The sequence below is a fragment of the Martes martes genome, assembly GCF_963455335.1.
Source record: "Martes martes genome assembly, chromosome: 2".
Lineage (NCBI taxonomy): Eukaryota > Metazoa > Chordata > Mammalia > Carnivora > Mustelidae > Martes > Martes martes.
This window is the reverse complement of record NC_137889.1, coordinates 159,842,489-159,986,667: the sequence shown is the minus strand read 5'-3', so window position 1 is coordinate 159,986,667 and position 144,179 is coordinate 159,842,489. Positions and strand designations below refer to the sequence as shown.

The 144,179-nt window shown below is 39.5% G+C and overlaps 1 protein-coding gene across 2 annotated transcripts; it reads right to left on the bottom strand.

Annotated features, from left to right (window-relative positions):
- Positions 1–35,674: 35,674 nt before the first annotated feature.
- RBPJ (recombination signal binding protein for immunoglobulin kappa J region) lies at positions 35,675–142,019 on the bottom strand. Of its 2 annotated transcripts, XM_080797253.1 has the most exons (12): positions 141,767–142,005; positions 103,701–103,883; positions 76,924–76,962; positions 58,870–58,965; positions 50,855–51,020; positions 46,146–46,320; positions 43,618–43,755; positions 43,351–43,463; positions 39,189–39,329; positions 38,029–38,184; positions 37,346–37,449; positions 35,675–37,189 (listed from the first exon to the last, which is right to left on the bottom strand). In XM_080797253.1, exons 2-12 carry the CDS (start codon positions 103,715–103,717, stop codon positions 36,874–36,876), a joined length of 1,461 nt encoding a protein of 486 aa, XP_080653379.1. In that variant the 5' UTR covers positions 103,718–103,883; positions 141,767–142,005; the 3' UTR covers positions 35,675–36,873. The 2 variants fall into 2 exon arrangements, with proteins under 2 accessions (XP_080653379.1, XP_080653378.1); XM_080797252.1 differs by lacking the exon at positions 103,701–103,883 and having other exon boundaries at positions 141,767–142,019.
- Between the last annotated feature and the right edge of the window lie 2,160 nt (positions 142,020–144,179).

Here is a 144,179-nt window from a genome sequence, read left to right as displayed (position 1 = left end):
GCCTGTGAAGTCCCTGTTTCTGTGGATTATCTCTGTTACTTTCTGGTCTATATTACTCTTGGGGTCTTTTTTCTTTTATAGAACCCCCACCCCAACTGGCTTAGTGGTCACATATCCTTTCACTTTCTGCCTGTCCTCGAAGCTCTTTGTCTTTCCATCTATTCTGAATGACAGCCTTGCTCGATAAAGTATTCTTGGTTGCATGTTCATCTCATTTAGTACCCTGATGATGTCTTGACAGCCCCTTCTGGCTTGCCAGGTCTCTGTGGACGGGTCTAATGTTATTCTGATGCTCCTCCCTCCATAGGTAAGCCATCTCTTCCCCCTAGCTGCTCTCAGGATAGCGGCCTTGGCCCTAAGATTGGCAAGTTTTACTATTATTTACTGGGGCATTGGTCTATTTTTATTGTTCTTGGGAGGGGTCCTCTCTGCCTCTTGGACACGGATCCTTCTTTTCTTCCCCAGATTAGGTAAGTTCTCAGCTATGGTTTGCTCAAGTATACATCCTTGCTCTCTCTCACTCCACCCCCTTAGGGATCCCAGTAATTCTGACTTTGGAATGTTTCATGGTGTCATTGATCTCTCTCTACTTCTGATCTCATGAGCTTGTAGTTGTTTATCTCTACCATTCTTGACTTCCTTCCTTTCTATCAACTTATCTTCTAGATCACTAATTCATTCTTTTCTCTCATTTAACCTGGCATTCAGAGTATCCAGTTTAGACAGCATCTCCTTCACAGCATTTTTAATTTCGGTGACAGCAGCTCTACATTCTGCCCTTAGATATTCTATACTGTCACTAATACTTTTCTTAAACCTAAATAGCAACTTCATAAATGTTACTCTGAAGTCTTTTTCTGACATCTTCCTTAGATCCATATCCATTAAGTCTCTGGCAGAGGCTACTGTCTCTGGTTTTTTCCTTCGTTGGGAGTTCCTCCTCCTAGTCATTCTCTTGAGGGATGCTGAGGTAATGTACAGAGTCCAAAATATCAGCCACGACTCAGGTGAGATGAACCCGAGGAAAATCTGGAGTGGCAAAAGTCGCCACTCACCCTCGGTGAAGTTTTTCTGCATGTAGAGATCCAGATAGATATTCTTACATCTCACGCTGATTTCATCAGTGTTAGGGATGGTTTAGTAGATATCCAGCTCAATTCAGGGGACCAGTGGTGGCAACGAGGTTCCCTACTCCTCCACTATCTTGCCTCTGTCCTCCTAGTTGCAGATAATTAAATTCTCCCTTTTCCAGTTTCTTGAGGCCATCTACCTTCCTTGGTTCTTGACTTCTACACATGTGAGATGCCAGCGGCTCAACTTCTTCAAACCCCGTCCCCCTCTCTCCGGCTTCCATGGTCCCCCCCTCCCCTCCCTCTCATTTCTCCCTCTTCTGGTCCAGCTGGAGAATGGCAATACACAGGAAGTCCCATCTGAGAGACATGCCTTCAGTGGCCTCATTCAGAACAGGGACAAGGACCCACCAAAGGAAGTCCCTAAAAGAAAACTGAGTCCCCAGTAGGGAGCTGAGCAGGTGCCAAGGTCTTCTGGCAAATTCTGGGAAGTGCAAAAGTACTACCAGCCCAGGAACAAAACTCATCGGGGAGTAGTACATGGGAAGCATGAGCATACAGGGAGGCCAGCTTCCAGTAACAGAGGCGCCTACACCTGTGCCTAAAGAAGGAAAATAAGGCACAGGGCACACGCACACAGACACAGCAGCTTGGCCTTTGCCATTCTAAGCTCCCAGATGCCACTGTACCCTACCCTTGGGAAGGGTAGACCCTCATAACCTGGATAAGTGACATCACTTTCCCTGCCTAAGGCAGTACTGCAGGGATTCCCTGGTAAAAAGTGGAGGGAAGAACGTGTTCTCAAACATTAGTTTGTAGGACATGGGACAAGTGTGATACAAATTCAGATTCCTGGGCCTCATCCTTAGGGGCTGGTGAGGGGCTCAGTAATATACATTATTAATAAACTTCCCCAGTGGTATTTATGCGATGGCTCATAGGATGCATTTTCAGAATCTCTGTTCTGGAGCTTTCTGTTCTTTAGGTTTGACTCCCTGTTGAGCTCACTGCAGGCCCTTGCCCTTGAGCCGCTGTGGGGCAGCTGAGTCACAGGCTGGGACTGACCAAGAGGTGATGTGGCCAAAGGCAGAGAAAGAATCTTCTGTAGATGTTTGACCCCCACCATTGGACTCCCTGCCATCTGACGCCTGCCGTGGGACCCCCAGCCTCTGATACCCACAACTCCCTCCCCACCTGCATCCTCTACCACTCGTGGGAAGAGTTCTCTGCGGCATCGCCTGGCATTTGCAAACCTTGCTTGCTGTTCCTGTCTCCATGCTTCCATCCAAAGCAGTGGCGGGGCAGGCCTAATGCCCTCTGAATGCCTCCAGTGTCCTCTGCACAGGGTTTGCCCAAGACAGGCGTGAATGACACTGACCCGCCTCCACACCATTTGAACAAAAGCCCAGATGGAAATGGATCCCAGGGGAGAGTTGTATCATTTTCTCTGCCCCGCCCCCTGATATTTCGAAGGTGAACTCCGCAGGCTTTTATTCCCCACAAAACTGGGAAGTTAGTGTTATTATGTCTTCTTTCTGAGGCTCCTTCACACCCCAGGGACTTACTGGGAAATGCGTGTGACCTCACCCCCCTGCTGCCCGCCCTCCAGTGGCCCCTACCAGGCAGCCGGCAGGGCGGGTTTTTGTGCCCGACTCTCCCACTGGGCGAATGTTCACAGTGTGAACTGGGTCCTGCTCATTCACAAGGGGCTGGGATGGGTGTCAGGCATGCTGGTCTCACCGATCATAACCAAGCACCAGTGTCACCAGAAAAGAAAAACGCTGCACCTGTGTCCTGCAGCCCCTGACGGTTCCCATTCCTCTTCCTTCCCTAGGTGGGTGCCAAGCCGGGGCACAGCACAAAATGGAAGCCGAAGGCCAGAGGCTCTGCACATGCGCACTCGGGGCACACGGGAAAATGTGTTTAGGCCTGCTGTTGTCAGTTTTGATCTGTCAATTTCTTACTTTTTTTTTTTTAAAGATTTTACTTATTTGTTTGACAGAAATCACAAGTAGGCAGAGAGGCAGGCAGAGAGAGAGGAGGAAGCAGTCTCCCCGCTGAGCAGAGAGCCTGATGTGGGGCTCGATCCTAGGATCATGACCTGAGCCGAAGGCAGAGGCTTAACCCACTGAGCCACCCAGGTGCTCCTCAATTTCTTACCTTTACCTTGGCAATAACAAATTACATTTATTAACTACGAAAATAACCTTTATCATTGAAATTCTTGTGGGAAAGATAATCTCATTGGAGTCACACTGAAACTCCAGTTCCTGGTCTTCTTACCCCTCATTTTGAGAAATTCAGGGATCCTGGACAATGGCTGGTTTTTTATTTTATTTGTCGTGCCCCTCCCCAGGGGCACCTAGAGAAGTGGCACCTGGGTGGCTCAGCTGGTTAAGCATCTGACTTCAGCTCAGACCATGATCCTGGTGTTCTGGATGAAGCCCTGCATCATGCTCCCTGCTTAGCAGGGAGACAGCTTATCTCTCTGGTCCTCCCCCTGCTCATGCACTCTCTCTCTCTTTCAAATAAATAAAATAAAAATCTTAAAAAAAAAAAAAAAGGCCTAGAGAAGGAAATGGAATCTGATCAATTTTAGCCCAAAGAAATAGGGAAGTAGGGCCTGGAGTCCGGGTATTTGGGGCAAGTGGTAGAAAGGGGAGGAATAGTGAGGAGAAGGGAATCCTTTGCAGACTATAATTACGATGCATGAAGGGGTTAACATGACCCAAAGACCCTGAGCACCATTTGGGAGTCAATGTCCTAATTCTGTGAGAACCAGTAAAACTGAAAGGGATTACTGCAAAGCAAGGCATATTGTGACGTTGTCAAAATGGCCTTCAACACCCAGGTTGCCTGTGGAAGTTTCAATCATCATTCAGCAGATATCCTTTCTCTTGACACCACCAGCTCCTCCATGGGAAGCATGTACTTCCCTGTGCCCTCGATACTGGGATTTACCATGTGACTCACTTTGGCCAAAAGAATTTGGGAGAAGGACAGGGATCGTGAGCAAGTTTTGAGCCTCAGACCAAGGAGCCCTGAGTGTTTCCATTTGCTCTCAGTTTGCTGCTCATCCAAGAAAGATGACAGACACAAAGGCAGACCTGGAGGCAAGATGAGCAGAGCCTAGCATGGATCAGCTGAACCCAAGCTGACCAACAGACACCTGAGCAAAAAAATAAATGCTTAACATACATCACTGAGTTTTGGATGATTTGTTGTGCAGCATGACTATAGCAATAGCTGACGGACACAGAGCCCTTTCCTTGTTGCCTACCACCTCTCTCTGTGTGTCTCCCCTCCTTGGTCCTCTGTCTTCTCCCAATCAAAATCATTCAGCCTAAAAGTTCTGAAGTCAACCTCTCACCTCTTAGACTGAGTTTCAATTACAGACTCTCACCTCCCAAATGTATGTGCTTCTCAAGTGACTGTCTTTTTGTGGAAAGAAAGGCTTTGCTCTAAGATTTCAGGAATCAGTTAGCAGGTGAGAAAGGCATTTACAAATGGGGGGTCACTCTTTTTGGGGGGTCTCCTGATTTGGAGGGGGAAGGCTTAGAATACAGACAGAAGGCCTTGGTAAAAGCTATGCATCAATTTCATTCTATCATTTGCTCTGAAAAAGTTGAAGCACGGGTTGGCAATTCTAGCTGGGTGTATTAGGACTTCTCCCCCTCCCCAATCCTCCCAGAAAGTTTGGCCAGATCCCCAGTCCAAATGGCAGCATGTGTTTGGGAGGATGATTAATGTTAGCCCAAGGCTCCAGAGAATCTCTCAGGGCCCTTTTGTTTATTAAATATAAAAATCCATGTTTAAATATAATGTCAAGGGTATGAAATGGACCAAAATGATCCAAGACAGACTGCCGGCCCTAACCTTTAATAACTACATGTGCTTTGAGTTTTGACTTCTGGGCTAAAAGCCCTTAAAGGTTTCCCAGGAAGGCTCAAACTACTCAAGGAAAGGTCGACGGACACCAACAAAGGCCATCTATTTCTTTCTATCCTCTGTTCTTCATGGCAAAGGCTGTAGCTTTCACATCACAGATAAAGCACATAGTTGGGTCCAAATCATGATCCATAGAAGGTGGCCATTCCTGACTGCCTGGTGTGGGCTGGAGAACATGGCTCTGTTCTGCCATGGGACCCACACTCTACGTTCATTCATTCACTCCTTTAGTAACGAGTTATTGAGAACCTGCTCTGTGCTGAGTCCCGCTCTGGTACCTACAGACACATGAAACACAGACAATGCTCAGGTTCCCTGTTTAGGTCCCGGAGGTGCAGAGACAGGGAGCTCATGAGTAAACACATAGTGGTTTGGTACTAAGAACTATGGGGGAAACAAAACAGGACAATACGGTGCATGTGAGTGAAAGGAGGTGCCTTACATTAGGTCAGGTGGTCAGGGCACAACAGGAACAGAGGCTCCCGTGCTGCTGACCTTGGGACCAACACTACCGCGAGTACTTCATGTATATTCACTCATTCAATCCTCATGGCAACGATAGGGGAGGCACTGTTCCTGCCTTTTCACAGATGAGAAAGCTTTTGCTCAGGGAGCAAGTAGCATGCCCTGTGTCAGAGCTGGGAAGTAGAGGGGCTGGGATGGAGGCCTGGTCTTGTGGTGACAGTCTGCACTTTCACCTGCTATGCCACACGCTGCCTCGCGGAGCAGGTGACCAGGTGACATTAGAACTGAAACCTAAGTCAGAGGAAGGGGCCGGCCACATCAGAATCTGGGGAGGAGTGTCCCAGATGAGAGGATGAGATCACTGCTGTCTCCTAGACGAGAGATGAGGAGACATAAACCAGGGTGACAGGAAGGGACATGGTGACAAGTGGCAGTTTGGGATCTGTTTTCACTCTTGGTGTCATTTTCCATTTCAACATCATTTGTCCCGCTAAACTCTAAGCTCCAGAAGCACCAGCGCCTCATCTGTTCTACTCATCTATGATCCTAATGCCTCGTACAGGGCCAGGCTTACAGGTATATTTAGTAAATTTTTTGTATTAGTGTATTAGTTTAATTAATTAATGAACACAGGGGGCCACCTGGGTGGCTCAGTTGGTTAGGCATCCAACTCGGTTTCGGCACAAGTCATAATTTCCAGGTCATAAGATCAAGGCCCGGGTTGGGCTCTGTGCTCAGCAGGGAGTCTGTTTAGATATTCTCTCTCTCTCCCTCTGCCCCTCCACCCTCCACCCTCCACCCTCTCAAATAAATAAATAAATAAATAAATTAATTAATTAAAAAAAATTAATAAGCATCTGATCATTAAACTGATCATCAGATCAGGCCGGTATTGATTTGAATCCCAAATCCTTCACCTGTTAACTGTTCCACCTTGATTAAGTTACTTACTTAACCCCTCTGACCCTCACTTTCATTTTCTGTACAGTGAGAATTATAAGACGATCACAGGGTTGGGTGTCGAGAGCATTAAATGAGATAGCTTTTGTAGAGTCAAGCACAAGACCGCCAGAGGACAGCCCTATGGAAATGGTGGTGTTTGTCTTCTTTCCCCTGCTTCCTACAACCAGAGTTGTTCCAGGGGCATGAACCCACTGTAGAAGATCCAGTCGAAAGGGACTTTAAGCCCTTGTTACTTGAAGTGTGGTCCAAGGTCTGGCCTATCAGTACCCTGTGGGAGCTTTGTTAGACATTAAAAAACTCATCCCCAGGCCCCCTGAATCGGAGTTCCTGGGGAGAGACCCAGTTATCTGTATATTTAATAAGCACACCCCCCACGCTCTTATCCTGGGTGATTCTTACTATCAAAGAAAAAGTTGGGATAGGTTGGTCTTGCTCCAGTCCAAGTTCCCACCTCCTTTATACTGTTCCGAACACATGAACTCCAGCCCACTCCCCCCCGGTGTTGCTGCCTGGGCCTCCACCCATCTCCACTAGCCCATTTTCTGGCTGCCATGCTTTGGACACCTGCTATTCCTAACTGAGCCCCCACTGAATTGACAACCACCGCATGAGATGTCCATGCTGGACCAGTCAGCTGGGCTTAGGATGGTGCAGTAGCATCCCACAAAATGGGAGCATGAGCCTGGCTGACTCACCGATCAGTGTCACGGACCTGTGAGTAATGCCTTCTCTCCTTTGCAATCTTTCTGGCTCCCCTGCTAGGCTTGAGAAGACACAACAGAACAGGATGCTGACTGATGGCAAGACAGCTCCATTTCTGAATCTCCCATGACATAAACAAACCCTAAAGATAGATGTCTAAGACAAGACAAATCCCTCCTACCCTGACAAACATTTTCCAGGCTTGTCCATGCTCTCTTCTCATTAATCAACTCAGAGCCCAGGGTGTCACAAAAATTTGTTCATTTCTAAGATATGACCGAATCTTCCAGAAACGAAATTTTCTTCTCCTAACTGGTGCAGAACTCACTTCCGTGATGCATGGAACCTGCTTTTCATCCTTGGTGACCATACCCATTTGGAACTGACAGGCATGCTGAAATAAGAATGCCTTGCGTACCAGCCTGCAATACCTTTGCCATGCACCTCAATACACCTGCTTTTAAAAATCACTTGGCGGGCGCGCCTGGGTGGCTCAGTCAGTTGAGTGTCTGCCTTTGGCTCAGGTCATGTTCCCAGGGTCTTGGGATCAAGTTCCGCATCAGGCTCTCTGCTCAGCAGGGAGCCTGTTTCTCTCTCCGTCCCTCTGCCTCTCTCCCTGCTTGTGCTCTTTCTCTCTTTTTTTCTGTCAAATAAATAAATAAAATCTTTAAAAAGACATCACTTAGAGACCATCTGCATTGGGATGCTAAGCTAAGAATTCATGCTAAGACATACCTTCAGCCACGACCACCCCACCTGGCACAACCTGGGCGTTTGACGTATACAGCGTGATAAATGCCATCAGACATAGAGATGCGAATGGATGTTAGAAAGACGCTCATCAAGATGATGCCTGGAGACCACATGCGGTTCCTACTCTCACCCAGGCTTTTACTGTGTGTTCCCTGGCTGGCTGGCATCCTCAGCTACAAGGAACAAGAAAATCTAGTTTCCAGGCCAAGTTCAAACTTGCTGCCATCTACTGGCCGAAACTTAACACTATCTTTGCCCAAGTACATTTAAATTTTAACTTCGCCCCTGCGAAACTTCAAACATTTGCAGATAATTAGGGAAACGAGATCGATTAAAAAACACTTGGCAAGATATGAACAGACACTTCTCCAATGAAGACATACAAATGGCTACCAGACACATGAAAAAATGTTCATCATCACTAGCCATCAGGGAGATGCAAATCAAAACCGCATTGAGGGGGCACCTGGGTGGCTCAGTGGGTTAAGCCTCTGCCTTCAGCTCAGGTCATGATCTCAGGGTCCTGGGATCAAGTCCCGCATCGGGCTCTCTGCTCAGCGGGGAGCCTGCTTCCCCCTCTCTCTCTGCCTGCCTCTCTGCCTACTTGTGATCTCTCTCTCTCTGTTAAATAAATAAATAAAATCTTTAAAAAAAAAAAAAAAACCGCATTGAGATACCACCTTACACCAGTTAGAATGCCCAAAATTAGCAAGACAGGAAACAACGTATGTTGGAGAGGATGTGGAGAAAGGGGAACCCTCTTACACTGTTGGTGGGAATGCAAACTGGTGCAGCTACTTTGGAGAACAGTGTGGAGATTCCTCAGGAAATTAAAAATAGAGCTTCCCTATGACCCTGCAATTGCACTACTGGGTATTTACCCCAAAGATACAGATGTAGTGAAAAGAAGGGCCATCTGTACCCCAATGTTTATAGCAGCAATGGCCACGGTCGCCAAACTGTGGAAAGAACCAAGATGCCCTTCAACGGATGAATGGATAAGGAAGATGTGGTCCATATACACTATGGAGTATTATGCCTCCATCGGAAAGGACGAATACCCAACTTTTGTAGCAACATGGACAGGACTGGAAGAGATTATGCTGAGTGAAATAAGTCAAACAGAGAGAGTCAAGTATCATATGGTTTCACTTATTTGTGGAGCATAACAAATAATACAGAGGACAAGGGTAGATGGAGAGGAGAAGGGAGTTGAGGGAAATTGGAAGGGGAGGTGAACCATGAGAGACTATGGACTCTGAAAAACAACCTGAGGGTTTTGAAGGGGCGGGGGATGGGAGGTTGGGGGAACTAGGTGGTGGGTATTAGGGAGGGCACAGATTGCATGGAGCACTGGGTGTGGTGAAAAAACAATGAATACTGTTACGCTGAAAATAAATAAAAAATTTTAATAAAAAAAATAAAAAAATAAAAGGAAAAAAAAACACTTGGCAGTAAGATTCCATTTTCAAAAGAATGGATATAAACTGTTTCAGATGAAGTTTTTTAAGGGCTTAGATTATAAATTAGAGCTCAATGAAATTTCCCATCAATAAACTATGTATACCCTTGTAGGGCGGATGTGCTTTTCTACTCCTCCATAGTCTCTGAGTTGGGAAAAAAGCAAACTGGGTCTTAATGTGTCTCTTGAACACACCCAAGTCCAGAAACGTAAGGATGAAGAAGTCAGGCAGGTACAGCAGCCTGCTTAGTAGGATATGCTAAGTCTATCTTCCCTGTTCCCCGTGGTGACAAAGAGAGAGAATATTCACTCTACTTCTTTAAAAAAATCTATTTATTTATTTGACAGAGAGAGGGCACATGCAGCAGGAGGAGTGGCAGACAGAGGGAGAAGCAGGCTGAGCAAGGAGCCCCATGTGGGACTCGACACCAGGACCCTAGGATCACGACCTGAACTGAAGGCAGACACTGAACCGACTGAGCCACCCAGGTGCCCCTACTATACTTTTTTCATACGTGATCTGTCACGCAAGGGTGCTTGCAGGGAAACAGAGATCCCTTCACACTACTTCCCACTGTATATGAGAGGGAAGTCTGGGCCAATAAGTACAATTCCAGAAAGAAAAGGCACAGATGCATTCACTTGCACATATTCTTAATTTCGAGGATTCTTCCAGGACTCAGGAACGGCCACCAAGAAGTTGATGGTTCTGAAATGGGCCCTGATTTTTATACACCGAGATGATTTTTATACAACAATCTGGTTACTGATTCTTCAGACTGATCAGAGCTGCCATCGCCTCCCAGAACCACAGAAAGCCCACTCTGGTCCCAGCATTCCAGGGACAGGGAGACCCACTGCATGCTGTAGTCCAGGAAAGATTCCCCTTCCTAAAAACAGATTTAAAGTCTCCAAGAATTGAGTGTTTTTCCTTGAGAACAGGTGTGTTTTGTGTATGTGTGTTTGATTTAAGAGGTATGTCTTGGGGGCACCTGGGTGGCTCAGTGGGTTAAAGCCGCTGCCTTCGGCTCAGGTCATGATCCCGGGGTCCTGGGATCGAGCCCCGCATCTGGCTCTCTGCTCAGCGGGGAGCCTGCTTCCCCTTCTTTCTCTGCCTGCCTCTCTGCCTACTTGCGATCTCTGTCTGTCAAGTAAATAAATAAAATCTTTAAAAAAAAAAAAAAAGAGGTATGTCTTGGACAACTTCTCACTAGCAGGGATTCCCAAAGTCTCCCTCCCGCTGTCTCCCAGTGACCTGCTGGGTAGTCCCCAAACAGTTCATTCATTCTACAAATTCATCCAATAAATATTTATGGAGCCATAATAGGCCCTGGGAATACCAAGGTGAATAAGAGTGACTCCTCTCTAGGGTCGCGCCTTCTAGTGGGAGAGAAAGGCAATACACAAGTTCACAAATGGCAGGAGTGGTAAGTGCTACACAGAAAAAACAAAAACAAAAACCAGGGAACGCAGGGGCTCCTGCGGGGCTCAGTTGGTTAAGCGTCTGCCTTCGGTTCAGGTCATGATTTCAGTGTCCTGGGATCAAGGCCCGCATCAGACTCCCTGCTGAGTGTGGACTCTGCTTCTCCCTCTCCCTCTGCCCCTCCCCCTGCTCAAGCATGTGTGCGTATTCTCTCTCTCTCAAAACAAAAACAAAAACAAAAACAAAACAAAAAACCATCAGGGAATGCAATAAAGAGTGAATGAACTAGGGGGTTGGGGGAGAGAGATTTATTATGTCGGTCATCTTTGAAAGATGCTATTTGAAGTGAATGAAGTGAGGGAGACAGCCATGCCAAGATCTAGGAAAGCAAACTTGGTAGAAGGAACAGCAGGTGCAAAGCCTAGAGGTGGGATCCTCTTGGGATGTTTGAGGAACCAACGGAACAAATGTCCCATACATAACCTCAAAAAATTGTCACAAAACCCCTAAGAAGTAAATACTATTATTATTCCCATTTTACAGATGAAGAAATTGAGGCTCCGAAAGGTTACGTAAATTACCCAAGGTCATCCAGCTAGCAAATGGCACACGAACCCAGGTAGGCTGGCGGCGGAGTCCAGGCTCTTAAAAATTTTGAATTATGTGAGAAGACGCAACTGGCATGTATTATGTGGAAGAACTGTGTGCGTGGTGTGGGCGGGGTGGGGCAGTAGGGGCAAACTAGTCTTTGTGGATAAAGGGTGGCTTTTCCTTCCTCTTTTGGAGACTTTGAAGAGGGCATATGAGCTGACAGGAGAGGAAAATGAGGACCTAGAGTGCGCCAATGTGGGTCCCCAGTACACTGTGTGTTTTCTCTTGTATGACTGTGGGGACTGGCAACCCCCTCTCCACTTAGATCCATGGGTCCTAATGACCTCCTCCCTCTGTAGAGTCTGATGGCTTTGTGCAGCGCCACGGGGCACTGTCATGGAGGAGTGGAGACCCCAATGTCTCTGCCTCCCATGAGCAGGTGAGAAAGTGGCAGCAGAGATCAAGGGCAGGGTGGTTCTGGGGTTTCAGAGGATGAACACAGCCCATAGCCTGCAGCTGAGTTGGCCACAAATGTAAGACAATGGCTTTTTTCCCCAAATGTTCTGAGAGCGGGTCGCCTTGGGGGGTTGGGGGAAGCAGACAGCGCCGAGGTCTCACGGTCTCACCTTAGAACTCAGCACCTAGCACAGGTCCTGGCAGGTAGCAGGCACTCAAAAAAGGAATGCTATGTGGATGTGCGAGGGCCTATTCAGACCTTATATCCCAAGAGGCAGAAAATTTCTGGTTTAAGCCAAAAGATAATTTCTTGCCTTGGTAATGAAACAGCTGCAGACTAAGTTGGGCTTCTCACCCAACGGACATGGAGCTTCTGCGGTGAACCCAGAGCGTTCCCTAGTAAAAGTCAGGCTTTCGTTCTCAAGTAAGATGTGGTGGCCACAGCTTCAGCCCTGACCCAAACCTCGCCAGAGAAAGCCAGGGGCCTGGGAGTCCCTCGGATTGCAAGAGCGCCCGTCACTTTCCCAGCCTGGAGCCAGCAGCTGCGGGCCAGGAAATGCGGTGTTTTCATTGGCTGAAATCTGGGTCATGTGCTCCACCCCAGATTCCTAAATGCTGCCAGGTGCTGACCCCCAAAGACCAGCAGAAAGCCGAGGGGAGATCGCTTATGAAATCAAGTGGTGGTGCAGCCCTGTTAACAGTCTTATGGGTTGGCAGTATCATTAGTCTACGCCCCACCCCCATCCAAAAAAAGACAGAACCAGCAATCAGACCCAGGCAATCAGCTACAAAGCCCATGCCCCTAACCACACCTATGTAGATAATATTGCACCTGCTGACCTGCTGACACCTGCGGCCGGGTGGAGCGCCAACACATAACAGGTGTTCACCGTTTGTCCAAGGAATAAATAAATGGTGCAATGGTTTCACCTAAATGTGTTTGATAGCCTCGGACTGCAAGTGATTTGATTTCTGGGAAAATGCTTTATACTGCTTTCATATCCTCCTAAGCTGGAGGTTCGTGGGGGGGGGGGGGGGGCTGACATTTTTTTTGTTTTATTTTTAGGAGGAAATGAATAAGTGATCCTGATTAAAAAAAAAAAAAATGCCCTCCCCATGGCACCTTAGATTTTATCCACCTTAAATTTTTACCATAAGCAGCACTTCCGGAAACAACTCTTCTGGGTGATTCTGATAACATTTCCTGGCTCTGATCTTCTGGGAAAGCTTCCTTCAGAGACCTTATCCATGCCACTAGCCACACACTGTGTGAGGGCTGCCAGGTCCCACATCTTGTAGACTCACAGATCCAAGCCAGGCAGAGCGCCACTGAGGGCTCTGGATCCTGAGGGTTGTAGGGACAGAGAAAACCTGTGGTCTGAAGCTGGTCCCCTTCCTGGTCAGAGTTCTGCGAGGCACCAGATGGGCATGGCCCAAGATTGGAATCAGCAGCTCTGCTGGTTGGTGCTTTTCCTCTAAGTAAGCACTGTGCTTGAGTCTACTGGAGGACTAGAGGCTACTGGAGAAGTCCATACAAGAGATGGCGGAGGTTTGGACAAGGGCCATGACCTTGGAAAAGGATAGTGTGAAGAAACGTTTAGGACACAAGTCTGCAAGACAGCTCTGTGATCAGAGCAGATTCAGAAATGTACTCTCTAGTCCCACCCCTCCCACCAGGGATAATTGTAAGACTTCTAGGCCCGAGAGCCTCAGTCTTCTTGGAAGCCATTCCCCACATTCATATCAAATACCCACATCCCACGTTAAATAAACAAGGTTCTGTAGTTAAAAAAAAAAAAAAAGCTTTTGAAAAGATCCTTATAATTTTGCCTTTTGAATTATTTAGCTACATATTTAATACATTTAATCAGCAAATGGTCAGTTTCTTGGCAATCATCAGGCATACCTCAAAAACCCTAGTGAAGTGAGAAAAATCTAACCATAAATTATTCCCAAATATAATAAAATATCACACTTCATTATATGTTACACGTATTACACATTATATTTTACTACATAAAATACAATATAATAAAAATATTTCAGTGTTATGTTGAATAATTAATTAGGTTAACAATGTAATATTTTGTATCCATTCTGCACCAGGCTCCGCTCAGCCCCTGGTTTAATTTGGCTGTTGCCGCAACAGCCACCTGGGGCGGGAACCACCTGCCAGCCCCTCTCCTGGGTCACACCTCTGCCCTGGGCCTTCCCTGCTTCCCCTTTCCCTAAAGGAATTACAGAGGACCAAGGTGATCATCTTTTTAAAAAGCTCTCACCATACGTAAGGGGCTCAAAGGGTTAATTAGAATTATGCACCAATGAGTCTTGTTTGGAAATTTTTTTTTAAAGATTTTATTTATCTATTTGACAGAGAGAGATCACAAGTAGGCAGAGAGGCAGGCAGAGAGAGGGAAGGAAGCAGTCTCCCCACCGAGCGGAGAGCCCGATGCGGGACTCGATATCAGGACCCTGAGATCATGACCTGAGCCGAAGGCAGAGGTTTTAACTCACTGAGCCACCCAGGCACCCCTTGTTTGGAAATTTTACAAGGGAACCCCTTGACCCCTTGACCAACGGGGGAGGGATAAATGTCATCCTCTCTCTCCCCACCCCGGCAAAGGACATATCTCAGTCATGTTGCACTTGGCCTTCAGGATGGTGGGCAACAGGGTGGGCCCTGCTTGTCTGCCGCAGTGACCACTTTATAGTGCTCGTCTACACGGCTCTCCCCCTTCCTCTGCCCACCGATCCTAGTCTCCTATGGCTGTTTCTTGGGATCCTTTCACAAAATAAGCTATCTGCTTGCAAGCTATTGTCTCATGCTCTGGTTTTTGAGGGAACCTAGGCTAAGACGACTGATACCAAAAGTGGTTCTAAAATACAAATCCTACCATGAGATTAGGGGACATTGGTGACAAATGGATTTCCTCAGATCCCCTTCCTCTGGAAGGAGCAGTAATTGTCCTTTCCAGATTGATTCTAATGCCAGATGGAAGTTTGCTTTCCCTGCACACAGCACCACTGCCGGGACTGCCACCCTGCAGGTCAGCGCTTCGGCTGAAGCAACCAATCCACGGCACAGAGCTGTGGCAGTGGGTGCACGCCCCCGAGAGCCACCAGTTCTCCCACATACTGTGTCAGCTGGAAGCAGCCACCGTAGAGAACAACAGAAGGAACTACTAATGGTTCAGCTAAGATAGCAACTCAAAGAAGCACCCAGTGGGGTTGGGGTCCTGTCCTTCAGAATGAAATACATGTGCTGAGGGAGGCTCAGTCAGTTGAGCGTCCGACTCTTGATTTCAGCTTGGATCATGATTTCCAGTCATGGGATCGAGCCCCACATCAGGCTCCACACTCAGCACAGAGTCTGCTTGAGATTCCCTCTCCTTATCTCTCTCTGCACCTCCCCCAGCTCGTGCTTTCTCTCTCTGAATATATAAATAAAACTTAAGAAAAAAAGAATATCATATAGGCACTGAATCACAGACCAAAATACAATATTCTCTTCCCAAGAGAAAATACTCAGGTCCAGGAAACAAGGAATGGAAGTGGAATTTTTCCCTTTCCCTATCCTTCCTGGGGGGAACCCACTTGTAGATTTTGATTCCTGCTCCTCAAATTGGAGGCTTTGCCCAGTACCTGAAAAGTTTCAGTCACTGGTAAACAGAGAGACACATTCACATCTTTCTGAAAAGATGGTGGATCTAGGACTGCAAAACACATAGAGAGGTGAAGAGGGAGAGAGATGAAGAGAAGGTATCTCCTGGAAGTATTGGGGAGAGTTGTGGGTCATGGGTACTGGCCGTAGAGGTGGAGGTCACCAGCCAGAGACCCAGAGGAAGTGGACACAGGCATAAAAGGATTCTGTACCCAATTTTACTGTGGGGGATTCCCCCCCCACTCCAAGTAATCCTGGGACACAAGGTGTGTGTCCTATAATTTAACTCAATCCTGACCTGGAGATAGCATCAGATTCCACAGATAAGGGCTCAGCCTTATAAGACTGAATCCCTGCCTCCTCACTTCAGAAGTCATTTGCGAATCCAGATCCTCGCCTGCACTTCTGTGAGCATAGCAGCCACGAGAGACTTCTTGAGACATTGTGTGGTGCAGCTTGGTGAGTTCATTGAAGTAGCAGGGGAGCAGGACCCGTGGGCAGAAGAAAGTGCACTTCTGCACTGGGGAGCTGGTGGTTATATGCTTAGAGCTCAAAGCAGAGGGGACATATAGGGAGTGGTAGATCATAAATGTTTTCTTCAAATTTCTACTAGTAGGAGAACCTGGGTGGCTCTGTCGGTTAAGCATCTGCCTTCAGCTCAAGTCATGATCCCAGGGCCCTGGGGTTGAGCCCTGCATCCCTGCATCAGGCTCCCTGCTCAGCAGGGAGTCTGCTTCTCCCTCTGCCCCTCCCCCCTCCTCATGCTTTCTGTCTCTTTTCTCTCTCTGAAATAAAATCTTAAAAAAAAAATTCTACTAGTAAACTACTTTTGGAAGACTTCTCTGATGTTTATCACTCAGTTCAATATTAACTATTGGTGAGATGTAGAGACCATCATGAGACCCTTAAAGAATGTAGCAACCAGCACATTATTTGATCGTATCAGAACTATGCAGGCAGCTTTCTGGGCTAAAGGTGAACATTTTTCTGCTTCTGTCCTTCATCACTTCTGGCCGACCAACTGGCTATAGATTGGGAGTTCCAATGACCCCCTCCTTGGGTTTGATTAATTTCCTAGAGCAGCTCACAGAACTCAGAGAAACATTTTACCTACTAGATCACCAGCTTATCATATAAGGATATAGATTGCTAACAGCTACATGGAAGAGATACACAGGGCACAGTGTGGGTAAAGGGTATGGAGCTCCCACGCCCACACCCGCCACCCTCCCCCACCCTCTCTCTCTCTTTCTCTCCCCTCTCTGAGCGCACCATTCTCTCTAAATCTCCTTGTATTCACCAAGCCAGAAACTCTCTGAACCCCTCCTTTGGGATGTTTATGGAGTCTTCATTCCATAAGCATGACTGATTAAATCATGGACCATTGGTGATTGAACTGAACCTCCAGGCCTCCTCCTCTTCCCTGGAGTTTTAAGGCAGGGGTATGGGGGTGATGGCAGTTGGCTCAACCTGATGGTTCACAGTCCTGCAGTTGGCTCCTTCAGTGCTTTTGAAAAGTCATCTCACTAACGTAACAAAAGAAACATTGATCTCTCTTATCATAGGAAATTCCAAGGCTTTTTTAGGAGCTCTGTGTTAGATATGAGGACAAAGACTAAATACATATTTCTTTCTTTCTTTTTTCTTTTTTCTTTTTGAAGATTTATTTATTTATTTTGGCAGAGAGGGAAAGAGAGAGAGAGCAAGAGCAGTGGGGAGGGACAGAGGGAGAGAGAGAATCTTAAGCAGACTTCCCAGTGAGTTCAGAGCCCTATGCAGGGCTTGATCCCAGCACCCCGAGAATGATGACCCGAGCCGAAACCAAGAGTCAGATGCTCAATTGACTGGGCCACCCAGGCACCTCTTCAAGGATTTATTTATTTATTTTAGGAAGAGCCAAATATATATTTCTTATTATAAATCACAATATCACACATAAGCAAAGGCCACACACAAGCCAGGTCCAAAGTCCAGGGCAAAACTGAGGTATAAAGGAACTTGTTGAGAAGCGATCTGAGCCTGAAGATTCCAGTTAAAGACAACCCAGTAGCTTCCAAAAGTCCAGGAGGGGAAGGGCACCCAAGGGCTTCTGCCTCACATCCTAATTGTTAGGGTACCTTCCAGATGAGGCCCCTAATGTTTCACCTGGAGGCTGGTGTTTCCAAGGAAAAGAGCATCCTACGGGAGTCCCTGGCCATGACCCACTGGCCCTCCAGCAGCCCTCAGGCAAAGTCCTGTGACAGAGCAGGGACCACAGAGAGCTTCACCACAAGTCTCACTGCCACAAATTTAGATCTCCCACATGACCTCCACCAAAGGCTACATGCAATATTTCCAATGTGTTGTGTACCTGTGACCACAATCAACACATGCACCATTTCCTTTATCCACCCCAAAGCTCCCTGGACCCCCTCTCTGTTCAGTCATCTCCCTTCCCGCTCAGCCCCCAGCAACCATTGCTTTGATGTCTGTCCCCTAAGTGTTGCCTTTTCTAGGTCATGTGATGGAATCAGAGTCTGGAGCCTTTTTTGAGTGGCTTCTTTCACTTGGCAAGGGGGCTTTGAGATCAATCCAATTATTTCACATAATCAGCAGTTCATTCTTTTTTATTGCTAAGTAACATGGCATTGTATGATATGTTACCACAAACTTACTTATTGCTTAAACATTTATTTACAGGAATTTATTCTTTCACAATTCTGGAGATCAGAAGTTCAACATCAAGATGCCTACAGTCCTCTGAGAGATTCTATTTCTTATCTCCTCCAACTTCTGGTGGCTCCGGTGTTCCCAGGTTGGGACCTGCATAACTCCAATCTGTACCTCGGTCCTCCCATGGCCTTCTTCTCCTCTTCTCCCTCTGTGTGTCACTTACAAGGACAGTTGTCTTTGCGTTTGGGACTCAGTTTGGATGATCCAGGATGATCTCTTCTCAAGGAGCTTAATATTTTTTCTTCAAATTTTTATTTAAATTCTAGTTAGTTAACATATAGTTTAATATTGGTTTCAGGAGTAGAATTTAGTGATTCATCACTTATAGACAACACCCAGTGCTCATCATAGGTTCGCTCCTTCATACCCATCACCCATCTAGCCCATCCTCCACCTCCCTCCCTCCATCAACCCTCAATTTGCTCTCTATTGTTTAGAGTCTCTTTTTTCCCCTTCCCATATGTTCATCAGTTTTGTTTCTTAAATTCCACATGAGCAAAATCATATGGTGTTTGTCTTTCTCTGACTTATTCGCTTAACATGATACACACTAGCTCCATCCACATCGTGGCAAATGGCAAGATTTTATTTTTTGGTAGCTGAGTAATATTCCATTGTAGATATCTATACCACCTCTTCTTTATCCATTCATCAGTCAGTGGACATTTGGGCTCTTTCCATAGTTTGACTATAGTTGATAATGCTGCTATAAACATTGGGGTGTATATACGTCTTCAAATCAGTATTTTTGTATCCTTTGGATAAATACCTAGTGGTACAATTGCTGGATCACAGGGTAGCTCTATTTTTAACTTTCTGAGGAACCTCAATGCTGTTTTCCAGAGTGGCTGCAGCTGTTTGCATTCCCACCAACAGTGTGAGAGGGTTCCCCTTTCTCTGCATCCTTGCCAGCACCTGTTGTTTCTGTGTTGTTAATTTTAGCCATTCTGACAGGTGTGAGGTGGTATGTCATGATGGTTTTGATCTGTATTTCCCTGATGATGAGTGATGTTGAGCATCTTTTAGTGTGTCTGTTGGCCCTCTGTATGTCTCTTTTGGAGAAATGTCTATTCATGTCTTCTGCCTATTTCTTAACTGGATTACTTGTTTTTTGACCTTGAGTGTAGCATCTTCTTACTAGACGGGTTGCCAGAAGCAAGGGAAACAAAAGCAAGAATGAGCTATTGGGACTTCATGAAGATAAAAGGCTCTTGCACAGCGAAGGAAGCAATCAACAAAACTGAGAAGCAGCATACAGAATGGGAGAAGATATTTGCAAATGACATATCTGATAAAGGGTTAGTATTCAAAATCTATGAAGATCCTTACTTTAATTACATCTGCAAGGACCCTAAAAAGGGTCCCATTCACAGGTTCCAAGGATTAGTACATGGGTGTAACTTTGGGGGGGAGCTACCATTCAACCTAGTCCATATGGATAGACTAGTTTGTTTCTTCTTTCACCAGATGATGCACAACTGGGTTGTTTCTAATTTGCGGACATTATAAATGCAACTTCTCTAAACATCCACAAGTCTTTGCAAAGAACTATACTTTCATTCCTTTGAGTGTGGGATTAGAGGGTCATTCCTTCACTTTGTAACATATAAGCTGCTTCAAGAAATGGAAATGGTGGGGTGCCTGGGTGGCTCAGTGGGTTAAAGCCTCTGCCTTCGGCTCAGGTCATGATCCCGGGGTCCTGGGATCAAGTCCCGCATTGGGCTCTGAGCCTGCTTCCCCCTCTCTCTCTGCCTGCCTCTCTGTCTACTTGGGATCTCTCTCTGTCTGTCAAATAAATAAAATAAAATCTTAAAAAAAAAAAAAAAGAAATGGAAATGGCCTATCTCTCTCTGTCCACCTCGTGCCCAGAAGCCCCAGCCCCAGCTCTTACCACTCTTCTCTGCCCTAGCTTCAGGCAAGTTCCAGTTTGGTCTTCCTACCCTGTCCCTTGCCCCCAGGCCCCCGTCCTTCCAGAATCAAGGACATTTATAGAAACCAGTTTTTAGAGAGGAGGAGGCTGAATAGGGCCCCGGGACCTTATCTCATTTCCCCCGGCCTGCTTCCTCAGGCACCAGCCCCCAGGCTCAGACGTGGCAGTGTCTCTTTCTGTCACTGTGCCTGGCTCAGTACTCTGGAGCAGGCCGGGGAAGCCACAGAGAGATGGGTGGGCTGCGGTGCCCTGCTCAGCCAGCCCACCCTGGGACCACAGCCAGGCACCCCCAGACAGACCCACCGAGATGCCATTTCATAATCAACCTGTAATTGCATTATCTCAAAAAATAAATGAACAGTCATTACGGCTAATCTGCTCAGACTCCCCCACCAAGACAGGAACTCAAACAACCTGGCCTGTGTTTGGTTACACGTGTCCTCCAGTTGGTTCAAAGGAGTCTTCTGTTTAACGTCAACATTTGCTTTTGAAACTTTTTTGTTGTGCAGTTTTTTTCATTATTTGCTCCTGCTTTGTCCTTGCCGGGCGTGAGAACACCCGGATGCTGGGGCCCTAACCCGCTCGTTCAGCATCTGTGAGATCCTGCACACCTGCATGACCCTCGAACGCTGGCTTATCTCGCCCAGACTAGGATACCCTCAGACTCCCGGAGCCAGTGGGGCTGTTTGGCAACGCGGCTCGCTGGTGGCCCACCTGTTCCCCCCGAAGGCAGCCTCCTTCCCTGCAGGTGTGAAAGCTCTCGCTGGGGACCGAGAGCCCCGACACAGTCTCCACCTCCCGCTTCGAACACTGGCTCAGAGGCTCTTCGATGTCTCCGTCCTTGACCTTCTGGCTACACTGGAGCCCTAACTCAGCCTGTCGCTGCTCTGCACGGTGTCGTTGGAGGTTCCGCGTCATCCCTTACCCTCCAGGACTCATCCCCCTCCACTTAAAATGCCCCCTGTAACCAATTGTGTGTTGAGATGCCTCGGTGTTTGCAGGACTAGGGAATCCTAACAGAGGGTCTGTTTTCACCGCAGGGATGGAGAAATCCGCCTCCTTCCCTCCCAGTTGAGCTGTTATACTCCGAGGGCATCCTGAATCGTGTGCAGCCTAATCTACCGTGACAAACGTGGTTTCTGGGAGGCTGAGAACAGGGAGCATTCGCCCTTCTTACTAGAGAATGCAGATGGCCGTTCAGACGCAGGTGACTCTGCCCCGCCCCCCGCCCCCGCCCCCACTCCTCCACCTGCTGAGAAATCTTGGGGGATGAAAAGCCCCTCCGCTTCAAGCGTAAGGCGGGGTTGCCTTTTCTCTGCCCAGCAGGTTGCCTTCCACCTAAAAGCATACATGAGTTTCCACTTGATCCAAATTCAAATGTAGCGTCCCACGATCGGCTGCTTTACCCATTCGACTGCATTTTTACGAGATGAGAGGGCTGAGGCTTACAGAAGGAAAGTGAGGTGTCCCAGACCACAAGCTAGGAGAGACTTGGAACCTGACCCCGAGCCCAAGTCTGTGCCCCGAAGGCACAATGGCCTTTTCCGTGCGCAGTGGCCTTCCCCAGCTCTAACATAACTGACAATATGCTCTGGGACCAGTTAGTCGCTCTGAGCCTCAGTTGCCTCCTCCATGAAATGGGAATAATTGTGGAGCGTTTTAACACAAGCTCAGCGGGGTAGAGCGGTTAGCCCCGTTTGTGGCATATGGTTACTCAGCAAGTAGTACCGACGTCTGTTCCCTGGGAATAGCCTTCCAGCTTTTGAAGACAGGCCATGGAATCTGCACCTTCGTGACCATCTATGGCAAACCCCCACGTTACAGATGAGGAGACAGAGGCCAGAGCGTTTAGGGGAACTTCCTGTGGCCAGACGATGTGTTCCTGAGAGACTGGGACTGACGCACATTATCTCCTGAATTCATGGTCATGCTTTTTTTTTTTTTTTTTTTTAATTATTTATTTATTTGAGAGAGAGAGAACACAAGCAGGCAGAGTGGGAGAGGGAGAAGCAGGCTTCCTGCTGAACAGGGAGCCTGATGTGGGGCTCCATCCCAGGACCCTGAGATCATGACCCGAGCCAAATGCGAAGGCTTAACGACTGAGCCACCCAGGCGCCCCGATGTTCATGCTCTTTCAACTACAGATTCGAGTTCATCAAAGCTGACTTTGGAAGAAAGGAATGCTTATATCTTGGACTCTGAGCTTCTCAGGGGCATTCCAAGCCCCTTCTGATCCAACTTCTTTCCCTCCCTCCTTCCCTTTTTCCCCTCCCTCCATCCCTCCTTCCCTCCCTTCCTTTATCTTTTGATAACAAATTGCAATTGAGGGAAAAAATGCAAAGGAAAGACAGATGTGGGCGGATAGTTCTTGACCCTTGGTTCCCAATGTGGGGTCCCTGGATCAGTATCAGCATCACCTAGAAACTCATTAGAAGTGCAATTTCTTGGGCTCAACCCAAGCCACTTGAGTCAGAAACTCTCTTAAAATGAATCTTATGATAAATACTTCAGAGAGATTAAAAATATATATTGTATCCTTCAAATGCACTAAGAACAGGGTATTATGAAAAAACAAGAAAGAACTTTAGAAATTGGAAAAAAAAAAAAAAAAGCGGGACGGGGGGTGGGGAGAAGACCCAAATGAGAAAATAGAGAAGGAGGCTAAAAAAAAAATAGAGGGATCTCTCTGAAAATGGAACAAAAAGACAAAGAAATTTAAAAAAAAAATGAAGAATAAAAGACAAGAAAATTAAAGAATCCATTAGGGTGGTAGGGTTGGGAAGGTTGTCTGACTGGCAGGAATTGTGGAAAGAGAGAACAGAGACAATAGAGAGGAATAAAATTTCAAAGAACAAACACCAGAGAAAACTGTACCAAAGCACCAAAGTTCATAAATTCTACCCACTTCCTTTTACCTAATAATGGAAATTTCATTGAAAAAAAAACCCCCAAAACCCAAGACACTAAATTGATTTTTTACCATCCCATATTCTTGGCTGCCAAGAATCCCTTCATTCCTACTGTTGATATTCTTGTCTCTGCATTGCGTCTTTGGTCGTGAGGAGTTCCTGTCACCTCTAGATTTCCAGAGTAAGTCATTCTTTACCAAGCTTCTGGATTAAAGCTTAAGCCTAGGTTTTCAAAGTAGATTGGACACATCACCCAAACGTGTGACTAAGAACAGTCATCTGTTCAGCAAATATTTACTGAGCACCAACTATGGGCTAGGCACTGTGCCAGGGCCTGGGGACACAGCAAGGAACAAAACAAAGCTCCTGGTCTCAAGGAATTTTCATGCTGGTTCTCAGGCAGAAATAAACAAGTTGATGAGTAAATACACAAAGTGTCAGATGATGATAAGCATGGTGAATAAAAAGCAAGTCAAAGGCACAGAGAGCAAAGGGAGTAGAAGTATAATTTTGCATAAGGTGTATAAAGATGGTAACCTACAGGAAGCGAGGGCATAGATCTTGGGGACATCAGAAGAAGAATGTTCCAGATGGTTCTTGGTAATTTCACTGTTAAGCATTTTTGCCACATAACTAATTGGCCATAAGGCAATTTTGCCATAAAAGATAAAACCATGAAAAATCAGAGAGGGACATTCATTAAAAAGAACATAATGAAACATGAAAAATGAGTAACAGAATTAAAAATTTTATTGCAAAATACAAAATATTTGAGTATATTTGAAATGTGTGTAGATTCATAGCAACGTGCAAACAATGGTTTGTATCTTGTGGATTCTACCTAAGCACTTGTCTTCAGAGTCTTTCATTACTAGTATTACATTTTTTTGCTTGGTGATTCATCTCCTTGTTCAGTATTGTACTTTTTTTTTTTTTTTGCTAAAATTTCTTCTTTCATTAAGAGAAATATCGGTTGTTAAATACTAGGATGCACTTTGTACTTCATTCTGAAAGCTCTCTACACTGTTTTGTTCTTGGCATATGTCCCAAAGTTCTATGGGAAATCTGGGTTCAGAACTGTGCCACTGTATAGACCATTATGAGGGCTAAGATTTATATAATATTAAAATGGGAGTGCTGCATCAATGGGGAAATGAGATCAAACTGTCAAACCAGTCAACAAGTTATTATTTTATATTAATTTATGGCAAAATTGCCTTATAGCTAATTAGTTATGCAGCAGAGGTGTCCATGGCAAAGATGCTTATGGCAAAAATAGTGGGTGCTCTTTGAGACCTGGGAACCACCAATGCAAAGGCCCTGAGGTGAGAGCACGTTTGGTGAAATCTGGGAAAGACTAAAGAAGTCAGTGTGTCTGGAATACAGTGGGCCCGGGGAGAGGGTGAAAGATGACCACCAACAGTAGCAAGGCAGGTGACCGTCATGAGGAGAACTTTGGATTTTACACCGAGCAAGATGGGAGGTCAATGGACAGCTTTAAGCAGCAGAGGGACACATTTTCAAAGAATTCTTAAGAGGGCCCGGGGGCTGGGGTGGGCAGAAGGAGCAGTTAGAAAGTGACTGTAATAACCCACGTGACAGCCAATGGCGGCTTGGCTCACAGTGGTGGTTGTAGAGGTGATGAGAGGTGGTCAGAGTTTGAATATATTTTGGAGTTGTTGACTAGCTTTACTGATGGACCACATGTGGGATGTGAGAGGAAGAAACGAATCAAGACTGACTTCAAGTTTCCTCCCTAAGCCATTGGAAGAATGGATGCACTGTTTACCCAAAGGAGAAGTTGGGACTGGGGAAGGTGGGGGGTAGGGGGGAAGGGAAGAAATCGTGGGTTAGCCTTCAGAGATCAAGCAGGCAGTTATATCTACAATTCTGGAGGACAGGCAAAAGTTTGGGTGAGAAAGAGGATGTGGGTGGTTATCTCCACTAGACGTGGGATGGGGACAGGTCACTGTGGGGAGGGTGTAGTCAGTGAAGAGGAGGGGACAGGACTTTGTACTGGGGCTGTCCCAGGTTTGCAGGCTGGGGAGATGAGAAGGAGCTAGCGACGCATACTGACAGAGTTGCCAGAAAGCTTGGTGTCCTGGAAGCCAAGTAAAAGAGGGTTTCAGAAATGAGAGAATCATCCCCTGTGGCAAGGAAGTCAGGAAAAGGATGCCCAAAGTCTTAAAGCAATACTATAATAAAGCACCTTCCACCTTGCTCAAAAAAGGTGGGTTTGCAAATATTTTTCTTCAACAGCTCAGAAAACAAAGTGCTCATATGTTTTAACGTGCAGGCTTTGGTGTTTTTAAGTATCTCCACTTTTGCTACACAGGTTGGAAAGGGAAACATACAAAAGCACGGTATCACTATGCCCTGGGCTCCAGTGCCTGCGGTCAAGTCTTTCTCTTCCTGTCCATGGAGAGCCAGACTCCAGGATCTGTGCCCAAAGCTCTGCTCTTGACACTCAGCCAGGGTTCAAATCACAGGACAGAAAATGTTAGACATCACATTCCAAAGAGACCCCTGGCGCTGTTAACACATATTCAGAGGATGCTAGTGGCGTTGGATGGTAACGTGTGTGTGTCTGCCTTTGGGCTAGTGATGTTTCTGGACCTTCCCTCCCGCCCCCTCTCTGCTTATCTTGCATCTACAGTCTTCTTCCTTGGAGGGAGTTTGGATACCGTCGATGTCATTTAGATCTAAGATCACAGGGAGGGGAAGAAAACACGGCCTTTCGAGAGCCAGGCCACAGAAAAGTGTCTCTGCAGGGCAGCTTGGCCGCTTTGAGTGAAGATGCCACTCGTGAAGGTTTTTGTCATAATTCAGTCTCTCTGAACTTGCAGAATTGCTCATGAGTAAGGGAGCTTTAAAATGAGGGGTTTGGGTGTTTTTTTTTTCAAACCAAAAATATTTTAAATGCAGAAGTTGTTCAGTGTTCCTCTAACTTCTGGGTACACCAACTTCTTAGATGCTACAAGGCTCTGGGGTTTCTGACACATTGTCAGGTCATGAAGGTTCCTGTGTATCTCGACCATAAACTGCACGTGAACCTTTCCATTTTTAGACAGGCCACATGGTCGGCCCTGTAAGAAGCATCTGCCTAGCCCATTTGGGGTTTGCTATTGAGGCCTTCTTGAGTATAAAGAGAAATTTTAACTCTGTGCTTAAAAAACAGTAAGGCTTGGAGCACCTGGCTGGCTCAGTAAATAAAGTGTGGGACTCTTGATCTTGGAGTTGAGTTCAATTAAAAAAAAATAAAACAGTAGCATTTCTTCTAAAACCATTATTAGTGAGTTCATAGTAACTTGGAAAATACTGATGTTAGTTAAACATGATCACTTTTATGGAGTAAAGATGCACTTTACTCATTCTGTGAATCATTCCCATTTCTGTCTGGAGATAAGAGGAGGCCCTTGCTACTCAAAGTGGGGTCTCCAGACAGCAACACCAGAGTCACCTGGGAGTCTGTTAGAAATGCAGGATCTCGGGATTACCTGTTCCCCTCCCTCAGTGAGCCCATCAGGCCATGGCATTAAATACCATCCACCGGGGAGGGCCTCCCAGATGTGTATCTCTAGCACAGACTGCCCCTAGAACTCCAGACCTGAACACCTAACAGCTCACTTGACATTTTAATGTGAGGTCTAATAGTCATCTCAAAATTAACATACCTAGGGGCGCCTGAGTGGCTCAGTGGGTTAAAACCTCTGCCTTCGGCTCAGGTCATGATCCCAGGGTCCTGGGATCGAGTCCCGAGTCGGGCTCTCTGCTCAGCAGGGAGCCTGCTTCCCTTCCTCTCTCTCTGCCTGCCTCTCTGCCTACTTGTGATCTGTCAAGTAAATAAATAAAATCTTTAAAAAAAAAAATTAACATACCTAAAATTTACTCTGGACCTCCCCTTCCCCCCACCCCACACTCCATCTTCCATCTTCTGTATCTTGCAAATGGCATCTCCATTCTCCTGACTGCACTCCGTGTAGGGGAGAGGTCACTCCCGAATCAAACCAGCAGGGGTGGCAGGCTGGCTGCTGTTTGGGCTTCCTGGGTCCACGTGCAGAGCCGCCCCAGAGTCCCCCCTGTCTTCACGCAGTCCTCAGCCCCAGCCTCATCCCTCCAGCTAGGTTGGCTCTTTGCTCAGGAAGGACTCTTTCTCTGGAAAGTGGGCAGATGGGAATCTGGAGTCACGGCTGGCCTGCTGATGGGAGAGCCTCACACCGAACATAATCCACTCAGTACCTCTAGGATACAACAGTAATCTTCACCCACCTACACCCCAGGTCGCTGCCGGGCTGTTGCGATGGTCAGAGTCCATGATCTCCGCCCTCTAGATGAGTGACGTTTTCAGGCTGAGCCCTTATTAGGAAAATACATGTGCGCATGTAAATAAACAAGCTTCGTATCCACATCTAGCCCCTCTCTGCTAGAAGGAAAGCTCCATGTGAGCAGAACTTTCATTTGCTGCATCTGCAACAGCAAAATTAGCAAATTCCACAAAGTTATTAATACTGAGTGAGGGGCAGAGGCCAAGAATATGAACAGGTACTAATGGAGGGTCACTCCATTCTACATGGAAAGACAGAAGGCTCAGAGAATGTTTTTCCCTAACAGACATGACTGGAGAGTCTACCCATCCGACCCGGGTAACCTGTCATATTTATAGAATACAATGGAATTGTATACAATTGTATACAATTATAGAATACAATGGTAACAACCAACTCCCACGCCCCACTAGAACCCCTGGTCCCGTGACACTGAAGAGCTTGCCCTTGACCCCGCACACCCAGATCTCCCAGCTCCTTGGCTTCCCTTAGTCCAAACCCCAACACTTCTTACCTGTTGAAATCCTGAACGCCTCGCTCTCTGAGGCTCTGTTCAAATGCTTCCTTTGAGATGTCTTAATAGTGCGCCTAAGCCCTTATCTACCCCAACCAATTACCCAGGGAGGGTGGGCCTGGGTTTGAATCTCAGCTTTGCCACTTAAAGTTGTGGAACCCTGCAAATGACCCTTGCCTTTCTCTTTCTTAATTTCTTCATCAGTAAAATTAAGGTAACAACAGCAAGACTTACCCATCAGGACACCAGTGAGAATAAGAGCCTATTCAGGTTAAATCAAGCGCTGAAGGGAAACAAAATGGTAAGGATAATGGGTTACCTCTAGAAACAAGAGCAGGAACTAGTTAAGTCTCAGTGAGGGGTGAACTGGGAGTGCTCCTGGTTCTCTCTGGGTGTCTGCTTCACGTTCCCCATAAACCAGTCACTTCGCATGATAGTTCCTATGTCAAAACAAGGCCCCTGTGATCTCCCCTTTGCTTCCTGCACAACCATCTGCAGAAGCCGACAGGAAGTTCCTTCAGTGGTCCTGAGTCTACCAGCTACCACGGGGGTGGGGAAAAAAAAAAAAAAAAAAAAAAAAAGCACACAGTTCCCAAGAGCCCATCCTGTGGAAGGAGCTTTTTGAAAGAAGGCTAAAAGGCCAGAGGAGATGGGAGGGCTTTTCCTAATGTGGCTCATGATCTGAACATCCTTCTCAAAACTGCCTATTAAATTGGCTCATAGGAACTGGGGGGATAAGAAATGTTCTCATGTAAAGCCGACAGCAGAGAGAATACACTTAATACATTTAATTACGGAATGTATTGTTTGTAGCCCTCTAGAGTGATTGCCTAGCTGTTCCCCCATCCTAGCAACTTCAATTTCCTTTGGGGTAATTATCTCTTTCCCTACTGATTGTCAGTCCAGGACTCAGCACAGGAACCAAAGAGCCTCTAGAGATTCCTCTTAACTGACCTTTCTTGTAAATGCACAGCGAGTGCCTGTGACCTAGCCTCACACGACCAGTTGCTGTTACCTGCAAAACGGCAAAACGGTTGAGACAGGGAGTACACACGGGCAATGGCTCCCTGAGTAGACCCCTCTGGTGAGGCAGGCTCCTAACCCACAGGACTTCTAATTCTAAGCATGACTCGGGTCCCTTCAATCCTGTGGGCTTCCGCTTTTCTTACAAAACCCCCTTTACCTGGTAACCAGTCTTCGTTTCTGACCTTAAAAACTATTTTAATTCCAATAACGGCTATCGCAGTGAAGGTGTACATTTTTAAATCTTTGAGGTATTCAATGCAAAACAGTCACATCTCTGTTTTCTTGGATGAATAAACAACCGGGCTCGAGGACTGAATTCACACTGATCCTGAAAGTCCCAAGCCAAATGGACTCCCGAACCTGACTGAGGACAACCAAAGCAGGTTTCTGCGCTTTGAGGCTAAATAGAGCCAGGACCACAGCTAAGGGCTTTTCATTTGTGCTCCTCCTAATAACTACGTGTCACTTCCCCCCACTTACAATGGGACAAAGGAATATTGGAGAGCTGCAGAATCAACCACCCAGACAAGTCACTGACAGAATGGTGTTTATGATTTGAGCACCAACCCCTCAGGTCATGCTATTCATGACCTGGTCTTCCACATGCCAACACAGTAGGTCCAGAAACATGTGAAGTTAGAATTGACTACTAAACCTGTTAGAGATGAAGACCCCTTATCTTCACCTGGAAGTTGGAAAAGGTTTTGGAGTGTACAACCTCATTCTCTCGAGGGTCATGAAATTCAGCACATTATTTACATGGAAGGCTTGGATAGGGGGACTAGCCAAGTCAGCCAGGAGATAGTAACATAGTAATAGTAACAACAATAAAACACCTAGCAACTGAATAGCACTTTTGAGTTTATAAAGCACTTTCAACCTAGAACTCCGTTTGGATTTTTCAACTTTTCTAGGGCTGTTTTTCTCAACTTCAAAAATCTGAGGACTGAAATATAGAACAGCTGTTCCCTATAAAGTTCGTTAAGACAGAACTGGTCACGGAACCACTCCCTAGTAACCTGAGTCCCTCGATCCTTTGGTAACCGGGGCTTGGGAAGCCTAGTGTGGAGCTTGGGAGCAGGATCCGGGCCGTTCTCTTCATCTCTAAAACAGGTATGCGCTCACAGCATTGTGGTGAGGATTACATAGCGGCCATCAAACAGTTTACAAGTGGCCAAAGCGACTTCTCCCAGTCCATTCATCATCTTAGCTAACTATTGAGAAACCCCAACCAGGACTTGAGATGCTGTAAACCCCAACACTGTCATCTAGACAGACATCCAGTATGTCATTTAAACTGTAACCCAGGTTTTTAGGATGAACCTGCTATGGGCTGTATCATGACCCCGCCTCCACCCATCCATTCATGTTGAAGCCCTAACTCCCAATGACTCCATCTAGAGATAGAGCCCTTGGTAGGTAATTAAGACTAAATGAGGTCCTAAGGGTGAGGCCCTAATCAGATAGGACTGTGGCCTTCAGAAGACACAGAGGTGTCTCTCCCCTGGGAGCTACTGTGAGGGTGCTGGCTGCAAGCCATTAAGAGTTGTCACCTGAACCTGACCGTACTGGCACCCTGATCTGACTTCCAGCCTCCAGAACGGGGAGAAAATCAATTCCTGTTGGTTAAACCACCCAGTCCTTGGTATTTTCTTACGGCATCCTGAACAGACTAAGACAAGTCCTTAGTGGAAATTTTCAGAAATGGCCACACCCTGACTGAGCTCAGAGCCTAGACAGTTACTGGCCATTTAAACATTCCCACTTGTCTTAGCAAAGTCTAACTTCTGGCAATATCCAGAACTAGGGATGGACACATTCGTGTTTCTAAGCCAACAGCTGCAAGTCCCATTATCCTTCAGCTCAAGTTCTTCCCCCAAATCACACTATTTGCACCTCTGGAATCTACCGGCAAATTCTCAAGCTCGTGAACTCTCTAGGACATTTAGTGATTAAAATAACACTCACTGTCCTCGGAGTCACAATTATTTTTCCCCAAAACTTTTCATATCATATAAATATCTGAATGCCATATTAAGAACTTAGTTATCATTACTTCGTGTTGTGTGGTGGAAGAACAGAGAAGAGAGGAAGCTTGCAAGGAGAAAAGTTAGTTCTAGGTAAAAGGAACAGCTGTCAAGGACCTCTCCGGAGTTCTCTGTGGAAACCACCTACTTACACTCTTTACTCCTTTATATGATGAAGGCAGGGGGTGCTTCCAGATGGGAAGTTCAGGATTTAAATAAATACTAGTGACCCTACTCTGTCCAGCACCAGTAGAAATTGTCAAGCAGATAAAGGTGCCAGAAATGACTGACCTACACATTTGTATGAGTAAGTAAGGTGGCAGAATTTAAGAGATGAAAATCAAGGACTACAATCATGCCAGAAAGAACCTGATACAATCTCAACTTCATACTTACCTTTAAACATTTTTTCATAGGATACCACAGTTTAAAGTGCCAAAAAGCAAAACATTCTGTAAATTCCAACAGTTATATCTATGTTTGGTACAACAGTTCTGGTAGTCAAAACCTTCTCCCTTTTCCGTATTAGAGGATATTTATCTGCCTTTTCAGTGAACCAAGATGAGTCATGATTTCTACATATGTGAGTGTAACACCTTTAATTCAACTATTTATTGGCTAGTTTTGTGCCAGGCACATAAACGACTCTATCCTGAACACAAAGAACTGTGTGTACGACTGACTGTCCATTCTTCCAGGCATTTGGCCTCACAGTTTAGGCTCTAACCCTTAGGTCAAGATGAGTCACCTCTTTACATACATCAGCTTCATCCATCTCCCTCATGATTTCCTAGCACTAAACTTTTTTTTAGGGTTTCTTCTTAGTCTATCTTTCTAGTTTTTTTTTTTTTTTTTTTTAAAGAAGACTCCCTTCTGTGATCATTTATCACCAGAACCTGATGTAGCTTGCCCTCTGCATCTTTGTAAATGGAAATAACCTAGGGGTTCAGTGACAAGAAGAAAACAGACTTAATGGATCTTTGGTAAAATTGCTTAGAAAGGGCTCACATACCATTTATAGCAAGGAATATACGCTTATTACTCTCTTCTAAATTCTACATCAAGTAATCACTATCAATCTCCACCTTTAAAAGCTTCCAACTAAATTGTCTCTTATTTAAAACAATCACTATTTTTAGAGAAAAATGTCTTTAGTAAAATTCTGGTAACGTATTTTTTTCTCTTGGGAGAAGTCTGATAAAAAACTTACTATGATTTAAAAATCATGTAACATCCCCCTTTTACTTTGTTTCCCTATTAAACAAAGAATGCTCTCTCTGATTAGGAGCCCCCACTAAAAAGCTTAAATCAGGGGCGCCTGGGTGGCTCAGTGGATTAAGCCTCTGCCTTCGGCTCAGGTCATGATCTCAGGGTCCTGGGATTGATCCCAGCATTGGGCTCTCCGCTCAGCGGGAGCCTGCTTCTTTCTCTCTGCCTCTCTGCCTACTTGTGATCTTTGTCAAATAAATAAATAAAATCTTTTTAAAAAAGCATAAATCATCACTCTATGTTCTTCTAGATGGCAAATCAAATGACAATTTTATAGTGGAAAGCAAGCTGTTGCTAAAATAACACTTTTTAATCTTGTTGAGAGCAAGCAAACAGTTCCAAATCCCATTATCCTTCAGCTGATATAGCTTGATACATTTCTGAACTGGGAGGTATTCCTCTTGAGCCCCCTTCCTTATTTACAGGAGGAAAAGCCCTGAAACTCTCTCTCAGAAGCCTGAAATAGTTAAAAACACTGAATAGGAAGGTCACATCGCTATCAGTCTGATGTGATACAGATAGCAAGCTAGATTTTTAATACACAAATTGTGATATGTAATTTAATTGTATCTTTATGAAGTGTTCTGAAATCAAGAGGTCATACATGCATCAGGCACATTCGACAGAAGACTTTTAAATGGTTTACATTTCCTTTTTATTTATTCCTTGAAACTGCTGTATTGCAGGTTTCTCATGAATGAAATATGGAACTGAGCAGATTCCTTTTTCTACAAAATTATGGTATAAACTTGCTCAATTTTCTATCTTATTGCTAATAAACCTTACAGGCGCACAGTTTGTAAAATAAACCCCTTAAGGACTGAATGCGTAGAGCATGCTGCAAGGTACAAGAAATAAGCTAAAAATGAGCATATAAACCTACATCTGGACCAACACAGTACTGAATGCTGGCAAACATTTATCACAACACAGGGAAAAATTAATAAAAGGAGATACAGTTCAGTCCTGAAAGGGTTAAATAGAAACCCTAATATATTATTGTTTCTAATCATTCATCCCACATTACAGTGCTTGAAAACAAAGTCAAAAGTCTGGCACAGAAAATACACACATTTGTTCAGTACTCATCAGAAAACACAGCTGCTTTTGAAATCAGAAGTAAGTAACTTGGTTAATAATTGAAGAGCGTTTCGTTTAAAAAAGGAACCTCTCCCCCCATGGATTATCTGGTTAAACATGACAAGTTTAGTTCTCAGAAATTGCATTGGGAATATTCTGTGAGGGCACAGATGGTACCAGTTTTGTTAAAAAAACACACAAAAACTAACCAGTTATGATCGCAAATAAGTCTGTGCAGAAGAGTGATAAATATTTCACTAACATATAAATGAGGATGCCTTTAGTTGCCACAGTTGAAGAAAAGTCAGCAGCAGGTTAAATGTTATCCTAGTGTTCAATTCTGAAATCATCCAAAATTAAAAGGGCATTCTACATTTAAGTCTTTAACTTGCCTTCCCAATCTATGTGATCAATTCAATGGAAATAATGAAAACATACCAGATTACAGACTTAGTTTCTAGCGTATTTTTAGAAATTGCATAGCTCATGAGAGCAGAAGACAAGCTTCTAAAACAGAATTAAAAAACAAAAACAAAACCCCAAACTCGACAGTTCTCTACTTTAACTGAAGCGTTCACGTTTCTAAGAGAGTCATTATGTGGAAAAAGGACCAGCATCTCTAATAATGCCATTGGAGGAGGGGCTGAGTTCTTCTATAACCAGAGGACAAGGCTCCTATAAATTACACACTGAAAATGATTCACAAATCCATGAAGATTTTTTTTTTTAAAGCAGCTGACAAAAGAACTATGATAAAAAAGAAGCTACAACAGACAAATCATTTCAGTCTTTAGTTTGTGGTACGCATAATGGCATAAAACAGCAAGGGAAATGCCTGTATAAGTACATTCTTGGACTTTTCAAACAAACAAAAAACAAACAGGAAAAGGCTTTACAGTCTAATATTTAAAAATCATCTTATTAAAAGAAACAACGAGCCAAAATAAGGTATAATTAAATAGTAAAAAAGCGAAGTTCATTTTTAATAAAGCCATAAACTTGAAAAATTAATTTGAGCTGCAAAGGTAGGTAAGGAATCATTTGTTCTTCCAAAATATCTCATCTGTTACCAGTTAATTTAACACAGTTTCATAACTAAATACCAAATCTGGGAAGAGGAGGAAACTTGTGGCCCATTCAAAGGAAAGCGGCACTGAAAATATTTCCACACTCCGAACAAAAAGCACTGTGTGAAGACTACTTCCGTGACACAGCATAGAAGAATAAATACTACTTGGAAATAAGCAAGTTTGCAAGGAGAAGCTAGTAAACAGTTAAAACAAAGAAAGATAAGGCCACAATTCTGCCCTTGATCACTGAAACAGATTTAAAGTGTGAGGCAGGGTTAGCTTACAGGAGAAGCTAGTGACTGGAGCAGATCTGAAGAGAAGGCTATATAGAGAGAAAAATGCAGCCTGTGAGTAATTAAAAAGGCTTGCAGTAAGATAAAACCATAATAACTTTGATTTAACCACTAATGTGTTTTACAAAGGACTTCCCCCTTGAAAACTGAGGAAAAAGTGATTTAGAGAGGTTAGGAGTCGTTATTTACAATGACATAGTCTGAGCAAAAGAATGAATGATGAAGACAGTAAAGCTGGGGTGACTTAAAAAAAGCTACTAATAAAATGTTTAAAAAGTCTTCCAATGAAAATGTTCTCAAAATCGCCCAGGACACCAGAAAAGACAATGTTCTGTCTGGAAACACTGCAGGAAGTTAATCTTGCATTCATAAGGTACTTGTGGCTCCTGTTTCATGGGACAGTAAAAGCTTACCACATTCTAGAGGTAGTTTTTAACTCTAAGAAGGATGATTGTATTACTAGACTGTGTCCTGTAAGTTACACACATGGTTCCTGTACTAAATGTAGCCCAATGAGTTGGCTGCAATTTCTAAGAAACTGAACAAAGGCATAACCGAAGCGCAGGAATGGAAGCAATGTGAAACTGGTGAATCGAGCATATGAGGCCAACACACAACCCTGAATGCTACTAAATCTTAACTGAATGGAAAAGAAATGTTTTGAGTAGGAGACATTTGTGGGGACACTCAATACTGGGAAAGAGAAGACTAAGAAAGGCAGAGAAATATGGAAAGATAAATTACATTTGCAGTTTTATAATCTCACAACTATCTGTTCTAAAGTACTGTCTTCCAAGCTATTTTAGTTGGTCATCTAATAAAAGCATCTTGTTTTAAGGTTACAATGATGTTTTGACCTAGGCTACCAAAAAAAAAAAAAAGAAAGAAAGAAAGAAAGAAAAAATAAACAAACACATGCTTTTGCTGAGATTTTCCTCGTTATACAATAAGGGCACCATCTACCCACTGGTAGCAAATACATCTCATGATATTTCTTTCTTTTTCTTTTTCTTTTTTTTTTTTTTGTCACATGCCGACAAGGCAGAAAACACCCTGCTGAATGAAATCACTGGGAACATTCCAAGTTCAAAATAAAATGTTTAACTTACACATAATACAAGTTATGTACAAGATCAGGGAATTGGGGAGGGGGGATGGGGGAAGGGACCTGAACAAATCCTGAACACGGAGATACATTTATGCATGGGAAAATGGGAGAGAACACTTCAAATACCCAACATGTTCTGTGCCATTAATTCCTTAAGGACTAAATGGGCACATTTAATTCCACATAAATGTTAGACCCTCTTGGAATACCACTATAAATACCTTAAAAAAAAAAAAAAAAGAAAAACGAGGAAGTAACTACGGGACAGCGTCTGTGAACAGAGACGAAGTTCATGTACATTGCATGTATTGCAGGCAAGGCAGAGGCATTTTTTTTTTAAAGCTTTTGCACAGACTTCATATAATCTTAAAAAAAATATGCGGGCCTTTACAAGATCTGACTTGCTGAAATCAAAACAATTTCGACTCATGAAAAGTCATAAGACATCAGCTTTAAAAAAAAAAAAACAAATAAAAAGAAAAAAGAAAGAAAAAAAATAGTTCCAGCCTCAAATTTAAAAAACAAAACAAAACAAAACCTGGAAGAATATGGTAATTAGATTAAACAACGGTGGTCAGGCTTGGAACTTGAATGTATCAAAGAGTGAAAGCTCAAAAGGAGGCGGGAAGGAGAACAACCTATTTGGTAACAAAGGTGTACTAGATACTGTGATATAAAAAAAAAAGGTATGGTGAAAATGTACCTTTTGCTAAAGCTTATACAAGTTCCTTGGTCCGTAAAAACTATGTTAGATTTGTGTCCTCTAGTTTGATTAACTTTTATTCCAGCCACATCTCTATTTCTTGCCCATTTAAACAAAACCAAACAAAACTCAATCAAATAAAAAGAACAGCTTTAAAAAAAAAAATCAACTTCCAACAGTTTGCACACTTCCATATTTTGCTTGTCTGTTTTACTGTGGCTTCTGCGCTTCCAATCAGCACTTGTAGGTAATGGGGTTTTGGAACAGTATCACCTGGTACGAAAAGTTTTCCCAAGAAACCACAAAAGATTGTTCATTTTTTTCCTTTTTCTTTCTCTCTCTCTCTCTTTTTTTTTTTTTGTCAACATCTTGCGGCACTCCAGTCAGTTTAAGTCCTAGCAAAAAGACGGTAGTTAGGACACCACTGTTGCTGCAGAGGATGTGACACTGGTTGAATTTGTGCTGACATTTGTGTAACTTCCCTCGCTGTTTGTGTTTGATTCATTGGGGGGCACTTGGCTTGAATTGGCTCGAAGGATTGCTCCTGCCGCACTGCAGTGTGGCCGTGGCCCTGGTTCTGGTGTGTACGTAAAGGTAAGGCTGGTGGAATAAATGATTCCATCGTTACGGACCAAAGTTACTGGAACCTGGACTGGCTGTCGGACCCATCTCCAACCTTCTCGGAATGCAGAAATGTCTGGGACGACACAGAGCATACTCTCTCCACATCTGAGGGGGAAACAGAAATCACTTAGAAGCCACGTACGTTTTAGAACTAGAACTTAAAACAGGTTGCTTGCTACATTACAATCAATATTAAGAAAGAGTCTCATGTATCCACACCCATCAAAAACTCTAGATGATGTAAGAAGTTTCATTAAGTACCTGTACATAGTTTCAGCTTCTACATCCCCAAACCACACTCGTAAATTTGGAGTGAAATTCTGTCCTGTAAGTTCAAGCATTGCTACGTCCCCACCGCCATTCAACTGAAATTCACAGAAAATGAGAACAATTGTTGAGAAAATTTTTCATTTTTCATTAAAGTACACATATTAGCTTTTCATTTGACTGTGATTTGTGAAAAAAATCAATAAAACTCTTCTTTTTAAATAACATGAGCGTCTGGGTGGCTTAGTCAGTTAAGATTTGCCTTTGGCTCAGGTCATGATCCCAAGGTCCTGGGATCAGGCCCCATGTCAGTCTCCCTGCTCAGTGGGGAGCCTGCTTCTCCCTCTCCTTCTGCCCCCTCCCCCCAGCTCATGCTCCCTGCTCTTTAACAAATAAATAAAATCTTTAAAAATAGATAAATAACAACATGATTATAAAGACAAAGTGAGCTAATCACATCCCAATGTAACATACAAGTAGATTTAAACTTAAATTTTCTCGTATAAAAGTGTGCTTTTTTTTTTTTTTTTAATCAACAAACGATGTATTAACAACATCCCCGAATCACAAGATTTGGAGAAAAATCAAATTTACTGTGAAATAAAAAAATCACACCTAGTCAGAGCTGGGAGCAGTTACAAAAAGCTAAAAGTCAACTTGTGAGTAAGTGGACTTACCTGAAGACTTTCTACAACAGGCACAGGGGTGACTGGGGCAAGGACAGGGCCCATCCCCTCATAAAATGTATACTCTGCCTTATCTGTACTAATGATTGTCCAGGAAGCTCCATCATTTATCATCTCTTTATTTGGTTCTTTTGGGCATGGAGTGGCCTTATGAAGAAAGAATGTTTAGAAATGGATTTTTATATACACTGCAGTATAAGACAATTTTAACAAGGTAGCACTCATATACTGGAATTAACAAGGAGAGAGTTCAGTACAAATGTATAAACTTCCCAAACACAGTGCTTTGCCAGTCCCTAAATAAACACAGAATATTTAATATGGCAACCTCATATTCAGCAGTTTTTATTAGAATATGAAATATTTCAGTGACATATACCTTTCATAATAACCATTTGAGAGTACACCAATATCTGTATAATTTCTTTAATAAAAGATCAGTATTCGTGATGTAAATAGCTACTTAAAACTCAGATTCCTGAGAGAGAGACTAGGAGCCCCTCAACCTTAAAGAGCAGTTAGAAACTCATGCATTTTCAGCAGGAGGGAACCAAGATGTGAACTGGCATTCCCCTACCCCTACCCTGAAACACCCAGACCAGCCCATCCGCTCTGAGCTGAGAAGAATGGCTGCACATGGCCTCCAGATGTTTACAAATGAGTTTCACATGAAAGTATAACTATCCTATGAAATCATCTGCCCATGTCATAGATGTCCTCAAGAAAGAATTCTAAGTGAATGTAGTGAAAAATCAGCTTTCAAAACATCTTGTCATTACTATCTAGGAAGACCCCAATATAAATCGGATAATTCTGAACCCTCCCCCAAAACATGCATGTATCTATTTACAATGTCTTCACGCAGTTTCAGGAGATTCACCAAACACCCAAAATCTACTTCTGGAAGATCTAAGGAACTTTTCGATTCCCAGACCTAGATGGTCAAGAACACTTTTATAGTTCCGAGTTCTTCCTTGAGGTATATTGACTCCCATGTCTCAGGATCATGTAGGTTAAGAACCTTTGGACTTGAGATAAATATCTGAAAACAGCATCATGTTACTTGGGCACAATTAACATTAAACAAGTTTTAGGTCTCTATGTTGCTAACCGAAAGATGGCACATTTTTACCAATAATTTTAAAACATACCTGAAACTGGATTATTCTTTCTTGAGAAAGGCACAAGTACATTCTTTCTGTATCCTTAAGGTAAAATGCACATTTATGGAGTTGTGACACTGGGTCATCTGCATCCAGTAATGCGGTCTGCTTATCAACCTTCCTAATTATCTGTATTTCAATAATTAGAAAAGAAGAGGTCATCACATGTGGAGAAACAATGAGAAGCAATAAGGCGAGGTGTAAAAATACTTTCAGATCACAAGCCTGGTAGAATGTGGAAGCTGTTACCATCTTCCATGAACACCTGAAAAACAGGGCGGGCAGACACTTGTTTTCCAGATCACTGCTTTTCGAACCTTGATGTGCATACAAATCATCTGGTCTTGTTCGAATACCACAGATCTCATGGGGGCCTAACAGTCTGCATTTCTAACAAACTGACAGCTGATGTTAATCCTACCGGCCAATGGACCATATTTTGTGCAGCAAATTCAGCTGACTTTTCCAATAATATATAATGACATCAAAGGGAAAACTGTCTCTAAAGACCACTGTGAGTATGCTAGTCAGTGCAGTCCATCAGCTAATGTATCTGTTTTAAAAACCTAAAGTATCATTTTCCAGATTAGGAAGTGGGCTCAGAGAAGTCAGGTAACTTGCTCATATCACCTGGCTAGAAGCTGAAGGACCAGAGTGTGATTCCATGGCTGGTTGGCTGGCACAAAAAGCATATAGATACCTGAAAGAGAATCCTATCAAGTCTGAGATGCCAGTTAGTCCACAGAAGGTAATCACTAAGTGTTTAATGATTATGAAGATGATCACTCCCCAAAGCATACAAACATGTTATAGAACTATTTCTCATCTAAAATCGAAAGTAAAGAAAATTCTTCCTTGACTATATGTCCCTCTCCCACCCTCTCCACTCCATTTCTTAGCTCCCCTTTATGGCAACCTCTTCTTCCTCCTCACTGTCCAATCTCCTGAAGTAAACTCCAGCTTTTTGTCTCAAAGTCCCCACAACTGCCCTTGTCGAGGGCCACCAAGGACTTCTGGAGATGAATCTGTGGGCATCAGGAGGCATCTGTCCTCACATTACTAGCTTTCTCAGAAGCACTAACAAAAACATCCTCCTTTTGGGGTCAGCCCTATTCTAACTGGCCTTCAGAGTGTACCAGAGCCGAGTCCTCGGACCCTTTCTCCTCTCTCCAACCTCCTTCCATTCTGTACTATTTATAGAGGTTGACAACTCCTAAAGTTGTATCTCCAGCCCTAACTTCTCTCCTACGGCATTCAACTTGTACATTTAACTACTGACTCAACAGTTCTACTTAAGATTTTAATAGGCAGGGTGCCTGGGTGGCTCAGGGGATTAAGCCTCTGCCTGCGGCTCAGGTCATGATCTCAGGGTCCTGGGACTGAGCCCTGCATCGGACTCTCTGCTCAGCACAGAGCCTGCTTCCCCCACTCTCTCTGCCTACTTGTGATCTCTCTGTCTGTCAAGTAAATAAACAAAATCTTAAAAAACAAAAAACAAAAAACGATGTTTAATAGGCTACCTCAATCTTCATCAAAACCCAGATTTTTGTGACACCTGGGTGGCTCAGTCAATTAAGTGTCTGCCTTCAGCTCAGAACATGATCTCAGGGTCCTGAGACCCTGATTTAGGCTCCTTGCTCGGCAGGGAGCCCGCTTCTTCCTCTCTCTCTGCATGCCGCTCCCCCTGCTTGTGCTCTCTTCTACCTGACAAATAAATAAATAAATCTTAAAAAAATAAAGTATCAAAAAAACCCCTCAGATTTTAAATTCCCTTCTACGAGTGATCCTCCTCTAACTCACAGCTCAATAAACAGCACCACCATTCACTCAATCCCAAAACTCTGGAATCACCCTTGACTCCTTGTTTTCTCCTACACCCAATCTTCCAATCTGTCAACAAATTCTATTAGGTCTCTTCTCACACAAATCTGTCATCTCTCATCACCTTACCACTACAATCCTGGTCTAACCTGCCACCATCAACCATCAACTCTTCTTGAGTTACAACACAAGCCCAGGCTCTGTCTCTCTGCTCCCACTGCTATACCCCATGTTCTCTTCACAGAGCAGCCGGAATTACCCTTCTAAACATAAACAGCCATCATGCCCTGTTTAATACCCTCCAGTGTCCTCCTACCATAGGTAGACAGTATCTCAATTCTTGTCGCTCGCTCCCTCCATTCCTCCCCTGGCTTAGGCTACCATGGCTTCTTTATTACTTCTTTATTATTTGTCTCATATTCTCTCCTAAGTTCTTTCTGTGCTCATGCTGTTTGTCTGAAATGTTCTTCAGTTTGTAGTTCTCAACTTCATTCTGGTCTCTGTTCAAATATCCCCACTTCAAAGATTTCTCTGACCCTCAAAGCACTCCTAGTCTCTCTTTATCCTGTTTTAGCTTATTTTCTTATCATCTGTTTTAAACTTTAATATGTTAATATGGGTATTTCTTTAGCTGATTTTTGTCCATCTCCCTAACAAAATGTTAGCTCCATGAGGACAGAAAGCCTATCTTGCTCACCAATGTATCTCTAGCATCTAGACAATGTCTGGTACATGGAAGACTCAGGACTATTTGCAGGATGCATGTATGCACATAGGACTGCAATACTTTGCTTCACAGTGAATATCCTTAAAAGTAACTACTTAGTTTTATTAGGATTAAATTACTACATGTGAAAGTACTTAGAATAGTACTATTAGTATCATGCAATATTGTTGGCTTTACTACTTTACATCTCAGTATTCAAAGACTTTTCTTTAAGCCACAATTGTATAACAGTTCCAATCTTTCTGAAGTTAACATTTTTTGTCATTTACATTTTTTAGCTCTGTTGGTTATTAGTCAGAATATTTGCCATTCTACTAACATCACACCAATTTCTGAGTTTAAAGGGAGACAGTATACTTTTAGCAATATAACTTCTAACATAGCCTACGAGACTGACTAATCTCAAGCAAAATGTTTCAATTCAATGCCAAAGTCTTAGAGCTACATTTAAATTTGATGAGGTTTGGATTTTAGAGAAATAACTGACTTTTAAATGATGTAAGTCTAGAGCTTCCTCTAAGTCTACTGATGCTTCCCCATCATTTAAGAGTCATAATTTGCCTAGATTACTGTTATTTGTATACTCCACTGTTTTTCCACTAGCTAAGAAGCAGCACATTGAGAACATGAGACATGTCTGATTCAATTTTATTCCCCATACGAGTTCTTTGGAAATAGACACTGCTGAATGACCTCTCACCAGTAAAGAAACCAAAGATGTTCACTAGTATTTGGCATCAAAAACTTGCTTTGGTCACTTCTAATTATTGAGAAAAGGTAAAAAAATCTGCTAACAGGTAGTGCAAACATTATAACTTAAGGTATGTGTCTGGTGAATTCTACATTCATAAAACATCAGGGATTACCCCAACTGGTGTTCTCTCCTCTATCCTGGCTCTGTAGCTTGTTGGTACAATATTTACCATATTTCTGAGATAAACCGGATATACAGTCCAACACCGTGTCCCCCCCCAACTTGACCCTGAATCAGGGCTACTCATAAATCCCCTCCATCTTAACTAAATTGTACTCTTGTTTTCATTTTACAAAGAAACGCAATTTGTAGTTTTAAAGGCATCCTAGTGAACAAAAAGCCCTAAACACCATGCCTCTCTCAGAGTATGAAATAACAATTTAATTTTCAATAAATCTATATTCTTGTGGGAGAGTAAACTAATAAAAACTATGCTTGTATTTTTTAAAGAGGTAAGAATTTCTGTGCTTCTAAAACTTGGTCCTGTGGTGGAATACAGCAGGTACCAGAGAAAATGATTAGGGTATCTGTATTAGTTAAGGAAAGAAATCATAATGTAATTATTTAGTGCCCTCTATTGAACATGTTCAGTTATACAACCAAAAAGGAAAGCTCCACCAAAATTTAGAGACAGTGTAACAGAAAGTCATCGAGAATGCAGTAAAAAAAACGGCTAACTGCCTTAAATCATTTTCACAATAAAGTGGGATATAATTTTAAATAAATAGCAGTGATTATTGATAAGTATTCTTAAATTAAAAAGCATGAACCTGAAATGTATTTTTACATTTGAATGCTGTTTCTTTTATTGCACTGCACATATGACTAAAGCAAAAGTAGAGCCATACCAATCTTGGGAGTGCCATGCCAGTAACGGAGCACACAAGTTTGACTGTTTGTCCGTAGTGGATGTAGCCATCGCGAACTGTGAATTCTTCTCCTTCTGATTCATCATCATCCACTATGGTGGAGTGAATAAAGAGATCAAATTATTACCTTGTAGAATTCATTAATCTACTTAGGAAAACAACAAAACTAATACAGCTGTATGTCTTTTTATTAAAGAATTTAAAAATTTCACACTAAAAATATCAAATACACATTTTTGTACTCACAGAGATGAATGTAAAACGCTCCCCACTGCTGAGAACTGGCATGGAAATTACCTCCTTCTACATGCAAGTATCTGGTACTAACTGTCTGGGATCGAAGTCGATTAAACAGAGCCACCTTTGTTCCTGAGGCAATGCATACTGCAATGAAAAAAGAGCTTCTATTTAGGTGATTGGGGGGAAGGGACCTGTACTTGGCAAGTTATGATTATTCTTCATTATAACTTAATAAATAACAGATTCTGCTAACAAATTGATACCTTAAGGGGAAAAAAAAGTCAAGGTAACTCTCATTAATAATGTCATGCTAAAGATATAAGATATGTCCATAAATAATTTTTAAATGAGAGCTACACAGTATGTTTCATGCAATGCTGTTCAGCAAAGGGAAATTATTTTTTAAATAATAAATATCCAACAGTAGGAAATTGAGTAAATAAATTATAATATCATTTACCTACTTGAATAATGTGTACCTCAATGCACCAATAAAGAAAGTATCTCCCTACAAGACCAGAGAATGGAAAAGCAGACGATAAAATCCTCTGTATACTGCGATCCCATGACCTGAGCCAAAGACAGATGCTTAACCAACTGACACACCCAGGTTCCCCAAGATTAAGAAATTTTATTTTTTTATAGTTTTTTATAACATATTTGTTTTTATGTGATCATGGTATTGTAATTATATTAAAAAAACAAAAGCCCCTCTCTATCAGAGATACATATTTGCAGATGATGTCTGGATTTGGATCAAACTAAAATGAGGCAGAGGAAAGCAGGGTAGGAGATGGGTACAGGTGAAATAAAACTGGCCTGCAGTTAAGATCATTGCTGAAGTCAGATGATGAACACAAGAGGTTTCATGTAATTATAGAACTGTCTAAGATGTTTGAAAATTTCTATAATATAAAGTAAATGATTATAGTAATGACTGAGAAAACTAAAACCAACCCATACATAAAAACCCATTAAGTTAATAGTAAAACAAAATAAAACAAAACAAAAGCAACCAAACCAAACAAAACTCCTAACACCTCACTGGGCACTTTCAAAGAATACTACTGTTATTCTGCAAATTAGTAAACAAGCATTTATCCTGCCTTTCCTCTGCAGACTATATTTGAAACAAACTGCTAACAAATTAAGAGTAAAAGAATCAGAAAAAGTCCTTCATAAAATACTGGATTGAAGCAGCCATTATCAATGGTTAAGGTTGCTGGGGAACTCTGTAATAGATGGATTAGGCTAACAGCTTAATTTACTATAAATAATCTTAATAGAACAAGAAGTAGGATGATCAGACATCATAGGACTTCTGGTTTGAAGGAAACGAACATATAGAGGACCAGCTAATTCTAAAGTCTTTAAATTTAACCATCAGTTTATTGAAAATATGAAAGACAGTGGCACATGTAATCAGCCAGATTCAGAATATGTAAATTCCAAAGGAAAAATGACCCCATTTCTTCAACAAATGACATGGAAGAAAGGTTGGAGGGGGAGAGAATACACTGTTACAGATTAAAATGTATGGATCTTATTTGGATTCAAGTTTGAACAGGCCAAATGCTAAGAAAAAAACCCACAAAAACATAACTGTAATAAATCTGCACATGGACTGGCTTTCAGATGGCATTAAAGAACTACTTCAACTTTTTTAGGCATACTAATGTTTAAAAAGAAAGCTATCTGTTAAGAATCACTACTGCAAAATGGTGGTTGAAACAACAGGATATCTGAGATTTCCATTAAAATATTCCAGCCATCAATAGAAGGAAGAGGCCATGGAAATAATGAAAGAGAACTGGCAAAACCTGTTGAGGCCAGGTGCATGGTCACCTGATGTAAAAGGGAGATAGTAGTAGCAAATTGAAAGTTTTCATCATAGAAGTTAGAATTAAAAAAAGAAAATGGAGTGTAAGGGTTCAAATGCATAATCTAATCAGACAGCATTTGTATTTGGTAGTCTAAAAATCTGCTCATGAGCAGGAGTCTTTGCCAGAGAACCATGTTAAAAGTTTTGTTTCAGTTTGCAGGATGGCCTTCCAAAGTGCATTTGAGAATAGTGTCTCTCAAAGAGGAGCTTTTGACAGTCTTGGTGGATCAATTCTCCATGGAATGATAAAGAGAACATTTAGCATCACTGGCCCAACACACCCAGTGCCACCATCAATCACTCCCTGCAGTCACTGACAGCAAAAGGAAAAAACTCCCATTTTTCCATATGTCCCTGCAGAGCAGTGAAGAACCCAGTCTGGTTAGGAACCATTTCCCTAGACCAGGTCTTGTTCACTTCAATTAAAAAAAGAAAAAGGAAAAAACAAACAAAGAAACAAAAAGGAAGTCCATAAAGTAGCAAAAATACACGAGTGTGACAGTTTCTGATAAAGTGAGGGCCATAAAAACATTAGTAAAAATGAACTCGCTCTCAAAAAGTGATTTTTTAACTAAAAAAAAAAATAGCTGAATCTGTCTTATTAATTTATGATGGGAATTGGTGGCAAAAAAGTAAACTCAAGCATACATACAGTCAGCATTTTTCAATGACTGCTTCTTTTTGGAAGGTTTGGAAATGACTTTTATCCGCTTGCTGAGGAACACACCGATGTCATCGCTGTTGCCGTAGAACATCTTTACAGACAACATGAAGTGCTTTCTCTTGTCTGAGTCAGATATGTACAATGTTTTGGCTGTGCAATAGTTCTGTGAAAAAAAGTAAAGTTTCAATAGCACCAAAACCTTGTTGGTTAGGTACTTACATCTCAGTATGGCCAAAACTAAGTTTTCAATGAATGAATTCAATGAGTAACTGATAAAACCAACTTTAACAATCACTGAAAGACAAAGTACAGTCTGTCGTCTTTATCAAGTCTGTCAAATACTAATGTTGTGATCCATTTTACCCTAAGATTGTTTCAAAACACAGTTTTTTCTTGTTTTATATAGCTCTATGCCTATATCACAGAATTACCAATGCTACAGCAGTAAATATTTAAAATAGAATTTTATAGTTAAAATAGTCCATGACTGTATTTCTGCAAAGAAAACATACAAATAAGGCTATCAGAATTCAACACAATTCTGTAAAAGATTTTAGCAGTGGTCCTTTTTAAAACAGTGCATACAGTATTTTTCTTTATATAGCTGAACACTAGAGCAACCACTTTTAAGACTGACGAAATGTTAGACTAACTGGATAATTATAAAATATTTTATGCCAGAAAGGGATAGGAGCATACTTTAAAGAACTTCTTATTAAAAGAAACAGTTGACTTTGCCTGTGGGGTAATTCATATTATAGCATCAAAAGAACTGGACTAAGGGAGTGCCTGGCTGGCTCAGTCAGAGGAGCATGCAACTCTTGATCTCAGGGTTGTGAGATCAACAAGAGATCAAGCTCCATACTGGGGGCAGTGTTTACTCAACAAACAAACAAAAACAAAAACAAAAAAACTGGATTGAAAGTTAACAGAGAAAACAAATGCAGCAAATTATGATACCAGTTTACCAGAAAATAAATTCTGATAACTGAAAAGACAGAACTATATACAGTTATTATATTATATATATTATATACAGAGTTATAGCACTGGCTAAAGACATTCTCGATGCAACTATCTCAAATATATGTGACAATTCTAAAATCTTCCCTAGTCCCCTGATCTGTATGAATTAAGTAAGGAACTAAATTACTGATCTCTTTTTCCAGATTGGATAAATGATGCTCAAAACACAGCTTAAGTATTTAAAATAGCTGTATTATATTTTTTAAAAGATCAATGCTGTACCTTAAAATTAGGCTAAAGAAGTTTGACAACTTCTACTGTGTGTTTCTTCTAAAAATCAGGAAAAATGCCACTCATTTATGAAACAGCTAATGTAGTCCAGGTTTTAAATTTTTTTAAAATTGTAATCACAGGGGCGCCTGGGTGGTTCAGTGGGTTAAAGCCTCTGCCTTCAGCTCAGGTCATGATCTCAGGGTCCTGGGATTGAGCCCCGTGTCGGGCTCTCTGCTCGGCGGTGAGCCTGCTTCCCTTCCTCTCTCTGCCTGCCTCTCTGCCTACTTGTGATCTCTCTCTGTCAAATAAATAAATACAATCTTAAAAATAAATAAATAAATAAATAAAATTGTAATCACAGGCAATTTTAGTAGCAGAACAAAAATAATACCGCAGTTTATTTCATTTCGCAACAGCAAAGTTACATAAGAAAACGTAGCTGCCATGTGAATATTTTATACTCAAATTAAGTTTTCATAAATTCAGAAGTGTGGTAAAAGCTTTGAGAAGCTTTGTTCTGCAGAAGACAAAATTAAGATAAAGTTAGTAATAGTAAAAAGAAAAATAAAAACAGTACTTCACACTCATGCAGCGCCTTCTACTCAGGGATCTCTAAGTGCTCGGAGATGCTACGGCAGGACCTACAGGTCTGCCATACAATAAAAGGCATTGAAGGTTAGATTAAGCCTGAACTATGGAATTGTTCTGCACCATAAAAGACAAAGTCTAGGAAAACAGATATCAACATACTAAAGCAGATAGTTACAGGCAGCAAAAATGAAATGTGTATCTAAATGAAGACAATTAAATTCTCATGGGAAAAAGACTTTCACACAAAAGGTTTTATTTTGTTTGGAAAAAGCGAACACACATATAACCCTTTGAAAAAAAGGAAAACGTATCCCTATTTTTTACAAAAGTGAGTAGTCTGAATCCACAAAAAAATAATCATACCTGGGATAACTTTATCAGAACAACTATCTTTAAAAAAAAACTGTAAGACCACTGCCCACAAACTACTCAAATCCCATGAAAAAGGGGGGAGGGGGAGTCACTCCTCAAAAAACGTATTACGGCTTTAGGGAAACAAAGTAAAGTTTAAAGTTACATTCGTCATACTAAAAGGCTAGATTAGTTAACAAAATTCTAGAATAGAAAATGGCATAAAATAAACCTTTCTATAAATAATAAACAATTTAACTTAAGAACAACTGTTCAAAGACAAGATCTTCAGACCATAGTAAAAATATTTGCCCTGAAATGAGAAATACCAGATATAATACTACAAAAGTACTATAGAAATATATGAATTATACAAACAGTGCTAGCAAGAGAGGTGCAGGGGATGTAATTTTTTGAAAGTAAGAAAAACACAAATGGGCTAAGTAGGGATGAATTCATGTTGTATAGCCTACCTAGTTCCAACTATGTAAGATATAAAATTGAGGAAATGAACATTTATCCAATTTCAAACATGATTAAGTGAAATCTCAGATCCAAAATATTATCAACAGAGTCAAATGTCATGACCATATTTAATGCTACATATACCAGAACTGTACTGTAATGAACATTAAGTACAAATACCCAATAGTGCAAAACAAATATCCCTTCTTTTTGAATAATGACTAACTGAACCATTCATTGAGCAGACTATTGAAAAGAAGAGTATTACCTTAAATGAGTTGAGGTGAAGAGAGACAGCAAGAGCAAAGGGCCTCTCTCTGAAGCTCAGTGTCACACTGCTCAGGCCATCTTTGCCTACCTGGGCCCACACCTACCATGTTCATATACCTTTAGGCTCCAAGCATATAGGATGTTCCTTCCACCTGAAATGCCTTCTGCTGACTCTCAACAAGTCTTATTTTATATAAAGTAAGTAAGACTTCTCTAATAGCATTTTTCATTAAAACTAATATTAACAGGTAAATGTGGCTTACAGACATTATACCACCCCATTAGTAGATGCTTTAAACACTAGTTAACGCTCATGCTTTCAGGTATTCTTTTCATCTTGTGTAAATTTTTAGGGCTTGGAGAAAGAATATAGTGGTGTAAGTTGAAGAAAGATCTACCGAACCATGATGCTGGAAAAGGCAAGTAGAGTGTGTTTGTTTGGTATTACTTCCCCTAAAATGCTGGAAGCTGGAATTGGTTAAAGCAGGCAATGAAATTCAGTTAACAGTCATATACACTGGTAGCTACAATCCCTGGCTTATCACTCCCTACCTAAGTAGTCACTTCATAGCACTATGTATCTAAATGAACAGCTTGGAGACGTGTATCTGAGACTCTCTAAAGAACAGGAAAATAGGTGAGACACAGCTAAGGCCTATTGGATCAGCCTACCACTTAAATATATACTTTGGGGCTCAAGGGTCATAACTTAGAAATATTTCTCACGGCTCTATTTTTTTTTTTAAATGAAACCACCTTTATTGTAATGTTTTACTGCAAACCTAATTAAAAAATACCTAAATGACAAGGCTTACTGGTAAAAATTATAAAGATACAAATGTCATAAAAATATTTGAAGGTGGTTGTTATTAAGGCTTCCTGGTGCACGTTTATTATCTGTAAAATGACTAAAACTGAACTGGAGTGTACAAATCTCCTAGCTCCTCACAATGTTACCCGCCAGTCCCACCCGTACTGCCAACTGCAACATAGCAAACACTAAGATATTCAGTGAAGACTTACTGAATGCGGAAATAGCTTCCTACATACTATTTTAAGACATTCACGTGATCGTTGAGAACTATTTTTCAAATTTTAACATCAAGGGAAAACAAAATAACAGTTAAATGCTAAGTCAGTAAGAACTATTTCTGAACACTAAAGGTATAGACTGAAATGATTACTTTCTAATTGCATAAAATATAATTAGTAAAACTAATACATAAATTCCATTCCCTAACAGATTAAAGAAAATCCCTAAAAGTTTGAGTCAAGCTTATTGTGGCTGTTCTTGTCTATTGTAGTTTTGCTCCACACAGAAGCTAAGTAAAACATTTATGATCTTTATAAACACAGATAAATACTTCTAAGAATTAATCTCTATCACTTTGCTTCTCGTATAAGACTAAGATTAAGAGAGAGTAAAATATTATTGAGCTATGTATTTTCACTGTTTGTTGAGTATCAGGTCTCCCCCCTGTCAGTCACATGACAGATTAGCCTCCTTAATTTTTTTATTGGCTTCCAATGGAAACCTGATTTACAGCCTTCTAAAACTGCCCCCAAACTGTGGAAGCTTACTATGGGCTACCTTTAGATGTCCACAGCTCATGACTAGCCCACAGCTATTTGAGAAGTTTATCTCTGGTGGGTGGTGTTTCAGAAAAACACTACCAAAAGCCATAAAAGAAAAAAAAATCATCACCACAAAAACAAATAAGGAAACTACACACGCTGGTACCATGGTGCCATTTAAAAGAAACAACATAGTTTTAATTTACCTTTCCTTCCAAGTTCAGCTGCTGCATTTCTTGGTCACTATTTCCTATTCCAATAAATGCACATGGTTGAGACTCTTGTTCAGAACAACCATCCCGTTCCATTTGTTCTTTTTTTTTCTTCCATCCACTGCCCATAAGATACACACAAGGAGGAGGGCAAAAAAACCTGAACCAATGGGGGAAACACACACAGATACACACCACACAAATACAAAAACAAACAATGCTATTAGATTTAAGAAAGCATTTCTTTTCTTCGAACATATGAATACAAAATTATACTGAACTGCGTTAAATAATCTCCTAATGAAACATTCTGGTGAAGCCTTCTGAAATGCAAATAGTCATGTACAGAGCGCAGAAATCAAGGCTTTCATAAAGATTACACTTGTTCAGTGCAGGTTTGTCTATATTCGAATTATGCACTCAATTACAACAGATACTTCTTTGAGCAGGGAGCATTCCTTTCATTTTAATGGAGCTCAGAATTCTGAACTATTGGAATTCAGTAAATCCAACAAAGTCTAAAGGGTTGCAGAAGATGACACACCACAAAAGAATCTGCAATTATTACTTGAGACCTACTTAAAATGACATATTAATTGATGGCATTATAGTTATGGCTATTACACTTAACTTTATTTGGTAATTAACCTGGAAAAAAGAATCAGAGCAACATCCAAAGTAGAAACTTCCAAAATAATAATAAAAGTAGAAGAATTAAAAGGAAAATGGACACTGAATTCCTGTGTTTTATGTATTTTATACCCTGAACACCTGGTGCAAGTGAACGACTGAAAGAACAATGCACTGTACCCTTTCACCTCACATTACCAACGGATTTGTTTTGCTAGCTGCCAAAAACCTGCCTTCAAAAATTCTTCCCACCTAGAGTAACTTCCTTATACAGTTGACCCCTGAACACTCTGGGGGTCAGGGGTGCCAACTCTGTATGCAGTCAAAAAAATTCATGTCTAACTTCTGACTCTCCCAAAACTTTACTAATAGCCTACTGTTGACCAGGAAGCCTTACCATTAACATAAAGTCAACACATATTTTGTATGTTATATGTATTATATATTGTATTCTTACAATAAAGCTAGACCAAAGAAAGTATTACTAAGACAAATCCTAAGAAAAAAATACATTCAGGATGCCTGGGTGGTTCAGTTCGTTAAGCCGCTGCCTCCGGCTCAGGTCATAATCCCAGGGTCCTGGGATCGAGTCCCACATTGGGCTCCTTGCTCGGTGGGGAGCCTGCTTCTCTCGCTGCCTCTGCCTGCCTCTCTGCCTGCTTGCGTGTACTCTCTCTCTCTCTGGCAAATAAATAAAATCTTTAAAAAAAAAAAAACCATTCATAAGACTATACTGTATTAACTGAAAAAAAATCTGCATAGAAGTAGAGCCTGAAGATTGAACCTGTGCCATGCAGCAGACAACTGCTATCTCATTTCTAGCAATTAAGAAAAATCTATTTCAGAGCCTAGGTCAAGCCCCTTATTTTACAGTTCAGACTCCAATCTAGTCCTTATGGAGAGCATAACTTGCTTTTGCTCAGTTATACACACTGATTTACGTACACTTTAAAACATTTATACCATGTCTTATCCAGGGGCCCAAAAACTCAAATACATACTCAAATAGTAGCTAAGTAAACTCAAATAGTAGCCAGGTAAGAAATTTAGTGGGTGAACCAGGTGTACAATAAGTAAGTTGGAATATCATGTAATTACTCAAAGAAGTAGGTTCCCTCCTTTCTTCAAACACACAGCCCTCATGGTAATTCCCACTTGCTGTATAGTTATGAATAAAGGAAAATTTTTCTTAATTCTTTTAAGCCCACTCTAAGAAAAAGAGGATCTTAAACGCAATGACAATCAGCCACTGGTGTGTGACTTGGATGATAAATAAGGCACAACAGAGACTAGCAAGCCTGTGAGTACACACCCTCTCAATCACTTTGCCAAACTACCTGCATGTGGGCCTAGAGTCACATCCTCCTACTGTTCAACAGATGCCTGAAATCAAATTTTAGATGAGATTCCCAATTTTAAAAATTTAGTGACGAATTTATGCTTTTTAACACTTTGCAGGCCAACAGCACACAGGCTTAAGAAAACAACAACAAAAAATGTGTACATGTGCCTACTTGTGCGTATGTGACACATGGACAACACCAGGCTGGATTTGGTCTCAGCCCTTCCTAAAGGTAGTTAGTATCTCCTTCTTGTTTGCTTTCTCCCCTTAGCACCTACTATAATACTGACTGAATTGAATCAAAATTAAATAATATCCACTTTTTGCTCAACTCTAAAGACTACTTTAGAAGCAATTTATATTAATTTATAAGAAGTGAGCTGGGTTTATATATCATTCATTAATTCACTAAATTATTACATCCCTGGTCTGTATCCCTACTGTATCAGGCACAGGGAATAGTAGGGGGAAAAAAAAATTCCTGTCTTGATGGAATTCACACTCTAATAGGAGTGACAATTTAAAAAACCTAAATGTGTAAAATGGCTTATATATTCTGTGAGCTGGTGATAAATACTGAGGGAAAAAATTAAGCAGATAAGGGGTACTTAAAATGTAGAAGACCTGGGTGGCCAGGGAAAGCTTCCTTAAAAAGGTGACCCTGAGTCACAATCTAAAACCACGGGTAGCTGGGTGGGAGCATTTCAGCTGAGGCAAGAGAGAGTGGAAAAGCTCTAAAGTAGGAAGGACTAAAATGGACCGTGTCTAAACAAACACGGATCAGTGTGGCTGTAGCTGAGAAGAGAAGATGAAGCCTGGATAATGGAGAAGTAGACCAAGTAGGGCCTGGAGGTCAAGCTGAGTAAGGAGGGAAGCCTTTCAAGTCTTCCCATATTTATCTAAACCAGTAAAAAGGAAGCAGAGCAGCTTTCATGCCTGCATACTCTCACTGTGGCCATGGACACAGAGGTCACAGCCGAGGTAGTGGGCTCAGCTCCAGGTCACTGCAAGTTTGGAGGGATGCCTGGATTAGCCGGCTAGTTCAGGAGTTGGCTCAATTCAAGTCTACACCAGGGATCTTTCTGACCTCTAATGCTGGGAGCCACCCAATGCTTACTATGGCACAGACTCAAATACCTAGCTGGCACACTACTGGGAGGCTGAGAAGGCATCAATTTAGGAAACTTGTCTCCTATTAGTGTTTTCTATTGAACACTGCTGATATTAAGACTCCTTAGTAAACTGACCAGCTATAAAATTCAAAGAGCGGTGCTTTAGTAGAGTATACCAGACGTGGAATTCAAATCTCAAGTTATCATAAAAGATAACTTTTAGGAGCACCTGGGTGGCTCAGTGGGTTAAGCCTTTGCCTTTGGCTCAGGTCATGATCTCAGGGTCCTGGGATCGAGCCACACATGGGGCTCTCTGCTCAGCGGGGGCCTACTCCCCCCTCCCTCTCTGCCTGCCTCTCCGCCTGCTTGTGGTGTCTGTTAAATAAATAAACAAAATATTAAAAAAATTTTTTTAAAGGATACTTTTATTTCATATCTGAAAAATATAAAGAGGGCTAAAACTGTACAAGATTGGGTAGTGCTGGTTTTCTCAAGAGTACTGTGATAAAATGGCATAAACAAGGTATAAAATTAGGATCACAAGCTATTCTTTATCACTTAAAACTCGGACCAAGATTCTATATTGAAAATGCTTTCCAATCATGTAATAAATAAGAAAAAAAGGAGACTCTTCACAAATGCCTCTGAATTAGCCTTGTTTTTTTTTTTTAATCAACTCTACAATTCAGAGAAGTCATGATATAAGAAAACAACAAATCCAATACGATCTAAATAGGGACTATTTCTATATAATGTGCTGATGAAATTATATTTTAAACAGCCCAATATTGCCACCCCTTAGGAAATAGCTAATGAGTCAGGTCTGTATTTCTAGACCTCAGTAGTAATATCATCAAATAGAAGATAAGCATAAATACAACAAAAGAACACAGACAAAAGAAAGGAAATTAAAGGGAGTGAGGATTAAAAAAAAGGCCACCTAATTAACAGAAAAAAATTAAAATACACCTTATAATGCCGTGTGCAATCAATGATTTTTTGAATTTGGGCAACTGTTCAATACATACCAAACACACAGTGAAAAGTTTGACTAACGAGTGGCCACCTTGCAGAGTTTAGCAGCTGCTATAAAAGATTACCCTATGAAACAATGTGCCTTGATTTTCTAGTATTTCCTATGGCTCTTAACTAGCAACTATGGCAAACAATGCTGTCTTTCTGCCACTTGGTGGCAATATGCACACATTTACAATGTTATTCATTTCCTAGTTTAAACAATCAGTCTTTATTTTCAAAGAATGATTCAACAACTTTTTCCTCAAACCCTGAGATGAGGTCTGGAAAATACCTTACAGACTCAAAGAAGCCTTTTTAGTCAGCCCAATACACAAAATAGGTTAGGTTAGACAAAATCCAAACATCATTTACGTTATCTGACCTTTGCAGAATCATTATCCTTTGATAATTATTCAATCCAAAAGCACCAAAATAGAAACTTTTTTGCACACCAAAGTTACCTCAATTAACACACATTCTCAGTATGACTTGAGGAGCATCACCTCATTGTCTACATGGTTTTACTGTCGCCTCAACAGTATCCCTACCACCTTCATTACTGCTTAAAGACTTCCGCTGACACAAATTTGAAGGAACACTAATACGTCAACTGTAGTTTCCCCATCTTTAATGAAAATTTTCCTCTAGACAAAACCATCTTTTTAAAAGTCTATTTTTTTTAACCTAGAATAACCTTCTTTAATGAAAAAGTAAAACTAATCACTAACATCAGTGGGATAAAAAAAATAAATATTCGTTATTAGGCATCGAAGTCAGTATCAAGGACAATTTAAAATTTGAGGATAAATTTTCCTGACCTAGTATTTCTAGCTTCATTCTCTGGAGTTATTTTATACGCCAAGAAGACTGTGGTCATGTCCCCAGGTTACCTTGTGCTTAATGCCTTAGTAGCTTTTCAGAAAGGCCTGAATCTGGATCAACAAGAAAGGGGGCAGATCTTACTCTTTCCACCATGTACGCCACCAGTGAGTAAAGGGCCATACTTCATCCAGGAGGCTGGAACCTCATGAGCAGTCCCTTACTGCTAATCCTTTTTAAAAATCAAGTAATTTTAATAGGTTTCCATCTTTGTATATAAAATGAATCCATGTCTACTCTGAAATTTTAATAATTCAATAAAAAATTTCATTTGAAAATTTAAAATTATTAATTTAATAATATAAACGTATAAGAAATAAAGGAAAATAGTTACTCTGGCCTTTTCATTATTATTTCTTCAGTCTTTGGAAGCTAGAAGCTTAGATTCTTCAAGCTCTCCTTATCTCCTGTTTTAGACAGGCCAGACCATAACCAAATAAAGAGGAACTGAAAAGGAAGGCAATCACAACAAAGGGTAACCTTTAAATCACCTACTTGAGGAGCCACTACAGCTTTGTACTCACTTCTTTTCTTTTCTTTTTTAAAGATTTTATTTATTTGACAGAGAGAGAGAGAGACAGTGAGCGAGCGCACAAGTAGGCTGACTGGCAGGCAGATGGAGAGGGAGAGGGAGAAGCAGACTCTCCGCTGAGCAGGGAGCCTGATGTGGGGCTAAATCCCAAGACCCCTAAGATCATGACCTGAGCTGAAGGCACTGGCTTAACCAACTGAGCCACCCAGGTGTCCCTCACTTATTTTCAACAGTAAATAACAAGCAGGAACCTTATTTGGACTTAGGCATAACTGTTTAAGCAGTTGTTCTTTTGTGCTTTCCCCACAGGGCCTCAGTTATCCAGTATTAAATGACATAACAACTTCCCAAATTCCCAGGAAAGATCCTTTTGCATAGTACCTGGCACCTAATTTGCTAACCAAAATAAAGAATAAAATGAATTAATGATTGAATCCAGTTGTACCAAAATGCACCTTCAAAATCCCAGAGCAAGAACACCATCGCTGCAGTAAACACACATCTACTCCCATTTCCATCAGATGCAGCCCAGGCTCACTCAGCTGATGGTAAAGGAATGACCTAAGGCAAAGTTCACAAACTTTGTGCTTTTTTTTTTTTTTAATTTTTAAATTTATTTGACAAAGAGATCACAAGTAGGCAGAGAGAGAGGAGAAGCAGGCTCCCTGCTGAGCAGAGAGCCTGCTGCGGGGGCTCGATCCCAGGACCCCGAAACCATGACCCGAGCCGAAGACAGAGGCTTAACCCATTGAGCCACCCAGGTGCCCCAAACTTTGTGTTCTCAAGGCATCTTTACCTCCTCCACCTTCAAGCCTACTCTGTGTGACCAACACTCAGATACAAAATGAAAAGCTATGAAAATTTGGGCAATAAAAAGAATATGAAATTTGAAGTTATAGTCCCAGCAGTTCTAATCCTGGCTCCATCGACTCCTAAACTAAGAGGAACCTGGGGATATTTAAAGTTTCTGATCTTTAGTTTCCTCAGTAACAGAATGAGGATTGTTAACATGCTGACTTTACAAGATTATTCTGAGGATTAAAATTTTAAAATATCTGTAAGGCATTTCCAGTCTGGTCCAAGTCAGGAACTGAATAAAAGGTAAGTGTTTTTTCTTCCGGTTTATTATGAGGTGCAAGGCTGGCCTACTGGACTCATCAAATACTGAGGGTGTTTACTTGCTCTGTTTCTCCAACAATCTGCTCTACATATGTATACACATTCAATTTCATTATTAAAACAATAAAAAAAGAATATCCAGTATCGACTTCATACAAAAAAGGAGCCACTATCTTGACTTGACTCTGTCCCAAACTGTAGATACCAACTTCTTCCCATATTTAATTCTAAATCAGATGGCTAAGTTTTATTAGTAAATGAAGATAAAATAATCAGGCGTTTTGTGAGCTTCAATAGGAATAAGAGCAAACACTTTGGCAGAATGAGTCCTAAATCTTGCTTGCATTTGCTCATCCTATTTGAGGATAAAGTTATTAATTAAACAGCTTCACCATGCATCTCAGCTTGGATTGAGAGGACTTTAAGAAAGAGACCTCTAAACTTTCTTCCAGCATAGAAATTAATCACAGTTATATTTCACTCCTCTTATGCATTATGTTAAGTTTTCCTTTATCTCATAAACTCTAAAATACCAGTCATCCCTTTCAACCCAACACTCAAGCCTGAATTTTCATTCCTTCTCACACTTCAGCTTGGGGCCTTTCTGCACAATCCAAAAAATCTTTCATCTTCCCCTGCAAGCAGCCTTCATTCATGAAATAGTTAATGCAGCCTCAAAGAAGTCTCAAAGACAAGAAAATTCCAGCAACCAAATGAAAAAATAAATAGCTAAAGTCCATAATTATATACCCCAAATGCTGAAATTCATAAGATACTGCAGCAAATACTAAATATGAAGATCACTTTGTTATACTTTAATTCTGTGAATCCAACTTCCAGGTTAGTTCTGTAGTGTGTGAGTACAGACTGAGTACCAACTCAGTGTTGCCATTTTTCTTAACCTGAATAGGCACAGGGTCAAGGTGGAGAGCTTTATAATCACTTTATAATCACTCCATGGTTCAATTCAGGTATTTATTTTAGCCTTCTCCTTTTCAAAAGTACTTTGGGCGGGGGGGGGGGGGGGTCACATGTTTATAAAACTACGTTTTCCACCAAAAGGAGAGCTATTTTTTGAATGAGCTAATGCACCACAGAAATACTTAAGGGAATATCATATAGGCCGCCCCCCCATCCTGGCAAACTATGGATTATTTCCTTTCATGACATCAGAGATCTAGCCAGATGATCTTTACTAAATATGCCACAGTTCACTTTGTTTCTCCCCTTCAATAGAGACAAAGCCCCTATTTTTCACTTTGTACTTGGAAACCGACCCAATAAAAGAAGCCACCTTCTAACTTGTATATTAATACATCACTTGCAAAATCATGTGATAGCTACAATTAACTACCCATCAGAAAAACAATAATCTTACCTTTTTTCATTTCCATATGACTTCTGTGCAACTTTTGCATGAAGAATAAGTACTGTTTGATCCCCTCGCTCTTTTAAGTAATTTCGCATAGCTTCTCTAAAATAAAATATAAATATTACTATTACAGGGGTAAGATTTAGAATATTACTATGCTCTGTGATGAAAAGAATGATTAAATATATTTTTAAATAAGCAAATATAAAAATGAAAACAAAAAAGCAGAACAAATCCAATAACTAAATTTAAAGAATATTATACAATGGGACAATAAATATTGTTCATCTTCGACTCCATATTTTATCCTTTAAAAGAAGAAACTGTCAAAAAAAAAAAAAGAAGAAGAAGAAGAAACTGTTGTCCCTCATTCCTGGAATTTATGATATAACTGAACTAAATCACAATTACAACTTCTATAGAATAACTAGTATCATTATATACATTGCTTACTTTACTTTCAACTGTCTGCAATATGACATGCAACACTTTTATATTTAATAATCTAATTCCCACCACCACCACCAGTGCCATCTCCCCAGCTACTAGGATCAGTACTTTGCAATGAATACAAGGCCATAACAAATCATTAGGTCACCCAAACTTATTACATGTACTATTATTACATGTTCTTAAAATTAACAGCCTTATATGAAGACTATGAAAAGACTATCATGTGTACACAAACACACAATTACCCTGGAGGGTGTTACCGAAGACATAACAAAATTTAATGAAGGTTAATTCAAATTAGTGAAAAACTAAAATAAATTTTGGGAAAAAATAATGTTAATTATTTGGTATACAAACTACTTCAACTGCCCATTATGCATAAGCTGCATAAAAACTCCACTGTCTGAAATATATTTATTCTCTCAATTATTTTGCTAAGCAATACAAGAGTATGCAAGGTCTACACAGATCAAACAATTCTGAATCTGCAGAGTCCCATTTCTTTAGATGTTTTACACATTATGAAATTAAAGCAAAAACAATCAACAAGCACTTTTAATGCATTAAATGTTGTTTTATTTATACTGTAAATAAAAGACAAATGTATTAAGAGGACAGCTATGCAGTAACTACATTATTAAATGTAGGGAGTTCCAGACTTCTAGCATGTAGAAAGTGGGTTGGGACAAATCATTTCACCTCACCCAGTCAAATAATAATGCAGACCTAACACAGAGTGGTTGTGGGGATTAAATGAGATAATCTAGATGGCAGCATGTGCGGTCACTTACTGAAAACCTGCTGGCTGTGAGGCAGGGCAGGTAACACTGAGATCCAATAGCTTGAGAATTAATCCCTACTGCTGACAAGGAGCTTAAAAGTCCAGTGAAGACAAGAGCTTGGAAAACAAATTGTAATAAAATACATGACTCAGTCATAGGAACAAAAAGCACCACTAAGGGAATATTTGTGTCAAGGAGGGGAAGGGTGACAAAGAACTACAGTTAACTCTTGAATGATGTGAAAGTTGGGAGAGCCAGCACCCTGCACAGTCAGAAATCTGCATGTAATTTTTGACTTCCCCCAAACTTAACTATTAAGAGCCTGCTGTGGACTAGAAGCCTTCCCAATACCATAGTCGATTAGCACGTATTTTGTATATGTATTATATACTGGATTCTTATAATACAGTAAGCTAGAGAAAAGAAAATGTGACTAAAATCATAAGGAAAATCCTGTACTGTACTGCATTTATCGGAAAAAAAATCCACATATTAAGGGGAACCATGCAGTTCAAACCCATGTTGTTGTGCAAGGGTTAACTATATACGCTAGGAAAAATTTCTTAGAAGAGTTAAATTCAAAAGGAAGAGGAGAAGACACAGGAAGTGGGAAGAGGAAAGAAGAGGGCATTCCAGTATCTGGGAGTGGTACATACAAAGACACCAGAGACCCTGCACATTCCGGTACATGGAGATTTAGGCTGAGGAATAAGGTAGACACAACAACAAAACAGCAGCCAATATTTCTCGAGTATTTACTACATGCCAGAACTAAGCATCTGATGTGCACTGCTTCATTTAATCCTCATAAACCAGAAAGGTAAGAAGATTCTTAAAACCACTGTGAATGTCTTGCCCAGTGTGTTGCAGTTCATGGCAGTTGGGAATTGAAACAATTCTTTAAAATTCAAAAGTGAGCCATGCCAGTGAGGAAAGGGGACACAGTGGGTAGAGTCCAGGCGTGAAAGGCTCATCAAACCCCTTGAAAATGTGACATTCGTAAACTTACATACTAATTCCAAAAGTTTAATTCAAATATCACTCTGTGATAGACGATAATAAAAGTGGTACCAAGTAGTAAAATTTTTAAGAGACCTGGGGGGAAAAATTAAATGTAAATAAATAAATAAATAAATAAAATCCTTCTCTTTGAGAATTGGGAGAAGATCATCATTTAATTTTATCCAACCCCCCTTCTAGAAAAACACAGCGCTACGGAATCTGGATTTTCAATCTAGACAAAAAGGCAGTGAGAGATCTTTAGGTTTTTAAAACATTCAATTAATTTCCCTTTTAGTGGTGGAATAGAGAAAGGATTAGAAAGCACTGAGACAAAACAAACTGAAAAAGAGGTAAGAGAAGATAGTAGGAGGGAAGATGGAAAGACTTGCTAACTCTATCTTTTGTTCTGGGAGAAGTGGGTGTAGATTAATAGATTCTGTTCGATAAATGGGAATTCTGAAGTTTCCCTGACTTCCAGGCTCTAAGTACTCAATAGGGTGTTGGAAATTCCCATCTGTAGTTCCCGAGACAAATATGGGGAGCAAAAGTGGGGCCTGCTGGTATGTAGTTCACACATGAAGCCACCACAGTGAATACAATCTCCCAGAAAGAAAGTACAGCAACAGGAGAGTCAAGAAGAAAATGTATAAAAAGAAACAGTGAAGAACCAGTAAAGGGCAGAATTGCTATGGAAGGGGACAACCTTGAAAGAGGGTAAGAATCAAAAGGTTAAGATGCTGCAGAGGTCAAGGTTATTTTATTTGTAGCAAGAAGTCTAACAGATGCCAGCTAACAGGAAGGCTTACAAATTATTTGTAAAATGAAAAGTCACTGTAACATCTTAATGGTAAGAAGAGAGCCATAATTATCTGGCAACACCCTCAAAGAAATGGCACAAAGCAGCCGACTATGGACAAGTAAAACGACAGAAGATCAGCATCAAAGGACCAGCTGTGGTGGAATCCATAAATGATGGTACCAATTCCCACCAGCATTCCAAAGCTGGGAATACAGACAGCATATTCTCAAAGCTGCTGAGTACTGGATAAGAGGTACGGCCTGGAAAGGATAATGATGATAAAGTATATAAGGTGTTGTCAGTGACTAATCATAGAGTTCAGCGTGGAGAAGGAACCAAGAGCAAAGTCAGAAGGCCAGTATCTTGACAAAACTGGTGGAGAAGTCCAGTTCTTGGCATAGAAACTTGAGAAGTTGCTATGTACTTGGAAAGAAAAATTTTAAGTAGCAATTTTAAGTATATTTCACTCCACTATAATCTATTTACATCTATAATCTCTATTAATCACTCAGCAATTACTTGGCATGTTTGTCTTTCCAAACAGAACACAAATTCTCTAAGACACACTATTACGCATATTTTAGAACTGGGAGAGAGGTTAAACACCCAGAATTCAAACTTAGGTAGTCCAACTCTCAAGGAAAAAATTATACTGTCGGATACTTTGCAACAGTTAAAAGCACAGCTTTGCTGTGAAACATACATGCACAAAGTCTGAGTCTTAAATCTTGTCCTTTACCAAGCCTGAGTTTTGCCTGTAAAATAGATGTGTACATATATATTTAAATTAAGTTATTAGCCTGACTAACTTATACCAAGTGTCAGTAAACTCTTCTATTACTACTATTATTCTCTGAGAAGAGGGTAGGGAGTAGTAGGGCAAGGCGTGGCAGCACTTCCACTGAAGTTTGAGAGCAAACTTGAAAAGGGCCTGGAGGTAAATGATCAGGCATGTCACCTGACTTGCAAGGCGCACTGTCTGTGGGCATGACAGGGAAACCTTACATTTACCCATTTTCCCCCCATTAAAGATTTATAGGGAACCTATATCCCGGCACTGGCCATCATGCTAGTTGCTCATACTGGAAGTAGCTGTGTACAATTATGATTGTTGACAAAAGATTTCAGAATCTCAAGTTGTTTATGTGAGTGAAAGATGACAGTTCCACTTTTCATCCTCTCCCTTCACATTTATAATACGAATTCTTGAAAAAGCAACAAGAACCTTCAGAAAGCCATTAATAATAGATGTCTTGTGACTAATTTGCCAAATAGCTTCTTTCAGCAAGGAAAAAAAGCCCTCTGCTTCCTTAATAGAATATCAAACCCATTTTTCTGGTAATTAAAGCTTGATCCTTTCATCCAGCATTCTTAAGGAGTCATAACAAACAAAGCCGACATATTCCAAAGACACACAATTAAATAATAAGGCCCACAGAATGCCAGTCCAGTCCATGTGCCTTTCATCCAAACAGAGTAGGTTTTCACCAACAGGAGAGGATTTCAGTTTCAGCACTGCTGACAACCTGGGCAAAACAATCCTTGCTACAAGGAGACTCTTCTATGCACCGGAAGGAGTTCAGCAACATTTCTAGCTTCTACCCATCTGAAGCCAGCAGCACCCTTCCTCAAACTATGAAAACCGAAACTGTCTCCAGATACTGGCAAATGTGAGGGGTCTGCAAAGGGGAGGTCACCTGGGTTGAAAACCACTTGTTTAGAAAAAGTCAAAAGTATTCCAATTAAATGGCAAAATCATCTGCTGTCTTTTTAAAAAAGAATAAGGGAAATTTTATCATTGGAAAACATAGTCTAGGTATTGTAAGAATCTTACTAATAAAATTACTATTCTGTATTACTGAATTGTTAAAAAGAATCACAAAGTTAAAACTCATAATTTCTTGGAAGAGTTACTATTCTAATGAGTTTGAAGTATATTCTTTGTTAATTTCATTTAATGATTCCTTAGAACACAAAAATATTCATTCTGAATAAAAACCAATTAAAAATTATTTGAAGAACACTGGGTAGCAACTACTTTTCAAAGAGTCTGCTTACTCAAAACACAGACGCTTAATGTTTAGAAAAGCGGAAAAATTTGTTTTTATCACTATCTTTACTAACATGAAATCCTGGCAAGTGCCATGCTAGGTTAGTATGTTCAAACTGCTTGTTAATGTATTTGTCCCTTTTTGGCTGTGTTTTCCTTTATAAATTTGAAACTTTTTTTTAATAAAGTTTTTTTTTTTTTTTTTTGGACACAGAGAGGAGGAAGCAGAATCCCTGCTGAGCAGAGAGCACGATGTGGGGCTCGATCCCAGGACCCTGTGATCATGACCTGAGCCCAAGGCAGAAACTTAACCCACTGAGCCACGAGGCGCCCCAAATTTGAAACTTTTTATACTACAAACAAAATTCATTTTTAAAAAAATGTCCTTATGGTGCTAATTCCCATTCTTCTATAAAAGCCCCTTACTCTACACTCATTTACCTCCATGTTTGCGCCAAGGGACTAATATGTGATTTACACTGTGTGTGTCTGTGTGTGTGTGTGTGTGTGTTGGTGGGGTGGACATATGAACTGGGAGCAATCACAGCTACAGCTCCAACTACTCTAGGAGGGAAGTGACCCACAAGGTAGGGAAGTCTAGTCATCCTACCAACAGGCTCAGTCCCCATATTTCTCAAATTAGATATCTGTCACTTCTAAAATCCAAATAATAGAAGTTTCAACATGAACTATCTTATAGAAAAGAAACCCATTTATACAAGAGCCACAAACATTTTAGAGAGCTGAAGAGCACACTTTGGGAAATGGACCAAGGTTTAGAAAACCATGCCAGCAGTCTGTTTCCATAATCCCTAGGAACTAAAAATGCCTTTTATATTTAAAGGATTGTGGAAAAGAAAAGGAGATAAATATCATATGGACCTCAGATCCTAAAATACATGCACTATTTGGCTCTTTACAGAAAGCATTTGCTGACCCCTGCATAGGCAATAAAAAACAAAAAGATAATTTTAAAAGAAAAGTTGTAAAACAGAATGAATAATGACATTCTGATTTGTTTAACCAATTAAGTATATCACATGGCTGACATTTAATACAATTATTTAAAAAAACTCTTCCTCGAAACTGGACTTGGGGACACTTGATAGCCTGGAATCCTCAACCGGACTCTTCTCACCTCTCCTCTGGACTGTTGCCAGGAGGTGTCCAGACTCATGCCTCCAGCCCCCAGGCCCCAACCCCCACTCATGGAGCTGCCCCATTTCTGTCAGATTTCCGGGGTAGTCCATCACATCATCACAGACACCACTTTTCTTTTTTCTTTTTTTTAAAGATTTTATTTATTTATTTGACAGACAGACATCACAAGTAGGCAGAGAGGCAGGCAGAAAGAGGGGGGAAGCAGGCTCCCTGCTGAGCAGGGAACCTGACTCGGGGCTCGATCCCAGGACCCTGAGATCATGACCTGAGCCGAAGGCAGAGGCTTAACCCACTGAGCCACCCAGGTGCCCCACAGACACCACTTTTCAAAGAGAGCTCCACAACAGTTACAATTTGCAATGGAGAGTGCTCTACTCAAAGAAGTTTTAGAGCAACTTGTTAACATAAAGTTAAAACCAATTCTTTCACTGCAGGCTATTCAGTCTTAAACAAATCTTCAAGAGAGGGTACCTATAATACAGTACTGACCCAACTATCAAACCAGACCAAGATCTCTCGTTTTTCCCTCAAGTGCCAGTTTTGAAAATGACTATCTAGGGATAGGGCTAACAGTCTGTTCTCATAATACTAAGGAAACATTAAGGATGCTACACTAGGTTTCTGTTATCTATTGGTGACCAAGGCCAAACAACAGCATATAGATCATGTTCATAGGAGAATGCTGGCAAATCTCATTCCATTCCATCTTGTAATAAAAATAAAATGAACAACCCATACGTAATTCTATGAAATTCTAAGAAAGTTGATACAGAGGTAAACTGCTTTAAGTCCTGTCTCACAGCTATGAGACAAATCCTTTCATAAACTCTTGTCGTTTTTATTCCCCCTCCCAAATAGACAAAGCCATTACATTGTAAGGACTGAGTCATCATCACTAATAGAATACTTCTGTGTCCTATTATTTTAAAGTGTCTGTTTATTTAAGTTTATTTTGGAAACACTACTTAAGGCTTTTCCCGTGTAGAGAAAAATCAGACTTGAGGATTTTGATAACATGTAATAGTAGGGAGTACTGAAATTCAAAGGTAGGTCATCATCTTGGTTCTCAGATATCTAGGCCTGGTTGATTTAAACTTGGCTCCTCAAATCCCAAGGCCCACGTGGATCCTTCCTATTCCAGCTCATTTTCCTCTTCCCCCAAGATGCCCTACAAACATATGACTGGCCTAAGTAAAGTTGGATACTAGTTGCAACCACTTTTATATGAATTATTTACCACTTACAAACTAATTATCTGACTCAAAACCATATAGTGCAAAGGTCACACATTACTATCAGTGTATATTTAACTTCATGGTTTTATTTTACTATAAACCCAAATCTGTTTCATTTTGACTTAGTTCATATGGTGTTTGCTACTCATGACTGTCTTATGAAAAAGTAAAAGGAAAATCCGTAACTGGATTAAAACATGAATATTGTATTCTGTAATATAAAATGTAAAGTAACCTCTGATTTCTAGAAGAGAACCAAAGCAGACATTATTCGGAGCTAAGTCAATAAAACAAAATGGATGAGTCTCTTGTCACAAACTGAAGGGGATGGATCATAAACAGTCATAGCAAATAGCGACTTTAGCTATAAGCCAGGGCAGACAAGGAGAATACATTGCTTTAAGAGTTTCTCATTAGGCACTGGTGAACTGCTTCTCTAAACTGCATGCTATGGACAAGAAAGAAGAGATTCAAAAAGAAGAAAATAGGGGCTCACTCAACGACAAAAGAATCCCAAAATTAATACACAAGTATTTACAAAATATACATAACCTGTGTTGAAGTAAACAACACATACGGAGGTTAAATCTTAACTGTCCTCTTAAGATGTTATGCCTTATTCTGAGACAACCCAAAAATAAGCCAAGGAAGAGCCTGGCAACTATGTTTTTCCATAGTGTGACCAGGAGAGTAATGGAGGTATGTGTAAGTACAGTGAGAAGAGAGGTATGGTCGTGAGAGCAAGGAGGACTGGGCTTCAAAAAAAAAAAAAAAAACTTTATGAAGGAAACCCCAATAGTATATGAATTCAAGCAAATACATGAGTTAGTGGATACCAATCTGCAGTATCGCAGAGGGGAAGAAAGTTAAGAGTACAGGACTTTGAAGGTTGTCTTTAACTTAAGCACATTTAAAATTCCAGCTCTAACCTTCTGATTATTGACAACACGGCAAAGTCTCTTGGTACAATGGCATCTTAAGTTGAATAACATCTATGTTTTCTAAAAGCATGTGTTACAGTGCCACTCGAAGTCATAATGGCAGAGCTCAGACACACTCTCACATAAGGCACGGACGGGCACGCTCACTGTAATCTATTCAGCATTCCTGGAGAATGACACCTAGTTGCACTGCAACTAGTATTTTCACTGATGACCCCAGGTTCAAAATGAGAAGCCTCCACAATAAAAGAACAACTGTTTCTATACATCAATATAAGGTCTGGTTATTCTGTTTTGTGTTTGAATCCACAGTCAGTTATACCTGTGAGCCTCATGAAGGGGATTATTTAAAAGAGAGTAGGATGCCCTTGTAAGTTAGCACTCAATTGCTTCTATATATCTATATATAGATATATAAATATATAGATATATAGATATATAGATATATGTTTCTGAAAGAATGTCATATTCAAAAGAAAAAAAGTGAACTGATAATAATGCTGAGTAGTAGTACATGGTGTTAATTACCCTTATCAAAAATTTACATTTTGTGTAGGTAGAACTATGCTTTAAGCACTACCCAAAACACTGTCCTTTAAATAAAAAGGTAATTTTTAAATACTGCTTAATGTGAAAGATAAGGGTAAGGACAGAATAGGGTAGTTTTAAAAGATTTATTTTTTTAAGGGATCCTCTCTGAATTAGTTCCCTACCTACCCACATCACAATTAAAAGAGATATAAAATTCCTTTAAAAACATTAAAAAAATTTTTTATTTTAGAGAGAGTAGGAGAGAGAAAGCATGCCGCAGGGGAGGGGTAGAAGGAGAGGAAGAAGCAGGCTCCCCACTGAGCAGGGAACCTGACTCGGGGCTCCATCCCAGGATCCTGGGACCATGACCTGAGCAGAAGGCAGATGCTTAAGCCAACTGAGCCACCCAGGTGCCCCTAAAAACATTTTTAATAGAATAAAGGACACTAAAGTTTTCCTAATAGTGAAAACTCTTTAAAGGAAAAATGGGAAAATATGATTAAAAGGAACCAGAGGAAACCTATATTTGCTATACTATCAAAAGGGAAAACTTCCTGCTTCATTTTTAACTTTGGGCTTAATATTAAATTTTTATCACAGAATTGGACACTGATTTCACATTCCAATTTTCTGTTTGATACAAAATGTTTTATTAAATTTGCTTTATATTAGCTTGGATAACAAAGAATAAGGAGGGCCTGGGTGGCTCAGTCAGTTAAATGTCTGACTCTTGATTTCAGCTCAGGTCATGGTCTCAGATTGAGCCCTGTGTTGGGCTCTGTGCTGGGCATTCAGCCTGCTTAAGATTCTTCCTCTTCTTGGGGCACCTGGGTGGGTCAGTGGGTTAAAGCCTCTGCCTTCGGTTCAGGTCATGATCCCAGGGTCCTGGGATCAAGCCCCACATCGGGCTCTCTGCTCAGCAGGGAGCCTGCGTCCGTGCCCCCCCCCGCCGCCCCCCCGCCACCGCCTGCCACTCTGCCTACTTGTGATCTCTGTCTGTCAAATAAATAAATAAATTAAGTAAATAAATAAGATTCTCCCTCTCCCTGTGCCCTCTGCCTCTCTCTCTCCCTTTCTAAAAAATAAAAATAAAATAATTTTTTAAAAAGATAATAAAGGATTACAATCTGTAAGTTCATTCTCTTTTCTTAAAAAAGATTTAAAAAGAAAGGCTTAACTGAATTCTCCCCCTAGAAGATACACTAATTCCTTTTAAGGTATTTTTAAAGGACAAAGCTAGTAAAATCTTTTACACCTTTACTGAAATTTAATTGAAACAATAAAACATATTCATTTTCAAGTGTATGGTTGGATAAGTTTTGGCATATGGATACACCGTCAACCACAATCCAGATGAAGATAGTCATCATTCCCAAGTTTCTCTTCTGCCTCTTTGTAATCCCTCCTCTTACCCCTCCCTGTCCCCAGGAAACCACTGGCCTGGCTTTGCCATTATAGATTAGTTTCCATTTCCTAGAATTTTATACAAGCGGAATCATATAGTAAATAACCATTTTTTTCTGACTTCTTTTGAAAACTGACCATAATTAGAAGATTTATCTATGTTGTTACGTATACCAACAGTTCATTCCTTTTACTGCTGAACAGAAATCCATTGTAGTATATGCCACAATTTGTTGATCACTCACTTACTGGTGGATGTCTGGATTATGCCTGTTTGGCTATTGTAACCAACAATACCGTAAACATCTGTGTTCAAGTCTTTGTATTCACATTATGTCTTAATTTTTCTTGACTAAATATGTAAAAATGGAATGAATGGCTGGGCCATTCAGTAGGAATATACTTAACTTTTTAAGAAAGTGTCACGTTATTTTCCAATGTTGTTATACTACTTTACATACCCACCACCAGGGTGTAAGAGTGTTAGCTGTTCTAACACTATCTCTTCATGGTCTTTTAAGGTTTTTTGTTTTTATAAATACTTTATTTAGTTATTTATTTGACAGAGAGAGGGAGAGACTACAAGCAGGGGGAGCAGCAGAAAGAGGGAGAAGCAGGCTCCCACTGAGCAGAGAGCTCGAGGTGAGGCTCAATCCCAGGACCCTGGGATCATGACCTGAGCCAAAGGCAGACACTTAACCCACTGAGCCAGCCAGGTGCCCTGCTCTTTCATTGTGGTCTTACTCTGCATATCTTCAACTGTTATTTGCCATATATATACACTGTCTGGAGTATCTGCTCAAATCATCTTCCCATTTAAAAAAGAGGTTATTTCCTTATTATTGACTTTTTGGAGTTCTTTTCATAATCTGGATACAAATGCTTTATTCCTAATTTAGATGAAGTAAAATTTATCCATTTCTTTCTTTCAGAGACAGTGCTTTTGGTGTTATATCTAAGAAATCTTTGTCTAACCCAACATCACAAAGATATTCTCCTACATTTTCTTCTAAAAGCTGTATAATTTGAAGTTTCATATTTAGGTATAATTTTAGCTAATTTTTATATATGGTTCTAGACACGGGTCATAGTTAGTTTGTGTTTATGTGTATGTAAATGGTAGGGACGTATGGATATCCAATTGTTCCAGAATCCTTTGTTAAAAACCCTTCAACTAAATTGCTTTTGCACCTTGACTGAAGACTATACATCACAAGAACTGCTTCTAGCTACTACCTATTACAGTGATCTACCTTGGCTATCTTTCTGTCAATACCATCCTAGATTACTGTATATAGCTTTCTACTAAGTTTTGAAAACAAGTAGTCTAAGTTCTTACTGCTCTTTTTCAAGCTTGTTTTGGGTAGTTTGGTTGTTTGCATTTACATATAAATTTTAGAAACAGCTTGTCAACTGCTACAAAAAGTCCACTGGGATTTGGCTGGTATTATGTTGAATCCATAGATGAATTTGGGAGTAAGTGACATCTTAACAATATTGAGTATTCTGTTCCCAGAACATTTATTTAGGACTTCAAGTTCTCTCAACAACATTTTAAGGTTTTAAAGTGTATAGTTTTTGTATGTCTTATGTCAGATTTTCCCATAAAAATTACATATTTTTGATGCTATTAAATATAGCATTTTTATTAAATTCTAATTTTCTATTGTTCATATTAAAAATACAATTCATTTTTATATGTTGATCTACCTTGATAAAACTCACCTATTAGTTTTAGCAGCTTTTTAAAATAGATTCCATAGGATTTTCCATATAGATGATCATGATGTCTGCAAATAAAGACAGTTTTACTTCTTTCTTTCCAATCTGGATGCCTTTCTTCTCTTTCCTGGACTTACTGTACTAACTAGAACCTCATTTACAATGTTAAATGGAAGTGGTAAAAAGAGACAACCTTCCATTGTTCCTGATCTTGAGGGAAAACATTCAGTCTTTCACAATTAAGTATCGTGTTAAATTTAGTTTTTTCATAGGTATACATTTTCAGAATGAGGAAATACTTCTATTCCTAGTTTGATGAGAATTTTGATCAAGAATGAATGTCAAAAGTTTTTCCAAACGCCCTGAGATGACCATGATTTTCCTTTTTGTTCCATTAATATACTGAATTACACTGATTTCCATTTCTAAGATAAAGCCATTATTATTATTTTCATTGTAAAAATGTAAGACTTTTTACATCTGTGTTCATAAGCGATATTGGTTTATAGTTTTATTTTCTCAAAATGTCTCTGCCCTGCTTTTAACAGGACAACTCTGTCCTCACAGAATGAACTGGAAAGAATATCCTGCTCTTCAATTTCCTGGAAGAGTATATAAAGAAGGCATGATTTATTTCTCAAATGTCTGGTAGAATTCAAAAGTAAATTCATCTAAGCCTATAGTTTTCTTTGTGGGAAGGTTTGTAATTACAGATTTGATTTCTTTAGTTCATAGAGCTATTTAGGTTATCTGTTTCTTCTTGAGTAAACTTCAGTAATTTGCTAGTTTCAAGGAACTTGTGCATTTCTTCAAAAGTTGTTGAATTGGGGGTGCCCGGGTGGCTCAGCGGGTTAAAGCCTCTGCCTTCGGCTCAGGTCATGATCCCAGGCTCCTGGGATCAAGCCCCACATCGGGCTCTCTGCTCAGCGGGGGACCTGCTTCCTCTCTCTCTCTACCTGCCTCTCTGCCTACTTGTGATCTCTGTCTGTCAATTAAATAAATAAAAATTTTTAAAAAACGTTGTTGAATTTATTGGCAGAAACTTATTTATAATATTTGTTATCTCCTTTCTAGTTTTTTATGTCTAACAAGGTCTTTATTCTGTCTTGCCTGGGGATAAAATTCTAGGTTGCTGCATTTTTTCCCCCTCTGAGTACTTTAAAGCTCTTGCTTCATTGCCTTCTCCCTAGCAAGAGAGAAATTCCTTTATATGTATCTTTTTTCTCTGTTGCTTTTAACATTTTCTTTATCACTAACTTTAAGCAATTTGATTACGATATGTTCCAGTATAGTTTTTGCACTTGGGTTTACTGAATTCTCAGAACTATGGTTTTAACAGTTTTCACCAAATTAAGGAACATTTCAGCTGTTATTTCTTCATCTCTCCTTTTAGTCATACCTCCCCCTTTGATGACTCCAATTACTTGGATGTCAGCCACCTGAACATAAACCATGGCTCACTTATGATGTTATTTTACCCCCAGACCTTTTCTTTATGTTCACTTTGGCTAGTTTCTATTGGTATGTCTTCAAGTTCATTAGTTTTTCTTTCAGCAACATGTACCTATAATAATCTCCATCAAGTGCATTTCCTCTTAAATATTTTATTTTTCATCTCTAGAAATTTGATTTAGATACCTTTTTAATCTTCCATATCCTCTATTTAACTTGTTTAATCTTTCCTCTAGCTCAGAGATCACAATACAATTTATAAACCAAATCTGATGCACCCCTCTTTGTGACAGAAAACTATTCCAGTGTACACACATGTCCATTGGTTTATATGCGGTCTATGGCTGCCTTCTTACAAGAATTGAGTAGTTACAGCAGAGGCTACATGGACCACAAAATTTAAAATATTTACCATCTTATCATTTAACAAAAAGAGGCAAACTCCTGATGTTAGCATACTGAACATACAGAAGACAAATATAATAACTGCTATAATGTCTTTGATTCCCATCATGTATGTCACTCCTGGCTTGGTTTTAATTGAGTTTTCTCCTCATATGGATATTTTCCTACTTTTTGTATGACTCGTGTATTTTTATTAGATGTCAAGACTCAATAAATCTTACTTTTGAGTTTTGATATTTTTCTATTCTTAGAAATATTATTGAGCTTTATTCTGGTATACATTCAAGTTTCTTGGAAAAAATCTGATCCTTTCAATCTTGTTTTTAAGGTTTCTTAAGTAAAATGCTCCAGTGAGCAGCATTTAATGTTGGCCAAATTTTGCACCACTACTAAGGGGGAAACTCTTCTGTGTAGTAGTACTCTAGTAGATGCATCATGAAGTGTGTTATTTTTCCACTTTAGCTACTGGGAAAAGGCAGTTTGTAGTATGAGCTTCGGGAATTTTTTCCTCTAACTCTTCAACTTGATTTTTTTTTTAAAAGATTTTATTTATTTATTTGACAGATAGAAATCACAGGTAGGCAGAGAGGCAGGCAGAGAGAGAGGAAGGGAAGCAGGCTCCCTGCTGAGCAGAGAGCCTGAGGCGATGCCAGGCTCCATCCCAGAACCCTGGGATCACGACCTGAGCCGAAGGCAGAGGCTCTAACCCACCAAGCCACCCAGGTGCCCCTTCGACTTGATTTTTATCTTCTAGCCTTAGGCAGTTTCCCAACACACATGTGCTGATCAATACTCAGCTGAAGATGAGAGGGGACCTTCTGCAGATCTATGGATCTCTTTCCTCTCCAGCTCTCGGCCCTGGGAACTCTAGCCATCTTGAACCCCGAGACACCTAGCTCCATCTCTTCACCTCAAGGTGCTTAACCAGGCTCTACCTGGATTCCTCCTCCCTATGTAATGTTCTAGAAACTCTTCAGGTACTAGGCTGGAGCAACTGTGGAGCTCACCTCACTTGTTTCCTGTCTCTCAAGGATCACTGTCCTTTTTTGCCTGCCATCTAGGATTTTGAAAATCGTTGTTTTTTTATTTTGTCCAGGTTTTTAGCAGTTTCAGTTTGGAGAGTAATTCCAGTCCCTGTTGTTCCATCTTAGCCAAAAGCAGATGACTTAAAAGCTTACTAAAATTTTCCAAACAGGGAAAATTACTTAAAAATCATAATAGAGTAGACAGGACCTAATTATATTACTGTATATACTTAAAGAAAGGAAAGGACAATCCCCTTATGATATTTATTATCATCACTTTGTTTGCTATTTTTACAGAGGTGTCCATTAAAAGCAAGTGATTTATTCATCAAAATATATTTTATGGTTAGGAGTCATTCTAGAACCAATCTATTTCTACTAGTAATAAATAAAAAATATCTATTATTAAATTTTAACTTTCAAAACATCTACACATGTGAATTAAGTAATTCTGTTTAGAATTTCTTCAAGATATATACAAACATGTAATTGTATTTAACATCTCTAGAAATTCTTTAAAATTTAAGTAATTTCAGACTTATAGGAAAAGTGGCAAAAACAGTACAAAGAATTCCTAGTCCCCTTTCCTCCATACTCGCTGAACATCAATATTTTACCATATTTATGTTTTTTTTTTAAGATTTTATTTATTTGACAGAGAGAGACACAGTGAGAGAGGGAACACAAGCAGGAGGAGTGAGAGAGGGAGAAGCAGGCTTTTCACTGAGCAGGGAACCTGATGCAGGGCTCGAACCCAGCACTCTGGGATCATGACCTGAGCTGAAGGCAGACGCTTAAGGACTGGGCCACCCAGGCACCCCCATATTTATGTTTTTAAGCCATTAAGAACTCATTGTAGACATAAAGCTCTTATACCCAGAATACTTCAGTGTTAATTTCCTAAAATCAAAGACATGCTTTAAATAAGCATAATGCAATTATCACTGATACAAATACTTGTGTATATGGATTCTATTCAAATATTGCCAACTGTCCCACAAATGTCCTTTACGTAGGGAATGGAAGGCAGTGTTGAGAAACTAATGCTCTCAGAACAAATATGGATAGCCACTGGTTTTTGTAAATTAAGTTGAGCTGGAATACAATCATACCATTCACTTATGTATTGATATCTATGGTTGATTTGGAGATATAAAAACTGAGATGGGAAGTCACAACAGCCTCAGTATGGACTAAAAAGTCTAATACGTTTATTATCTGGCCCATTACAGAAAACATCTGCTAACTCCAGCTTTAAAAAAAAAAAGAAAAATACTTCTTCCTGACCCAGAACTGAATTTAATTGATTCAATTAATTGAATTTAGTTGTCATGTCTTTTTGGTCTTCATTAATCTGCTATTCCTCAGTCTTTGTTTGTTTTTTTTTAAAAGATTATTTATTTTTTTATTTGACAGAGAGAGAAATCACAAGTAGGCAGAAAGGCAGGCAGATAGAAAGGGAGAAGCAGGCTCTCCGCTGAGCAGAGAGCCCGATGTGGGGCTTGATCCCAGGACCCTGGGATCATGACCTGAGCCGAAGGCAGAGGCTCAACCCACTGAGCCACCCAGGTGCCCCCCTCAGTCTTTGTTTTTATGATCTTGGTAAGTTTGAAGAGTAAATGCTATTTATTTTATGGAATGTCCCTCATTTGTGCATGTCTGTGTCATTTTCTTATGCTTAGACTGAGCTTATGCATTTCTGGCTGGAACATCACAAAAGTGACACTGTGTCATTCTCCTCAGGATGCACATGATGTTTACTTGTCCATTACTAGTGATGTTAATTTAGATCACTTCATTAAGGTAGTGTCTGCCAAGTTTCTTCACGGTCATGTTGCTATTGTTCACTTTATAATTAACACATACTTTGTGAGGATATGCTTAGAGTCTAAGTGAATATTTGTTTCTCACCAGACTTTAGACCGATAGTTTAAGCATTCACTGATGATTTTTGCCTGACACATTTATCACTGTAGTGGTTGCCAAGTATGATTTCCTAGTTCCATCATTCCCTCTACATTTATTAGATGGAATTCTGCTGTAAGAGAAAGAGTTCCTCTCCTCCACTATAGAATCGTTTCTTTAACTCAATGTAGACTTTTAAACTGTATTTTATTCTATGAGTTCTTATCTATTACTATCATTATTTATTTTGAAGATTGAAGTACTCATGATTTGACTAATGATTTGACTAATGACTCATGATTCTGTGTCCTTTTGGCATGTCCCTATCATTCTTTGTGTGCAACAGCTTTTTAATAATAATGATAATGTGGACATAACCCAGTGGTCATCAACGTAAAATATTAAATAAGGAGTAGTGTAAAGGCAATGAAAAACTATGGAAACATGAAAGATAACAAAGTAGAAGATGTAGAGTAAGTGGAGTTAAAAGGTCCAGAACAATGGTAGAGCATGATGCCAGACTTAAAAAAAATAAAGATAAAACAGACAAGCATATGCTTATATTTGCATGCAATTTTCTAGAAAGATAGTTAAGAATGCAGGATTAACATTAAATCTAGGATGTAACTGTGCAACTAGGTGTTCTACTTTTTATTTTACAAGTGCTAATTGTTGAAAAATTTAAAAATCATTTCAAGACTAATACTTTATATCTAACATTTGGAATTAAAATGTATATTTTGTAAAATTAATTTACATTATTAGAACACAATATAATATTTATAATCTCCTTAAAAGTGAGTAAAATCATGTTTTCTTTAAAATTCTTTTCTAAAGCATTTATGAAATACCTTTCAGGTGTCACCTATAATCAATAAATTGTGACTGGCTAAATGCAGCTAGACTGGCTAGATATAAGAAGCTATCTTTATATTGTCATCCTTGTTATGTTAACTATATAATACTCAAGATTAATTCTTGAAAGGTTTCACTTTCCCCTTTCAACTATATCCTATTATCCTCTTTTTAGTGGGGCAAGGGAGGGAGGATGTGGGGAAGGATGGGAATAAGCTTATGATCTAGATACCACTATTTGAATAACTTCTTTTCAAAAGCACCTAATATAGTTTTTAAGATAATAGAAACTGCTATTTTCATGAAAGGTTTGAGTGAAAAACTAATATAATGCTTACCTAGTGAGTCGTTTAGGTGGAGGCCGCTCACCAAATTTTCTGAAAAACATAAGAAAAAAAATAAATACATAGGCTGTATGACACATTCCACAGTAAGCTTTTTAGGCACCATTTGAAATTCCTTTATGACTTGTATTTCAACTCTACTAAGAACAGCATAAAGGAAAATCCTCTAATAACCATCCATGCCCAGAAAAAAAAAATTCCTTTAAAAATGGTTCCTAAACAAAAAATGTACCCTAAATAGGTCTTACACACCCACTCTGAGCATGTAGCATAATGATTAGACGAGGGTGACAGACACCTCCTAGAGATACCTTGCAAAAAAACAAACAAAACCCAACAATGTCAACAACTAATCAAAAAACCCCAGTCTCACACAATCTGCAACACTCAGAAAAATCCTCAAACCCCAAGAGGTGGTATAGAGCTCAGTTTGTCATGCCAGGCACTTTGCTGTACATTCTTTATACCTTACCCTTTCTAATCATTACAGTACAATTTTTGTGAAGTACATATGGATTCATTTTAAAAAGACAGAAAGCAACTTGCCCACAAAGTAAACTAAGTGGCAGGCAGAGTTGAAATTTAAACCTAAATGTTGACAAATATTATCGAATTTTGTATGGACCACTGAAGACCCAGAATAGCCAGTCATCTTGAAAAAGAAGAATAAAGCTGGAGGTATCACAATTCCAGATTTAAGATATACTACAAACCTGTAGTAATCAAAACAGTTGGGCACTAACACAAAAACAATCATAGATCAATGAAACAGAACAGAAAACGCAGAAATAAACCCATGCTTACATGGTCAATTAATCTATGACAAAGGAAGCAAGAATATACAATGGAGAAAAGAGTATTTTCAAAAAATAGTGTTGGGAACACTGGACTACTTACATGCAAAAGAATGAAACTGGGCTACTTTTTAATACTATAGAAAATACACTCAAAATGGATTAAAGATCTAAATGGGAGACCTGAAACCATAAAAATCCCAGACAAGAACATGGGCAGTAACACCTCTGACACTGGCAAAAACAACATCTTTCTAGGTAAGTCCTCCAAGACAATGGAAGCAAAAGCAAAAATAAACTATTGTGACCACATCAAAATAAAATGCTTGTGCACAGCAAAGGAAACCAACAACAAAACAAAAAAGGCAACATAATAAATGGAAAGAGATATTTGCAAATGATACATCCAATAAAGATTTAATATCCAGGGGTGCCTGGTTGGCTCAGTCAGTTAAGCGTCTACCTTCGGCTCAGATCACGATCCTGGAGTCCTGGGACCAAGGTCTGCCTCGTGCTCCCTGATCAGCAGTCTGCTTCTCCCTCTGCCCCTCACCCTCATTGTGCTCGTGTTTGCTCTCTCCCTCTCTCTCTAATAAATACTTAGAAAAAAATACAGACTTAATATCCAGAATATATAAAGAACTTCTACAACTTGACGTTGAAACAATATGATTAAAAATGGGCAGAGGACCTGAATAGACATTTTTCCGAAGAAGACATACAGATGGCCAATAGACACATAAAAAGATGCTTAACATCACTAATCATCAGGGAAATACAAATCAAAACCAAAACGTGCTATCACCTTACAGCTGTCAAAATGGCTAAAATCAAAAACATAAAATATTAAAGGTTGACAAGGACACAGAGAGAAAGGAACCCTTATGCATTGCTAGTAGGAATGTAAACTGGTACAGCCACTGTGGAAAACAGTACAAAGGTTCCTCAAAAATTAAAAACAGAAAATCCTCATGACCCAATAATTCCACTACTGGGTACCTGCCCAAAGAAAATGAAAACACTAATTCAAAATGGTATAAGCACCTCTATGTTTACTGCAGCATTATAATAGCCTACCAAGCAACCTAAGTACTGATAGATGAACAGATAAAGAAAATATGGTGGAGAGAGAGAGAGAGAGAGAGAGAGAGAAATATTACACAGACATAAAAAAGGGAGATCTTGCTATTTGAAAAAACATGGATGAACCTAGAGGGTATTATGCTAACTGAAATAAATCAGACAGAGAAAGACAACAACCCTATGATATCCCTCCTATGTGAAGTCTGAAAACAAAACAAATAAATAAACTAAAAAACAGAATCAGACCTATAGAGAATAAACTGATGCTTGCCAGAGGAAGAGGCATGGGGGAGAACAGGCAAAATAGGTGAAGGGGAGAGGGAGATACAGGCTTCCGTTATAGAATAAGTAAGTCACAGCATATGGAATATAGTCAATCAATGATAATATCATAGTGTTGTGTGCTATGAGAGTGTAGTCACACTTCTGAGTGCAGCATAACAGAGAAGTTGAATCACTATACCGTACACCTGAAACTAGTGTAACCCTGTGTCAACTATATGCAAATATAAAAATGTTTAAAAAATCTTAGATGTTGACTACTTAATTAGCTTACACTATATGGCCCTTCAGAAAGAAATATGCTAAGTGGACAAAAAAGCATTTCAGCTGGTTGTTAAGAGGGCAAAGAAAAGCTTGAGCAAGGACAAGAAAGCACAGCTCAGGCTAGAGTTAGACTACAGCATGAAGGTTAAGAAAAATGCTTCAAGTAAGATCAGCTTCCAAATCCATGATTTAGTATTTTCTTGCCGTGTGTCTCTGAAGTTACCTGACTCTCTAGACCTCTGTTTCCTCATGAGTAAAAATGAGCACAGTGACTGTGTTTACCTTAAAAAGGTGCTGAAGGGATTAAATGTGTTAATATACAGAAAACACACAGAACAATGCCTGGTACACAGTAAGAGCTCAACAAATATTAGAATTATTACTGTTTTTTAGTTATAAATCAGTGAGACAAAATAACGAAACAAAGGAATTAAGTAGGGTGCTAACAGGGATACATAAATATAAAGGAAGAAGAAACTAATTTCTGTGTGATGACCTATTTCCTCTGAAATAGGAAATGAGGTCTTCTGAGAGATGGTGGAACACAATCCTTGAAAAAGGACCAATAGAATTTTGCTTTCTTTTTTAACCAGGCTGTAGTTTTAAACACGTTAAATGACTTGCTCATAGGGGCGCCTGGGTGGCTCAGTGGGTTAAAGCCTCTGCCTTCGGCTCAGGTCATGATCCCAGGGTCTTGGGATGGAGCCCCGCATCAGGCTCTTTGCTCTGCAGGGAGCCTGCTTCCCATCCCCTCTCTCTGCCTGCCTCTCTGCCTACTTGTGATCTCTGTCAAATAAATAAATAAAATCTTAAAAAAAAAAAAAAAAGACTTGCTCATAGTCAGCTACACATAAAGTCTAACTTAAGATTTCTCCACTGTATTTGATGTCCCACAAAATTATTAGCTTTGATGATAAAAGTCTTAGAATCTGATTCTGTTGTGTAATTTAAGGCTATATGACATTTTTTATGAACTCAAAATTTATAAACCGTGTTATCTATGACTATGAATATTTTTGTTAACCCTGAAATACTGAAAAGTGACTTAAGTGAAACAGCATAAAAGTATGAGTAAATAATCCAAGTTTTTGTTAGAAGAATTATTTACTAATTCTTTGACTTTACCTTATAGGATATTCAATTTTTAAAAACCAAGAAACAAAATACAATGTGTTGGTAGGAACTTCAGCAAGGCCACTGAATACCACAGGTTTCAAAACACTGAACTACTGGCAAATCTGTGAAATTCAGTTATGGAATTAAAGGCCAAAATCTTCTGAATCTTTTTCCACAGGGAAGACTTTTCTGAGCCTTTGAAACTGATGAAATGTACCATTATAGCATGCGATTAAAATGTAACTGCCTCACTAGGTTAGAAATAGTTTGCAAATCCCAAGAAGCTTAAGACAGCCTTTAAAATACTTTCATTCATATATATATGTAACAGCACAGCTATATTTTATAAAAAGAAGCAAAATGAGATGTGGCCAGAAACTACTCAAGGGGTTAAAATGGTGAAAATTTCACAGAGACATAGTTGACAAATGAAATAAAACTTGTCAATGACGATCATGACATGGTACTTTTCATACTAACTACTAATATTCCAGTCATCAAGCACCCTTTGAGATCTAACAGGTTTGTTACAGGACTAGTAAGAGATCTACTGCACTCAGCTGAAATGTAAATTTTGTTTCTCGGTGCTCTGAAATGCTTTCAAAATTAGATTAACAACTACATGTTGATTAAAGTATCTTTGTTTCTTTGCAGAAAATACCTGTCACAGGAAGTCAACAACTACAGCACATGCTCCTGCAATACAACTCCTACCCCACAGAAAACTTATAAGAGAACTCAACAGTGAGCTTGCCAAGCTTGAACAGCACTTCAAAATTTAGCATCATTCTAAATTCTAAAGCTAGGTGCCATCCTAAGGCTAGGAATCTTATAAATGTTAATAAGATTAAACTACTTCTTCAGTATATAACAAAGCATCTCCAAGAATTGTTGTGTGCCATCCCAGTCCCTTCTTTAATGAATGTGCGATCACATTCCTATTTATCTCATTAAAACTAACGGTTACTGTATCTACTATAATGGGGAAAAATAAGAAAAGGGGTTTTCTAAGAAAAGTCATGCAATGCATTTAGTAGGTTCACAATGCAAAATTCTGAAGGTAGCAATTAAACCTAATTCTAATTATTTAATAAAATTCATAGGTCTACATACTTGAAAATGTTGAAAATGTTAAGTTATAACAAGGTACAATGGATCCTGCATTTAACAAGACCCATTTTCACTACTAATCTGATATACAACTAATACATGAAACTTTAGGAATTATTTACTGCAAAAAGAAGGTCCATATTCAAACATGAATGAATTAAATTCATAATGTAGTATTTATATCATGCATTCAAAATACTCACTTTTCAACAGAAATGACTGTAGTCCATTATCAATTTCTCAGAGATTGAATGTAATTTAAACACTAATTTCTGTCTCTCTCTCTTACAATAGGGAATGGTAAGATAGGCAGGCACAAATTTTGTATCATTATTTGCAATCTCTCTGAAAAACAAGGTGTCTACTGACATGATCTGCATTAACAACTGAACCAGAAATAAGTTAGACCAACCAAGTTTTAGACCACTCTCACCTAAGATGCTTTTCATATAAGGTTTATGGTGTAGTTAACAATAAAAAATAATCTAAATCTTTAAGTACCCTAAGGATGGCTTTAATTTCACAAAATACTGATTTGATTCTTCTTCGTAACAAAGAATCACTGCTATCCCAATTTATCTTTTTGGTAGTATAGGTTGTTGATCGTTTAATAGTAAAAGTTGTCATCTGCATCAAGCTTCTCATATTTTATGCATGCTATATTATGTAAAAATGTCATTTTGCTTAAATATAATCACCAATCCCGTTATATATTTAAGGAAAAAAGTTACAACCTTGGCTTTTTTTTTTAAGTAAAAACGAACAAAATTTAGCTTATATACAGTTGATTATACCCTAACCCATGTCCTTTCCTTCTTGTTCTTTCCCTTCAGACTGGTATTGGCAAACAAAACAGAAAAATCCATGTGCCATTTACCTAACAATGCTCATATAATACTACAGCTCAGGAAAACTTACATGACTTAAAGTATGTATGTCATAAATATAACTTTAAAGTAGCAAATTCCTTTTGCTTTAACTTCACTAGCTTTTCCTAAGATAACAATGATCTTTTATTTAAAATAGGCAGAGCTGATGAAAATATTAATTACTTTATTTTCATATACCTCAAGTATATTAGGATTTTTAAAAGCTACCATCAATCATTAAACATAGTACTTCCTACTTATATATAGTACTGCATGATGTTCCCAGATACCCTCCAATGATTTAGAATTTCCAAATAAGTAAAAAACCTCTATACACATTACACTTAAATTACACACTTCCTTTTTAAGCTCACAGTGGAGATGCAATACTGTTTTCTCCTGTAACACAGATACATTTCCTTCTATATTTACCAGTCTGTTAAGAAAGTGCATGACCACAAACATACTGAGGACAAACATGATAAAAATTTTATCAGAACTTCACCATCTTAACACCTTTTCTACCTAACAGATGATTCACATGAGAAAATCAACTCAAAAATCAAAAAAGTGGGGTAGAGGATATAAGAAAAATCTTTTTTGAATATAGAACAATTTGGTAATATGTTGCTAAAAAAGCCCGAAGAACCTGATGTTATCTAGTGTTAACTAGTTAACAATATTAGAATATCAGTTTTTAAAACATAGAGCTCGCTGGAAAAGGAAGCACAGTCATGTGGGAAACTCTTCTGCCCTAGGGTTCTGGAACTAAAAGCAATTTCTATTTTTCTCTATTTCATAAATTTCTGCTTAAACAGAAATGAAAATAATGAGATTAAAATAAATTAAGGCAAGAAACACTGGTGCAGGAAATAAGCAGAAAGGAGAGCATGAACAATTCAAACTCATAATTATACCAAACCTTACACGAAATTTACTATAAACAGTGTATTAATTTTATATAGTTCAAAAGTATTTGGATTCCTATGATTTAAGATAGTGAAATAAAATAGTACTTGATTGAGGAAAGATTAGGAAACTTGATTCATATCCTCAAGGACCCACACCTGGGCATTCCACCAGTGGAAGGAAACAAATAGGTATATAATACGAAAAGTAAAGCAGTGTACTAGAAGTTGTTTAGCAATTTAGTCACAAAAAAATAGGAAAGGCTAATTAGAAAAGGCTATATGTAACATTCTGTCCTTGTCTCCAGATTCACTGATTCATCTAGCAGGAACCAGGTATAGGTATTTGGTATACAACAGTGAACAAGAGACACAAATCTATGCCTTCATGGAACGTATATGCTATTAGGACAAATGGACAGTGACATACATTCAAAGATGTTCTTCTACATAATTAATAAAAGCAAAATTTTAAAAAACAACTTAAATATTGTATCTACTGAATATGACTGAAGATTACTATCTGACCAATTGAAAATATTTTTAAAATAATTATGTAATTTATCTCTACTGTAAAAAGCTTATTCATTCTCCATCCATGGCAGAAAGAGCCTCTTAAGTCACACAACTTTGAATAAGACATGTCCACCTTTGCTGTACTTCAATTTCTAGTTTTGAACTTGCTCCTTCCTTAAGAACCACATTTGATAACAACACTGCTCAAAACCCATCGAGGTGTAACCAGTGGTCCTCGGTTGCTAAAACAAAAGCAATTAAGCACAACATACTCTCCTGGACTATCACATTTATTAAACATGTTTCTATTAGAACAGATATTCTATGGGGTAGACTTCAAAGACAAGCCATGCTTGTTGCCCCATCAGGTAGAGAAACATGCTCCCCTTCTTAATTCCATGTACTGGGTAAAACATTTGAAAAGCACTGTGTTTCTTAACTTTTATTTTACCTCTTCTTCACATAAAAGAAAAACTTCAACTGAACTTTGTAACAATCTGGCAGCAGTTTGTGAAAAGCAGCAGGAGAAGCAGAAAGAAAGAAGGGTGACAGACCATCATCTCCAGCTATGCATCTGCCATCTTAGGTATCTCCAAGATTATTGCCACCTTAAGGATGCCTTCCCAAAAATCTATACCTGAGAAAAGACTTCCCAGGTTAAATCTACAATAGCCGTAAGTCTTCCTCTCCAGAGGGCATATCTGAGTTGTGAGAACACTGGCATCCATTAACAGTGCATATGAAGATCTCATATGGAAAGTATGCATCTTAAAATCTATGGCCTCCACAAGAGGGGGCAATCAAACACTGGGCAAACTAATTTCATATATCAAAAAACTGAATGGGGCAAATTGACCTCAACTGCTTCCTAGCATAATGTAAAAGAAGAGTACAGTATCACTTTTGTGATGTTACTGCCAAAAGATGAAGAACCTGAGTCTAAACATGAAGAAACATAGCAAACCCAAAGCGAGGAACAGTCAACAAAAAAACTGAACTATACTTTTAAAAGCATCAAGGTGATAAAAGACAAAAAACTGAGGAATTGACCCAGATTCAAAGACGCTAAAGATACATAATAACTGAGTACAACACACTATCCAGCATTTACTTCTGCTTTAAAGGACATTATTTAGACTGACAAAATCTGAATAAAAACTAACAGAGTGGAGAACAGGATTATATTGATTTTAATTTCTTGGTTTTGATAACAGTACAGGGGTTATGTGAGAGACTGTCCTTATTCTTAGAAACGATCACTGCAGTACTTAGCAGAAAAAAGAGTATGTTGTCTACTTCTTACCTTGAAATCATCTAAAGAAAATAAATATGTTGTGTAGATATATAGAGGAATAAAAGAAATGTGGTACAATGTTAATACTTTAGATATCTGGGTGAGTTTCCTTACAGTATTTTTAGAATTTTTCTGTATACTAAATTATATCAGAGTAAAAAGGCCACAGTCAGAGAAATACTAATCTCCTGATCAAGTTGCTGGCCTGACCCTGCTTGCCACAGAACCTGGTGGTGACAAACCTATCAAAAAACATTCATGGGAGGTGTCACATAAAAGACTATGGCCAGCTTCCTGGCACAGCTTTTATGTTCTCACGACAATTATGCAAGGTTCGCTTACTGTAGATGTAAAGTTTGATAATGCTAGTGTACAAGTGGAGAAACAGGAAATCTCATGCACTGTTGGGAGTTTAAAATTGTGCAATGATTTTGGAAGACATTCTAACAATGTCTATTATAATTCTAGATGTCAATTACTTTGAATTCCTAGACATTTGATTTTGGAAATTTATTATATAGGTAGACAAATATGCATACCAAGATACTGAATAAAGCATTGTCTGTATAAACAAAAAAATTTTAAATTCCATGTGTACAATCAGGAATAGACTGCTGATTATCTATAACCTCCCAGTCATAGCTATATACATATAACAAAAAAATGATCCAGTAAAGAGCATTCATTTTTCAATGAGGAAATAAGATCTACATTTTCATCCTCTACCCCAAGCACACATAAAACAATACATATGCCCTACACACAAAATTACCTGTGATAATGCCACTATTACTATCTGCGATAGTGGCAAAAATTCCATTTTGCTCTACAATGCATTATACAATTAAACAGGTGTTTTATTCTTTACTAATTAGGTTTGACTTAGGTAAATAGCAAATGAAATTGCATTCTCTAGAAATCAACTCACACCAAGTTAAGAACACAGCCACCTTAAAATAAAAAAAGGAAAAGGCATACAAGTTAAAAATTTACTCAAAAAAAAATTGTCTCCGCAAATTTCACTGGGCTGGCTACTTTAGAAAAAATATGCCCAATTCAAATAAAGCAATTCACACCCTTATGGAAAACATATACTTCCACAAAGGGAAATACAATGCAACTTAAAAGAAGTTTAAATAGGTTTCAATCTTAACTATCTGTTTAATTTTTGTTAAGAACTCCTTTAGACACTTTACCTGACCTTATGAACTACCTTTTAAGGCAGTGTTCAAGAAGTGAAAGTGTCATCTGATGAGAACACAAAATGTAACGTATATGGGAGAGGTAACAAGTGCTGTGGTTCAGGAGCTGGGTTGCTTAAATTCGAATCCTGGCTTTAATGCAAACTAATGGAAGTTACTTAAACTCTATGTCTCAGTTCCCTCAACTGAAAACACAGATAAAAGTACTTCCATATAGGATTCTTCCAAGAATTTAAAATGTTCATATGTGTATAGCATCTTAAAAGAGTGCCTGGCACTGCATGAGCACCCAATAAAACCACTACTTCGTCAAGGCTGGATTACTCAATGATATTTACTCTAATAAATACGGTAAAACTGAAATAGATCCTTCAAGACAAATACCTATGTATACTGGTTTAGAAATAAATGTAAATAGGGGCTCTTGGGTGGCTCAGTCATTCAGCATCTGCCTTCAGCTCAGGGCATGGTCCCAGGGTCCTGGGATAGAGCCCCGCGCAGGAAGCCTGCTTCTCCCTCTTCCACTCCCCCTGCTTGTGTTCCCTCTCTCGCTGTCTCTCTCTGTCAAATAAACACATAAAATCTTTAAAAAAAAAAAAAAAGGAAAGAAATGTAAATAACCATCTACCTCATATAACTGATACCCAGAATATAAAAAGAACACCTCTAAATCAACAACAAAAAACCTAATTTAAAAATAGGAAAGGAAGGGCCCCTGGGTGTTGTTGGGCATCGGCCTTCGGCTCGGGTCATGGTCCCAGAGTCCTGGGATCGGGCCTGCATCAGGCTTCCTGGTGGGTGGGAAGCCTGCTTCTCTCTCTCCCACTCCCCCTGCTGGGTTCCCCTCTCTCACTGTGTCTCTTTCTGTTAAATAAATAAAAAAACTCTTAAAAAATATAGGAAAGGAAAAAAATTTAAAAAGGACCTGAATAGACATCTGTCCAAGAAGATAAACAAAAGGCCAATAAGCATGAAAAGATGTCCAACATCACTAATCATTAGGAAAATGCAAATCAAAACCATAATGAGATACCATTTCACACCCATTATGATGGCAATCATCAACAATAACAGAAAATACAGGGCACCTGGGTGGCTCAGTAGGTTGAGCCTCTGCCTTTGGCTCAGGTCATGATCTCAGGGTCCTGGGATAGAGCCCCGCATCGGGCTCTCTGCTCAGCAGGGAGCCTGCTTCCCCCCCCCATGCCTACCTGCCTCTTTGCCTACTTGTGATCTCTGTCAAATAAATAAATAAATATTTTTAAAAAAATAACAGAAAATACAGTGTTGGAGATGATGCGCAGAAACTAGAATCCTGTACATTGCTGACGAGAACATAAAATGATGCAGCCGCTGCAAAAAACACTATAGCAGTTCCTCCAAAAGTTAAACACGCAATTACTACTTGATCCATCAATTCCAATTCTGGGTATAAACCCAAAAGAAGTCAAAGCAGGGACTCAAACAGATACTTGCACACCAGTGCTAAGAGCAGCAATATATACAACAGCCAAGAGGTGGAACAACACAAATGCCTACACTAATGAATGAAGAGATGAACAAATGTGGCATATATGCACAATGAAATATTATTTGGCCTTAAAAGGAGGAAATTCTGATACATGCTACCATGTGGATGACCTTGAAAACATTATGTTAAGTTAAATAAGCCAGACACAAAAGGACAACTGTTCTAGGAATCCATTTCTCTAAGGTGCCTAGAGCAATCAAATTCATAGAAAAGTAGAACGGTGGTTGCCAGGAGCTGGGGTGGAGGCGGGCATGGGGTGGGGGAGAGCTAGTATTTAATGAGTACAAAGTTTCAGTTTGGGAAGATGAAAATGCTTTGGAGACAGATGGTGGTAATGGTTGTGCAATAATGTAAATGTACTTACTACAACTGAACTGTACACTTAAAAACAGCTGAAATGGTTAATTTTAGGTTCTTTATATATTTTTAAAAATTATTTTTATTAACATATAATGTATTATTTGCCCCAGGGGTGCAGATCTGTGAATCATCAGGCTTACACATTTCACAGCACTAACCACAGGGTCTATATATTTTACCACACAAAACAATACATTTAGTTTTGCCTTAAGCTATGGCTTACACTCATATAACTCAGTACCTGGGTGGCTCAGCTGGGTAAGTGTCTGCCTTCTGCCCAGGTCATGATCCCAGGGTCCTGGGATTGATTGAGCCCCACATCAGACTCCCTGCTCAGTGGGAGTCTGCTTCTCCCTCTCCTCCCACTTGTCTCTCAAATCAATAAATAAAATCTTTAAAAACAAAAACATATAATCTCACTTTAAAAAAAAAACACCTATGGCTTCCAGGGGGATAGTGGCTTAGCTTTGAGGGGTCCTATGTTACTACCAGGTCAAGTGACAGCTGCCTAGTAATTTAAAAACAGACAACGAGGTGCCAAAACAAATGAGGAGTATATGTATATATAAAGAGAAAAAAGTACACATGTGTACACACACACAAATGGTTCCTACTACTACTATTAAAGCAAAGACACAAAAGAAAGAAAGGAGTTTATCTGAAAATCTCTACCCTTCAAGGAAGGGCAGCCCAGAGAACATGCAAGCAACCTATCAGAAACTGTTCAGGACTAAACATCTTTCACAGAAAATCCACAAGTGATCATGGACAACTGGCTTGTATATGAGATGAAGTCACAAAGTTTTCTCCCACACACTTCTCATCTTATTTCTCATCCCCAACTCAAATTATAAGTAGTGAAGACTTTTTTCCCTCTCTACAAATTTTCTGTTGCACATGTTAAATGGCTGTCAGTTCTCTGAAGGCTAGGTGTTCAACTAAAATTTTTTTGCCAGAAGAAATAAATCTGATATTAATCAGAAAAAGTATTAACTTTTCTCTCATTTCTTAAATATTCTTTCCAACCCTAGTAAGACAAGGGAGGAAGGTAGGGAGGGAAGGAAGGAATGAAGAAGCCAGCCAAAGTAAAAAAACATTTTCCCCCTACCTAAAATGAAATTTAGACGGCCATAAGAGTGGAGCACCTGGGTGGCTCAGTCAGCACTGGACTCTTGATTCTGACTCGGGCTGTGATTGAGCTCTAAGGAGGGCTCCATGCTCAGCACAGAGCCTGCTTGTCCCTCTCCCCCCACCCTGCTCTAGTGTGCTCTCCCTCTAAATGAATGAATGAATGAATGAATGAACAAAAATTGAAGGAGAAGGAGAAAGCCATAGGAGTATACAACCATCCATAACAGGATTTTTTTTTCACCTGTTCTTCACGGGTTCTACTCTTGGAAATACATGCAACATTTAGTGTATAAAATCTGTCTGGAAAGGGCTCTATTTACCTGTTAACCACTGCCGAGGATAAGTGAACAAGACGCATTTGGCACAGAGATAGGTCACAACCCCAAGAAGTACCCATTGATGATTTCTGTTAGGGAAGCTTAACCCACAGCAAAAAGGGCCAAGGAGATTTTTAATAGAAAAGGATATGAGGAAGACAAGTAAGTTACATTTCAGGCGGTTTTTCAGAGTAAGTTCCTGCCTCCAAAGAATTAACAAACTATGGAAAAATAGGTAATTTTCAATTAAAAAAATAACTATTAAGCCAAAAGACCTCGCAATTTTAAAGTTGGAGTCTATATGGAGTCTTAATACTCTAAAAATAAAATTTTCCATGTACCTGGTGAGGAATCAAAGGATAAACACAGAGGAGAGAGGGCAAGCATTACACATCACATGGAAAAGGAAACAGGAGAAGTAAGAAAAGAATGTTTCCCTGTAGAAGTCAGGTCCAATGGGTCTCTTCCTAATTTAATCCTGACTCTGCCTGTGGAATAGAATAGCCTCAGAAGTAGTACCATGCAATCAGGTAGTACATAAATGTCCTGTCTCTTCCTTAATAAAAGTACACCTGAGGGGGACGCCTGGGTGGCTCAGTGGGTTAAGCCTCTGCCTTCGGCTCAGGTCATGGTCTCAGGGTCCTGGGATCGAGCCCCGCATCGGGCTCTCTGCTCAGCAGGGAGCCTGCTTCCCCCTCTCTCTCTGCCTGCCTCTCTGCCTACTTGTGATCTCTCTCTCTCTTTCTCTGTCAAATGAATAAATAAAATCTTTTTTAAAAAAAAAGTACACCTGAGAATGTAGCAATACTGATAAGATGATGGACAAAGTTTCCAATATATGCTTGCTGACTTTTGATTATCATTGCTGATGAAGTTCAAGAGTAGTAAAACGTTATTATCACATGTGTATAAATGGGTACCAAAAGACATAAATGTCCATAGCATCATCAGACATAACCCCAAACCAGAAACAACCCAAAAGGCCACTGTCAAGGATCAGATAAATTATAGAATAATTATATAATAGAGTGCTACTCAGCAATCAAAGTGAACAAACTATCACCACAGATGTGATCAGCTCATCACTAGCAAAAGCCACCAGACTCAAAAAGATACAAAACTGTCTAATTCTGCTTATATGAAATTCAAAAACAAGCAAAACTCATCTGCAGTGTTCACCAGGATACAGGTTATCTTCAAAAGAGTGGTATAGAGACTAATACTAAAAGTGGCTACAAGAGGCCTTCTAGGAAGCTGATAATTTCTTTCCATATTGGTGTGTGATGGTCACACATGTATATTCACTTTGTGAAATTTCACTTTCTTGTACATTTACAATTTGTATGCTTTGTTTTTGTAGGTTTATTAATTTGGAAAAATATTTCTGTGTAGTATGTATAAATATATGTATCTTTAGTATTTTTGAATGAATGGCTTTCTCTTTTTTGAAAAAAAAAGTTCTTTCATGGACTGCAATCCTATTGTCTTCAAATTTTGTTTTAACATCAAAATTTTATAAGGTAGTGATTCTAGTCCTTGGCTACACCACTACAAGATGTATGTATTCTATATTAAGAAAAGTGTCATGGAAAAATACTGATTATGTACTAGGATTGGAATGCTCCCCTTATTAATTTTAAAATTGGCTTCCTTTGCCTATCTCATTTAAAACTGAAAAGAGGAAGGAGGGAGAGTATAATTGTTTTCCTAGATTCTGCTTCCTTTTTATTTTTATTAAAATAAAAGTGCACAAGCAGGAGGAGCGGCAGGCAGAGGGGAGAGCAGACTCACCGATGAGCAGGGAACCTGATGCAGAACTCGATCCCAGGACCCTGGAATCATGCCCTGAGCCAAAGGCAGATGTTTAACCCACAGAGCCACTCAGGCGTCCCATGGTTCCTTTTTATTTTAACCATTTAATACATATTTAAGTGCCTACTATATGTTAGGCACTACACTAGACTTGCAACACATGGCAACAAATAAGAAATACAGTCCTTAACCATACAGATTATACTGTAATAGCAGCTAGTAGAAGACTGGCACAGGCTAGGGACTGTGCCCACATATCTCAACTTCATACACCTATCAGTCTCATAAGGTGGGTGCTATTATCCTCATTACACAGACGAAGAAATTAGCTTAGAAACTACCTTGCCTAAGTTTACATAATGGTAAATTTTGTTCAAAATGTAACTTGTTTTGAACAAAACATAACGTGAACTTTGTTCATGATCTTCCATATGCTCTGCATTAAGATAGAATTTAATTACAGTTCAATTCTGGATACCAACATGTGAAGAGAGTGCCTGGGTATGAAGTTTTCTTTAAAAGATTATTTATTTATTTATTTATTTGAGAGAGAGAGAGAGAGAGAGAGAAAGAGACAATGAGAGGTGGGAGGAGCAGAGTTGAAGGAGAAGCAGACTCCCTGCTGAGCAGGAAGACTGATGGAAAGGGGCTCAGGGGATCATGACCTGAGCTGAAGGCAGGTGCTTAACTGACTGAGCCATGGAGGTGCCCCTGGAGCATGAATTTTTATGACAGACTCTTAAAGTGCAGTAACTGATTCTAAAACTTTCTATGATACAAGATTTGATTTGCTTCAGTGAGGGGTTCAACAAAAAACCTGAAAGCTCAGAAAACTTCTTCCTTTACCCTCCTAATATTTCACCTACTGACTAAATTTAATAAAGGATAAATTTTTCTTTGAATACTAAAAAGTAAAAAAAAATGCTGTCTGAAGCTATAAATACATAAAATTCAGTAAATCTAAAGACAACTACTGTGGCAGTCATACCTGAGCTACTACACACAAATGGACAGACGTGTGAACGTCTATGTATGTCATAAATTGGACAATTACTCTTACATTTTTCCTGCACAAGGGCAAATGCTACAATTGCAATGGGAACTATGAGAGTTTCATGACTCTACTATTTACACTATCAATCATAATTCTGCAAAGTACATTTTTTTTCTGAGTTGAAAAGGACCAAAATTCTACACAGACATCTTCAGCTAACAAAGAGGTTTTACATTCTTTTTTTCTGTTGTTAGAAATTATACAGACACAGTACTAGCCCAACTCCAACAAGCCATGTTTGGCCAATTTTTTAAATAGCCAAATCTCGAACACACAATCTGGTATTCTCAAGTATTTGAATTCAGCAGTACATCCGCCTTTTATTTTCCTCTTAAATAACCCAGACCAGAACATTTATGGATAGGATAGCCATAATAAAGTCTAACGCATAAAGGTAAGGCTCTGACTTGGGTTTATTTTTTTGTTTAAGGGAACAAGTACACAAGTGTAGGGGAGGGGCAGAGCGAGAGATAATCTGAAACAGACTCCTTGGGAGCCCGTGGTGGGTGGGGGGGTGATGGATCCCACAATCCTGGAGATCATGACCTGAGCGGAGGTATGCTTAACTGACTGGGCTATCCAGGTGTCCCTATGACTCAGGTTTGTAACGGAGTTAAGCACTTTCAAAGAAACCTGTCCCTAAGGGCAAAATAAGAGATGGCAATTATCATCTTAAAATATGTAAAATAGGACACCGAATTAAAATGGAGAATTTTAAAAAACAAAAATAATAAAATCAAAATTCATATGTTCGGAATAGGGAACAGATTTCCAAAATTTTTTTTAAAGATTTATTCATTTGAGAGAAAGAAAAGGAGCATTTGCACATCCACATGTGCATGTGGGAGGACAGAGGGACAGAGAAACCCAAGCAGACTCCATGTGGAGTGAAGAGCCCCACACAGGGATCTGTCCTACAACTCTGAGATAATGACCTGAGCTAAAACCAAGAGTTGGATGCTTAACCAACTGTGCCACCCAAGTGCCCCTCCAAAATGTTTTTTTATAACACCATTGCATGAATAAAGAAATGCCTTTCTGCCTGAATGTTAATACCCAAATGATATTTCTTCCACATGGTAACTTTGCCTTCTGTTATCACATGTCATATTAAAATAAACCTGCATTTGTGGTAATGCCAAAACCACTATGAAGAAATGGTCTTAACCACAACTCAAAGCTTAAAGAATGGCTTTCTGCTTAAGTATATCTGAGCCATTACCCTGTCGCACTGCCTTCATGCACCCCGAGGACCAAAAACACAGGACAAGCAGCTAGTATCTGCTCCCTCAAGCTTCGCAGGAGGTGTGTGTGATGGGGGGGGGGGGGCACTGGAAAGTAACACACAAGACAGGGGTACAGGTGTTTATCAACCCTGCAATCTGACAGCAAACCGTTTTACCTTGGGTGGTGCTACAAGCAACTTGATACTCTTAACAATCATCTGAGGAGCCTCTCTGCCCAACGCAGACGAAAAGAAAGGTGCTGCATTGAGAATGACTGTGAAGTGATTAAAAATATCAATCACCAGTAACTTCTGGTGGTGAAGCACTAATCCAAGAAGGAGCAAAAGCTTTGGGAGTTAAGGGGTAGCAATGAAGAAAACAAGGATAACGCCTTTTATAGATGCAGGCTGAAATCTCACCATTTGGATCATTCGTGCTATGTATTTACTCAGTATTTTCCTGTGCTATGAATTTAAATTAGACAAACTGCAAAGCTGTTGTTAGGGCTAATTTACTAATTGACTGTCCAGTCAACTGCCTGACATCCAATTGTCTAATGAGAAAATAGGAGGATACGTTTTTCTTCAAACTCCACTGTAAAAACTTAATTCTTAACATTCCTTTCACCAACTTCCATATCTGTGTGCTCCCAAAAGACATGCAGTTTCTCTTCTCTACAGTTATGAGTATTATTGACCTCTTCTCATTCTTGCTTTCTGCCACAAGCAATTCACTGACTAATGTTACCAACTGTATTTCAAATTATCTTCATTTCCATTCCCTGATTCCGTAAGATTAGATGAAGCTCTCATTACTACTTACATCCACCGCTTCCTAAACTGGACGCATATATCAGAAGAGAAAAGTAAATAACAACAAATATATGCTCTCATTTACTTCTCATTAACAACACGAGAGGCAGGCATTCTTTCAAACTTAGAAAGAAAAACTGAAGCTCAGAAAGTCAGAAGGTAGGACCTTCCCCAACTTCTAATTACATACCAACCATACTAAGGTCAAGAGAATGAGACCCACACTCTGGTCCTTACTGTTTATCTTCTTTGCCTTCCCCAAATAAGGACTTCTTTTCCCCCTAGTTCACTGAAGAATTAATGCCTATTTGCTTTTTCCATTCAATAAACCGCCTATCCTATGAAAATTTATTTAATGTTTCAGAAAAATCACTTTTTAACCTGTAAACTATTTCTCAGCAAACCAAAACTGTTGAATTTCAAGGATGAGAGAATATGAAACAATGGCATAAGGTTAAATAAACCAGGGAATCTGAAGTGTTAATAGCTCTAGGGATTAATGGAATACAGAACCTTTAAAGAATTATAACTAAATATCCCTGTAATGGAAAAAAAATACCAACTTGTTTACACAATAAATTAAACATGTACAGTGGATTTTTTTCTCAGGTCATAACCTTCATGCTGAATAATCTTTTTTTTTTTTTTAATAGCCGAAGTGCACATCAGAGAAATATGGCCAAAGTTATAAGCTTGTATTATTCACATTAACACTGACTCAAGAGTGTACAGTATTAACATGAAGTTTTCAAATATAAGCCTAGAGACAGTGCGTGTTCACTAAACCAATAAACCAGAATAGCAAGTCATTTATTAAAAAAAGAGAAAAAAGGCAACAGAAATTATGGAATAGTAGGTCTTAAACTCTAATGTTTAGACTACTTTGAATTAAACAATAATTATGAACAAATCAATCTAAAATAAATTATTTTCTACATTGGAGAAAAAAATTATATATAGTCTCCCAAATAAACTGATATTAAATTTACAAGTTTTACAATGTGGAGATAAAGGAACTATTTTACCCAAGTCAAAAACCTATGATGATGACAACTTTCTCACCCTCATTAAACTACTTTTCCCATGGAAAGTGTCCTGATAAACATTACTGTTACTACTTGCTCAACAGTAACAATACACAACTTCAAAAAAGTGATAATCCACGTTTCTGACAGATTCTGTAAGTGACATCAAGGTCTAAATGGAGGGACACCTGGGTGGCTCAGTCGTTAAGCGTCTGCCTTCGGCTCAGGTCATGATCCCAGGATCTGGGATCGAAACCCATATCGGGATCCCTGCTCAGCGGGAAGCCTGCTTCTCCCTCTCCCACTTCTCCCTGCTTGTGTTCCCTCTCTCGCTATCTTTTCTCTCTCTCTCTCTGGCAAATAAATACAATCTCTGAAGAAAAAAAAAAAAAGACCTAAATGGAGCTACAAACAATAAAACAATACACCTGAAAAGAAGTCCTCAGAAGTCCATGTTCCTTCATGTAGTTTTGATGAGTCTAAAACTAACTGAAAGGAAAACTTACATATACCAGGTATAGGTCTTCAGCAATTTCACCCAAGCAGTTTTGCACTGTAATATCAATAATCAAACACTAATATAATACCTATTATATATGTCAATATAATGATGCAATTAACACATTTAACACCCTGGGCTTTTAAAATCATGGTGGTTCCTAGGTATGAAGGAAAGTTTAAGACTGAAGTTAGAGTTAAAGCCTTAATTCTAAGTATAAATTTGAACTTCAGAATGAGAACCAGAATTAAAGAGGAGTCATTTAAATTGGTGATTTTTAATTTTTTTTCCTGGTTATCCCTCAGTGCCTTGGTTTGGTTCTAGTATTCAAGAATTAATCCTACTAGTCTGGTCATTATACTCAACAAATCTTTTAATCTGAAAGAGGAACACTACTTGTCCTGGGGTCAGCCCTCTTGACTTTTGGACAACTTGCTAGGACCTGTATTTTATATTATTTTCATAACATCCTCATTTCTCACTTGATCTGCCCAGTTTTCGGACTCGAAAGCACTGTTCACATATTATTTTAAGTAAGAGGAATGTAGAACAAATGTTCTTGTTTGTTCAGGCTGCATGTAAATGAGGGAGGGAGGGGCTTGTAGGGTAGAAGGGAAGAAAGGAAAGAGAACACCGGAATGCAAGACAGCAGTAAAAAAGAAAAGGATTGCTTGAGGAAGTGCCAGAGCCACCAAGTTAAAGAGAAATAAAAGCGATGGAGTGTCTAGTGGCCATAAAAGGGCAACTGTCCACCTCCTAACAAACTAAATCTGGTCAATCCCAAATATGGAAATGTTTTAGTTCAAATACAGAGCTTTTCTTCTGTGGGATACAAGCACAGATCACAATCATTCTTTCCCTATTTAAAAAAAAAAAACAAACTTCACACTTGGAGATCTACCATTGTGAGTAAAATCTGTTGAATTATTGTATAAACTATTTCCAACTTTTGTTCCCCTAAAGTTCAGGTCTTTCCAACAAAAAAACAACTCTAGCCCTTTCACAGTTTATAGAGTTTCAGTCTCCACATATATAAAATATAAATGTTAATTTTAACAACCTGGAGAGGTGCAGGTGGCATTTTGTAAGTCCAATACTCATTAAATGTTAGCTATTATCCACTCAAGACTTTCTCGTTTTTTTTTTTTTTTTTAAGTAAGCTCCACTTCGAAGCGTGGAGCCCAACATGGGGCGCGAACTCACGACCCTGAGATCAAGACCTGCGCTGAGATAAAAAATCAGACATTTAACTGACTGAGACACCCAGGGTCCCAAAGATTTCCTTGGTCTTTAATAGACAATTTAACTCACAAAAAAGTTCACTGATGACAAAACTGTAGAAGTTACAATCATTTCAAAATGTGATTACTTCCTATTATATCCACTCATTCTCTCTATTGGTAAACTGCCACAGCAGGACAGACACATGTCTTAATAACCTATATTACCAAAAGTTCATTCATTTGACAAATATTTACTAAGTACCTGCTATGACCAGTCAGTGTCTTGGGGCAGAGGATATGGTAGTCAACAAAACAAAGTGTGTAACTGCAGAGGTAGGGAGGGTACGATTGAAAATTGGTTCCCAGCATCTGGAGCAAGAGCTTTTACTTCAAAAGTGCCTTCAGTGGGTTTTACCTGTTCCAAGTCACTCCAGTTTGATAACATAGTAACTGTATCTTCCCCATCCTTGCCCCAGGTCCTAAGTTCTCACTCACAGATTACTTTTTCCACAAGAATTTCAACCAAAACAGAGTTTTAATAAAGCTAAATTTCATGCATATTGATTAATCTAGCTGCTTAGCTGTTACCATCAGCACTTCTAGCACATTTTTAATCACCTTTGTCCACCTACTGTTGTAATGAAACACAAAAGCACTCAACCAAAATTAAGTGCTTTGAAAATGCTCTTTGTCCTATCCAACCACCCCAAGAGTTCCTCCCCAGGATTCCTTATAATAAATAATCAAGGAATGGGGGGGGGGGGGGGGGCGTGGCACAGTTGTCCTTTCTGATCACTATTTTCCAAAGTAGTACAATTACAGTCATTATTTTTAAAGACTATATGCTGACATGATAGTTGCTAAAGCAATGCCTGAAGACTTATAGGGGCAATGAAAGCTGCCACTAGTGTATCTGCAGTTCACTCACTCTGATCTGTTAGAACCTGGCTACATCACAGATCAGTGCAACTACTCCTCATTTAAGCAACAGTTTTGGCATGTGTGCATACTTTCCGGCTCACCTACAGAATATTCTCCTCATAATCACCTACCAGTTCAATACTATAAGATAGGAACGCCTGGGTGGCTCAGTCTGTTAAGCCTCTCTTTATTTCAGCTCAGATCATGGTCCTGGGGTGGCAAGATCAAGCCACATGTCAGGCTCCGTGCTCAGTGCAGAGCCTGCTGAAGATTCTCTTGTCTTGATGTGGTATACATACACAATGGAATACTATGTAGCCATTAACAGAAACGAAATCTTGCCATTTGCAACAACATGGATGGAACTAGAGGGTATTATGCTGAGCGAAGTAAGTCAATTAGAGAAAGACAATTATATGATTTCTCTGATGTGAGGAATTTGAGAGTCAGGGCAGGGGGCTGCGGGGGGTAGGAAAGGAAAAAATGAAAAAAGATGGGATCAGGAGGGAGACAAACCATAAAAGACTCTTAATCTCACAAAACAAACTGAGGGTTGCTGGGGGGCGGAGAGCTAGGAATAGGGTGGCTGGGTTGTGGACACTGGGGAGGGTATGTGCTACGGTGAGTGCTGTGAAATGTGTAAGCCTGATGATTCAAAGACCTGCACCCCTGGGGCAAATAATACATTATATGTTAATAATAATTTTTTAAAAACCCATCCAACTAAACTGCCCCCAAATTCTGAACACACAGAAACTTGTGAATTAATAAACACTGACTGTTGTTTAAAAAAAAAAAAAAAATTATCTCCTTCTCCTTCTCCTCCTCCCCCTGGCTCCTACATACACTCTCCTCCCCAAAACCTAAATTAAATAAATAAATCATTAAAAAATATATTACAAGATAAACTGACCTTGTCGTGTTTTTGAAAAGATATTCCTTGATTTTCATAACAATTACTGGTATAGCATATTCCACTCTTCAATTAGGTTCATGCTTGAGATGGGATTCTAAAGTATTATTTTAATAAGATATCCCAGACAAATACAAAATAGCTTTGTTTCTCAAAGTAATGAAATATAAATTAGCTTGAGAAAGTGCCCAATGCTAATAATGCTACATTTATACAAAAGATTTTTAAACCTTTGTTATTTTCAGAATCAAAAACACCTTTTTAAAATCTCTCTAGCAGCTCATCTTCATTCCCAGAGGGTTTTTAACTTGTTTTTAGTAACCAAAAGTATACTGGAACCATTTGTAATAATTAACATAGTAATTTATAATATGTTCTTTCTTCTACTCCTAGGTGTGTGGTTGGAGTGCCATCTGTGGCCACTGATCTCCGTTCTAGGCCAACTAAACTAGAACATAGTTTAGTTTCTTTCTAAACTACACTTTAGGAAGAAAAATCTACCAAAAACAAAACAAAACAAAAAAAGCCAAGTTGCTCTCATTCTCATTCTCACACATGATGATAACTAAGCTAGAGGGACACAGTTCTGAAGAACAAATGCCAGAAAGTAACAACATGATACCTCGTACTCTCAACAGGACAAGCAACACGAGGTAACAAGTGGTGAGGTCGTAGTAACAGGGCTAAAATAATGTTGAAAAGCCAAGCAATGCTGTTGATACGCGGAAGAACTGGGAGAGTCTGGGAGAAGGCAACCTCAGGTTGGTGGGCGGGGGAGAGGTTTGGGGAAAACAAAGTAATAGAATACATAGGCTCTTGTTTTCTCCCTTCACCACCAGCAACATATGCCTATACACACCGGTGCAAAGGTAAGCAACCATCATCAGGGTACTTAATCCACTGGTTGGGGGGGTGGTTATTACTTTATCTTCTGTAATTTCAAAACATGATTTCTAAGTTTAGTACATCATACCCAATTCAGAGCAGGAACTATGTATGCTTGACTCAAATTCCAAGAACTTGCAGAGAAAGATGAATTGTGCTTATCATCTTTTGGCCTCCTATCCTGGCAAAGATTTCTTCCATTTTTCAACTCCCAAGTGTAGAAAACTAATATACAAATTCCATTGCTATGAAACGATTTACCAGAAATCTTCATTCTCTTATTGTTTTCTAAGAAGGACAAAACTGTATTTTAGACACAATCCTAAAACATACATATGATGATATTGTCCTACTTTGAAGCTTCATTTATTTTAAAATATTCACCAGGAACTCTGTGATTATCTTCAACAAATCTGTAAAACAGATAATCTGCCTGTTAGAAGACAGTGCGGTAGGCAAAGGCACTAATCATAAACAAACAAACAAATAAATAAAAGGTCTAACATTTAGCTACCCAAAATATTGTCATATCTGATTTATGCTTAATCTTTTTGCAACATTAAACTTTTTACCTAACTTCTGATTAAAGAAACACCTATGACATGAAAAAGTCTTAACATATAAGGACTAGGAAAATGAATTGGGTGGGTCTTAGTATGTATTATCAGGTTTGGGGTTTTTTTAACTGAATGGGTCACTTTCATCAATGTAAAGTAAAGAGTAAATTCCTCCTCAACTAGGAAATATTCTAAATTTCTTACCTATGAGCTTTTATAAATATTTACCAGGGCAAGCTGGGGTACCAACAATACAACAAAAAACAAAAACAAGGTCTCACATCTAATTAAATATAACTTACTGTCAGAGGTAAGACTACTGAACTGATAATCCTGCTTTAGATATCTGAAGTCTTCTGACTAAGGGTCAGTTTGGCAACCTCGATTTATAAGACTGATTTTCATCTAGTTTCTCAGTTCATCATTACCAGAGCTTGGGTCTCTGCAATTCAGTACATATACATGCTCCTGGAAATAAAGTTTTACAAAACCATATTGTGGGATATAATCATGACATCTGCTATTCTGTTCTTTTCCGCTTCACTTAATTAGGGGAGAAAGGCAACAACTTATTACACTGACTCCAGAATGGGCTGCTACTGGAAGTCTGAAGACACAGATCTACAGATGATAAACACCAGAATGTATGCCAAGGGGCAGTATAGTACGTCACTCTATTTGATAAAACAGACTTGATTAATGTCACCCAAAAGCTATTATTATGTTCTCCTATTCTCCTCTACTTCTTAGATACTCTCCAGTAATAACCTTCACTTCAAAGCAAGGGGATTGCAGGGTGATCCTTGAAGGTGATAAAGACCATGGCGTACCAATACAAGCCACAAACTGGAACCTATCCTGGTCACTTCTTAGCAAGGCATAACAAGACAGAACTAATAGTACCTGTGAGGGACATCTGTGACTATGGTAGGCAACTACTAAAACAACCCAATCAACATACACATAAATGGGTATATATTTTGTTTATTTCTGCATTTTAAAAACTTGAAAGTATTTTTAAAATACTCTTTCCTACACTGAGTGCACGCTGATATTTTATTTTCTATTCTAGTATGTATTCCTAATGCTGGTCATAACCCACTGAATCGATTTCTTAACCCACTAATGAGTGGGTTGAAACCTGCAACTTGAAAAACATAGCTTCAGAGACACACAAATCAACCCAGCAGGCTAAGAGGACAATAGATAAATTACAGGTCTCTATTGGCCATCTTTCATTGATGAGAAAAAGCCCAAAGAACTGAAAACATCAAATAGTGATTGTTTATTTAGCTCTAGGAAGATCATATGAGAATGTATAAGACTAAAGAGAAGAAAAATATTTAATAGCACCCTCCTACTCCCTTCCACCAAAAAAACAAGTTCCTGATCTGATATGTAATAGTCATCACCACTGTTAGTCTAACACTGGCTTCTTTTGTGTATAATTTATTGATATAGGCAGACTTTTATAGAGAGATACATACATATTTTATATACACACATGTAAAATGCATTAACATAAATCATATATGTATATATTTATGTTATTATATTTTTAATATACAAATTTAAACTTTTTTCTAGATCATTTTTATACACTGTTAAAATGATAAAGTTAAGTGTTAGATCTGAAACACAGGTCAGTTGGTCCCCAAGTCGAAGCTCTTAACCACTAAGCTATAAACCCTTCCCCACAGGAGTTCTCAACCCTAGCTGTGCATCAAGAATCCTGTGTGGAGTTAAAACAAAACAGATGCTCAAATGCTACCCCAAAAAAGAGGTATTTTAAGTAGAAGTAGCAAATATTATAGAGAATTACATTTTGTAAACAATGTATCGAATATCATCTCTAACCCATTATGTCAGAAAAGATCTTTTTTGGAGAGCAGACACTACTGTGTGCCATCAGACATAAAATACCTGGTTGAAATGAATGACTACCTTGGTTTACAAGCTGCCTACTTTACCTAGAAACTTGATTAGATCACTGTCATTATAGACTGGAATTTAACATAAAGTAGTTTTGTCTTAGGTTTAATAACTAAATTCCATTTAGAATTTAACTGCTGACATATCAAAAGGATCTTTACATAAATAGCCTAAGTGATAAAAATTACAGACTGCACTAGTGTATGTCTGTTAAATTTACCTATCCATGATTTAAACCATTACCTTCCCAACAAACTTTTCTTTACTATCTAAAAGATAGAAAATTCTGAACTTAATGTAACATTAATAAATTCTGCATTCTTCCTGGGTTCATTCACTTCTACCATCCATAAGAAAACATTTAGTAGCAAGCACACAGTACAAAATTAGGAGGTTTCCAAGATTTCAAATAATTAAAAACTGGTTTTGACTACGTCAGTCAAATAAAATGTACGAACATAAAAACCTTAACAATTTTTGACAGTTAAGTGGGTAATATGAAACCTAGAATTACCACTATTAGCAACCACAAATAACAGGGGGACTACATACCACAAACACATAAATAATTAATTGCATACATACAATTAGTGAAGCAACAACAATCACTGTTAATAGGGAGCCATGCATTTTTCTCTCAGGAAAAACTCTTTGGAAAAGACAAAAAGCACAAACTATAAATGGTCCACATAAGAATTATTTTATTTGGTCAAATTAAGGCTCCAACTAAAGCATTCATCTATTTCCTATTCAGGCCATGAAATGACAGCACTGCAAAGAAACTAGTCTATGATGTAAACCACAAAGCTAATTACAGACCAATACATGAATAATACCTAAACTATTTGGTGAAAGAAATTACAGCCCATTACTATTAAAATCCAGGGAAAATATTTACTCCAGTGTCCTCTATAACTGTATCTCAAAGAGGGGAGGAAGGGAAGCAGAAATCACTCATCAAGCTTGTGATATATGGGTTTTTTTTAACAAAATAAAAAGTACTATTACCATAAATCTATAACCACATCTATAATCTAAATATTAAAATCTCTTAAAATATGTTTAACTAAATACAGAATCATGAGCGTTCATTCTATCCATGACCCTGGGTCACTGGGAGATTTCTAAAGCATACCTTTTAATCCACGCCATGGTACTTCAAGAACATGTTAAGGTAAGTCACAGCTTGGAACACTTCGATGCACCTCAAAACACCTCAGCCAGTGTATCTGTATCATTCTCCTTTCCTTTTGAGATCATAATGGTTCCGAAGAACTACAATGCTTCCATGTGAATGATAGTCTCATAATTTCAATGACTTAAAAACAAAAACAAAAAAATAAGGACTTAAGTGTTGGTGTGTTAAGCCACTAGTGCACTGTTAACTGCTGCCATGACTAAGAAAACCAAAGAGACTGCTGCTCCTACTCTGTCACCCTGTCATTTTTAATGTGAACCCTCAGATGAACGAGGAGTACGTGCTTCTGAGTGGTCGGAGTGACAGCTTTTGCTTTATGGAGATCCATCAAACCCCCACAAATCTCTTGCCCCAACAGATTCTTCAGTTCTTCCGAAGAAACAAAAATAACCAGAAGACAGGTCTGAACACTTGGTAGGTGCCTATCGTATTCTGTGTTGGATGAGAGCTGGAAATCACCCACACCCCTGCACAAAAGGGAACTCATTAATAAAATAGCAGAGGGTCCTGCCCAATATTAACCTGATGTTAATATTATGGAATCATTTTAATTCCATTGAAGTCATTAAACTGAAATTCCATGGAGCTCCGGTTTTTAAAGCTTACTTTTTTTTTTTTTAAGATTTTATTTATTTATTTGACAGAGAGAGAGATCACAAGTAGGCAGAGAGGCAGGCAGAGAGAGAAGAGGAAGCAGGATCCCCGCTAAGCAGAGAGCCTGACATGGGGCTCAATCCCACGACCCTGGGAACATGACCTGAGCCGAAGGCAGAGGCTTTAACCCACTGAGCCACCCAGGTGCCCCTAAGCTTACTTTTATTAAGAGTATGCAGGTATCAATGGACAACAGAAGGCTAACAATCAAGTTGTACTGTGGTTCTGTGACTGCCTTGGCAGGTTGTCTGTCCCCCTTTCCTCCTCACTCCAACCCACCTTTGTTATATGAAGAACGTTTAAAACATCTGGTTATTAAAATGATAGGATAAACGTTTGTATGCCACATTTTAAATCTAAGAATTCACTCTCCTTTTGCCTCAAGCTTGGCACTCTATAATAGTTACCAGAAAGAATAACTGAAGCTACACAAAGTAAAACTAAATTACCAATACTGTATTGCTATCAATTACCATATAAATTTGTCATAAAGCAATTAAAATTACCTTAGGATGACGAATGAGGAAATTTTTAATAAAAGCAAGCCATAAAAAGGGCTTCCAAAGGGCGGGAAAAAAAAAGTTACTGGTAGAGGTCTGTTATACTCTGGGCCTGTGTCACATTAACAGACAAGAAATGGAAAAAGACAAATCTCCCAGCTAGAGCTAAAAGGTATGTTGTAAGGAGAAAGCAGAACCATTTCCTGCTTGAAAAAGTAGATTCAACTGATGAAAACCTTTCATAGTCCGATGTCAGAAAATTACGTATTTCTAAGATTTAGATTTATTGCAGGTTGTGGGGAAAGCAGATTACAAAATGTAGGTCACTCTTCAGAAAGCTAATAATAGTGGCAGGCTCACATATAGGAAAGAACTCTACCAGAACAGGCAGGAAGAAACTAATGAAGAACAGAATCAAGAGACCTGATCCAGTGCCTGGAAGGGCACTGTCATTTCTTCCTACACTCTGCTCCTCCAAATAAATGTGTCCTCCACCCAACTATCAGGTTAATGTTCTCAATTACAGCTCTTCCCCCTTGCACATAAAAATTAATGTCAACTATTGGGAAATAAAGCAAGTTACAATAAATACGCTAGATAACAAAGAAAAAAGACTAGATCTAGAGCATTCGCTCATTACACCATTTAATTTTCAGAACTTCATTTTATAGAAGAGAAAATGAATACTCCGTGGTCAAGTGACTGATCCAAGAAAGCATGCAGTAAAAGAACTAGAACTTAAATCTAGATCTTCCAGACAGAGTATCAGCACTTTTGTACTACAGTATAATTGTAGAATACTGCTGGGGAAAGGGATGGTACTGAGGCTAACACTTATCGACACTATGCCATGAACTGTGCCTAGTGCTTCATGTTATTTCATCCTGATCTGCCACTCCTGAGACTGACAGGGTGTTTGCCTCCTTTTACATAGAGGAGATCAAGGCTCAGAGAGATTTAAGTAATCTGCTATGCTAATCTATGTTCCAGAAGAAATCACGTCCAACAGTTACGTTTGTTTCTCAACCTGGCCGATATAACAAAAATTTAATTTTACAAAGCATCTCACTCAAAACCTAGTCAATGTGTGTAAATGAATTTGTAAACAAGACTGCATACACATTTAGTAAAGCCACTAAGAATTAGGATCACATATAATCACTAAAGTCCAGAAACTCCATTTGATTCCTACAAATGACATCTAGCATTTTCATGAAGTTATATACTTGAAGATCTTTTAAAGATAACTTGAAAATCACAGCAGATATCAATATAAATTTTAGGTGACCAAACAAAAATGAACATGAAAAGTATTCTCCTTAAGAGGGTACACTGCTGGGGCGCCTGGCTGGCTCAGCTGGTAGAGCCTGGGACTCTTGATCTCAGGGTCATGAGTTCAGTCCCCACATTGTGTGTGAAGCCTACTCCAAAAAAAGAAAAAAAAAAAGGTCTACGGCCACATTTTTCCAACTGGGCCCTGTCCCTTAAACTGCTACCAGTATTAGCCTCAAGGGAAGAGAAATTTATTAGCTGAGGGAGGTGAGGTCATTCAGTCAGGTTATCACTAATTAAAAATACAAACAAAATAAAACAGAACAACAACAACAAAAGCAGATGGACAGCTTCCTTCAGTGCTTCAAAACATTATTAAACTAAAAGAGAAACAAAAAGCACTAAAAGAAATCCCCCAAATTAAGAACAGGGAACTCCTAAGCAACTTCAAATTTGAATGGAAACCATGTGTCCACACTGCATGCCACTATTTGGTAACAAGTTAGATGACTCAAAGTAACCATTTTTTAAATTGCTCAAACAAAGTGTTACAGAATTATTACATTTAACAGTCAAACTGTTATGGTAAAAAACCTAAAGGGTCTTTTAAAAAATATCTTCATCAGTAATAGCACTAAACCTTCTGCAGAACTCGTTTTATTAATATGCCAAATAACAGATAATAGGAATGCCCATTAGAAAATCTGATGCCCAACCACATACCTTTTAATTTCAAAATTAATGTGTATTAAAGTCTATGCATCTGTCTTAAAAAATTTCACTTCTTATAAAAAAGACAAATACATTTCCATGCAAATTATTACAGACTCCTTCACTAAGCTATGTCCAATAGGATAGCTGCTGTCTTTATCATTCTAAGCCCATTATCTAACTTCCAGAGACCTGGAACACAGTAGGCACCAATGATCTAAGTATGTGAAAATCTTATACACCCCATTTTGGATACATGACTGACAACTAAAAAAAGAAAGTTCATGATATGCTCTAAAACTAACAGGCACACAAGTATTTGAGTGAATGAAAGAAAATATTTAGGAATGGTTTATATATGCTACAATGACAATATTAAGAACAGATTTTGAAGGAAGACGGTTTAACACAGAACACCATTTGTGACAAGTGAATTTTGTTTTGTTTGTAACTACTGAATATTTACTATATAATACTTCTGAAGGTAGATCAGCACTACTGCTAAAGCATAAACTTTAGAAAATTAGAAATAGATACCACTAACTTGAAATTTTTATGCTTTTATAAACAGCCACACATAGTAATCTGAAATGACAATAATGAATGCATTCAACATTACTTACTAAGAAAGGACTAGGAAGTTCTTTCTGACAACCTAAGAATAGTGAGATTATGGCATATCCATACAACGGAAATTATAGTCAATGATATTGAAATCTGGAACATAGTAATATGCTAATTATATATGGTTACTTAAGCATACATAGTTATTTCCCCACATTAGGTATGTCTGTATATACTTATATATTTAACAAACATAGAATACTGCAAATATATTTATAAATATCTAAGTTCCATGAAATCAGGAACCATTTCAGACATACCTCCAGCACTTATTACAATGCCTTGAGAGAGGTGTCTTCGCATAGGTGACTATTTAAAACTTGGTGGTTAGAAAAAAGGGCTCTGAATAAAAGACTGCCTGGTTTTGAACTGAATCCCAGATTCACAACTTAGCTATGCAATTTCAAGCAAGTTAATAATCACTAGGCACCTTAGCTTCTCCTTTTGAAAAACTGGGATAAAAATAACATTCATGTAATGGAAGAAAACAATGAGTTAATACATGTAAAGGCTTTAGAACAGTATCTGGCACATAGTGGTATGCCAATGAATGGGAGATAGGGTGGAGAAAGAGAGGCAGTGGGCTCCCAAATACCCAAGTAAATGAATGGATACTGTCTTTAAAATATAGACAGAAATGCTAGAAGCATATACAAATATTAAATAGTTTTTCAAACTTTGCTTACCATAACCAAAAGTAGATTTTTCCGTAACAATCTGATACACACTCCAATAAATACACTGTGTCTTATTCTGTCATAAATTTATTTAAATGCTAGTTGTAACCCACTAAATTGATTTCATGACAACTAGCAGGTCACTTTCTAAGCCATGGCCTCCTAAGTTCTCCTTTATTTTTGTCCTTCAACTTCATGTTTCTAAACATGGGGCAAGAATATTTACCCATTAAACCAAGAATCTAAGGTCAGAAAACATTCCAAAAAAAGTCTTTATCACGTATTTTTGTTTTATTCTTCCTAAATTCTACTCTTTACTCTTAAACCACCAGAAATTTTAACAGAAAAAATTTAAGAGATTAAAAGCTGATACAGAAATGTGCCAGCTTTTAACACATACCTAGGTAGACTTACTCTTGAAAAAATTAAATTTGGGCAAGAGAAGAACACTAAATTAAGAAAGGTATGAAAGAACACAGGTTACTGGCTTTGGTATTTAAGTGGAGAACTACATTCCCACAGGGTCTTTTCCTGATCCAGCTTCTGGTCTCCTGGTACCCATACAAAGACAACATATGTTCTAGTCTAAATTGGAACTTAACACAGTTAGTTGCCAGAACACACCACAGTGTTTCAGGTCTCTGGACCTCTGTACATACTATTTCTCCCCACCCCCACCCCCCACACCGCTAAACTGAAGGAGCAGTGCATGAAATAGACTTTAACATCAAATGATAATAGAAGAACAAAGGAAAGAAAAAAAATGAAATAGGTGAGACCAGAAGTGAAAAAATGTTTACATATTTTCAGAACCTACAATATAAGATATGTGAGCCAAGCTGGTATTTTTACATAAATTCTCATATATTATCTATTAAAAAATGTTTAAAAATACTGCATACTGAATTGATGAAATATAGTCTTTTAAATTAGGTAACATAATTTACACAATGTGTTCTATGGACACTTGAATTTTAAACAAGTTTTGTCAACCAAATATTTGGAAAAAGTCTTGTTACATAATGACAGAAAATTAACCACCACTATTGTCAAAAGTATGAAAATCACATATTCCAGGGACTTCAACTCTAGGTTTTGGCAATGCTAAAAAAGATTATAAATGCTACAGCTAAACCTAATGATTTTGAGTAATTTTCAAAGAATCTTCCTAAGAATAATGAACTATTCTGATTTCCATCCTGATAGTAAGACCATGATTCCTTTTCCAATTAAGGACAAGGGGACATCAGAACCTGTAACTAAGGCTAAACTCAGGATCAACATGGCTCAATAACTAGACATGTGATCTAGCAATTATGAAAGGTGGACTATTCAGCTAATTTTACTTTCAAGGAACCCCCAACTGGGAAAACTCTTCTGAAAATGTATATCCTAATCTTAAGTAACACTGGCAAAAACTCCTATCAAAGCAGCTGATATGCTGCTGCTACTCTAAAAGTAGCCAACACCTAAGGTTCAACCACAATATGCCTCCATATTTTTGGAGAATTCTAGATGGCACAGTATACACAGGTATTATTTAAATATAAATACACACACACATGCATACACACACATATAACTACTCTTTTTTAAACAGACTGGTGTTAGCAAGTTATTACCTGTCCATGAGACCAAAGGTAGGAAGGCAGGGAAAGTGGAGAGGGACATGAAAAACCAGTAGTTCAAAAGTGCTGAGTAATACTACTCAGCCATCACAAGAAAAAGAAAGAAAAAAAGAAAGGAAGGAAGGAAGAAAGAAAGAAAGAAAAGTCTTGCCATTTGCTCCCACACGGAACTAGAGGGTGCTGTGCTGTAAGTGAAGTAAGTCAATCAGGGAAAGACAATTATCGTATCATCTCACTGGTATGTGGAATTTAAGAAACAAAACAAAGGATCATAGGGGAAGAGAGGAAAAAATAAAACAAGATGAAAGCAGAGAGGGAGACAAACAGTAAGAGACTCAATCATAGGAAACAAATTGAGGGTTGCTGGAGGGGTTGGGGTGGAAGGATGGGGTAACTGGGTGATGGACATTAAGGAGGGCACGTGATGCAATGAGCACTGGGTGTGATGTAAGACTGATGAATCACTGACCCCTGCCTCTGAAACGAATAATACATTATATGTTAATTAACTGACCTTAAATTAAAAAAAAAAAAAAAAGTAGTGAGTAAAGGATGTCAGGGAAGGAAAGGTAGTAGTGGTGAAATAAATCAGCTCATAAACACTACTACACATTTATGCAAAACAAGCAAATTAATAGAAGCTTCTTTACAGTCCCAAACTAAGAACTGCTAAAGAGACTGAATCAAGTTTACCTCTACTTTCTTTGTACTTTTTAGGAGAGGTTCTATTATTTCTCCTCCAGCTTAGTTGCTTAGGTCTCTTTTTGTTTAAAATAAAATGTAAATTTTGGTGACTTAAAAGAGTTTGTCATCATGAGTGATACAAGAACGTGCTGCTCAAATTCTGGACTTGGGAGTCAGGAATCACAGGTTAGAAACTTAGTGAGCAAGTAACTTCTCACCAGTCACAATCTCTCTGTGGCTAATACCAGCACAAAACTGCAGTAACAATGCTTATATGTGAAATCATCAAAAATACTGTCCACCTGAGGATGCATAAACATTTACTAACTTTGGAAGCACAATTTGGTAATCAGTTACAATGTCTGCTAATGCCACAATTCTAGAATCAAAATAAAACACTTTCCTAAGAATGTTTCAATTAAATGTTCAAGAAATACTTATGATTTGTTTGTTTAAAAAAAATTTCACACTTAATGTTTATTCCAATTATGTGGGTGATGATCCAGGCTCTAACTCATGCCTTCAAGCATTCTCCCCTTTCCAGACAAATTCATTAGCTTAACAAATATCTGAACAACTACAATGTGGAAGACCTTTTTTAAGCACTAAGGACATTCAGTGCACAAATGAGACCAAAATCTTTGGCAGAGTTAACCGAGTAATTAAGAATTTCATATGGTGGTAAAAGCTATGAAGAGAAATGGAGAAGAAAAAAGTACATGGAAGACAGGAGATGGGGTGCTATTTTTAAAATGCCCTCGCTGAGGTAATATTTGAGCCAAGATATGAAGGAAGGGATGAAAGGAAGATTCCATGCAAAGGAAATAAACAGCAAGTCCAAGATCCTGAAGCAGGAGACCAGCGTGGCTAGAACACAGAAACCGTAGGAGGATACTAAATGAGATGTTGCGGGGAGGGGAGGTGCACGCACATGTTCTTGGGGACACCACTGAGCATGAAGGCCTTTAGCTTTTTCTAAATTTTGACTTGAGCAAGACCAACATCTGAGCCAAGAAAGCTTAGCGGGAGTCTAGCTGGTGAGCAGAGAAAGATGGTAAGGCAGAAGGGAAGCAGCAGCAGAGATCAATTAGGTAGCCACTGTGACTTTGGAGGTAGAGAGGACAGCGCCTTACACCAGAGTGAAAACAGCGGATATGTCACATGTGATGAAAACTATGGGCATATTTTAAAGACAAAATGACGACATCTGCTCACACTGGATGGTGGAGCTGGAGGGGGTAAAGGAAGAGACAACAGTGACTCCAAGGTTTCTTCTAGGCTCAGCAACCCAAAGGATGGAGTTACTTACAGAGAAGGAGAAGGCTTCAGATTTAAGGAGGGAGATTTCAGTAGTTTGGTTTGGACATAATGAATTGGATATGCTCAAATATCTAACAGAGTTTGTTGCAGTTTATCAGATCTTTCTGCCAAGGCTAGTGAGATGTGATCAGCCAAGTTAGTCTATTTAGTTCTTTCCTGCTGTTGGATATTTAAAAAACAAAACAAAACTGAGGAGGTGAAAGCTTTATTTATTAAACAAGTGTTCTGATCATCTTAGTACTTTAATTACACATCCTGTACCATCTGTACTTGTCAGTATTAAATAAAACATAATGTGATAAGAATATTTAAGAAAATTTCTAATTACAGGGGCGCCTGGGTGGTTCAGTGGGTTAAGCCTCTGCCTTCGGCTCAGATCATGATCTCAGGGTCCTGGGATCGAGCCCCGCATCGGGCTCTCTGCTCAGCAGACAGCCTGCTTCCCCCACCTCTCTCTCTCTGCCTACCTCTCTGCTTACTTGTGATTTCTGTCAAATTAATAAATAAATCTTAAAAAAAAAAGAAAATCTCTAATTACAGAAACTAATTTAAGAGAGAAAATCCATATTCAAACACTGTAGAGGTAAAACAAGGCAATTTCAGGTAAGAACAGCAAATTATTATCTGATACTCTCTAGCCACTAAAACACCTCTCAAGTCTCAAACCAGTAGATTAGAAAAAATAACAGACAACATTCACAGACTGCTTCCCATATGCTAAGCATCTCACTTAAATTACCAACTACCTTCTATTAGCTTATCTTTTACAATGAGGCTGAAAGAAATTTAAAAATCTAAAGAGCTATCCTGTAACTTCAGCCATCCTAGAAAGAACTAGTTTGTCTCCAGAGACTCCTTTTAATATGCTGTTTTAATTTTCCATTACCATCTTCATCTATATTTTGTATTCTCTGCGTGCTTTTCAATTTTCCAGCGCCAAATGTTATCAAAGTTGGATATGCAGCAATATGTGTAGGTATATCTTTTGGTAAGAAAGAAACATCAGGGGGCGACTGGGTGGCTCAGTAGGTTAAGTGTCTGCCTCCGGCTCATGATCTCAGGGTCCTGGGATGGAGCCCCACATGAGATTACCCGCTCAGTGGGGAGTCTACTTCTCCCTCTGACCGTCCCCCATCTCATACTCTCTCACTCTCTTTCAAGTAAACAGACCTTAAAAAAAAGAAAAGAAAAAAAAAAAAAAAAAAAAAGAAAGGAACATCATGGAAAAGCATGTATTAGGGAATTCCAAAACACATTTTCCTGAAATGGAATTGTGTTGAACTGTATTAACAGAAGTCACAATTCAGAAGATGGGCCCAAAATTACAACTCTGCCAGAGAGTAATGGACTGCAGAGAATAAGGAAAGTGAGTATGTATTTTCAAGAGAGTAACGAATAAAAAGAGAAAGGACCCTCCCCCTTGTATACTTATTCTCACTTCTTTGTTCTCATTGAAGTTCAATTAGAAAATCATTTTGACAAAGGAATCAAGATACTGGAGACAGGTAATACCTTCTGGAGGCAACTCATTCATTTAATCCTATTTTATAAAACCTGTATCACTTAGGTTAGTTCATCAGGTTCAGGGCTGTCTTATTTCATTCACCTAATAATTCAAATTTTTTTCAAAAACTGATTCCTCAGTCAACCAGACTAGAACATTTATTACAATACCTTCTGTTTGGGGCACTTTAAAGTGTACAAAATTGGAGCACCTGGGTGCTCAGTCAGTTGGGCGTCTGCCTTCAGCTTAGGTCATGATCCCAGCATCCTGGGATCAAGCCCCACATCAGGCTCCGTGCTCAGCAGGGGGCCTGCTTCTCGCTCTCCCACTCCCCCTGCCTGTGTTCCCTCTCTCGCTGTATCTCTGTCAAATAAATAAACAAAATCTTAAAAAAAAAATAGTGTACAAAATTGTGTATAATTGCTTAAGCCTCAAAATATTCCAATCATTATATTAAAAACCCTGGGTCTTCCAAATCCTGTTTATGCTATACCTTTGACCATTATGGTATCTACCCACTGGTAGGATAAGCATTTTAGGTCTTATTTCCAATAGTCATGATATGTATGAGTTGTATAAAGTAAGATCATTTGTACTCATCTTTGTGGCAACGAACACTATTTCCTAACAGTGGACCTATATAAGAGTACAGTGGTTTGTACGGTTTTATCAAACTCAATTTGATTGTAATCACACTCTAATAACGAAACAAAAAAAGGCCTACCCCCCCCCTCCATTAAAACCCCCAACAAAGGGGCACCTAGGTGGCTCAGTCATTACATGTCTGCCTTCAGCTCATGACCCCAGGGTCCTGGAATTGAGCCCCGTCATCAGGCTCCCTGCTTGTCTGGAAGTCTGCTTTCCACCTCCCACCCCCCTGCTCATGTTCCTGCTCTCACTGTCTCTCTCTCTCGCTGTCAAATAAATAAATAAAATCTTAAAAAAAAATAAAAATAAAAAACAACCCAAGTGTCCACTGGCAAATGGATGGATTTTTTAAAAAATATATGTATATATACAATGGAATACTAAATGGAATACTATTCTTCCTTAAAAAGAAATTCTGACACACGCTATATAAAATGGATGAAACTTGAAGACATTATGCTAAGAGACATAAGCCTGTCACCAAAGAACAAATACTCCATGACTCGACTTATTATGAGGTACCTAAAGTCAAATTCATAGAGACAGAAAAGCAGAATTGTGGCTTCCAATTTACTTATCGAGGCTCAGGGCAGGGAGAAATGGAGACTTACTGTTTAACAGGTTCAGAGCTTCAAATTAGGAATACGGAAGAAGTTCTGGAGATGGGATGGATGGTAGGTGATGGTTATACAACAATGTGAATGTACTTAGTAACACTGAACCATACAATTAAAAATGGCTAAAATTTAAAATTTCAAGAGATGTATATTTTACAGCAATAAAAATGTGAACACACCTTATAGAACTATATCAGTGGATAGTAACTTATTTTATTCCTTGTATTTTTTTTTTTAAGATTTTCTTTATTTATTTGACAGACAGAGATCACAAGCAGGCAGTGAGGCAGGCAGAAAGAGAGGGGGAAGCAGGCTCCCAGCTGAGCAGAGAGCCCAATGTGGGGCTCGATCCCAGGACCCTGAGATCATGACCTGAGCCGAAGCCAGAGGCTTAACCTACTGAGCCATCTCGGTGCCCCTTATCTTATTCCTTATGTTTTAATAAAAATTTCCCTTACATTTTTCCCAAACCTATTTCTCATTCTATTTCTTATTATCTTCACAGAAAGCACACCTGTGCACTCAAAGAGCCACAACATTCAATCTTTTACCTTCTCATCTTAAGCCACCAAGACTTACAAACTGATTTTAAATCTGTATACCTTTAAATCTGTATACCTGTATACCTCAAATCTGGTACCTTTCTCTCATTTCTAATGCCAAGGCCTTCATTATAGCAGATGATCATTTTAACAGCCTCACAGCCAATCTCCGTATCCTCAAAAACCTAGGCTTCACAGTTACTGCTCTTGAAATACAGCTCACATGTAAAATCTTCGGTGGGGAGGCAGCAGGGGGGAAGTGGTGCCTGGGTGGCTCAGTTGGTTAAGCTCAAGTCATGATCTCATCCCAGGGCAGGCTCCATACCCTACCAGGCATCTGCAAGGGCATGGTCTCTCTTTTTCTAAATGATATCCATCTTTAAAAAAGAAAAAAAACCTTTTGAAAGGCTTCCAGTGTCTATTCAAGTTTAAACTTCTGAACAACACATTAAAAAGCACTTTTGTCATTTGGTCCAACCTACCTTTCCAGACTCATCTTCCACAAACCCCTTATTTCCTATATGCTACATAAGATTCTTTACTCCCTCTTTCCTCGCCATATCTACTAGGCCCTCCTGCCTCCTTGCTTTTACTCATGCTTCCTCATTTGTACAGAATCCCCTTGGTTTCCATTCCTATTGAAATCTATTCATCAACTCTCATATACTGCCATATGTGTGTGTGTGTGTGTGTGTGTGTGTGTGTGTGTGTATGGGTGTAAGTAATAGAAACTTTTGGAGAACAACTTGGCAACATCTATCAAAACTATAAATGAATATATCCCTGTAATTCCACTTCTAAGTACGTCCTACAAAAATATTCATGCAAATGTGGCACACAAAGATATTTACTACACTGTTGTTCCTAAAAGAGAAACATATCTAGTCGTACACCAAATGGGAAATGGCTCAATAAATGGTTACATCTGGGATGCCTGGGTGGCTCAGTCGGTTAAGCATCTGCCTTTGGATCAGGTGGTGATCCTGGGGTCCTGGGATTGAGTCCCACATCGGGCTTCTGGGTCAGCAGGGAGCCTACTTCTCCCTCTGCCTTCTGCTCCCCCTGCTTGTGTGCTCGCTCTCTCTTCCTCTCTCTTTCTCACTCTCGCTCTATCTCTGGTAAATAAATAAAATCTTCAAAAATAAAATAAAATAGTTATATCTATATTATGAACAGAGAATAATACACTGATTTTAAAAAAAGAGCAAACTAATCCTAAATATATGCCAAGAAAGAACTCAAGAATTACCATTAAATTTTAAAAATAAACATAACAGGGCCACCTGGGTGGCTCAGTGGGTTAAAGCCTCTGCCTTCGGCTCAGGTCATGATCCCGGGGTCCTGGGATCGAGCCCTGCACTGGGCTCTCTGCTCAGCAGGAAGCCTGCTTCTCCCTCTCTCTCTGCCTGCCTCTCTGCCTACTTGTGATCTCTGTCTGTCAAATAAATAAATAAAATCTTTAAATAAAAAAAAATTAAAAAAATAAACATAACATATAAGATATGAACACAATATGAGCCCATCTTCCCTGAAGAAAACCCAAACTATATGTATGTACTTTAAACATGTAAGTACATGGAAAATTGTCTGGAAGAATATACCCCAAGTTTTTTACAGTGGTTACCTCTGGGGAAGGGACTTTTAAACTACTTAATAATGATAGAAGAATATATTCTTGTTTTAACTGTGTAACATATCAGTAGGTCACAAACAAGCAGGAAGAGCCTACACAGACAGATGAGAACAGACTCACTCCTATCTATTTGGCCTGATCTAGTTCCTACTCTATTTAGCCAATGATATGGAACTTAACGGAATGGCAGTGGCTATATAGAGCAAAAGCACATGAAGCCTATCTTGGCACAGACTTACCTTGGCATTCACAGCTGTGAGTCATACACTCGGGTGCAGTTCTAGCAGAAAACTGCCACATTCTCACTAGGCCACTACTCAGGCTTACCTTTAACCGACTTTCTGTTTTCTTCCATTTAAAGGAATGTTTACAAACACTGGCACTTGTAGCTTGTGAATAAACTCATCAGTTTCCAACAAGAACCACATCTTGAATGGGAGGGGTGGAGGACAGGGTCAGTACTTAGATATTCCTGAACAAAATCTCCTGCCTCCAGATTTCCAGAACTCATCTTCCTCCAGCATAATTTAAAAAGTTTAAAAATAAGAAGAGGAAGAAAAAAAATCCTTGAAGTATTGCTGAAACCCTTAGTCTGAATGAATCATTTCTTCTCCCATACTGCAAGGTTCTTCATGAAATGTCTCTTATTTAGAGGACCCACCGTGTTCTCTTTACGTTATAGTTATGAGCACTAACAGATTACCCATTGAAGGCATAAACTACTGAGGATAAACTTTCTTAACTGATCTTTTATAAACCTTAAGGTGTTCAAAATTCTTTTTTTTTTTAAGATTTTATTTATTTATTTGACAGACAGAGATCACAAGTAGGCAGAGAAAGAGAGGGGGAAGCAGGCTCCGATATGGTGCTCGATCCCAGGACCCTGGGATCATGACCTGAGCGGAAGGCAGAGGCTTTAACCCACTGAGCCACCCAGGCGCCCCAAGGTCTTGCCTGTAGCAGGTTTTCAAGAAACGACTCTGAATTCCATTTGTTGAAAATATTCCAGTATATGATACTAGATAGTTCACAGGGTATTTTTAACTTCAGAAATAAAAATGTCAATAGGCGACATCAATTAAAACAAACTCAATAATAAGTTTTAAATGGAGTTCCATTTCAATTTATTTGGCAAAATGAAAGCTTTGAGTTGGAAGAGAATATAATTCTCAAAAACCACAACATGTCATGGACAAAAGTATGAAGTCTAAAACTTTCCATGGCATTTAAAATAGAAAAAAGTCTATTTCTATTGTAATCTAAGGAAAAAAAAACGGTTTGTGTCCTCTTGACATATAAGAGCCTAAATATCATCACAGCTTCTGCATATTCTGATTACTTGATCAATTTCCTATATAAATCTTTGCCAAAAAGTGAAAATACAAATCTCATTTACCACATTTTATGTATGCTTTCTTTGTGACTACATTTGGTGGTAAAAACACAATCCTGTCTTCTCATATTTTATATTAAATAAAATTGATAGATGTAAAAATTATTGAAAATGTAAAAACTTGCTGAAAATATTCCTTGGTAGTGGTATACGTTAATGTCATGCTCTGAAGAATATTATGAATTATAAGAGCTAACATTTATTAAACTTCGTGCGTAAAAAGGATTGTCTAGTATTATCTCATTCACTTACTACCAACTCTGTGGGTAGGTATAATAATTCCATTTTATAAATACAGAAACTGAGGCTTAAAGAAGTCAAGTTAACTTGTAGAAAGGAACATACAAATGGCAGAGCCAGCAAAGCCTGGTCTGATTCCAAAACCAATACTCACCTGCCAGTCATCTTATACAATTTTATAAATCCAACTAAAACAAAAAATAAACTCTGCTCGACAACGTAGGTTTCTCTGCCGTGAATTACTTCCTAGGTGACTAGAAATAGGGAAATGAGGCTGGTGTGAAAGGAAGTCATGTTGGCATATAACACAATTTTTCAAAGCAAGTTAATGTTTTGAGGCAACTGGAACAAGCTCTTTCACAATCAGAGAATAAAACCTTAGCAACAGATGAATATTTTAAGGGAAAAAACCTGAAAATCTACAAAAGCACTTTTCTTTCTTGTAGTAGTGGTTGATTTAATGGCTTCAGGAATCGTTCCTCTTTCAGCTAAGTTCTACCCATTTGGCAAAGCTGCCTGTGCAGATGAGGAAGCTGCAAAAAAAAATTCCCCCTATATTCCAACAATGTCTTAATGAAGAAGGCTACACATCTCAGATTAGATTTTTTTATTTTAATGAAAATAGGCTCTTACAAGCAGTGCCCTTATAGAACCTACAACTAGGAGGAGGCTGGAGCTCAAGGTTTAAGACTCCAACGATTAATACAAGGTACACAAAAGCTACTCTTTTGTTTTTTATTAGAATTGCTATTGGTTTGGGTTAGTATTCAAGAGAAGAGTTCCACGGATTTTCAGTAGTCTGCCCCCATGCCCTATGCCCCAATATAAGCTTTATTACTTTCATGGAAGGATTTTGCAATATTCAAGGTTTGTCAAGATATATATGGCATCGTGGCAGAAGCTCCTGCATGCATGAGACAAAACAATTCCTATGAACCTTTTGCATATATGGACTTAATAAAATGCCATGGATAGGTTTTTGTTTGTTTGGTTTTGTTTTTTAAAAACTGTGAGGTAAACTCCAATCCTACAGACAAAACAATGAAATGTGTATTAAAACTGCTACCATTAGGATGAAAATGCAGAAGTAGATATTAATGTTACTTGGATTTTAAAACAATTTAAATGACTTTTTGTTCATCTTTAAACAAAGATCAACAATATCATAAACAATAACAACTTATTGTGATCCCAGACAAAGCAGACACGCAAGAAACACACACACACACACCCCCCACACACCCCCCAAAGAGGCTCTCAGCATACTTCCCTTCTTAACTAGAGAAGCAGATACTACAAAGTGACTGTACTGAGTAATCTACTGCATAAACTAAGGCAGTAGGTTCTACCCAACATACATATAATTCCAAATATAAAAACATACTATCATAAGGGAAAGCTCATCGCAAAAGACAAGACATAGTTTGTATAGAAAACAGGGCATCTAAAGATATTCTGATAGACACAGTTGCCTTAATTAATTCTCAAAACATAAAGCATTCTCAAAAAAAAAAAATTGTTTCAAGTGATGCTTGGAGACCTAAATATGTGGTTAAATGGGTTCTGGTACCAATTCCAACATGGGGAGGGGGTTTCCTACCCAACAAGCAATTTTCTGGACACAAGCAGGATGTCCTACAGTTCAGCTCAATTCCGACACTACCCAGAGACAGTTCCCCCAGGTAAACAGTTCTGTCCCAAAAGAGTGCCCACCACCCCCATTTCAGATGGTAGTTGCAAGTCAAGGTTATTACCTGTGCTTCTGACAGACCAACTAGACTGGAGGCTCCAACGACCTTCTTCTTGGGTTTGAATGATTTGCAAGTGCAGGTCACAGAACTGAGGGAAACATTTTACTTACTAGATTTCCTGTTTATTATAAAAGGATATAACTAAGGAGCCGCCCAAAGGAAGAGATGCAGAGGGCAAGGTATGGGGAAGAGGCAAAGAGCTTCCACGCCCTCTCCAGGCACAACACTCTCCCAAGTGAAACCTCCCCAGTAAACACCGCATCTGCAAGTATTCACCACCTGGAAGCTCTCTGACCCCGTCCTTCTGGGTTTTAGTGGAGGCTTCATTACACAGTCATGATTTATTAAACCACTGGCCTTTGGCAACCGGGTGCAACCTACAGAGGTGGTGAAGAGCATAGGAGGAGTCAAAGTTCCAACCCTCTAATCACAGGATTGGCTCCCCGGCAACCAGCCCCCATCCTAAGGTGCTTTCTGAAATTCATCTCATTAACACAAGAAAGAAAGCCTTATCACTCTCACTGCCTAGAAAATACCAAGGGTTTTAGCAGCTGTGAACAGTGCACTGAGGGCAAAGATCAAAAAGACTGTGCGGTCATCAGACTGACCAAATACATACTTCTTATAAATCACAATATCACAGTAGTCAAATATTTATGTCTTAATTTCTCACTGATCTAAATATTAGGGATTCATACTGCTCTACTTCCCTATTTCTATCTGAAATCTTAGTATTTATGTTTCTCATATGTCAGAGATTACATATTAATCTGTATAATAGTACTATATTTATTGTTTAAATCAACAGCACTGGAGGAAAAGTTATGTACCTTAATAAAGCAAAAATTTTTCAAGTAATTACTTAGGTAATCCAAAATTAATGTGTAAAACATGTTAACTCCTGGGAACGTTCCTTTCCTTTACAACTACATTTGGATGAGGCAAATAAATTTGTTCATCTTCTTTAACTGTCAATTTAGAGTAAAACAGTTATTCAAAATCATGTTTCTTACCAGGAGTTGGCCTGCCTACATTTTTTTAATCTGTCCCAATGCAAATCCAGAAGCCACACAAGCAAGTTATTACTTTGTATATATCCTCATCTCTTACTCTCACACCTAATATCTGTTCTCCACATCAAATGAGAGCGACCCTGCGCTTACCATTGGTCAGGCCAAAACCCACGGGGCCATTTCTGACACCCCTCTTTATTTCATGTACCGTATACAATCTAGGCACACTCTGTCTCAGGATCTTTACAAGTGCTGTTCCTACTTGCCAGAATGTTTTTCCCCCACATACATGTATGCTTCAATTCTCACTCCATCCTTAAGGTTCTTGGCTCAAATGTCACCATCTGAGTGAGACCTTCCATAAGCACTTTATCTGCTGCAACCTCTTCCTGACATGATATTCCCTATCCCCAACTTTTCCTTCTAATACCCTTACCTCAATATTTTACTTATTTGTTTTTTGTCTCTCTCTCACTAAAATGTATTTTTAGCATGACTTTTTTTTTTTTAAAAGTAAACTCAAACTCATGACCCCAAGCTCTACCGACTGAGCCAGCCAAGCACCCTTTCTCACTAAAATGTAACCTCTATACACTGGCAGAGATTGTTTGGATTTGTCCACCAGTATATCCTAGTACCCAGAACACAGATGACACTCAAAAATCTTTGAATTTAACACTAGAGCTCATTCTATGTCAGATGATCCCAATCTGAGGAAAGAGATGTTCCACAGTGTGAAGGACTGGTAATGGTGCTCTCACTGACCCACTTGTTTCAGTATATTGCTAATTACCTATTTCCACGAACTGAACTCTCAGGAAACAAGAAAAAGCCTTAGGATGATCTCAACAAAACAGACACTGGAGAAAATACTAATAATCAAGCAGTCTAAATAAATAAATCACAGAAGGGTACTTCTTTCCTAGTATTCGCTCTTTATCAAGCAAAAATAACGATTAGGTAATCACATGAGAATATAACAAGACAGTCAAGGGGCACCTGGCTGGCTCAGTCCATAGAGCACGCAACTCTTGACCCTGGGGTTGTGAGTTTGAACCCTAAGTTGGATACAGAGATTACTTTAAAAAAGAGAGAGAGAGAGAAAAAAGAGAGAGAGACAGAGATAGAGACAGAGAGAGAGACAAGACAAAGATAGAAATAACCAAGGTAACTTTTTAAAAATATAGGTGCTTATCTATTATCAATAATAACCTCATACTACATATAAATTTCACCCTGGAAATATTAGCAAATGACAGTATAAAGCAATCACAACTAGCAAGATACTTAAAAAATTAAGTACCTAAACACATACCACATTGCTACAGGTTGTGATTTTTTCTCTCCAGCAAGGTTTAAGAGTCGTGACTTCCAACTCAGAACTTTGGAAAATTTCCCTGAATTTAACTATGTATGTTTACATGCCTCTTTTGCTTGTGGTTTCCTATAAAACAGTTTAAGATAAGAAGCCACCTACCATGGGGAAAGACTTGTTCTTCCAGCTGTTGTAGAAGAGGGCTGAAACACGACTTGGGGAGTACCATGAACATAAGCCAAAATGTATTTTCTGCCAGTAAATTACTGTATAAATCTACACATATGACATTGCTGGAAATCATGAAGACTATTATTAGAAAAAAATTACATAGTGTGGAAACACCATGTAATTGGTAGTATAGATGATTTTTCTAGTATGCCTCAGTTTATAGTCTACTGACTTCTGTATGAAATGCAAAAATTTCTAAGAAAATAACTATGTGAAAATATTCTCAACAGCAAATTCATTCTATAGTTAAGTATTTCCTGAGTGCCTTTTACATAACAGGCACTCTTCCAGGTGCAAGTGACAGAGCACTGAACAAAAAGACAAGGTGTCTTCAGGAAGGAGCTTCTTTGGCTTATTTAATAAAAGCATTTTATGGAAAATCAGTGAGAGCATTATCTGCTGAGAGTGGCTGCTTTAACCAAAATAAAAGAAGATTCCTGTAAAAAAGCTTACTAAAATCCCATCACACAAGAACTCATTCATTTCATCTTTTATTAGCAAGCAACAAACATGATGACAGAATGGCACAAAGTACTACCAGATGTTATGGATATGGCCAGTTTTATAAAACAATGTATCTTCATGAGATAAGAAGTAACTATGAAAATCTCCTGTACCACAGGGAGGTCTGTTCTTTATGTGGTGGCAAAACACTTAAAAGGGTTCTGAAACTTGACAGTTACTCTTTATTCTTACACAAAAATGTCCCAAAACTGATTACTTTTCCTGTGAAGACAAGCAGCTTCCTGTAGTATGCTATCTAGAAGTTATTTCTGTAAAATTAAAAACACTTAAGGTAAACAATGGCTTGTTGGCTAAGAAAAATCATCTGATTTCTACAGAATTAAAATGAACTTGAATCTAGCCTTTTGAATGACTCTATCACAAAAAAAAACCAAGATTTTGAAAAGTAATGAAGTATATTACATATACATTCCCAATTTATATAGCAAACTGATCTTTAAATACAGTGGTGCCACTAAAAAAAATGCCTTATGAAGATAAGGGATCTTTCATTCTAATAAAGTGTCTTTAAAACCTTACTTCATTTTTATCACAATATTTTTTAACATTTCAAACTTCCATATACATTTTGATGTGTCCATTATTAAAGTACAACAGTTCAGTAGAATTACACAATTGTGTAAATACACAACATATACCACAGTACATGTTAACTTTCTACAGACACAGGGGAGCAATCAGAAGTCTAGAGACTGTGACATGGTACAAAACAGAACAAACTGCTGCATGTGTCACACATAACTCTTGCAGTGCATGGATAAAGATCCCAAGGACACGCAATCTTCTCTGGCTTCACAGAAATTAACTAAATCCACCATTTCCGTGAATCAGAGACACCAGCAAAAAATATGGAGGAATCAAGCATAAACACCATCCCTTCAGGAGAAAAATAAAGAATCTCAATCTTAAAATGGGATAGTCAATGTGAAAAGACTGAGGTTAACAGAATCAAATTCATTAATGTCCTCACAGTCACAGCTTTAATGAATTGTGCATCTGCCTCCCCAACAAAACCCTTTTTAAAAAGCACCCAAAGAGTTTCAATATAAGTTTCATCCCCTTCCCTCCCTTTTTTCCTTCCAAATCAGCATCTAAAGAAGTCAAGCCTATTCTACCTTTAAAAGCACCATCACAACACACTGCAGCTCCCAACACTCCACTGAAATCGTTCTTACTAAGGCCTTTCAAGTCCTGTATCTGTTGAATACATGGATTTATAGCATTTGCCCTCTTTCCAGCATCTGATGCAATTGACTAGTTTTCTCGCCTTCTAAAAGTACTCTTCATTTTTGTGACACTATATTGTCTAGGTTTTGTCCCACTTCTTTCAGTATTAGTTTTTTTCCACTGGTTTCCACACCTCTACCCATTCCTTAAATTTTAGTGCTCACCAGCAGTTTGTCCCTGCTTAACTCCAACTCTCCCAGGGAGGTTTTGCCCACTCCCAAGGTTTTAATTACCATCTAAAAGTTTTCAGGTATGTCTCTCCAACCTTGACATCTCTCCTGAGCTCCAGGAACCACACACCTAATACATACATGTAACTGGCCACCAGATATCTTCACACATCTCTTGCAAGGACCTCAAACTCAATACACTCAAAACCAGAAACGTCTCCCCCCAACACTAACTCCTCTACTATGCCATTTATCTCAGTGCCATCTCATCTCAACAAATGGCAGTACCAACCTGCCCATGACAACATGTGTAAAGCATGAGAATTTTTATCCTTCTTGACAAATTGTTGATAGAATCAAAGCTGAGATCAATCTACCATAACTCTTACATCTTGCCCGGACCAGTTATATTAAAAGTAAACCTCCACCCTATCTTACCAAAAGGCAATGTCTTCACTTATCTCCAAAGTATCACTGGCTTTTTTTCAGATGTCCCTAAGAAATGACTTCAAAAAACAAACATCGGGCGCCTGGGTGGCTCAGTGGGTTAAAGCCTCTACCTTTGGCTCAGGTCATGATCTCAGGGTCCTGGGATCGAGGCCCGCATCAGGCTCTCTGCTCAGCGGGGAGCCTGCTTCCCCTCGTCCTCTATCTGCCTCTCTGCCTACTTGTTATTTCTGTCAAATAAATAAATAAAATCTTTAAAAAAAAAACCCAACATATCTTGCTATTGACTAAATACAGACTACAAATGTAAAGTTCTTAGAACCATATTGACTGTGATTTTGAAATTTCGGAGTCTAAACTATACATGTGAATCTCTAATACATGTGTGCACATGTTTTTAAATTTCCAACAGAAAGAGAACAGAAGGAGAAAGATAATCCTATTAGTAAAATCTCCACAAAAGCTTCCCATTAGAGTTGAAAAACGATGGGATTTTATAATTTAAGCCCCTGCATCACTGTATCCTCTGAAAATCTTCCTCATACACAATGGAAACCTATCCTTAAGCCTAACAAAAACTCTCAATGCCTCAAAGCACTGGATGGGCTGGTCATCTGACCAGACAGAAATGAAAATAGCACACTGATGTCAGAGCTCATGAAAGTCAAAAAGTGGAAGAGGTAGCTAAGGAATCCCTGAAAGGACAGCTGAAGCATTAGTAGCCACTCCTGATTTCTCTAACACAAACAGATTACCTTCCCCAGGAGCGTGGGAACTATACACACTTCCAACTTTTTACAAGTTCTCAAATTGACTAAGTCATTTTATCATCTGCATCATATTCTACTACCAGGTGTGATCTTTCAAAAGGTGTGATTAGGAAACCATCCAACATAAACATGAACCTCAGTAGGCAGTGTTAAGGACCAGTGCTAGAAAAGCCATCTGTTCGATGAAAATAATATTTCTACTTCCCTAGTGATTACAGCTATCCATAACAACTGTGAAATCCCGAGAGAAGAAATTTTAACTGCCTCAAAACTAATTATTCATATAAACTGGCCAAGAAATTATATATTACATAAAGGGCTCTCTAACCCTTAATATTTCTTGGCTAATTATTCCACTGGTGGTCTACATCTGCGCTCCTAAAATTTGATGATGAATCAGAGGTAACTCACAGAGAACACTTATATCTAAAAGTGACTACAGATAATAACTACAATTCACAAAAATTGTTATTTTTTTAAAGATTTTATATATTTATTCAACAGTCAGAGATCACAGGTAGGCAGAGAGGCAGGCAGAGAGAGAGGGGGGAAGCAGGCTCCCCGCTGAGTAGAGAGCCTGATGCGGGGCTCGATCCCAGGACCCTGAGATCATGCTCTGAGCTGAAGGCAGAGGCTTAACCCACTGAGCCACTCAGGCGCCCCGAAAAATTGTTATTTTTAATGTGCATAAAATCCTCCTGAAAACATGCCCCATACAATAAAAGAAGAGATGGTACTGTCAAAGTTTAAACATTATTACTAGAAGGAATGACACTAAATTTAATAAAAAAAAGTTTAATTTTAACAACATACTTTTGAATATCTTCAATACTCAACAATTTATGATCAGGAAGCATGTTAAGTACTGCCTTTAAAAGTAAAGTGAATCATTTTGATGATTTAAATATATAAATAGGTCAGAGATTTGCAAATATATATTCTAAGACATTCAGAAATACTGGCCATAATCCCACATATTACTGCAGTGGGGGTTTTTTGGTCTCTTGGATCCTCATTTGTTCCAAATGTCACTTCTCCACCCTTCCTTTTTTAAAAAAATAAACATTTTCTAGAATTCTTTTTTTTTAAAAGATTTTATTTATTTATTTGACAGACAGAGATCACAAGTGGGCAGAAAGGCAGGCAGAGAGAGATAGAGGAGGAAGCAGGCTCCCCGCTGAGCAGAGAGCCCGATGTGGGGCTCGATCCCAGGATCCTGGGATCATGACCTGAGGGGAAGGCAGAGGATTTAACCCACTGAGCCACCCAGGCGCCCCTAGAATTCTTTTGAGAAATTTATCTTCTAGGTATCTTCATAGAAAATACCACAACGCCTTTACTTCTTGTAGCTCAACTCTTAGATGCAGCATTTAATATCTTGGAGTAAAACTACTTTTAATAACTTAAGAGTTAACTATTTCAACCTGTTCAGTAACATATTAAAACCGTAAGCTTTTGAAATAAAAATGGGTATATGCACTGTGCCTATAACTATTGATATGTATGAGCTAATCATACCAAACAGAAAATACTTAAGTCCCAAACAACCCAACACTTAAGGGTTTTAAACCATAGACACAGGTAAAGATCATTCGCAAGAGCCATTATACACAGTAGTTGAGAGTAAAAATATTTGATGACAGAAACCATGTCATAAAATATCTTAAAACTACAATTTATCTTTACATATATCTGAATAACATGTTTAAAGAAACAATCTATCAAAGTAGTCAAGCAAAATATTCTAAATTCCTTCAGTCTTAAGAGCAGTAGCAGAAATGACTGCTCCAAAGATTACCAGAACAAAAACACTCTCTCAGTTTGTACTATCCTAACTCACCCCCCTCAAAACACATTTACCCTTAGGGATTCACAAATAACAAACACACAATTCATTTCAACCACGGCTACAATTTGTAAGCAGCCTTTCATTGCTCCATAAAGGCTCGTCATTGTAGATGCTCATCAGTTTTTAAGCCACATCCACAGCTGCTGTCTTAGAAAAACAACATTTGCAGCAAAAACTTTAAAATTACATTTATAAAACAGTTTGACATAAAACAAAATTAAAAGTACTCCAGTATAATGTATCTAGAGTACCAAAAGTATGAGACTCAAGTCATTTTTAAGAGTAATACTTTTCATCGTTATAGTACAAGCATTATTTTATTTTCTAAGTTCTCTGACACATATAGTATCACATGTAACTTAAAGCCTAGATCAAAGAGGTATTTATTATGCACGCCAAAAAAAAAGTGAAGCAGAGATATTACCAAATTTCTTAATGAACAGAATCGGTTTCACGACCTCCAGCCTGTGTTCTTTCTACAAACTCTCTTCCAAAATCATAAACCAAAATGCAGAGACAAAAATCCCACATAAAAGTGTCCTAAAAAATAAAGTCTACTTTTTAAAAATCCCATATAAACCAATTCCCTGCTCAACGTCACACTTCTGTTTCAGATCTTTACTCTGGCTGGACCAAGGGAAGGGAATCTTCTGGTTAGAGAGCACAATCAATCATGTAGACAGACGACAAAAAAGATGAATTTGGGGAGAGGGAGTATGGAGAGGAGGAACGCCCAGTAGCATTATCACATACTAGATTACACAATAATTAAAAGATGCTCATCACAATGAAACTGGAAACCAGAGACATGAGTCTGAATTCCAACTCCCCCACCAACTCACAAGCACATTTGGTTAAATTTCTATAAAACAGAATAATACTACCTTCCACACCAGACAGTGGCAAAGGCTAAATATAACAACAGATCTCAAGGCTACTGAACCACATTCAGGTAACAGATTATATTCAAAATACATTAGATAAATCTGTACTAATACTGGGGGCCCATAAGACTTTAAAACATACAGGAATATAAGCAGGATTTCAAATCCGGGAGAAAAGGAGCATTCAAAAAGTGACACTGCTAAAACACTTCAATGGTTCATTCATTCATTCATTCCACAAAAACTGAGCATCATCTATGTACCAAGCACTCTATTTTAGCAGGGCAGAGAAAGACAAAATCAAAAGGCAAAGAATACATATCGTGAGAAGTTGATACATGTAAGAAAGAAAAATAAAACAGGAAAGAGTACAGAATGTGGGATAAAAAGCAGGAAAAATGTGGTAGAATGAGAAAGTACTAGAAAGGAGACCAAGAAAAAGGTGCCAGCAAGGTGGCTACCCAGAACAGTGGTATCCTACAAGCCAAATTAAAAGTATCTGAGCAAGAAGGCAGTGACCCAAGATACCAAATGCTGATCAAGTCAGATAACAGATGAAAAAAACTCACCACTACATTCACCCATACTTTAACATGGTAAGTTAAGAGGAGGAGGGGTTTTTTTATTTTGTTCTTTAAGATTTTATTCATTTATTTGACGGAGACAGAGCAAGCACAATTGGGAGGGGTGAGGGGCAACAGGCAGAAGGAAAGGGAGAAGCTCCCTGTTGAGCAGGGAACCCTATAAGGGGCTCGAACCCAGGGACCTGAGCAGAAGGCAGACGAAGGCAGACGAAGGCAGACGCTTAAGAAGAGGAGCAGTTTTGTTGTGGAATGGTGGAAATAAAGGCCTGGCTTAAGTAGGTTTAGGGAGAATGGAAGTGGAGAGAGAAAGAACTCTGCATAGGAAGTTTATTGCAAAGGGCAAAGGAGAAAAAGAAAACTAAAGGGGAATGCGGAATCCAGAGAAATAAGAGCATGTTTATATACTGTCAAGGATACTTCAAGAGAAAGGTAATAACTGAGACGAGAGACAGGGAAGGCTAGCTGGCTACCCCAATGTTCTAGAGTAGCTGAGAAGGGATGGGATCCAGTGCAGGAGCAGGGAGTTCTCAACCATGATTTACAAACTTCAACAGGCATCAAAATCACCTGGGGGGCTTGCTAAAACAGACTGCCGAACTCTATTCCTCCAGGGCTTCAGAGACAGGAGGTCTGGGGTGAAGTGAAAGAATGTGCATTTCTATAAAGTTTGCCCATTGCTGCCCTCCAAGGATCTCATTTTAAGAAGCACAACTCTATACAACAGAAGACAGAAAAAACTGAGTATATGAAAACAATACATTTGGTTATACACTTAGAAAAAGTAAGGTCAGAGCCTCATCACATAACACACAGGGAAAAAAAAAAAAAAAACAACCAACAAACCAACCAACCAAAACCTCCCAGAAGGGTTAAAGGGATAAAAAATTTTTTAAACTGTAAAAGAACATTTATAAGAAAAGCAAAAGAATGCTTTCATAATTTCAGGTGTGAGGAAGATAAGCAAAACATAAAGCCAAAGGTAAAACTACAAACTTGACTGCATTAAAATTTTAAACTCAAGACAATAATAAAATTGAATGACAAATGAAACAGTAGGAGAAAATACTTCATATAAGTTGACAAAAAGTGGGGTGTCTGAGTGGCTCTGTGGCCTAAAGCCTCTGCCTTCGGCTCAGGTCATGATCCCGGGGTCCTGGGATTGAGCCCCACATCGGGCTCTCTGCTCAGCAGGGAGCCTGCTTCTCTCTCTCTCTCTCTCTCTCTTTCTCTCTCTCTGCCTACTTGTGATCTCTGTCAAATAAATAAAATCTTAAAAAAAAAAAGTTGACAAAAAGTATCACCTGGAAAATAGTTATTACACAAAGGAAGAAAAAGACATTTCATCGGAAAAATATGGTTATGAATACATCGTCAAATCTAACTTTGAGTGCATTTCTAGAATACATTTATTTTTCAAATAATCAAATAGTAAATCTAATACTTCATCTAAAGTAATAATCTAATATAATAAACTCTTCATTAGAATTCTCTCTGGTACTGCTTGCCACCTAGGAAGAGCTTGGAAGCTTAGAGGTGGTTATCATTTAGGTAGAGACAAAAGCTCTTACCAGTATAGGCAGGGCAATGAAGGGCAGACGCAGAAGTAAAGCTTCATGAACTTGAGTTAAATTACTAAATACCAGACCCTCAGACTACTTAACTATAAAATGGAGATATTATCTCCCTCAATGTAGTTGAGGACTCAATAGATACTCAACAAAATGTCAATTCCCTAAAACCCCTTTATATGTTTACTAAACTACTGACATTTAATAGAATGTCAGCATTTCCACTAAAAAGAAAAATAAATAAATAAAATAAAAAGTTGAAGACTATACTCCCAATTGTTCACAGTAGTTAATTTCCTGGTGGAAGACTACAGCGGCTGACTTTTCATAATATATTTAAATAACTTTTGAATTTCTTATATACATTTTTCCAATAGAAAAAATAATCCAAGTATTTATGGATGACATTAATTAACCCTTAAGAAAAAGTCCCACATCAACAATCACTTGCCTGAATTAGAAAAACAAGCTAAAAATGAGATGAAAAATAAATCAACTGCGCATTTAAGCTACCATGTTAATTTAAATTCTAATGTAATTTAAGATATTTAATTTACCAACTGACAACTTTCAGGAGTTACATCCTTGGAAACCAGGTTTAAATAAACGATATGTTCCTAAATCCTATACGTAAAAGATTTCCCCTATATCGTGGAGTAGGTCAGGATGAAAAATGGCTTGTTTACCAATAATTGGGAAATAATCTTCGAAACCTACAGCTACCAAGTTTGTTTGTTTTTTTTTAACATCACAGTAGTGAAGTGGCAACTCCCACTAATTCAGTACTAGCCATTTAATCAAATGACAACACTCATTATAAGCTGTAAGTAAATTACTAAAACTATCACTACTATCTTTGGAATGCTGAAATGGATTTAATTCACTTCCTTGATGTTTGGTTAAACACAGATGATAGATACAACACATTTAATGAATTCCACAGTCAGGGAATAATACTGTCCTGACATATACGTTAGAAAAACCCCTGTATAAAAATCACCAGGTTCATAAATGGGTACATCTTCCAGTGTAAAATTTCAAGTTAAAGCCTCCTTCCCTATATGACGGTCTTTTATCTAAATCTCTTTTTCTGTCCATCCATTTTCTCTACCAGAGGCTCTGGAAACAACCAGCTGCAATTTAGTGCAAGTGGCAGAACTAAGATGCTAGGGAGGCAAGAGGCAGACTGGGGTGAGCCAGGTAAGCCATAACCCACGCAGTTCTAGAGTAGGGACAACTAAAGAGAGTAGGTGACAAGTGGGCACTGAGAACAAATGTGTTCTAAAACAGAGCACGCTGGTCAGTCAAAAATACAAGAGAATATAAGCAGCATCAAGAACAGGAAAACAGCCAAGGAGGAAAGAAAAGGCAAGCTCAGAGCTGATGGTTTATTAACTAATATTGGCAGCAGCCCTCAAACCAAGCTTGGGACTGAGAGATTTGTATTCTTGGTGTTAAGTCCACACTCACAGGAAAAACAAAGACAAAGCAAAGTGCATGTAACATTAAAATGCAGTGGAGTGGTATATAGAAAAAAGACCAGCACAAGTCTCTCCCTAAAAAACAAACCAGAACTAGACCCAGCTCAATTACTGAATGGGTCTCAGCCATTAGCCAACTGGAAATTACTCAGTCTATCTGTGCCTTCGTTTAAATAAGTAGTTACTTTAGGGGTGTCTGGGTGGCTCAGTCCATTAAGCCTGCCTTCAGCTCAGGTCATGATCCCAGGGTCCTGGGATTGAGCTTCTTCCTCTCCCTCTGCCTCTCCCCCTGCTTGCGCGCTCACTCACTCTCTCTCCCTCTCTGTGTCAAATAAACAAATAACATCTTAAAAAAAAAAAAATTAGTTACTTTAGAACACATGATTAGTGAGGTCTTTTCCAGCTCTGAAGTTTCTTGAATCTAATGGAGTTAACAATCTCTAACAATTGTCACACTGGATATAATTACATACTATGGTATGTTATAGGGAGAATACAATTTACCAAAACATAAATAACACAGAATCACAGTCTAGTATCTCTACAAACTTCATCATCATCTTTCAGTAAATCCAGTAAGAAACAACTTCCTACAGTCTTCTCCTTTAACCATAAAAATCATCGCCTAAAATCTAACCACCAAGGCTTCACTGTCTATACGTTTGGAGATGGAGAATTTGGTCACTTGTGCAATTTCACTGAGCTTCCCTTCAGCTTCTTTCTACAGGACATGTTGTTATGGCATTACGCTTTTCTATTTTTCAATACTATGAGTTTTCTATTTAATGTATGTTTCATATTCCACTTCAAAAAGTATGGTCCAGGAATGGCTGAAAGCTGACCATAATCCAGGTGGTCAGTTTCTCCATGGGTTAGTAGAAAAACTAATCTATGCTGAATGTCAGATTTATCACTCAGAGTAAGTGCCACCTAGTGGCAAATTTATATATTAAATCCATTCAAGTCCTATTCATCTAGCAAGTAACGTTTTCAGCTAACAATTGCGACATAATTATGCAAGGTAAGTAAAATATTGATCCTGTTCTTACAGAGGTGGCTGACAAATCAGATTTAGAAGGGGAGAAATACTCAATACAGATATATTTATACAACTGCAGAAAGATGTTAAATGTTACAAAAGTATGCAAAAATGTTACAGAAATATGCAAATTAAGTATTCAGCATTTGTTCAAAAGCTAAAAGAAACAAAACACTGTTATGTAGGTTTTCTTGTACCTGCTCACCTCACCCAGACTTTCCCATTTCTAATCACTTCACCCAGCTTTATCATTTGGTTTTCCCCCACCTTGCCTTCCTTCCACCCTTCCCTGCTCCCCCATCTTATCTTTTAGTCTACTCCAGATAAGGGGAAGAGAAGAACCTGTTTACTGAGCAACTACTACTCCTAGAACTGAGCTAGGCATATTATTATCTCATATCTCATATAACCTTCACACCAATACCACGAAGTATTCTTTTCTCCAATTTTTCAGACAAGGGCAAACCAGATTAAGTGAAATGCTTGTAGCCACAGATTGTCTACAGAGTACTGATTCCAAAGCTCCCAATACCATCCTGTCTCAAAAAGCTGTTCAGTTCTTTCCATTCCTAGGCCTGCTACTATGAAGATCAGACCTTGTTACATTTCTCCTACGGTCTCCATCCACCCCAATCTATATGACGCTGATTACACCCCACCTCACCTCTGACAACATTCAATGAATGTCCTCTTACCCCAAACCGTGATTGACATCCACGCCCTTAACTTTGCACTCAAGGTCCTCCAAGAAGGCCCAAACACTTTTCCAGTTTTATTTCCTAACACCCCTATGGACTCTCACCTTTTCTAAAAACTCTCCTCCAATTAAAATAATCATTCACACCTGAGTTCCCACCAACATTATACATGTTACAGCACTTAGAATCTTTATATATCTATGCACTTTCCACTAAATCATGAGCTTTACCGGACAACTTCTTGGCCACCTTTATAAAACTGCTAACATAGCAGTCACACCTATTATGTGTTCAGCAATTGTTCATTTAAAACATATTTAAGCAGTTATAAAGGAAAACTACTAAAGCATGGTTATAGGCATTTCCCTTAACCCCTCCCTTCATGATTGGGAACCTCAATGTTTCTGCTTCCTCCAGTTGGTGTTATGTATCAGGAGCTCTGTACAGAACTATATAATTTTTTGAATGAAAAATTTTCTCATACTCAAACCAAAAATTAAATGATTGGAAAATTCATGTTAGGAACTGTAGAGACAATACAAAGCTCAGTGGTTGCAGGGGTTAGGGGTGGGAAGGGGATGAGTGGGCAGAACACAGGATTTTTAGGGCAATGAAACTACTCTGTAAGATACTACGCTGGTGGATACATTCACATTTGTCCAAACCCAAAGAACAAAGTCTAATGTAAACTATGACTCAGATAATAATGTATAAGTTTATCAATTATGACAAATCTGCCACTCTGCTGAGATGCTGATAATGAAGGAGGCTATTTATTTACAGGGGCAGGAAGAACATGGGGAATCTCTGTACCTTCCCCTGGATATTGCTGTGAACCTAAAACTGCTCTAAAAAATAAAGTCTATTAAAAAAAAAACAAAACAAACAACAACAACAACAAATGGGGTGCCTGGGTGGCTCAGTCAGCTGAGAATCCTATTCTTGGTTTCAGCTCAGGTCATGATCTTGGGGTCATGAGATCCAGCCCCGTGTGGCTGGTTTCCTGCTGAGCGGGAAATCTGCTGGAGATTCTAACCCTCTCTGGGTCCCTCTGCCCCTCCCCCTGACACATGCACTCTCTCTCTCTCTCTCTCTCTCAAACAATTATTTTTTTAAAAATGGTATGTTAGGGTGCCTGGGTGGCTCAGTCGGTTGAAAGACCACCTTTGGCTCAGGTCATGATCCTGGGGTCCTGGGATCAAGTTCCACATTGGGTTCCCCCTGTTCTGCAGGGAGCCTGCTTCTCCCTTTTTCCCTCTGCCTGCTGCTCCTCCTGCTGGTGTGCCCATGCTCTCTCTCTGTGTCAAATAAATAAATAAAATCTTTGAAATAATAATAATAATAAAAGGTATGTTAGCAAAATAAGGCAAGATCTTAGTGGGTCTGCAGTTTTCCAATAAGGGAACAAATACTCTTCTTCCAATTATGCAAACCAGCCAAAAGCTAGTATATTCTGTCTGGAGAAAAACTAGTTTCAAAATAAATTTTTCATAATAAAAAAGAAAAAACCCTACAACATTGGTTCTGTTCTTTATAAGGCAACTAATACTGCAGTTATAGAACACAATCTTTACCACGCTAATAAAAAATAAGAGTTTCATAAAGTGATAAACATTTTTCCTGGTTATATAAACTTTTTATGAGAAATACACCCTTATTCATTTATAATTCTATCATCTAATTAACAATGAGCAGAAAAACATTAGCTCTAAGGCCAAGTTAAAACTACTGAATATAGAAAAGGAAGCGTGGGAGGAGAGTTAAAAATAGTCAACTTGATTATCTAGTATATTCCAGCTCACATCCAACAGGTGCAGCATTTTTATCCCAAGGTTTTTGCAACTCAGGATACCTAAGCAGCAGTGGTTTCTGTATTGTTTTGTAAACTTAAAATAGTGCAAATATTTCTAAGACTGCCATGAACATGACCAATCTGAAACCTACACAAATATTTATGCAGATAGGTAATTACTATCAATTATACAACCCAAGTCAGAGTGCCCCTAACGCTGGCTTTTCCTCAGAAGTATGTTCAGGAAACACATTATCCTTTTCATACTATTAGGATATCATTTCATTCCCTGAAGCAAAAGTAGGCCTAATGAGGCGTAAGTGACACCATGATGTTGTGCTACGCCTAAGGAGCATCCAGAACTGTGGGCAGGGTGTATGAAAGATGGTTAGCAGTCAGGCATTCAACATTCCTACATTATTACAGTTGTCTAAGCAGAGAAGACAGCAGTAACAAGTAGACCCCAAAAGTTGGGGTTGACTCAATGACAACATCCATGGTCAAACAGTAATTTACCAAATATGTCTGCTCAAAATGCCAAGGCACATATTTCAAGGGCTGCGGTCCTCTGCACTAAATACACTACTGCCTTCCTAAAACATGACCCACAAACCACAAAATAAAAAATCCAACCTGAAACCTGCCTGTGAAAGGTTAGCAGGAGAAACCATTTGTTACAATGAAAATATTTGTATACAGTTCTTTAGTATTTGCAAATCACTTAAATATATGTTTTATTTGACCTTTATAACTTAACATATTTTACTTTATTTGATAGTCACATGCCTGTCAGATAAATACAACAAAATTATCATTCCCTATTCTATAGAGGCAGAAACTCAAGCTTGGAGAAAATGTAACCTGTCCACAATTCCTGAGGCTTCCTGAAAATTATCACGATTATCAGGTTATTATCTGGTTCTATGGCATGCACCCCCTTCCCAAAAGAAGCAGTCGACAGAGTCTTAAGTTTTAATGCATCTAAGAATAATTTAAAACATGTAAAAATAATGAAACCTTTTTAGAAATACTGGTCAACTATACAAAAACACAAAATGTGAAACTTAAGCTTATCAGTTTTGTACAAACAATATAGTATAATCCAAAGGAACTTCTGGCTAAGACTGCACTATTATGTTCTCAGAGGCTATGAGAATGCCTGTTGCTGAAAATATTAATTCTTTTGGGTACCTCAGCAATTAAATTTCCTGGAGAATCAATACATCCCCTATGCACATCAAATTCTGACTACAGGCACCAGGTTGTACCAAGGTTTCGAAGTATTCTTGAGTCATTTGTTCAAAAAAACTTTTTACTGAGTCCCTATCATGTACTGGACACTCTTTTGAGTATAAGAGCATATAAATGATCATAAAAAAAAAAGGTATCTGCCACCAGGAAACTAACGAACAGCCTCTGAACGTGACAGACAATAACAACTCAGTATGACACTTCCAAGAGAATTTTCCTGAGTCCTTTAAGAACACACCAAAGGGGTACTGAATCCAGGCTGGTAGATCCCGTTAGAATATCCCCAGACCTAAGTCTTGAATAATAACCCACTAATACCAGCACTTTTCATGTACTGGAAGGCATTAAACTGCTAAACCCACCCAGGGAACTACAGATTCTTAAATATAGCCAGAGCACTGAATATTAGAGGAAAGAAAGGCATACAGTTCAGCTAGAGAAAAAGTAAATGAAATAATTACAAAGAACCATATATGCCTAACTAGCTAACATTGTTTGAGCACCTGCTTTGTGTTCAGGTATCCTACTAAATGTTTACTCACAGTCAATCCTCACCAAAACCCACTGAGCTAAGAGTGATTATCTTGCAACTGATGGAAAATAGCAAGAAGTCAGATCACTTGTCAGTGTTAAGAGGTTTTAAATGGCAGGGACAGAACTGGAACCCAGTCCAGATTAAATGCTTAATGTGAGCTCATACTCTCTACTCCACTGCCTCTTTAATGAAGGCTGCTAGGGGGAGCCATTGAAAGGTTTTTAAACTAAGAAGTAAAGTGATCAGATTTGCTCTTTAGACTGTGGAATCTGGATAAGGAAGGAGGTGAGTCTACAAACAGAAAAAGGAAGCTACCAATGTTTATACTAACTCATATGAGAAATGATGAGAACATGAATTGTAGCAGTAGGGTTGAATGACACAGATACAAGAGATTTTCAGGAGGGAAAATTTTCAGTTCTTACTGTCTAGATGTGAAGTGTTAGTGTACGAGAGGAATCCAGAAACTTAGCTTGGGAAACTTAGCTGGGATGTTGTATCATCTACCAAGAACAGAGAAGCAACAGGTTTTGTTTGTTAAGTGAATATTTTAGGAGCATCTCCTAAATGTAAAACACTTTCCTAGATCAAGGGCCAACCCTGAAATCATGGCCTTGGCTGTTAGAAAATATTCTTTAGAGCAAGTAACAAAGCATTAAAAACTATAAAGGATACTGAAATAGTCATTACTATTAACAGATCTGGCCTAGAGGCTAATGAAAACATTTTGTGCCACCATTTTTAAAACATACTACCCATATGCATAAAATAAAAACTTTTAAAAAATCACCATATGCAGAAAACAGATCAATAGAGGGAAAGCATCCCATAATTTTACAATGTGTTATTACATATGAGTCTGACAGATTTTCAATTTCTTATACAACAAATACACCACCCTGTAATTTGTTTTACTAATCCCTCTCCCTCTAAGCTTATAGGGGAAAAAAATGTACTGGTTTTATTACCCAAACTATAATACATATTTCTATTTTTTTCATCCCACTATCACCACTGTCACTTGCCAAGAACTTCGTTTATAACCTCCTACTTGACTTCCTATAAAATATGACCTACTTCACATCAGCTTATTTCAGTAACAATTCCTAGACTTTAACCACACCTTTCATCCAAGGATGCTCTCTGCAAATCCTAAGGCACAGCAATCCTGTGCAGATGTGGCAAGTTATTACAATTCCCATTTTACTACATAGTTAGGAAACTGGCCCAGGGGAAGTAGAGTAACTTGGAAATAATCATAAAGCCAGATGCCAAGAATAACAACTTTTAGTCAATCCATGAGAAAATACTGTCCCTAGTTGAAATAACATGAAATTTAGTATTAGGAGGAAGCAAAAAAAATGTTTTAAGGCCACATCATAGGTTTTTAAACTTTATTTTTTAAAATGACCCAATCCTAGAATTAAGATTAGTAAAAACTTTCAAACGCACCATTTTTTCCCTAATACCTTATCCATCCAGAGTGCCAAAGATTATTTAATGTACAACTGGCAAGAGTGGCTTTCTCCCAAACCATTTTTTATCTTACCCTTTTAAGGACAGAAATCTGTTATCGGACAAGAGGTAACTTTTTAATAACCTAATTTAAATAATCCAATACATAGAAGCATATATTAGAACAGATCTGAAAATACTACAAGTAAGCATCTTATCTTTTTTTCCTGAGAACACTATGCAGACCCATCTGCAATATACCTGGACAATAAATTTAAAGCTTTAATAGTCCGTAATCAGAAATAAAGTGTCCCAACCACAACTGACCCTGTATGTTCTAAATATGCTGCAGTTTGATATAATTTAGTAAAAGCACTGTTTCATATGATCACAAAATAAAGGTCTTAATTCAACTTAAAAACAAAAAAACCCACACAACTCAGTTTGTAAAAGTTGCTTTTATGATGTTTGTGTGATCATTCCTATATGTACAAGTCAGAACAAAATACCTTCCATTACACCATATTTACATTTTTGTTCAGAGTCAGAAAAAGTGTAGTCAAGATTTTACCTTCAAAAGAATGATTATGCACAAAGAAAAAGTACGGGAGACAAATGATTACAGGTAAAATCCACTCATGGAACCCAGACTGCAAATTTTCACAAAACCCTCACGTATCAATTAGGAAACAAGATTTCCCATTAAATAAAATTCAAACTACTAATTCTAATCGCAGCCTTCAAAAAAAAAAAATGTTTAACAACATTCCTCACACTAAATATTGTACATCCTCTACTAGTAGCACTTTACGTGGGACTTTAGTTTATAAAGGAAATGACACTCCAAATGATTTTGTTAACACAACTTCTAAAATGAGTGATCAACTAGTGCGGGGCGGGGGGGGGGGGGAGACCAACTTCTGAACAATATATTCAATCCAGTAATCCTGGTAAATTGAATTCCTCTTACCCGCAGCACCAGAATATTCAGGCTATTTAAATACACCACACCACCCTTCCCCCACGCACACAACTCCCAGTTTTTACATTACCATAACAATAAGCACTGTGAACAATTTAAAGCTCCTTTAACATTAGAAGTGACTTCACCTTACTTAAGACTACTACTTAAATGTCTTTTTAATTGCATTTGATTAATGCATTCAACAAAGATTCTAGAAGCAGTATTCATCAACCAGAAACTGCACTCTTAAGCGTGTTCCTCACTTCAACTCCAAAGAGGGAGGACAGAAGGATTGTCACATTCTACAGAGCAAAAGCACATAATTATAAACTAATGATTAAGAAAAAGTAAAACATTTATCTCAGACTCCCAAAAAGGATGCCTCCCTTTTCCTTAGGGAGCAGGAGTTAAAGGTAAAATAACTAACTCTAGACCTATAGTCTAGAAAATGCTGAAATTTTCCGCACGAATATTCAGAAGTTTTTAACATTAAAATTCACGCTACTACTATTCACGTACCTAATGAATAGCTAACGTGGGTATCTGGAACTAGTCTCACACACCAACAGAAAACAAAAACAAACCTCGCACCTCTTTCAACCGTCCTACAACACCTTCAGGTAACCCAGAAGCAAATCTACGACAGCTGCCCTTGGCCTAGGCCATCAGAAACCGCCTAAGGGCAAAGGGGGCGGGGGTGGAAGAGCAATAACCAAGAGACCAGATCTTTTTCCAGGGCTACTGTTTCCAAGCAAAACAACCATGCGCCCAAAGAGATCGCGAAGAAAACTAGAGACATTGTAATCCCGAGAGAAAGGTGTGTGTGCGTGTGTGTGTGTGTGTATATATACATATATATATATATACACATACATACACATAATCCCAAGAGAAAAGGGTGCGGAACGCCGAGGAGGAAACTATCCCCACGCCTCTTTAAGACCCACAAAAACAACAACAAACCGTAGGGTCTGTCTGCGCGCAGAAGCACCAGATGGAGTCCCTGAGGCTGAGACAGTTCAGCCGACATACTCCATGGGTAGTGGATAAATCAACCGATGATGGGAGGGGAAGGGGGTGCCAAGTGAAAAAGCCACTGAATGGGGGAGACAAAGACTCCGGGAGTGATCAAGTACCAAACCGAAAGGTGAGAGGAAAACACGTGAGAAAAATAATGGAAGAAAAATTAAAAGACAGAAATCTGGTGCCTGGGCTGTGGCAGGTCACTGAGCTACCGAATAGCGAAGGGCACAACAAAGGGGCACGGGAGGAAGGACAGCTGAGGGGAGGAGATGGAAAAGCGATGCGGGGCGCGCCGGGTCGGACAAAGCGCCCAAGGCGGTGAAACAAAGGGCCGGGGGTAGAGAGTCGCGGGGGGCAGCGGGGAAGACAAAGCGCCCGGGGCCGGGGACTCCGGCCCGGCGAGGAGGCGACGACCGCCGGGAGGAACAAAGCTGCGCGGGGCCGGAGTACCGGCCCGCGGGCGGAGACGCTAGAGGCGGGCGGAGGCGCAAGAGGCGCGCGACCCGCACGGCGCCCGCGGGCCCCGCGCGCCCGGCCGCACTTACGCCCGCACCCGCGGGCGTCGCTGCCGCCGCCGCCCGCCCTCACGCGCCGGAGCCCGAGCCACGGCGGCGCAGAGCGAGCAGCGCACGGCCACACGCCGCCGCCGCGCTCGACGCACGCGACGCCGCCCCCGCGGCCCCGGACGCCAAGCGCGCCGCGGCCCCGAACACGCCGCCCGCCGCGGGCTGCGAGACGCCCGCAACTTTCCCGATTCCCAGCGCTCCGATTCCCCCAGACTTACCCTGTCACAACAGGCGCCATCTTCCACAAACTCTCGCCAAAACTCCAACCCTCGCGAGATTCCCCCTGACGCCTTCCCTGGTCCCTCTCCCCCGCCCCTTCCCTTTTTCCTCACTCCTCGATTCCACCCAGCCCCCGCGCTTCTTTTCCCCTCGCAGCCGCCGCGAAGAGCCAGACGCCTCGCGCCGCCCGCGAAGTAGGGGATCCTGCTCGCTGCCTTCCCTGGAAACCTACCCAAGCGATGGAGCATGCGCAGGCGGCTCCTCCGCGGGCGAGCCCTCAGTGTGGTCCATGGGGAGTGCTCCGGTTATCCGGGTTTTGGGACGCGCCCTGAGGGACGTACGTGGAGACTGAGGAAAACCGGAGGGGATTACAACGGGGACGGGGAATGGAGGGGTCAGGAGGCGGGGCCGAGGGGAAGGGAGGAGGGGTCCTGGGAAAATCTGCCGCGTTTCACAGGCCTAGATGAAACACCTCCTCAAATGGGTGTTTTCCAAGTGGCTTCCCGCTCACTCTGGTTCCCAGCCCTTTTCATTCATTCAGACGTTCATTGGACACCTCCCTTATGCTAATGTCGGCGTTAGATGCCGGAGCTACAGAGATGCCTGGAGTTCGGCGACTGACAAACCTACAACTGTCTTCGCTCTATTCGAACCCCCATGCTTGCGCACAGACAAGATGACAACGTGGGCTGCCCTGTCAGAGCTCTGTAAATGGAAAACTTTTGCAGTTGAGCTCTGTGGACTTAGATTTCTTCTCCTTGGGTGTGAAATGAGGTCAGGCCAAGGCCTCTGGCAAAGACACCCCTAATGTCCACCTCGTATATGCATGCCAGAGCGCCGCGTAGTTTCTCTAGAGGTGAAATCTGCGTTGGAATTGGCCCGCACCCGCCCTCAAACCACGGGTGCCCCTGGGGCATAGAGCCGCCTGCTGTGTGAGCCTCCTTAGCACCTCACCGCCGTCCCCAGCCGTGTGTGAACGCAGGTGGAATGGGGACGGACACTGCCCGGGTCCTTCCGTGGGCCTGGCACAGTCGAGGACGCTGGTCGCTGCCGGAAACGCACTTCAGGCAACCCAAGCCTGGAAACCCCGGAGCCAACTTGGTCCATCTGGGCATTTAATAGAAAGGAGAAGGGCCCGAATCCTGACCCTTCCTTCCTACCTGCCACATCCCTTTCTCCACCCTCGCCACCCTAGCCAGCCTTGCCCTTTCAATTCCTAGAGATTCCCAGATCGAGCACTGCCTCCAGTAGGGAGCCCCAAAACCCGGAGAACTGGAATTCTCTGCCGGAGACCTGCTGAAGGCGCCGCAGGATTGGCGCGGCACACGCGAGCGGCACTGCGCATGTGCCCAATGCGGGCAGCCCAGTCAGTCTCACGCTACACCTCCTTCCCACCGCCTTCCACTACTCAACTCAGACACAACACCGGCCGTGGGAAATTTCCTAAACCTCGCGAGAACGCGGCCACTGTTGCCTATGCTTTCGCCCCCAAATCTCGCGGTGCCCAGGCGGGACAGGTGTTTGTCTAGTGCAGCTCCCGGCGCTGTTCGTGCAGCGCGTGCCCGGGCGGTGGGCGGCGGGCGGCGGGCGGCAGGCAGCGGGTGCGGGCGGGGTGGGAAGGGAGCGACTCGCCGCGGAGGCGGGGCGGGTGGGCGCGTGGCGGGGAGCTCTAGGCGGAGGGCCGCTGGCAGGGGCCACGACGTCTTGCACACACACGCCGCGTGACACTTTGTGGGAGAAAAATGGGTGGCGGGATGGGCGGGCTGTAAAGGAAGAAGGGGAAGCCAGGAGATGAGAAACTCCTCTTGGTGCAGATGGTAAGAGGTCAGACTGTAGGGCAGGAGGAGCCCCAGGCCGAGCCCCCGGGGAGGTTTCCTGTCGCCTTCCTCGAGCCTGGTACTTTCCTAAAATGTGTTTGACGCCGCGCCCCCGGCCTCCGGGAGCTGACGGCCCCCAGTGTCGGGTTTGAGTCATGCCTCTGAGTCACCTAGTCTGGCCACCACTTTAACTGGTTTGAAACAAGTTCGGATTTCCTTAGCTACTCTCTTCTAGCAATTGGTTTTCTTTCTGATCTACCCGCTGGCATCGCGAGTGGAATAGATAAAAAATACAGCTCTCTGCGCTCATGCATTGTAGCCCCGTATAGATTCCGCCCCCCATTCAAGGGCACAGTTTAAAAATTTGTTTCCCCTAATCTCTTCCTAGCCTTTTGAAGTAATTCCTATATATGAGTTTCTGTTCTTGTGTTTTGTTTTCCTTTCCTCCCGCTAATAAGAGTTAAAATGCTGGCTTTCCCCCCCTTCACTTTCCATGTGTTTGCTGAAATATTCATTCCATTTTAGGTATTGTTTCATCAGATGCTTTTAGCTACAACTGTTTTAAGTGTATCCTTCTTTTGAATTATTTATCTGT

Bases quoted from the DNA above. Each gene is read 5' to 3' on its own strand.
- RBPJ (XM_080797252.1), bottom strand. From the start codon at position 141,786: ATGGCGCCTGTTGTGACAGG. The intron at 43,464-43,617 runs GTGAGTACAAAA...ACTCCACCATAG, and splicing joins AGCGTTTTACATTCATCTCT to TGGATGATGATGAATCAGAA. The intron at 39,330-43,350 runs GTATGGCTCTAC...ATTGAAATACAG, and splicing joins GCATGGCACTCCCAAGATTG to ATAATTAGGAAGGTTGATAA.